This window comes from Agelaius phoeniceus, chromosome 2 (assembly GCF_051311805.1).
Source record: "Agelaius phoeniceus isolate bAgePho1 chromosome 2, bAgePho1.hap1, whole genome shotgun sequence".
Taxonomy (NCBI): Eukaryota; Metazoa; Chordata; class Aves; order Passeriformes; family Icteridae; genus Agelaius; species Agelaius phoeniceus.
Window position 1 is genome coordinate 15,986,461 of NC_135266.1, and position 135,638 is coordinate 16,122,098.

Below are 135,638 nucleotides of genomic sequence, written 5' to 3' on the forward strand. Positions count from 1 at the left end.
GCGCTGCTGCCGGCGAGGGGAGGGCAGGGCAGGAGATAAACGGGGCGCGATCGGCCCGACGGCGCCGCTCCCTCTCAGAGCCGCCGAGGTCGCGGACGGGAGCGGGCGCATTGTCCCGGGAAGGCACGGCGGGGTGGAGCCGGACTCCGCGCTGGGCTGCCCGGGCTGCCTCGTTCGGGGAGGGCGGTGCCCAGCTGAGCCGAGCCCCGCTCCGTGCCGGCCGCCTTCAACGCGCCTCGTCCCGTCTCCGTGCCCGTCCGCCCGGGAGTGGAGAGAAGCGCGGGCAGAGGGGCCGGAACGAGGAGGGAGGGAGGGAGCCGCCTCACCGGGGGTTTGCCCGGCTGCTCGCAATGGGACGCGGCCCCGCCTGAGCACCTGCCGGCAGCCCCCGCTCCCCTCAGCCCTCGACGCCGCTATGGAGAGCCCCGTGAGCGGCAGCGCGGCCGCGGAGCCGGCGCCCCCCGGCGCGGAGCCGGAGCTGGCGGCCGGGGGCCCGGCGGAGGCGGAGGCGGCGGAGGTGGGCTCGGCAGCCCCGCGGCCGCGCTGCCTGCGGGCCGTGTACGTGCTGAACGACCCGCCCAAGGCGGGCACCGGGGCGCGGAGCCCCGAGGCCGGGGCGCGGCAGTGCCTGCTGCGGGCTTGCGAGGCCGAGGGAGCCCAGCTCAGCACCGTCAACTTCGGCGAGCTGGACTTCGGCGAGACGGCGGTGCTGGACGCCTTCTACGATGCGGGTGAGCGGGCTGGGCTGAGGCGGGACGCGGGGCGGGGGCTCAGGCTGGAGCCTGCCCTGCGCCGCCTCCCGGGTCGTGCGGGGACACGGCCGGCGGGGACGGGAGCGCTCGGTGAAGGTGGTGCCGAGGGACAGGGAGAGCGGGGCTCTTGGGAAGGGGTGTGGGGACAGCGAGATGGGTGCGAAGGGATCCTCATGTAATGCGGCCAGCACAGGGAGCAGGAGAAGGTGAGAAAAAAGTTGAGGCTCTTACAGCAGCTCATTGAATCGCCACGGTGCGTTGTCCCAGCAGGACTGTGGATCCTACAGCACCAACCGAGTCTTAAAGAGTAGCCGAGCTCCTGCTGGGGTGGTTTGCTAAGAACCCTCTTCCAGGTCCCAGCCTGATGGGGAGCTTAGAGTGAGACACAGGACAAAGACACACCAGCCTCTGATCTGGCCTGGCCAGAGGCTTCATGTTCACCACTCTCACTCCGGCCTGGAGGGTGAAATTGTCTGTGAGCAAAGTCTATGGCTCTGTATTGCTCTGAACAAGGGCCCTGAGGAAGACTTGCGGGTATTGCCCACCCCGTTCAGGTTCCAGCTGGTGACAGGTGTCTGTCAGTTCTAAAGAAAGCTGGTGTCCCTTCTCTACTCAAAAACACCTGGCTGATTTGGCACTATGGCACAGAACTGTGAGCTTTTTGAGCACACATTGGAAGCTTCTGAACCAATAGGTATTATAAACTAATCAAGGTCAGTATGTGGGCATTTTGCTGGCATGCAGACAAACTTTTTTTTCCTATCTGTATGAGCCAGCATAAGGGAATGCCGGAAACTGACAAACTCCAAAATGGAAAGTACTCTTTAAGTCCATCTTTCACAGTTCATCTTTCATAAGAACTTTGTTTTCCTCATGAGATGTGTTAAAGAATATTTCCTAAAACTTTAGCTGTATTTTAAATTCTCATGTGATTATGAGTCCATTTCATCGCAATAAGTCACCCAAATATTGAGGAACCTCACATCCTTTTTTGTTAGTGTTTTTCCCCAGTCAGAGTGCTTTTTATGTCTCTGCTAGCAAGGTTGACAAGTATGTACTACATTCTTTGTGCATCTTAGTACACAAACACAACCTAGCAATTTCTTTTATAGCCACTCTGAAGGTAAGAATAAGGCACTCATCAACACAAAATTATTCCTCTGTTTCTGCTAATAGTGTATTAATGTATTAGACACATACCTGCTCTGTGTTGTACTGAGAGTCTGAAACGGCTATTTAAAAGGGGTTCTTAAATCACTGCATTCTGAAGTGAGTGCTTCTTCTCTAGGAGTGTGCCCTAACTTTGCGGACCTTTGATTCAAGTCATCTTGTTGGACCAGGATCATTTTATCACTGCTTAATACCACTTTGTAATAGTAAGGTGTCTGTTGCTGGATACACCTTCAACACTCTTATATCCAGTTTTTTTTTTTTTTTTTCAATTAAAAAGTAATTGAATAGTCCATAATCTGGAATTGTTCCAAAGGAGACTGTTAAAAATAGACTTTTTGTGGATTTCTTTCCTGTAGCAACAATTTGAGATCAGCCATGGGGACAACTTCTTAGTTTGTTAACTTAGTAATGCATGCCTGGGATTGCTGGCATCTCTTCAGTTCTTAAGAACACCGTTAAGAATAAGTGTTCATGTGAACACTCCTATGGCTCACAATGAACTTTGTGTTAGGAAGTTCCCATGTGTTTACTTTAAAAAGAAAACAATCTAAAGAAGTTTTATTGCTGCCTGGGTAAGATATTAAGCAGGTGTTTTCCATACTGAAGATATCTCTTACAGTGTATTTTTACTTAATGTAGCTGAGGGGCGGAACCTTGAAAAGCAATTCCCCCTGCTTTGTATCGAGTGATGGGCTCTCTAAGAGGTGCTGGCCTGTTGCCTTCCCTTGGTTTACTAGTGGAACCTTAACCATCTACTAATGCTTAATGACTGAGCAGCAAAGACCAAAAGACCATCTCATTGTGAGTAGTATCGATGGCTCTTTGTTAAAAATGTTATCTATTAGCCTTTTTCCCTGACTGTGCCTGAAATTGTAGCCTTTACTCAGCCATTAGAAAACCCCCTCCAAAGTGGTTTATTTACCTTACTTAGTATGAATCTATAAGTACCTTTTGTGACAAAATCAGCAAACTTTATGGACAGAGTGCCACAAAAAACTTCAACAGAAACCTCTTTCCTGTCTGCAGGCAGGTTTTTTGGTAGATGATTTTTCAGTAGAACACTGAGAAAAGTGTTGCAAACCCACTAAAATTCTATAATCAGAGTATATGAGTTTTTTACCTTGAGTGTAGTCATTACTGACTTTCCATCATTTGAGACTTTATCGTGAATGGAAGCATGGCTTATGCCTTTAGGTAGATATTGCAGACCTGCAGGTAATGCAGGTGACCCTGATCTTAAGAAATCACTCAGCTTTCTAAGGTTTTGTTTTGCTAAAGGAGAACTACAGCACTTGTGAAAGCAAACTTAAAAGTCATGAGTTAAAAACTTGGTAAAAGAAAAAAAAAAAAGATTTCTTTGCTCAGTGTGGGCTAGAAACAAGCTGTCAGCAAAGTAATTTATATTTTCCAAAAATGGGCAATGATACCTACCTAATAGAGGAGAAACAAGGATGCCTGCACACATTGACTGTATCTCTGGGAAGAAAAAAAGGTAATATTTTTAAACTAAAACTGGCAAGTAGTGTGAAGCTTTTTTTGCAGAAAATAAAAGAATAAAAGTAATTTTCCCTAGGAACAGTGAGCCTAGGAGCTAATTGAGAATTTTTAGAATTCTTCAGAATTATGCCATGAAGAAAATCAAACTATGGGCACTGTAGTGCATTCATAAACAACTTGAGAGACACAATGAAAAGGTGAGTGTGACTTGGATATAGTGTTACAGGTAGAATGATTAATAGCTGCAAAGGATCTTTCTGTTCTGAATGTACTAAGAAAGCAAACATGATGTCAAAGTCAAATGTCTCACCATCTGGAAGGGTGATGTTAGATAGAAAAAATGTAGCTTTTCCTTATCTACTCAAAACTTTATCAAGTCTTAGTGCCTGAAGTACCAGGCAATAGGGTTAAGCTACAGTGTTAAGGGAAGGAGTGTACTAAGTACAGTTATACAGGTTTTGAGTGTTCCCATTTTGGTTTATGAAATCCTATCTCTGTAGCTGATCATACTTTTCCCTCATGAGGGATGTGCAGCAATCTGCTTTGAGGCTTGAAATATTTCTTTGACCATTTGGCCACAGCATTTAGAAATTATACAGTCAGCAGGATGAAAATCAGCTGAAAGGAAGACAGGCTAGAGAGTGAGTGGTGTACTGAGAAATAGAACTAAATGCTGATCTGAGTATTCCTCTGACAATCCAGGGAACTCTCAGGTAATTTGTGAGTATAGGGGAATATTTTGAAGTCTGTTTCTGCTGTTTTGCTGTATGTGAATTTCTCTAATCAATATCTTGTGTTGTAAGGCAGCCCCAAAATGCATGGTGTGATACCTGTCTCTGCAGACTTGTCTTCATCCAGAGCCAAGACTTGGGAGTGAGCCTAAACAGAGACTGAAACATGGGTCCTCCTTCCTTCTATACCATAGTTGAACCTTTCTTAACCTGACTTTCTTGTCCCTGAAACTCTTTTTCTTTGTGTTACACTGTGAAAGGGGAAGGAGGAAATAAATTTTCTGGATCCTAATTTTCAGGCTCTGGCACCTGCTGGGGGAATCATTGCCTGTTCCTCAGCTGCCTGCCCTGAAACCCTCTGCCCTCAGAAGGCCAGTGTCCCCACTTCAGAATTGGCAGGGATGCTTCAGCTTCTTCAGCCTGAGGGCTGAGTGCATCAGGTGCAGTAAACACTTGTCACTGCTTTAGGATAATATACAGCATGGTAACCCATGTAGCTTAGCTGTTGGCACAGCTTCCCTTGCTGACTCTGCTGCAGGGAGTGCAGTCTCTGACAGGAATGACAGGTGAGGGCAATAACTTCTAAACAAACTTCATCATACCTTCCTGCTGCAGTTTATCTTTGCCCCTGGGTGTGACAGGGAGCAGTGGTGGAGTTAAGGGTTAGTGCTCTGATGCTTACTTCAGCAGGCAGGGTTTGCTGTTTTTCTGAGGAACACTTAAAATCTTTTCCTTCCTTTTTTTTCCCTCAGAGGTCACTCAATGGCTAGGGGTGTATTTGCTTTCAATCTCAAGAGATATATATACCACAGAACACAAAAGTACCAAGAGAAGCAAACCAGCCATCTTTAGAACAGGAAGGTGGTGGATGAGAGGCTGGGCTGGATATTGTGCTGCTTCAGTAAAACAGCAGAGCTGTTGGGACCTGATCTTTTATCTCTGTGGTGCTGCGCACTTAGAGCGACTTCAGGTGTCTCCAGCAAAGCTCTGCATTGTGACATCAAACCAAATATTCTGGTAACAAAACCCTTTAATACACCACTATTGCAGTCCTTTTATATCCAAGTGTGTGAGGCCGGTTTTAAATGACAGTAACAACCATCAGGTCTACATATTACTGTCATAAAACTGTTTAGGTTGGCAGGGACCTTAAAGGTCATCCAGTTTTAACCCCTCTGACATGGGGTTTCACTAAACTAAACACAGGTTTCACTAAACCTGTCCAGACTGCATTGAACACTTCCAGGGATAGGGTATCCACTCTCTGTGTAGTATGTTTCAGTGTCTTACTATCCTCACAGTCATCTAAATCAGCCCTCTTTCATCTTGAAGCCGTTCCCCCTTGCCCTATCACTACAGGCCTTTGTAAAAGGTCCCTCTCCAGTTCTCTTGAAGCCTCCTTTAGGTACTGCAAGGTGCTATGAGGTCTCCTCAGAGCCTTTTCTTCTCCAGGCAAAACAGCCCCAACCCCCTTCCTGGGAGATGTGTTCCGGCCCTCTGATCATCTCTTCACAGTCCTCCTGTTGAGCCTCTCAAACAGGTCCCCACCCTTGTTTTGCTGGAAACCCCAGAGCTGGATGCAGCACTCCTGGTGGGGTCTCACAAAAGCAGAGTAGATGGGGAGAATCCCCTCCCTTGACTTGCCAGCCGTGCTGCTTTTGATGAAGTACAGGACACAGTTGGACTGATGGTCTCAGAGGTCTTTTCCAACCTAGTTAATCAATTCTGTGATTGATTGATTGATTCTGTGATTCATGCACCTTCATCTTTCTTAGATGGTTTCAAACCTTATAGTCTGCATGATACACAACACAAATGGTGTGTTTGTGTTTTTTTTATAACTTACTCTGCAAGTAATATTTTTCACTGTGTGATTATAAGTCAAATTGAGTCTCACTAAATAGACTTAGAAGCTTTTACACCCATTACAAATTACTTCAAAAATTTGAACATGTAAGATTATTCTGAAAAAAGGAACAACTGCATCTATTGAACTGCCTTAGCTCTGAAGACCAATTACTGTCACATGGCTCTTGAAAACACTGCAGTAAAGTGGGTTTTGGTTGTTTGTTTTTAATATTGTTTAATTTATTTTTTAAAAAATAAAACTCGCAGCATTTTCTGGAATTCTTCATATCAGTGAATGTTCTTCTGATAGAGTTTTTTTTTCCTCTGATAGGAGGAAAGAACTGTGCTGGCTATGCATACTAGTCTGCAAATTCTAAAGGTCCTTTTATTTATTTATTTATTTAAGAAGTATATGCAAACGTATTTTTCATGTAGTTTCTAATTTGCTCTGAAGGAATCTACTGTGCCATTTGACTGTGAGATGCTGGCAAGCAGATCTCCAGTTCTGCCTTTTGCATTTCAAGTTGACTTTCAGTGACTCCCAGCCCCTCATATCCTTTGCAGTGATTCCATGCTTGCTCAGTCTTGCTGTGCTGTGTGTAGCACGTTCTTCATAGGTGTAAGAATTTTTTCTCTTAGACCTGCAGTCTCAAAATTAGGTTAAACAAAAATAAAGGAAGTGTTTGCTTATGTGGTTTAATTACATTGCTTTAATTTCCATCCTCCATAAAATAGGCAAACTATGGTAGATATGTGGTAGTTCATATTACATTCTGCAGTCATGCTCTTCCTTTATCAGTGTAATCATACATTGCTTTTTTAATTGTTAAATTAACCTTGCACGTCCTAGTTAAAAGGTAAGTAATTAAACACACTTGCACATGCTAGTTAAAAGGTAGCCTTTACAGGCTAGTAAAGGTAAGTTCCTGGTTTGCCTTGAGGTAAAGATCTTCTGACTTGTAAGGACTTGTGCAAAACCTAGTTGAGAACTCAAGATATTTTAGTTTCTTCAAGATGGACTTGTGTCAGAGTAGTCAAGAGCTCTTGGCCAAGAACAAGAAGTAGGATAGAGTGATTATGTGCATTATTATTATTTGATTTATTGCTAATTTAATGTCTAAGTACAGTTGTAATTAGGCTGTAAAGCAATATGTAAATAACTATAATCTATTAAAACAGATAATAGTGCAATAGGGTCATGGTCTCTCCAGTTACAAGCTTCAGTGAGACCCCCTTACTTTCTAAACTCAGAGGAGTTTAGGTGTGGCTAGGTCCACTTAGTCTCAGATTTGGTCAACAGTTTATGTCTAAAGGCTTACAATATAAGCAGGTTTGGCTGGAAAAGTACAGGTCAACAGTCTTTAGCCTTGGAGAGTTCACCAGTCCAAAGCAACAAAGCACCTATGCATCTGCTTTTGGATTTTATCTCCACATGTGACTGGATCTTAGTGGTTTTCACTCACTATCAAAAAGTCACTGTTTCCCATCTTCAGGCTGCAGGTTTCCCTGCTGGGAGGGGGCTCCACCTGGAAGCTGCTTGCAGCACCAGGAGACCAGCTGGACCAGTCTCTGCCAGCATTTGATACCCTTCTGCAGGCCAGCGTGCACCAAAGGCAGTCCTGAATGTCTTGGCTCCCCCATCTCTGGAGTGCATTAATTATGCATTCAGACAGTTCCTCCTGCAATCCTCACCTGGTGTTGCAGTCCTAGGAACAAGGCTCATTGCCATCAGGGACTGCAGAAAGGGGACAGTGTGGGGCTGTGTGTGGAGGTCTCATGCAATGGCCCAACTATCTTCTGTCAGCATCACAAGCCTCAGATTCAAACTCTGACTGCAAACCTGTGTTCTGGAGATACTCAGGGCATGCTGCTGCTTCCATGCATGTCGAGGAGCAAGGGTGTTATGTGGCTAACATTAGGCAGCTGAGATGTGTGTGGGGTCTTTCTTAGGAGGGCTTCAGTGTGGTTTGCCACTTGCAGGTGAACTCTGTGAACACAGTAGGCTCTGGTTGCCATGCACTTCAGGAGGGCTGTGAATTGCTTTAGCCTCAGGCTACCTTTGAACAGTAGCAAGCGTGCCTGAGGCTGAGCCAGGAGAGGCCTTGCAGCTGTTGCTTTGTCCTGCCCCCTGGCACAGGCGGGATATAAACAGCGTAGCTCCTGTGTCAGCTGAGGTAAGGGGCATTCAATGAGCAGCCAATGGGTCCAACGTGTCTCAAAGTGTGATTTCACCCCACCTGTCTTCCTTTATAAGTGCTGCATGTATCTTCACCTTTTCCTGGGAGGTTGGGCTGGTTATAGAAATGTGCCAGGAGCAAAAATTGCATCACTGTTCTCTGCAAAGAGAAGACATGAATTCTGACACAAGTACTGGATCACTGTGTCATGGGAAGCCACTCATGCTTTTTTTATCCTTCGTAGTACTCAGCCTGATGAGGTCAATGATTCTGCTGTGTGTTTAAGGTGGTGGATTTGAAACTTCTCAGCTATTCTTTGGTAATATTTCAGAGCATTTAAAGTTTTGTCTAAGTCAGTAGTTCAACAGCTGTTATGTCATGGAGTGCAAAGCCCAATGGGATTCACAACTTTAAAACGTGTACCCCAGCTTTTATTACATTGAAGGTAAACGATCCCAGCCTTGGTTAGCACAGTCTTTCTTTAACTGCAGTGGGCTCTGATGACAGGCAGAAATCTGAAATGTAATGAAACAGTAATGACACTGTTAGGACTACATCCCTAGCCTTCTGCTGATGTGGGATGGTACAGCTAAATCCAGCAGTAAGGGAAGTACTTCAGTTGATCACAGCAGAACTTATAGCTGTATCTATTCTAATATATACTGCTTTTATGCTTAAATTGGGTTTTAAAAATCTTCAATATCTCTTTAAAGCAAAACACAAGGAGAAGAATCTTGAAGTGCTTTTTTAACCCTGCTTCAGTATAATCTTATTTTATTTTGCATCATGGTATGGAGGGAAATGTGTCTGGATTCTTTGCCTTTTGTGGGCTTTTATTCTGTTCAGTAAAACAATCCTTCATGCACAGAACTGTAGCTCAACCACGGGTGGTCGAGGGCCTCTCAACAATTTGCAAAGTGTTTATCATATGATAGATGTTTACCACATGATTTCTGAACCTTTTGAAGTGTATGCCAAAAATACACTAGTTCTGGAAAACAAACTTCCATCTAAATCAGCATGATAATGAGCTTTCTCTAAAATTCTTCACTTTTCTACTGATGCTGGCAGTGCTTTCCATGAATAGTAGTACTTTGATGCCTCCAAGCAAGTCAAAAGCAGTGGTATATTCTGTGAAACTGATTGCAGGGAAAATAACAGGGAAGTTACTTTTTTAAACTTGGGGTAGTGAATTATTTGCCACTTGATTGCTGTCCTTTCTCCCTCCTTCCCTTTAAAATTTTTACAACTATTTAGTAGGCTAGATCAGCCACAAGAAGTTGTGCTGAATCAAGTGTCTTTGCTTTAGTCAGAGAAAAGCTGCAGGTTTTTTCTATTGCAGAAAAATATCTGCCCATAATAATTTCACTCAGCTGAAGATTAGCTGCATTAACTCCACTGTTGCTGCCTTTCACTCACAGGAGCTGAAGAAAGAAATTTCTTTCTGCTAATTTGTGTATTGAGGGAGGCATTCGTTGTTAGTTTTGCCTTTGCTTGGAGAGTGGCAAGGTGAAACTGAGGTTGGGAACTGGTAAATGAAAACAGTACAAGGCTGTATTCTGTCTGTGTGTTGCTTTCTAACAGTCATTGCTGTTGTGCTAATCTTAGTAGATAATAAAAATTTGCAGGAGAAAAGCTAATGTTTACAATTGTGTTACTGTTTGGTTCTGGGCTGCCTTACTTAGCAGAGCTTCTGTGTGCACAATCCTGTTTCACACAGTAACTGTCAGCTTTTATCAGCATCACCTCTGCCTTCTCTGGAACTGAGATACATGTTTCAGTTATTTTCTTTGCCAATGGATGTTTGGTATGCTTCAGTCTTTTTAAGCCCAGTTTGAAAAGAGGACATGATTACCAAGCTCAAAGCCAGGCACTGCTTGTTTTTACTACTGCTGTTTATGGGGCTTAAGATAACTGACAAGTTATGGGATGTTGACAGCTGGAGAAAGTATTCAAATCAGAATGAAGTCTGAAAATGGTTGAGATGGATTTCTTGATTTCATGATAATTAAATTGTGGAACTGATAAACTTACCTTTTTGCTTATTATAGTAACAAAACCAGGTAAGTCTTCACGTTGTTTTGGAAAAACCAGAAACTGTCTTGACTTTCTGGCTTGTGATCAAGTCAAAAAAGAATGGCTGGTTAATTTTTTTTTTAACCTTTAATGCCTCTTCAGATTCCTAGTTTTGCAATAGTGACTCTGTGATGATATAGTACAAATTCAGAGAAGAATAACACATTAATTTCCGTAAGCTTGGGTATTTTGGACAATTTTAAAGATGAATATTCAAAATTTTGCACCTTAAATCTAAACTTTCTTGCATCCTCTTACCATGACAAGGTACAGGTTAGCCTGGGGATGTTAGTGGATGAGAAACTTGACGTGGCCCAGCCCCCCAGAGAGTCAGCTGCATTCTGGGGTGCATGCAAAGTGGTGGGGCCAGCAGGGAAAGGGAGGGAATTCTCTCCCTCTGCTATGATGACAATCCCTGCAGCTCTGGGGGACCCAGCATAGGAGGGATGTGGACCTGTTGAAACGAGTCCAGAGGAGACTGTGAAGATGATCAGAGGGCTGGAGCACCTCTCCCATGAAGACAGATTGAGAGGGTTGGGGCTGTTTAGCCTGGAGGAGAGAAGGTTCTGGGGAGACCTTCTGGCACCTTGCAGTGCCTAAAGAGGGCTGCAAGAGAGCTGGAGAAGGCTTGTAGTTAGGCCAAGAGGGAATGGCTTCAACCTAAAATGGGGCAGGTTTAGATTTGATATAAGTAAGAAATTCTTTATTGTGAGGGTGGGAAGGCTCTGGCACAGGCTGCCCAGAGAAGATGTGGGTGCCCCATCCCTGGAAGTATTCAGGGCCAGGTTGGATGGAGCCTTGAGAGAGCTGGACTAGTGAAGGTGTCTCTGCCCATGCCAGAGGGGTTGAAACTGGATGACCTTTAAGGTCCCTTCCAGCCTAAACCATTCCATGTTTTTGAGGTGGAAAATGCTGGAGACCATGTTTTGAGGTTTGTTGCAAAGTCACAATTTCATGTGGAAGTACTAATATTTGGAAGTACTAATATTCCTCTGATTCTATAGGGATCTTAGGGAATAGGTTCCCCTGCTTAATATTCTCTGTCTACATGCTGGAATTTATAGAATTATGTATGTACTGTATTTATAGAATAGTTAAAGACTAAGTAGATAATGGCTATGACTCTAGAAAGACCAGCTTGTACTAAAATTCTAGATTTTACTGATCTCTACATACTGTCTTGAAATTGATTTCTCTCATTTTTTTAATGGAAGCTTCCAATTTTTTAAATTACAGCATTGAGTGGTACATCAGGACTTTTTCAGTAGCACATGCAGTCTTTTAGACTGGCACGTAAAGCTTGTCCTGTTTACAGGAAAGATAAAAATAGCAGAGAGGATCCACATCTGCCCAGCATCCGGAGTGTTATATCAAGGACTCAGTATCTGTATGTGAGTGCAAGTCTCTTGGCTCACAGATGATGCCCTGGCTTTATGCAAACTTTATCTGCATTTGCACTTTAATAATACTGCCTTTCCTCAATTAACTTTTTTTCTGTGCATAACTTACTGTGCTTTATGTGGGTCCTAAATGACAGTATGGGAGTCCATCAACATAAAGAGGAAATCTATGATATAGTTATGAGGTGGAATATCTCCCTTTGGTACATAAAAATTCCCAGTGCTAATGATGGAGACATCTCTTGATATTTGTTTTTAAGAAACATGTTTGGGAAAAGTAAGAGACTCAGACTAAGAAAGTTTCACTTTTTTAATTTGCTATATATTTAAATAAAGAAAGGAATAAGGTCTTAGTTTAACCCAGACTTATGAGCTTTAGTATACTGAAACTTTTTTCTATTTGAGTTCCTTGTATTTTGTTTACTTTTCTTCTTATTATATTTCTTTGATAATAAGATAAAGATCAGCATAATTTTACTTCTCCATTTTTTTTAATATATGTTGTTGGCCAGTGTGTGACCTGTGGGAGATGTGCAGATTTAGCAGGTTTTTTATGTTCCCCAGCCAAGGTATTCAACATTAAACGATGAGTGATTCTCAAATGGTTTAGTTTGGATAAATGTCTAAAAGGTTGAAGCTTATCTAACCTGTTTGGCCTAAAAATTGATTTGACTGCAGCTGGGGAGAAAGGGACAATGTTCCTTGTTGAATTTCATACTCTCTTTAATTTCACTTAGGCCAGGTTATCCACTTATGTAACCTTTTTGTTTTCCTGTACTTCATTCCCTTTGATGACCCAGTGTAGGAAGTGCAGAGGTGCAGGAGAAGTTAAATAAAGTTCACCTTTCTCATTCCACATACCCACCTCCCCCTCCAATTGCAGGCAAGGTTCAAATGAGGTTCAGGCTTGGGGTGTTTTTTCTGTGTGCTCACTGGGGCTGCGTGGCTCCACTCTAGAGCACTGCAGTGGAAATGGTTTCGTGTGAGCCTTGGCACACTGCTAGTGCAGCAGGCAAGTGTGAACTGCCTGCTTTTAATTTACTCTGCTGTTTCTTTTCTTCTCTGATACTAAATAGGGCAGAAAAATGTCCTGTAGAATTAGTAGGTTCTTTGGTTTGTGGAAAAAAAATTAGGAAAAAGTGTTATTCTTAATGACTTGGCATAGTGAAAAGTATGCATGATGTGAGACAGTTACTCATTATGTCAGTCTGACATCTATATCAAAATTTCTAATATACTGAGAGTATATAAACAGGGAGAATTATTGAACAGGTGTCTTCAGATCATCTGTGACTGATAAGTGTTTTTTTCAGTGTTCTGGATACACAGATTTAAAGCAAGAAATGAGCAACCTCTGGAATCTTCATTTGTCTTCATCCATGAACAGAAAACTAAGGAGACAAATGTGGATTATTCAAATACTCTTTGAGAAGTTTAAAATGCTGCTTCTTTACTATTCATTTGTGTATAAAGGTTGAATGAAAAATGGAAATACCTGTCTTTTTGAGGTGTGAACCAGGCATACTGATTGTTCTGTAGATGCTTAGCTATTTTGCAGGTGGAAGACTGCAGATGTTGAATCAGAGACTATTCAAGTTCTAAGTCATACCAAGGTACAGTAGGATGATAGAAGTGAATTGCTTAGGTAAAATATTAGAAATTTTCTTCTCTCTGAAGGCATTTGGTTTGTTACCAAGTACATTTAAAATGAGGGCTCTGTTTTTCATAATCACTGTTTCTGTTTCAGTGGGGTATTTTTTTTTTTTCCTTCAAAAACTCAGAATCTTAATAAGTGCATGGTCAATAAGCCCCTCTCTGAAATCCCAGTTTATGTGACTCGGCTAGCATCACATAGCAGCTGTGGGGTAGGAAGAAGCAGGTATGGAATTCAGTTTCACAGGCAAGCATTCAGCTGCTTAAGCCATGATAATGCCCTTTTTATTCCTGCAATGTTGTCAGCCTCTCTCATGGTGTTATTGCTTAAGTCAGCAGCCGGTGAGGCTGATGGGAACTGCTCTGTTCCCCACGTACCCTGCAGTCACTGGTGTGCCCTGAGCTTTTCTCATGGGGTAATCCCAGCAGGAGCTAAACACCACTCACTCAGCCACTTCCTCACCAGCAGGCTTGGAGAGAGAACTGGAAGAGTAAAAGTGAAACAACTCGTGGGTTGAGAAAAGGACAGAAAAGGCAAAAGTTGCTTGTGTTGTGTTATTGGCACCAAGGCCAGTTCAGGCTGGGTCACTGCTGCACTTGCACTGCTTCTTGTAAGGCTTCTCCTCCAGTGGTTCCTGCTGTTGTAAGCATTTTTTATTACATGCAACTCATGGTTGCAGCCATGTAAAGGTATATCTATTAAAATCTGCACCCCTGCTCCCTGTGGACCAGACCATAGGGTTTAAAATGGTGATGAAAAAAAGAAAATTTACTCTATCTCACCCAAGATCAGCACAGCTGTGTTTAAAGAAGTTTATTAGAATGTTAAGATTCTTCAGTGTATTTTAACAATAGTTAGGTAGCCAGCATCACTATCAGTCTGCAATAGAGTACTTCACAGTATATATAAAGGAAGGATTGTTTATCCTGAAACTTGTAGTGATTAATAGCTTTTGGTTTTCACACTATACATGGTCACTTGATTGATGTTGACCTGAAATAGCAAATTGCTTTAATTTGTTTTCTTTCCCATTTTACTTGTGATGGGTGCATGTTTAGGAGGTTTAAATAACAGTAATTTTTAAATGTAAATACTTCATTTTGGCACTCATGAAATGTGATTATAATTCAGTAGGAATGATTCTAAGAGATGTGTACCATCTCAACCTAGAGAGACTATTACGGAACTGGATTTTTAAGTTACAGATGCAAATGTCTTTTGTTACACAATATATAAAAAGTGAGTTGTCCTGAAATTAAGTGTTTAGCTGCTATTTCTTTCAATTGTTGTTAGTTTACCAGTTTCTTCAAGTACTTTACCAGGACAATACTGTGAAGCTGGTAGCTGATACCACTCACAGGACTGATTGGCTACAGTGACAGAACTTCTGTCTGCTACTGTGCTAGCAGTGAGTTAGCCAGAAATTGCCAAGTTAAAGGGAGGTTGATGGATAAGAGGAGAACAGGACAATGAGAGAGAGACTCAGAGACAGTGGATCATGTGAAGGAGGTCGGAGTTGCAGGTAGCCATAAGCATTCATCTGTCTGAGCTACAAAACCACTGAAAAGGCTGATGCAAGCAATGAGATCTCTCTCAGTTCCTAACCTGGGATCTTGAACAGTGTAGTTTTACAAGAAATGGTATAAATATTGATCTCTTGTGCATGTCACAACTCCTATAATGTATTTTTTACCAATTTGTAGATCTTGGCAGCATCCACCTGATATGATTGTGGTTTGTAACTAAAGATCTGTGACTGTGGTCCCAGAATGGGTACATTTTTGCAATCCTTCCTCAAGGAAGTGAGGCTGTGTAAGGAGGTCTGTGCTGTGAGTTTCCAGATAGTGTGTGTGGACATTATCTTTTTGACTTCAACCTCTCACACTACTGTGAGTTAACTCCCTCTGATTTGAGGCTGTGTTGTTCCTGGGACCTCACAAGCTATGGTATGAAAGGAAAAAAATTAAATAAAATAGAAGGTTAAGTCTATTACTAGCTTTTATATTAATGACTTTGTCTTGCAGACAAATGCAATGCTTATATTTGGCTTGAAAGTATTTTTGCTGAAAATTTAACTCATTTGTAAACTTCATCCACAGGCAGGGAGGTTATAGTCAAAGCTTTAATGTAATTAAACAGGTTCTATGAGTAAGAGAAAAGACTCTGGGCTGAGATAGTACATGCACAAACACCTCTTAAAGAACAGTCATCCCCACAGTTGTATAACAGTGAGTGCCAAAACAAACAACATTGTAAACTGGGACTCACAAATGAGCTCCCAATTTATGGAAAACTCAAGGAAGAGTTAGGTGTTTGAGAGATCCCTGGAAATCTTAGGTGAGGATTTGAATAGTGACAGTCCTTCCTCTCTCACAGGTAGAGAGAGTGTGAGTAAGGTACTGATGAGAAAGATCTATAATCCTTCTCCACTGGCCATTTTGTTGGTTGACTGGTGGGAACACATCCAGGGAAGATGCTAAGATGACATAATTCTTGTCTGGAATGCCTTAGTGGTTAATGAAATCCTTCAAAGCAGAGCTGTGAGGCTCTGTGGAAGGGGCAGTGAACACCTTCAGTGTGGGTGTCTGCAGTTGCTTGGCCTCCCCTCGTGGGCAGTGGAGAGAAACTGGCACTTCTGGGCTGCAGTTCATCTCCTGAAGCTGGCTTCTGACAGATCAGGGCAATGGGGCTGGAAAAGTGCTTTTGCTCTCTCTGTGCTGACAATGGAGGCAGTGACAACAGGCTCATCTGAGACCAAACATCTCCCAAGCAGAACTGCCCAGAACTTCGCTTTGGAACAAGCAGCATTTCATGAGGCTAGGAGGAGTTACTTCCAAACAGCTTCACCCCTCTGACAAATTTCTGATTTGGTGCTTGAAGACTGCTTAATTTGGCATGAGAGGATGTTTAACAGTGGCCAGAAAAATAAGTTCTCCCATGCAATCTCAAAATGACATGAGTTGGTTTTAATTAAATCTCTTAAAAGAAAAAAGAAAGAAACAAAACCCAACAACCTGAAGCAAAGACTGGTAAAGTTAAAAAGGACTGAAAGCCAAGCTTTGTCATGGAAAATATTAAGCAATTTCTAAGCCTAGGCATGTACTGTTTACAGTGAATTATATATTTCCTAACTTCTGAAATCCAACATTTCAAGAAGAGTTCTTTGAGGATTAGGTCTTTGTTTCCTTCTTTGCCTAAACTGCCAACAGTAAAAAAAAAAAAAGACCAAAAATTTCATAAGTTATGCTATCATCTGAGAGAGGTTATTTTCAGGTGTTTCCAATCATACAATATTTTTCTTCTTCATACTTTTGCAAAGCATTAAAAACACATTCTGAGCTTGGATGCCTCTGTATTACATTAACTGCATTACTTTTCTTCCCATGTCAGTTCTTGTGGGTGCTGGTTGTATTCTGATTTGGCAGAGTCTGAAAGACTCTCCCTGAAGATCTGTTAAAGAAATAATAAGCATAGGCATTCTGTTGGCACAATTTTTACTTTTCTGGATCAGTAGAATTGCCCTGTTCTTTTAATACAGTGTCTTGCCCTGTTTGAAACTTAGTTTTGCTGTGAATTTATTAGTATTTAAGAAGTATCAAAAATGTTAAAGCTTTTGCTGTCAAAGGTTTTTGGAACAGTCCTTGTTCCATGTAACAGAATAGTTCCTAAAATGCAATTTCAGGGCAAAAATTTGAAAAGCTTTAGATAATGTATCTAATGAATAAGAAAACCCCAAATCATAAAAATAAATGAGAGCTTGGGCTACAGATCAATTCCTAGAACTGGCAGTGTTGCTCACCTGCTGTAATTTGTTCTGTTCCTCTCAACTAAAGTGTAGTCTCTTGGGTGATGTAATTTTTGGAACAGACGTTTAGCTGTTAGGGAATATGTATTAATTATAAATATGGCACAAATACTTTGTTGTGTTTGAGAAAAATGAGTATTTTAGATACTAGTTTCCCTGAGTTGCAATAAATGCCACTGAAGCATGAGAAATATGTTCTAATTCTATTTTTAGTGTGTGTTCCGTGTACCAGAGGACAGATGAAAGATGCAGTATCTGTAAAGTAACACCACAGCACTAACATGATTTCTGGCTCCAATGTTCAGGTCTGAATGTAACCCTATTGTGGAGTTGTTTGTATGAAAGGGGGGTTTTGTACAGAATTACAAAAGCCAGAGATGAGCATTGGCCCCTCAGTCTTAGCTGTTCTGTTGTTTTGCATGGTTGTCTGATTTTCACAGTATCATCTGAGGGTTGATTTTGCTGGATAGGAATTGCCAGTGAATGTTATAATGTACATACTAAGATAGCCTAAGACTAAAATTTTCAAATGTTGCCAAAGCTAGAATTTGAAATCAAAAGGACAGAAGATTACAGGTGAGAACTGATCTCAAGGACAAGAAGTTTCTCTCTAGTTACGATTCCACTAAATATTTAGTATAAATATAGGTTTTGTCTTCTTTATCTACATTAAAGTGCTGTCAGGCTCTGTGTACATGGTGCTTTGCTGATTGAAGTCATCACTAGTTTTGCTCCATGTGCTACATGTGCCTCTGTTTTTGATAAACTGTATTATTCTGTTTTTTGCTTCTTTGCACTTCACATTTCACCACCTGCAGCACAGCTGTCCAAAAAGTATTTTTGGAGTACTGTGGAGTATTGTGCCATTTCAGGCCACTGGGGGTTCTCCCAGGGCTTTCACTGGAAGCTGAATGAGGCACTCCTGTTATCTGTACAGAAAAAGTGTTCCAGCTTTCCTACCTCCACTTTCAGACTGTTGGCACTACAACTTTTCTTGGTAAGTTTTAACCATTCTGGTGCTTTAAAACCTGCATTATTTCAGCTTTTTGTGCCGGGAGTTGAGAGGATTGAGTTTGAGTATTCCAAAGTTTTCATGTGCACAGGAAGGAGGAGCTGCCTTGCTGGGCCACATGAAAGGACTTTCTAGCATCACACAAATGCTATGGTTAAAAGCACATTCAGTTGTCAGCTGTTTCTCCTCCTCCTCTTCCTCCTCCTCTACACGGATGTGTCTGCTTTCCACACAAAGCCCAGCTGGCCCACTTTGCTTACCACAGCTGTTCCCAGAATTGTCTCTGGAGGTGGGATGTTGCCAGTGTTGATGTGTTGTGTGTTAAGTGGAGCAGAGCAATCATTTGAATTGCTACAGTTAGTAATGCTTCTGGGTGGTGGAAAGGCTCATGTGAAAAATTTCAGGTTTTGTTTGTTTCCTAGTAATAGCAGAGCTCAGGATTTGCCTGGTCCTTTCAGGAAAGTTATTGAACAGCAAACTTTCCTTAGTCAAGAATGCTGCTGCTCAGCTAATATGTAGTTCATCTTCAGCACTCTGCATTCACATTCATTGAGCAGAGCAGTTTCCCAGGGAAGGATGTGAAACTGGCTTCCAGAGCAAGATTTGACACATAAAAAGAGGAAATGCAAAGGAGAGGTATGACTTTCCCCTCTGTGCTTGTGGTTCTAAGACTGCTGGCTTTTATAATTGTTAGGTACTACATGGTTGCCTTCCATATTGCTTGGTGGGAGGAGAAGTGACACATGTTGGGGTGTGCTGGCCTTTCTCTTTAGTAAATCACTTTATAACATAAAGCCTGTTGCAGATGTAATGCCATAATTAGGTAAAAATCAAATGACAGTCTCAGTCTGGGAACAAAAATTAGAGGTGTTGCTCTATTTTTTTTAAACAGCACAAGTTTGAAATTACCACTTTACAACACTTCTTGTGTTTTCCTGAGCAAACAGACAAACCACGGAAAAGCATCTTTCAGAATTTTTGCCACTTGATGCCCAGGTTTTCAGAATTCCCAAAACACTTGACAAATCCATTAAAGCTGTGAAAAGTAAGATACAACTTAAATTTAGATTTTGCTTCATTTTATAGTATATGGATAATGTACTAGAACTGGGATTCTCTGTGTTATCTTCTTAAGATAACATTAAATTTAAAATAGTGAATTAAAAATTATTTGGCCAGCATTTAAGGTTTTTTTTCTCCAATTTGTGGTTGGTGTCATTAATAAAACCTGATAATGTCGCTTTTTTTCCAGTGCTTACTGTATGTGAACAGAAAGAAAACTTTTTTCCCACACTAATATGAGGAATCATACCTAATTTAATTCTTATTTTTCCTGTCCTTTGAAGCACTTCCTTTTGCCTGTGAACTAAACACCCTTTCAAAGGAAGTGCCCTCTGTGCATCAAAAGGTTTCAGTGCATGCTTGTGTTTCCTGTGCTAAGGTAGCAGTAGGCTGGAATTTGCAGTCAGGGCTCCAGCCACTCCAGGACTCTTTTGCAAAAGTTGCAGCTTATAAAACAGTTTTCTTTTTAAAGGTGCTTTCTAAGCAATTCCTGAACTATTACAGCTAATTTTAATTTTGGTATTAGTGCTGCACAGAAGTGCAGCACTTGGTTTTAATCTACAAGAAGCTGAGTGTAGCCTGAAATATATGAAGTTGTTTTTAAAATGCTGTTTAATGTGATTATAACATATACAAATCTATATTGCAGGACAAATCATTACTGATTTGTTGGTTTTTATTTTTATTACCAATTCTGGCCCTGTAGGAAACCAGTAATGTTAGTAAAGTTCATGCTATAATATTGCAAACTTGAAAAGTTGAATTGAAATACCAGAAGTTCCTAAATTTAAAAATAGAGCTTTGTCTCCTGAGTCTTTCAGCTTCTAAGGCAATATCTGGGTTTTATTTGGTGCTGTAGATTGTAATTGGAACAATATTTTCTCTGAGAAAATTAAGCAAATTTTTACAGGATACCATGATTATAAAGCAGTAAGATTTAAATGAAACTTGATTCATTATGAGAGCCATAATATCATCACAAATGTTGACAGTATTTTTACACTTACATTGGCTTGTGCCTAGGATCTAATGGAGGGCACTGACACTTTGCTGGTATAACAAACTGTGCTGAAAAATCACCCCAACAGTTCTGTTAGTAGTTGCTACAAATGTGCTTTATTACCTTGAGCTTCCCAGTTTCTTCCCAGTTAATAGGGGGTATATTAAAGTTAAGAGTGGTGTGCATTTTGTTTTAGCTGAAGGGGAAGCTGCAAAGGGTTCCTGGTTTTCAGATACACCAAGTTTTACAATAATTATTTCCCTGTGAAAACTTTGATATTGTCTTCTTTAAAGAGCTGTGCAGAAATCAAGACCAATGTGTATCCTGAATTATGGATTTTAATTTCTTTTTCTTTAGGAGTATTGCTGTTCTTCTGAAGAATTTGGCAGTTTTCTTCACTGGTTTTCAAGGAATTACATAATTTTTTATTTATTAACTATGATGCAAGTAGCCAATCAACTGAAGCAATACTAATGTAAAGGTTCATAATTTGCAGGATGCTAGTGAATAGCAAGGGGCTGAATTCTGCATTTCCCTCCAATAAGATTTCTATTATCACATTAAGTTTGGGGGTGTATTTGAAATCTGTTATGTATAGAAAGGTTCCAAATGCTGAAAAATAATGAATCCGAAATAATGGAGTGAGGTTCTTGCTCTGCACATGGATAAGGCTGGACGGAGGTGAGTCTTAGATTAGAAGTTGAAAGCAGTGCAGACTTTTTCTTCTCTTAGGCCTTCTAGATTCTATTTAACTGTCAGCATATTGCAGGCTATTTCTTCATTTTCTTCTCTTTATTACTTTTTAACTTACAGATCCCAAAATCTGACGCCAAAATTGTCCTTTTGGTTTTGCTAACAACTCCATAAATCATAAAAAAGCCATGTGAAGACTTGTGATTTATTTAGATCATTAATTGTATGATGTCTTCAGGTGGATTTCCAAATAGAGAAATAAGTCCCCTGGTCTTAATCTGTTTAATAATGTTTTCCATGTTGAATTATTTATTAGTTTCATAGTCTCCTATTTTACCCCAGTTAATGATCTCTAATCTTCATTTCAGTTGTCATAGTTATTTGTCTCTTCTCTGCTCTGGTAAGACACAATGAAGTATGTGCCATCTGCTGCAACAATTCAGAGATCTAATCAAGACTGTATAAGCAATAGTTCTGAATTACCTTAATGCTCTACAAATACATACCATAATCATTTTACAGTGGAAACAAAAGCCTAGACAATTGAACTGCAATCGCATAATAAATTGAGACCAGTTTTTGGGTTCATGACAAAAATTGACTACTTTCAGGATGAAAATAATTTCATGGGCAACTACTAGAGGATAAAATGAGTTGAAAATATATGCTATGCTTAAGAAGAAATGAGGGAGAACACATTTTTATGGGTATGCTCTTTTTAACACGAGTTGCTAATGCAGAAAAGAAGCCATAAGTTTAAATATTCTATTCCAGAATAATTTGAAATTGGTCATATGCAACATTAAGCACATCCCCACGCCTCTACTGCATCTGGTGGATGCATTGTACAGATTTTCACTTGGAAGCCTTCTGTCCTTCTAGAGAGGCTGTACCTTGCCCTGCTCTCTTTCCTTCTGAACATAGGAAACCCTCTCCATTGGTGGTTTAGACCTGTGTGAAATATTTCATTATCACATAACATTTCTCATGCGTGATAAGATTTGATAAAAATTGCCATTGGCTTTTGCTTCACCCCTGTCTGTAATAGAGGTTGAACCTAAATTTGTCAAGGGAAGTCCAGAAGTACATTTGGCTGACCAGGCTCTTTTGTTATGGAGAATGGGTTGAGAATGAGCTCTTATTGACTTATGTTTCTATTCATAAATCAAGATTTGCAAAGTACATACTAGTGTTGAAGTTATTTCTTTTAATGTGTCTCTGGAAGTTTAAGGAAATTCTTATCTGTCTTATCAGCCATTCTAAATGCACGGTTAAAGTGCAGGGCCCCATGTCTTGTTTTTAAAGAACTGTAAATGAAGAATTTTAGTGTAAACCATGAGAAAAATGTAAGATAACTGAAACAGAAATATTTGTGGTGTCACATACTAGCTTTGTTCATTACATGAGTCACAAAACTGCCTTACTCCAAGAGGAGATATGTACCCCTGAGAACAGTAGTTCTGGGGAGTGTGCTTAGACCCAGCCATAAGTGACACTGAGCTCTGCACTCTCAGCACCCCATGCACTGGGTGCATCCCAGGGATCCACTGCTTTTATCAGTGTTTACTGTGGGTCATATTTTCTCCACCCAAATTTGCATTAATTTCATGGGCCTTCTGTGCTCATGCTGCATTTCACTAGCACATTAGTAAAGCTGCTTTGCAAATAGATCTTTCCTCCCTGCTCCAAGGGTGCTGCTGTTACTCCTGGAGGAGGACTTGGAGAGCTCCAAAAGATTGCAGCTTCTCATCTCTGCTCTAGCCCACAGCCAGGAGCACGTCAGATGCTCTGCCTCTGTTTGCTGTCATTGACTTCTGTGTCATTCCTTGACTCCCATGCTCAAACTGAATCCACTCAGTTATCTTCCTGGAGCTTTTTCTTAACTTGCATGCATATTTTTGTGATACATCTTCATCTCTGCTACTCTTCATTTTGATTTATTTTTATTTTATCTTACTCACACCTATGTTTGTGAGGTGTGAATAAGCAAGGAAAACCTGTTCTTATAAATCTTTTTATCATGTGTGAATTAATATCTAAGGGATGAATAACTACCCTTTTAAACAGAGGTGCTTATTTCTGTTCTTATGACCATTTCATGTATTTTTGATTCCACTTACATGGCTATGGAGCAGCAATCAACAGGAGACAAATTTGAGTTGTAGACCAGATGTGGCAATGAGCTGTGTGTAGCCCTGTCACAATGAACTCTGTTACAAATCATTGCTCACATCATATTGTAAAATGCAATGTCTGTACACTATAATACTGCATTATCTGAGTTCCCTTACCAGGGTGATGATTTTTATTTCACAGTATGCTGATTCCCCAGAAACACTCTTGTGCAAGCAATAAAAACCATCCAAGCTCCTAAATTTTTTTCCTAGATGGTATTTGATTCTCAGTCTGCTTGTTAGTTTCTCTTAAATTTGTTCTATAGATAATTTATGTTTTCCAAAAGGATTTGGAAATATGGGGGTAATCTTGATTCTGTTGAGTTTTGGAGCTGGGGTTTACTTTTCAAGCTCTCTCAGTTTACATAACACTACAGTGTGCAATATACACTGTAGAATTTTATTCATGTGCAGACAGCTGGCTAAACATTGGAACTGGAAAGATCATCTGTAGATGATGCAGGATTTGAGTTTTATATGAATAAGAGGATTTTCTTATGCCATGATTTTGTGCTGGGGTTTTGTTTTTTTGGTGGGGGAGGGAGGTGCATTTGGATTTTTTTTTGTGAGTTTTGTTGGGGTTTGGGATATTTTGGGGCTTGGGGTTTTTTATGTTTGCTTGGTTTTGCTCCTGAACAGTGATGTTTTGGTCTTAAAGCAGGTCTTCAGACTCAAAATGTTCCTTGTGCTTTAACAGGAGTCTCATAGTAATCCAAGGGACTGGCTGACCTCTGTGTGGTGTGTCAGAATAGGCTGATGGAATTGTACAGGAGCATATATTCATGGCAGGTTTTTCCAAGAAACTGCCTACTAAGTATGGAGTATTGATTCTTGTGATGTGTAACCTTGGTGCAACCAAGGTTAACTGGCTGCTGCATTTGGGTCTCAGCCATCAGACCTGCTTTTAGATTTCTTGTTTACTGGTAGCTCACCCTTCTGTCTTGCCCTGTACGTACCAGGCACTGTCTGTTACCCCTTCAGAGACACAGAATTTACTGCCCAGCTGCACTGAGTCTCTGGAATCTGTTCTGAACCTCAGACACCCCTGTGGTTTCAATGCTAAGGCTCTATTCTTATGAATACCTTGGATTTCAGTTCATCTATGTATCCCAAAGTGGTGAAAGCAGACAGACATATAGATACAGACCTCTAAAAAACTTTAAAGCAAAATTTTCTTAGCAAAAATTGGATATAAGGATCAAGAAATAAAAACTCAGCATTAAGTGTCCTGTGCTCCAGTTACCCCTTCTTCCTGCACTGCTGTTTAGGTCTATATATAGAGAACAAAATGGTGAACTCAGAATCTTTTGTCTGTATCTCAGCTGTTCTGCATAGTATGGGATATTTCTCATTAACTCTGCATAGCTCTTCTTGATGTAAATGTTCTTACTTGTGTTTCTGGCTTTCATTTCTGACTGGAACACTAAAGAAGAGCAGTGGAAGTCTTGCTCTGGCTACTTGTGATTGAATTCCCTCATTGCTGTGTCCCCCATCTTGAAAATCTTGCCTGTAGCTTTTTAGAGTCAATTCTCAGAGTAATTTCTTTCTCTACTCTTTAGGAATTTCCCATTCTTCAAAGCTCAGCCTCTTAAAATAAACTTGGTCTCACAGTTTTCCCCGTTTTTCTAATTTACATTATTATTTTTAGATGTTCCATCCTGAATATTTGAAACTTCTGTCCTATGGGTATTCATGCTGTCAGGCCTCAGGGAGCAGGTGCGAAATTGCTTTTTATACCCAAGGCATTTCTGATGCTGTGATTTCAAAACCTTAAGCAAGATTGTAAACTCAGCCTCCCAGTTAATGTAACACTGTGATAATTTCATGAGTGGCTCTTATCTTTTATATGAAGGGTAAAATCTACTTCTCTCATAAGAAAATGATCCTTATTTGATCCAAAATGTTGACTTTGTCTGTCCAGTGTGTGTGGGATTTATTTCAGGATTTATTTTAAATTCCATGTAAGATTAAAATTGGTTTTAAGATTATTACTTTTTTAGCATTCTCTCTTCTTTTCCACTTCTCTCATTTCAGATGTTGCAGTTGTGGACATGAGTGATATTTCCAAGCAACCATCACTGTTCTACCACCTTGGCGTGCGTGAAAGCTTTGACATGGCCAATAATGTTATTCTTTACCATGACACTGATGCTGACACTGCTCAGTCTCTCAAAGTAAGGTTCTCGCTTCACAATCTCCTTCATTTCAGAAATATCTTTATACCTGATCCTACAGATGTTTGTGGTTTTTTGAAACTTATATTTAATTTAATTCCTGATAGCTGCATAATTAAATCCTGCTAAGAAAAACAACTATTAGTAAAAACAGTAATAATAGAATGAATAAACGCTTTTTTTTGTAAGAAAAGAACCATAGTGTGGTACTGATTTTGCTTCAGGTAGTTAGACTTGGAATTGAGGGTACAGGTCTGATTTTTTCCTTCCTTTCCCTTTTTTAATTAGAGTACGTGTAAGAAAAAGTTATGTCCTGTATAATAATAACTTGAAAAAGGGCTGTATTGCAGCCTGCTCCTATGTAAGCACTTCTGTCAGATGAGGTTTGTATTCCCTAGGTGCTGACTAGTTAAGACTCCTAGAATCTCCTTTTTATTGCTGTTTGAAGATAGGAAAAGACATCCTCACCAAATCTTTTTGGGGGGCTGTTGTTCATTTTTATACTAGGATAATACAGGCTATACATTTAAGTCCTGAAATTGCTGTTCTGGATGCAAGTCATATATTGTGGATGTTTCTGCCTTTTTCAGTGCAGGTTCTCTTTATATTACATCACATTTAGACTTTTGTCCTCGGTATCATCTGTTGCTGCTTTTAATATAATCCATTTTCTTCTTACCTTCACTGAGAAAAGCATTGTTCATGCTTTGTTATTATTTCCTTATTTTGAGTTATTGCCCCTTGCTACTTTGCTTTTTTCCACACCATTAGTGTCCAAAAATCCTTTTTGGAGTTCTCCAGCCTCTCTTGATTCTGTAAGAATTTTAAGTCTCCTTTTTCCTGAGAAAAGCTCTGTTCTGTTGCAGCTTCTCACTTCTCTTCTCTGCTCTCAATGTCTTTGATTTTGCTCTCATGTGTCTATAACCCATACTTCCTTTCTTCATGTGGTGGTCCACATACACATTCACATTCCAAGTGCCCTGGAGTCCCAAGAACTCAGAGCTGGAGCCTGTTACCCTTTGCTCAATGGTATTATTTGTATGGATACACACTCAGGTATTACTGGCATGCCCTCCTTTCCTCCATCTAATCAGGGCGGGCAGGCATACAGCTTTTCATCCACTGTTGGTAATATACCTGACTGCCATGAAATACTTAATTTTTATTTTTCATTAATGCATTTTTATCTTTCTCTATGCTGTCACTCAGATGTTCTGATCAACTTGGTTCTCCCAAGGATGTGCCCAAGTCTGGGAAGCACAACTAGTTGTTTTCTGTCTGTTGCTGCCCAATGAGGATATTGGCTTTGATTTCTGCACTTTGTGCCAAAGATCACACTCAAGCCCTGCTCCATAACTGGAGTGTTGAAGAATCTCCAGGATTGCATCCATCTGTGGTTAGATGTTCAGACTGGTTGTTGCCAGACCTTGCAAGTCTTCACACTGTCAGTTCTAAGCCTTTTTTTCTAATAGTGTAATTCTCAAGTCTAGGGACTGGGGAGCACCAGAATGTGACTAGGTCACTTAAGGCTAGAAAAACTATTATCTGCCTTCACCTTTCTTCTTCTAGAAACTCTGTCAGTGGCACTGATATCTTACTTGTCCCTCAGTTGCTTGCATAACCCCCTCGGCCCATAGCATATCTTAGATGGGATCATGAAACTTGATTTAAGTTCCTGGAACCAGCTAGGAGAGATCCTGTGTATCAAATGGTTTAAACTGAACACTGAGACAGGATTCAGTGTTCCTCTTGCTGTTTGTGTCTCTTCAGCAATCAAGCCCCAGTTCAGTGCTGGATAGCATTCAAATATGCTAATATACCTTTCTAAGGAATACTTCAGAAGGGAGGCAGGGACTGTTCATGGGGTGTTTCAGCAAAGAACAGTTCATGACACATTTCATGTCGTAGGTACTGGATGATTTCAGAATAGTTAATTTCTCCCTATTGAGAACTGCAGTAGATAAAGCTCTGTTGGAGATACTTGCTTAGCTAGATAGACATTAATTTCCAGATATGTAGTACTTCAGCTGTCTAAGCCTTCCATCACGTTTGTTAAGAAGTATTTTATTTGGCTTAAGGAGTTTAGGCTAATTAGAAATTCCATTTAGGTTTTAGTACCTTTTTGACCCTCTGATGATGTTTCTTTATTCTGAAGTTTATGAGTAATTTGGTCAGGGTTTGTTCACTTCTGCTCAGAATTGTATTACTTTACTTGGACCTTTATTTGATTGCTGTGCACACTCTTAAAAGTGGTGCCTTCTGCTGAAGATCTGTGAAGTTCTGGCAACCTAACTTTATACAATTTATCTTAGGAGCCATCCTGAAATTGTCCCAAGAGTCGTCTCTTCAGTTTCACCAATGTTCTTTCAAAACAACCTAGTTCTATGTAACCTAGAATTACATATTCTCTCAAAATGAGAATATGTAATCTCATTTTCAAGAGGGTTGTATCTATAGAGCTAAACCTCTTAAATGCCCCCTGATCTTTTTGCCTGTTGTTGAGGAGGTGGGTGCATGGGCATAATAATTTCTGTGCAGTAGTTGCCCAAGTGGATGTGAGATATGAAGTTGCTCAAGCAGAATCATTTCAGGTTGTCAGAGCACATTTAATTCTATTATATTGAAAACTTTGATTAGAAACAAGTCTATGTCTAATATTTGTAGCATGGATTACCTGGAGACCTCTTTAGTTTGACTAAGCAGTGTTCATTGAACATGTAATCCATCACCCAAGAGAAGAGGTCACTTACCAGCAACTAGATGCTTCTGAGGTCTGGTTTGCATGCCCATTAGTTTATCATCTGCTTCATTGTTTCAGTCTGTCCTTAGATTTTGAAGTGAGAAGAATTAGGGTGTAGAAGGAATGTGTTGGTGTGTACCAATCTGGGTAATGAAGGGGCTTAGGTATGTGAAGGATACTCTTTCAGGGAGAAAAACCATCCAGCTTTGAATGCTTTTGTCTCACAAATGCTCAGTGTGACTGGGTGTGCCCAGCCCAAGAAACTCCAGTTACTGCTAAGTACAACTTTCTTTATTTTCTGAATACTTTTTAAAGTAGGTTTCTTCACTGAATTGTTATTTTTTTCATAACCTGAGCTGCTGAGACTCTTCTTGATGTTGTTCTGTCCCTTTACTGAGAGTTTACTGTGGCAGGAAATCTGGATTATGCTGTGAAGAACACATTTTTGTGTGTGTGTGTGTACATATATATATACATAAATGTATGTATAGCAGTGGTTTTTATTGGAAATAATAATTCCCAGTAAAAACAAATAAACATTTCTATTATCTTTTTTTCCCTCACAGGATATGGTATCTCAGAAAAACACAGTAAGTATTAAATCCACATTCATTTTTAAACACAAAATGAAGATCCTATATTTGAAGCAACTTTAATACCAAAGCTCCCAAGCATACATATGCTCTGTATGATTAAAAGCAGTTATTTTCCCCATCTATAATTCAAACTTTTGGAAAACTTGCTGACACTCCAAACTAACATTAGATTTTAAAGCTACTTTTCCTTATAAGTTCCTTTCTAAGCTGTAGAAAAGTGCCAGTACATATAAGTTTTATTTGTAGGTTGACAGATCCAAATATAAACTCAGAAATTCAAAGTCTCTTTTTCCTTCTACCACTATCACCCATTTGTGCAAATGTAGATGTGATGCCTTAATAGGGTTTGCTTTTGTATCTCAAGCAGCTTTGGCTTCTGTATACCTGTCCCCTAACTTAAAAATTCACAGATTTACTTAGAAATGCTTATTTCTTAGAAAAGCTTATTTCTCAAAGTAAAAATATTTTTACATTTAATGCAAATAAAGCCAAACAGATAAGTTTGAAGCAAGATAAAATGTAGGAATTAAGGCTTTTTGAAATATGCCACAATATCATATATAGTTGTATATTTTGCCATAGTTCACACCATGTCAGTGTTTCATTAAATCCTCCACACTTTTATTTTGATAATGACTAACTTTTCAAACATTTCAAACAATTTTCTTCCATTTATCCTTTCTGTTTCCTCCCATTCACCATATACTTTTATTTTCTTCTAAACAGTATTGAGCAGGATTAAAATAATAAAGTGGTATTAGAGTTTGATAGTAATTTTAAAGAGAACTGGAAAAAAAATGCATTAGTCATAGCAATTTATTTTGAGCTGCTGTTATGACTTGGCCACAGTGCTCCACATAGGCTAAAGATAGATCAGGTTTAGCACATGCAAATGCAGGTCATCCTTCCTGGCTGTCTCAGGCATCTTTGAACCAGTTTGACCTGTGTGGTGGGAACTCCATTTACTGCTCTGTGGCTCTCTGAAGGGGGACTCAGAATGTGGCAGATTTGCTTGGGAATGCTACTATCCATCAACTGGTGGGTGACCAAAATTTCAGGAGCATGAGTTCTCCCTTCCAGAGCAAGAGGGAGAATTGTGAATGAGCTGTATGGTGGTGAAACAGGCATGGAGTAAACAACAAAGGGGTGGGTGGCAAATTTAACCTAGTGCAATGAGATTAGCAGCCTACAGTCTTCTCTTTTGGCAGAATCTTTCTCCAGAAAGGGGGAGTATTTCCCTTCACACTGAAGAGAAGATTGAATTACAGAATATGCTGAGTTGGAAGGGACCCACCAGGATCATTGAGTCCAACTCCTGACCCTGCACAGGACATTCCTAAGTCACACCATGTGCTGAGAACATTGTCCAAACACTTCTTGAACTCTCTTGAGGCTGTTGCTGTGACCACTTCCCTGGGGTGTCTGTTCCAGTGCCCAACCACCCTGCTGAACCTTTCCCTGATATCCAGCCCAAACCTTTCCTGACTCAGCTCCATACCTTTGGTTCCAGTTACATGGCTTCTATGGTGGGGTCTGGTATTGGACCTGTAAACACCTTGTGGCTCGCAAAGGGGCAGGGAGACATCCCTAAGCTAGGATCCTGATTCCTCCTTTAAAAAGGAGGGATTGTCTAACCCACTTTCTTCAAGTGCTTAAATTATGAAAAAAATTGTGAGTAAAATACAGTGAGGTAAAAAATGAATGACTTTAAATACCAAGTATGGATTCTTCTTTCTGTTATTTGAAGTTGTTCATACATTCTATTATTAGGTAAATGTGCTCCAATATTTCATTCTTTTATCAGTATTTTTTATTGAGAAATTAGAACAAACTCATGAGCAAGCTAAATAATTCACGGGATAAAACTATGGTTTTTTAAGGCAAAGTTGACTTCAAATAGCCAATTGCCTTCCCCTCCTTTCAAATCCAGTGAGTTGTGATGAGAGGTTTGCAGTTTACCACTGATCCAGTGTGGAGCCACTGCTTCATTGCTTGATTAAATATTTTACAATTGTATGGCAATGTCTTGTTTGAAGTGAATTGCTAATCAGGGTTGCTGTGCTTGTTAAGTAGGTACATAATTGGCATGAGTTTGTTATATCCAGTCAAATATATAGTTAGATAACCATTTCAGTTTAATTGCTGAATATTAGATGCAATAATTAATTCCCCTATAGTAGAGCCTTGTGTTTTCTTTTCACTTGTCCTGAGTGAAAAATGTGGGTATGCCTCTGCTGTAACTGTGGAATAGCAGAGCTTAAATATGCTCTTTATCAGGGGCTGGAGGCAGGCTGGAAAGAGGAGAGATATCTCCTAAGCCTTCCTGCAGCCCAGTGGTAGCTACAGGAGTATCATTGCAGAAGTCCTCTCCCTGTTTTACAGGCTCTGTGGCCATGCATCTGCAGGGTATGTAAGGAAAGGGGAACAACTCAGATTGTTGCCAGGCACAGCACACCTTTGTTCCAGCAGCAAGAGTGAAACTTTCTGGGCTGGATGTTGTAGCTTAGAGCTTTCTCTGAGGTTTCCCTGCTCTCACCTTTCCTATTTATCCTACAAATCTCACATCATCTACAAAGGTGCAGAAAAATCTTGGCAGAGAGATATGGAGCCATGTTGAAGTTGCAGAGAAGGTGAATGTCTAGTGTGTCATCAGGATGATTTGCTTTGTGTATCACAAGAAAGCCTTGAAGAGAATGAATATTTTCCTTGTAGAGAAAGCATTATTCTAATTCAGCATTGAGGAGGGGAGACAAGAGCAAGCAAACTGGACATGAAGCTGAAAACAATGTAGAGAAAAAAAGTCAGCAATTCAACTGAGAGTTGGCCTGAGTATAGCTGATCTAACAGTGCAATTATACAGCAGACAGCTGCAGTGGTGGGAGCCTGAGAGATTTAATACTTTACTGTCTGGAAAAGGAGTGTGAGTAGGAGAATTTCCTTCCTTCCTTCCTTCCTTCCACCATCCAGGAATGCAGTTTTCACAGATAAGAATGAAGAATGTGATTCAGTTCTACTTGACTTCCCCAAACAAGCAGTTAAAATTGTGTATTGGTAATTTACTGCATACTTGAATGTGAAAGGAAAGAATTATTACCTATGGGAGTTCAGTTCCCAAGGAAGAATTGCCCTGGCATGAAATGCAATATCAAGATTCTGTGTCCCATCAGTTGGATTTCCTTCTGTAGAGCTCCTCTGAGCTTTAAGGACATTTCTGTTAGTTTTAATAAAGATTGCACAGCTTCCTAGTTTCTGTCAAAATTATAATCAATAAAATAAATTGCAAATATGCAGTCTTGCAGAGCAGGTGCCACTGTGGAATAATGGACTGAAGGAAAGAGGAAAAAAAATTACTTACGGAAGATGCTTGTGCTTTGGAGTTTCTTTAGATGTCAGCTAAACATCAGTTTACTGGAGAAGTGAAATTTCAAGGATTTTCAAAAGCAAAAAATGCTTTAAAAAATAATCTTTCCCCAAACCAATGTAGTAGACAAAATCCATTGGGAACTTTTTCTATTTTGATTCAAAATTTTTTACCATCCTTGGCTTTTTTTTTTTAAGAAAGGAAATTTCATCTGCTGCTATAGGATCTTAAGAAATTATGAATAAAAAAAGTTCAAGATTAAGTGAAGAAAAGAGTGAACAAGGTGCTTTAGAGAACTGCTGGAGTCAGGAAGCAAAATGTGCAATCCTTTGGGCGGTAGTCTAGGATTGGTTGCACATAGTTTGAGATGCACACTTTGATCCAATTTTTTGAATGAGGCATTGAAAATACAAATTAGAACTTTCCACTATGGAAAAATTATTATACCAAGAACAGAGCATAAGGAGAAAGACCAGTTATTTGTTCTTTAGTTTATAATATGCCCGAAGAAATTTTAATAACCCTGTTAATTGCATTCAGGGAAGGTGTTTAAAGGAAGGGAGGCTGACTATTAAACCAAAAGGTTTATATCATTGTATACTTAGGCCTGTGGGCCTGGTGAAGTATTTTTAGATATTTAAATGGTTATTTTTCATGAAATCCTGTAGCAGCTCTTGTATTAAGCAGTGAATAATGTCTGGGCCATGAAGGAGTCATTAGCAAAAACTCTTCTTGATCCAAGGGGAACTGGATTGCAATTTATCCTTGCCACAAGGAATTTTTATGTTGAAAAATCTTTTTTTATTTTAATTGGCAGAAAGTTTCTTCAGAGGTTTCAGTAGCTATTTAAATTAGACTGTATGTACTGTTTAAAGGCAATAAACATTTAAGAAAACTAAACAGAAAGATTTTGGCACTTGGACTCATATTCTCCAGTTAAGTAGCCCCCATGGATTGTATTGAGAGCCAAGACTCTGAAATATGATTACATTATATGAATTTAATTGTCTAAAGAAGTATTATTGCAAAGTTGCTTTCTATTTTTTATTTTCTGATTATTTTTACAATGTATAAAAGTTTATATGATCAGTATTTTAATGATATATTTCTAAAAAGGCCTGAGGTAGCAGAAGTGTCAAAAGGGATTGTAAAAGGGCACAGAATGAAAGAGCAGGACCTTCTTAAATTCAGTAATTTTTCTTTTTGAGTGGAAAATAGTACAAAGGCAATGGGTAACCACATAAATGCTACTTATAATGTTTTTAATAATGAAATATGCCACTGTTACTTTAGATAATGAAAATGAAGGCTTTTAAAATTTTTGTGTGAAAGTCAGTTTTTATGGAGCTATTACCATCTCAAGCAATATGTAGTGGTTGGATTATAGTTAACTAATCAGATGAGTCTGACAGGTTCATAAAAATAAGACCTGAAAACATCTTAATGGTGACACAGGAGATGTATAGACATAAATCATATAAATAAGAGAAACCCAAAAGATAAGATAGGTAAGAGAAATTACAACTGTTTGAACTGTTTTCTTTGCCTTGTAAATATAGTCTTGCTGCAAATATCTATATTCATTTTCTGTTGTTTCTTTCTTTAATTATTTCTTTATTCATGTGTCATGTGTGTCTTTTTGTTTCTTATGGTGTTTTGTGGTGGTGTTTTCCTCTTTGTTGTTTTATTTCAATTTGGAGTAGGTTGCCAACCTCAAAGCTTTTCTTCGTGTTCAAGTACCTCCTGAATACCACAGTGGTAATCTAATAGGCAAAGTATGTATCACTTTAAATCTGCTTTCTGTTGAATAGATATGCCTTTCTTTCACTGTGTTTCCAGACATGTAAACATAATAAGGATGATTTAAGAATAATGCTTGGCAGGGTCTTTTCTTCAAGGTGATTGGAGTACTTGCTCCTTGCAAGCTAGATCCCAGAAATTTAGTGTTTGTCTTGTGATAATCTTTCTTCCCAGTCTTTACGTAAAAAACACTGCATTTATTCAGATTTAGAAGAGGAAGTATTTTTTGGAAGTTTATAATATCTTAGTCTGTATAGTGTGTTGACCATGGCCAGATGCCAGGCACCCACCAGAGCCACTCTCTCACTCCCCTCTGCAGCCAGACAGGAGAGAGAAAATAGAACAAAGGGTTCATGAGTTAAAGACTGGGAGAGGTCACTCACCAAATACAATTATGGGCAAATCAGGCTTGAATTAGAGATATTAATTGAATTTATTAGTAATAAAATCAGGACAGGATAATAAGGAGTAAAATAAGACTTTAAAAACACCTTACCCCCCCACTCTCTCCTTCCAAGCTCTACTTCCTATCCCAGCAATGCAGGGAGACAGGGAATGGGGGTTATGGTCAGTTGATCACAGGTTGTTTCTCCCACTGCTCAGGGAGAGGAGTCATTTCCCTGCTCCAGTGTGGGGTCCCTCCCACAGGAGACAGTTCTCCATGAGCTTCACAGATGTGAGTCCATCCCTCAAGCAACAGTTCTCCACAAACTGCTGCAACGTGGCTCATTCTTCCATGGGTGCAGTCCTTCAGGCACAGCCTGCTCCAGTGTGAGTTCCTCATGGGGTCACAAGTCCTACCAGGAAACCTGCTCCAGTCTGGACTCCTCTCCCTACAGGTCTGCAGGTCCCTGCCAGGAGCCCACACCAGCCCAGGATTCAAATGGGGTCACAGCCTCCTCTTCCACATCCACCTGCTCTGATGTGGGGCTCCTCCCTGGGCTGCAGGTGGATCTCTGCATCCCATTGATCCTCCATGGGCTGCAGGGGCACAGCTGCTTCACCGTGGGCTGCAGGGGAATCTCAGCTCCAGCATCTGGGCACCTCCTGCCCCTCCTTTCCCACTGCCCTTGGTGTCTGCAGTGTTGTTCCTCTCATATAGTCTCACTCCACTCGTCTGTGACTGCAGCTACATCTGTGCAATAACTTTTTTCCTTCTTCTCAAATCTGTTATCGCAGAGGAGTTCCCGTCATTTCTAGTTGGCCCAGCCTTGGCCAGCAGCACATCTGTCTTGGAGCTGGCTGGCATTGGCTGTGCTGGACATGGAGGAAGTTTCCAGCAGCTTCCCACAGGAGCCCCTCCTGTAGCCCCCAAGACCCTCCCGCTACCCAAACCTGGCCATGCAAATCCAATACATGCCCATAGGGCAGGATGGATAGGAATGTGATGTCACAGAAAACCCTAACACTTGAGACAACAGTGAGTTAAACTCCCTGAACACTCAGGAGTTTGTGATCTCTTGGAGTCAATGCAGTTCCTTTTCTATTACTTTCTGTATTTTCCTTCTAACTGCTTAGTGAGGGGGAGTAGTTGAGTGAGTGGCAAAATTAATAGCATGGCTCAAGTAAAATAATTGTGCTGTGCACCCTGTATTCTGCAGCTATTTCTGTTTTGTATGTATTTCTGGAAAACCCTCACAGAGGCTGTTTCTGGTTTTTAATTTTCCTAATGTCTGAAGCATGAGGTAGCACCGAGGGCCCTCAGGTTTGTTTCCCCATAGCTTGGCAGGAATAATTCCCTCCCTGAAAGTGCAGATATTTTTACTCAATGTTACTTATCTGAGAGAAAACCTAGAGAAAACCTACCTTTAGTTCAAGTGTATCATCTCTGTCACAAAGTGACAGTTGCACCAAAATAACTTTACCAGTAAAATCTAAAAAACCTGCTTATATTAAGATCAAAAGTTTACTTTTAACAGCATTAAAAAAATATTTGGAAAATATTTTAAGACAAAACCACTCTACATTTGGCCTGGCTTGCCTAGAGCCTAAAAATGGCTTCTGTGGGCCTCACTCTTTCAGCCTCTCAGCCAAGGCATGGCTTTCTGCTTAATTCCTTTAACTATTTCACCTGAAGAACAGGTCCCTTTCTCAACTTATTTGCAATTATTTTCTAGTTTTGGGGGTTTTTTTCAGGTTCTTAAATTCGTGGTTTGTTCTGTGATTTTAAAATGTTGTGATTAAATACAAAACTTTTAGTGCATTATATACTGGAAGATGACCTATTTGGAGTTTTGAGGATTTTTTCAGTCTGCTTGGCTGTAATTTTTAACTTAAAATTTCGCAAAATCAGACAGTTAAAATATGCTAGCTTCTAATCCTGAAATTAACCAACTCATCATATAGTCTTGATAAGCTATGAAGTTGTAATTCTATTATAATTAGATAAGTGATAGTTTATAGACTTTATATGTATGTGTATACATATGCCGGTAGGGTTGCTGCATACATTACTTTACATATACCTAAGCCATTTATTAATTATCTTTAAAAAGCAATAGTTGGTGTATGACAAGGCAATAATTTTCAAAATTATTAGCTTTTGGCATCAAGAGACCAGCATCCTGAACAGAAGGTCAGAAGAAGCAAGGGTGATATATTCAGCCCTCTCTAATTCTTGTTAGCAGAAGTAGACGGACTGGTTTTTACATTATAAAGATAGGAAAGACTTTCCTAGGCCACACAGTCTATATGAAAGGGTTTTATAATTTATTATATGTAAATATTGTACAGAAGAAGCTGGAAGACGGGAGCATTTAATTGCATAGATTTCACTATGCAAAAGGAGACAAGAAATCTAAGTCAAATAGATGATATGTTGGCTGGATAACAGTACAATGTTTGAGGATAAGATTAATACAGCATTTCCCATGTGTAAATAATTTTTTTCTGAAAATTTCATTGCTTTTTCAATAGATAACTGCAGCTCTTTGCATCTCAAGATTCATTACCCTTTCAAATTGGATGGGCATTTTTCATTGCAGGAATTGCTAATTTGCTGTTAAAGATTTAAGAATAGACTTAATAGACAAGCAGCTTTTGTGTTGCAGAGAACTTACTGTTTATTTGAATAAACCTGAGAAAAAACTTTGCTAGCATATTGGTGGCTTGGGTTGCAGTTTTTCTGAGTTTTTTGTTGGGAAGTAAAGATAACAATCCAACAGATAATTATATTGTTACAACAGGGATAATTTAACTTAGGGTTTGTAAGGAAGGAATATGACTTGATCTTTATCTGCTAGAAATAATTTAAAATTCTAAATCCTCACTCAGATCAGCAAGAGGATGTACTGATACAGGTTTTTTTATCTGTAATTTTAGTAACTGCATGCCCTACATTTTTAAGTTCCTGTGAAAAATCTGTTTCTCCTGTCTAGTTTACTAATACATTCAAAAATGTGCCATCTTCATATCCATTCTTTTCATGATCTCAGCATTCTCCCATTGTTCAAGGTGACTAAAAATGGCTGTGGCTTTTCTACATTTTTGGAGTATGTGAAAAAAGGACAGCTATGATTTTGCTGTGCATGTTCAGTGCTGTGATATCTCCAACACAGTGGTAGTTGATCATGGCAGGTGAATCATGTTGACCTCTGCCTCAGTGCTCCCATATAGTTACTCTCAAATATAAAGCTTACCTTCCTTTTAAACACTAAAGAATTGTCATAGCTGGAATAGGATATAGATGCTTCTCCCAGCTGTTGAAACCTTCACAGTGGTCTGATTTCTGGGCTCTTGCTCAGGAGCTGAAAACCCTGAACTTGCTGGTTTTGGGCTCTGAAGGGCCATTTCTTGTGTCCTCACCCATTTCAGCACCTTGTTGAATTTACATATTTTATGTGGCATATTAAGTTTTTTTGGGTTTTACTTCTAGAATTTTATGTTGCAAGTCCTACAAAGTCTGTTACAAAACATTTCAAAGTTTGGGGTTTGGCTGGGTAGGCTTTTGATGGTAGCATGCAGCAGATGCTTTGTAGGCTCCTCTGGATTAAACATCTCTATAAAGTCCTTCCAGTGTCTGTATTTCTGTATTTCTCTCATTGTGGGGAGCTCTGCATCATATCTTTCCTAGCACAGGGTGAGCTTAGAGGATGCAAGTACATCTCTGAAGCCAAAAATTTGGGAGCAGAACATCAGCTGGTAACTGTCAGACCCTACTAGGGTCCATGTATTACATTAAATGGAAAAACTGAACAGTTTCTTTCTATTGTCACTTAACAGACCTGGACCCTTATTCATCAGCTTTGTTAATATTTGTAACTTTTCCACATAAATTTCCTTGAATTTAATGCTTGCAAATCTTGTGTTAAACAGTGCACTAAAACTTCTTACACACCAGCACTACTCTAGCTGTTTTTTCTGTCAGCAGGATATTTTGTATATACTCAAGTATATTTCCACTTCCATTTGTTTTCTAAACTCTTGCTGTTTTTATTTTAGGCTTCAAGTGGCAATTATTATTTTATTCCATACATTGTCACACCTTGTGCTGACTACTTTTGCTGTGAAAGTGATGCCCAACGAAGAGCCTCTGAGTACATGCAGCCCAGCTGGGACAATATCCTGGGGCCATTTTGTGTCCCACTGGTGGACAAATTTCTCAGCCTTCTGAAGGATGTCCATGTTACATCATGGTAATGTTACAACACATACAGTTCCAGAACCTTTGATTGTCTCTTTTTTATATTATGAAAAAAGAAGGTACAGAATTTCTAGTTGCATTGATTATGAATTCTTTTATTTTTCACTGCACTTAATATAGTGTTAAAAGAGGCTGCCAATTTTACTGCTTTTTGTATTCCTGGCCTGCAGTTGCAGTTATGCAGATTCTTCATAGAGTCCAAAGCCAAAAACTGTCCTTTTCTGTCATCAGATAAAATGTGTACATTGTAGCATGGGCATTCAGTTGTAATTCTCATTATTTGTTTTTGTTTATAAATATTAACCTTCTAGTTAATATTTAATTAATAAACATGATACTGCTTAGCCATTTCTACAAGGGACTGTTGGAGTTTGGAGAATTGGGGCTGGAGAAGGAGGTCTTTCTTTCTCAGTTGCTCACCCTGTATTCTGCAGCTATTTTGGTTTTGTATGTATTTCTGGAAAACCCTCACAGAGGCTGAGTTGCTGGTTTTTAATTTTCCTAATGTCTGAAGCATGAGGTAGCACCGAGGGCCCTCAGGTTTGTTTCCCCATTGCCATCCCACCCAAGTGAAAGGCTTGTCCAAAACACTACTATTCTTTTGTGGTCCTATCCTTGCAATCCCATGGATGACCCTCCTGTGACATCCTCCCCTGAAGGGCAAGGGAGCACCCAAGATTCCTAGATGCTTGTGGTTTAAAGGAACGACAAAAATCAGAGAGTCTGGAAAAGTTTGCAAAGTTTTATTAGTAATCTACACACTTGGCATGGAAATTGGTGTTTTAGTCTTTTGACCTCCTAGTGTAAGTTACAGCAGAGGGTTTTGGATGAAGAGTGTAGGGTGAAAAGGAAGAGAGAGAGAGATAAATTAAAGAGGGGCAGAGAGGAGGAAAGAAAGAAAAAGAGATCACCCATCCTGGCTCCAGTGTCAGTCCAACTGGGGTTTCCATGGTCTTGGGATACATATGCAAGGCAAGCACCCTGGAATTTTTTTGGAATTTTTCTTTTTTTATAAATAAGTTTTCCCCACACTGGAGATCAGTTTCTCACTGTGTATGCAAATTAATTACGTGCAGTCTGTTCTTGGAGATCTTTCTGGAAATGGGTTTGAAGCCTTTGGGGGTTATTGTGTGGTCCTGATCCCACCTTGCAGTCCACACCTGCTCTCAGCCTTGTTTCTGTGCTTGCACAGAAATGTATGAGGCTGTGCTTGCCAGTAGTGCTTACTGTGGCCTTGTCCTTTTGCTTATAATGTGTATGAGACAGAACACTTAATTTTCTTTGCTTATGCTAAACCAGGTTTAATACTTTGAAAGACTCATTTGTAAACAAGAATGGACTTGTATGCACTGGAGTATCTGTCAGGTGGCATGTGCTAAGTTCCAAACTAGAGACTCCATAACCTGCTCCAGGATAAATTTACCCCTAAGTATCTGGTTGAGGCCATTCATAATTATCGTGCTGGCAATATATATATTATTTTTCAATTTACAAAAGCGCTGATGTTGGATTGTGCACTGGTATTAGTGTATATAAGATGCACTTACTGGAGGCTTTTACAGAGATCCTGCCCACATTATGTATTATATTCATCAAAGAGATTGCAACTAAATCAGCTTTTGTTGGCTTGTTTTTGTTTTAGTTTCTGTGTTGGAAAGTCTCCTTCCAACCTTCATGATAAAATAACATACCACCTCTTTACATCACACTGGTGTTTCTTCTCTGTGTCACTTTATTATCTCAGATGCAGCCTTTATAATACAAAGTGCCACATCTGTCAGGGTCAGTAATGGGGCAAAGAAATGCTCCAGTTTTCCTTTGTTGGTAAAATTGCCTCAGGATCCTGGTTGTAAGCCTATTGATACATAGCCCTACAGTCTGAGGTAGGGCAAGGTGGAATATTTGCAAGTAGTTATTGAAAAATATGGAAATATTTGATGTGAACCTCACTCTGAGAAGATTATACTTTTTATTAGAAATTATACTTTTTATTAGAAGCGTAGCCATGTTTCATAAGAAATGTTTAACAGTTTTCTTTCCCTATGTCTAATTTCAATTTCTTAGTGCCTATTATAAAGAAACACTGCTAAATGACATCAGAAAAGCTAGAGAGAAGTACCAAGGAGATGAACTGGCTAAGGAGCTGGCCAGGATTAAACTGCGCATGGATAATACTGAAGTGCTGACTTCTGACATTGTCATAAACCTGCTTCTTTCCTACAGAGACATTCAGGTATGTGCTTAAAGACTAAGATGGATTATTTTACTGTGCAGTTCTGGCTCTTGTTTGTTCTCCTGTGCTTCTTTGTTTGTTAAGCAGTGATGGGAGCAGTTGTTACATTGTTTAAATTTGGATTGTCTTTTGGGCAGTTTAAGGGGATAGAGACTCTTACTTATTTTGCCTGTGAACAAGAGACTCAGATTAGGTGACTTCCCGAGGTCTCTCCCTTTGCTTTTAGTAATCTTTAACTGCCTTAAAAAAGCAAAAAACCCTACTGAATAAAGATGGTTGCCTTGCTCTCCTCTGCTCTACCTTTCCTCCCTCCCCCCATAAAATATATTAAATATATTTAGAAATTAAGAAAACACTTTTGTTATGACCATTGTATTGGATAGAGATGCCCACATTGAGAACTATAATTCAATGAAACATTAATTTGCTTTTAAAATCTAACTGCACCCTTTTTTCTTGTTTTAGTTTTTTTAAAATAAATTCTGCTTTTGCTAAAGCAGCTGTTTTTCCAAATTGAGAGTCTGTGTGTTTAACATCCATTCTCAAATATAATTTCAACCATTCTATAGATTTTTTTTCTCGTCAGCAACTAAGTTGGCTATTTCTTGTGTATAAATGGGTTGTGAGAGCAATGGGTGACCACATCATCCTTCATTACCTAATCTTCTAATCTGGAATGCATGTTTTCCTTACAGCACTTTGTCCAACTTCATTTGGACTGGCTCTGGTTCCCTTGAGAAATGTACTCATCTCAAAACATGTTTTGAACAAAAAGATTCAGTAACACAAAGCCCTTTGGAATGTCAGTAAACTGGCCTCTTCAGCACTGTAGATGTGGGTTACCCCTGAGAAACCCAAGTGAGTGCACAAGTGACTGATGTACTTCAGAGACAGCTGTGGTTGAGTCCACGGTGACCTGGATTGTGCACTGGTGTCATTCACCAGAAGATCTTAATAAGACCTGAAAAAGCCAGACTTGTCATCTCTTTACTGGTGCTGGGAGAGTAATTGATCACACTGGCTATGGGGATTCAGTAGTTTGGGGATCATGGTGAAGAAGAGGCAAGCACTGACATGGGCAGACAAAATCCTCTGTGTTGCTACGCAGCCTTCCTGGCTGTTTCTCTTAGGAGCAGTCCCCTGAGAAGCTGTGATACCGTACATGTGATCATGATACGTTTTAGCTTAGTGATGCTTCCCTCCTTTCAGTTTATTCTACTTCAATCCTTTTTATTGTTTTTTTAATTTCACCCCAGGACTATGATGCTATGGTGAAGCTGGTAGAAACACTGGAAATGCTTCCTACCTGTGACCTGGCTGATCAACACAACATCAAGTTTCATTATGCTTTTGCATTGAATCGGTGAGGGTGATTGATTGAAGTTGTTTCACTTTAGTGCTGTTCCGTAGGGGCTTATATGTAAATTTATAGTGCAGATAATATCAAATTCCCTTCCCTTTCTGCACACATTCATCACAGTCATCTCTCCTTAATACCATACTTACTGTGCACCAGGACAGTGTGTAACTTTTGAAATTGTCATTTTCCAACAACCATTGTTTTGTCAACAACTCGGAGACAGTGGATCTGTTCCAAAGCCCACCTGACTAATTGCAGAAGACTCCAGTGATACCAAGGGGTTCTTGGTCAGTCTGAGATTGTTTAATCTAAGTCACTGATTATTCTGAATGTCTTCAAATGTTTAGGGTGATAGAGTTATGAGTGATTTATTAAAGTAATAGGTAAAAAGCACTGCTTGATCCATGAATACACATTCATGATAAAGTTTCCTTGGAAGGCTGGATGGTCATCAGGACCTGCAGGCATATAATTTCTTTAGGAAACACTGAAATATTATTGAACTCTTCTAGTTAGGTACAGATTTTTGTAGTACCTGTGTATAATAACTACTCCTTTTCTAAAGAATTTACATTAAGATTGTCAGAGAAAATAGATCTTGTGTAAATGAAATCCCATTTAATAATAAAAGTAACTGGCTAGATGGAATCCACATACTAATTAAGGATTGGTACCTAGCTAACTAAAGCTAAACTAAATTAGCCAGCTGATTGTGAATTAGCTAACTAAAAATCACCATTGGATAACATCAGGATGGCATAAATCAAAGAGATTAAGAACTTAATAATAGATCTGGAAATGCAGTTCCTATGGCATTTTCTGGAAAATGGTAATAAATCTGGTCCTATCTGACAGTTTAATCAGACACAAGAGAAAACACTAAACTGTTGCTCATAAAAATACTGCATATGGATTTAGCCCTATTTTTCAGAACTTTTAAAAATTATTTCAGGAATTTGACTCAAAATGTTTAAATTTGCCAGTAAGAATAATGCTAGAATCATGCTTTGTCCTTAGGAAATGTCCTAATATAATCAGTTTTTAAAACTTTTTCATTTAGATGTGCATAACAAAATTGGCAAGCTCCTTTACTGTCTTGGTCTTCAAATTCTTTGTATTTTGAGCAGCATGTGAAATCCCTGCCATTAAATCTTCTGTTTTGACAATGCCAATAGCACCCTGGTAAGAGAAGATAAAATTAATTGCTCATGAACTTGCTTTGCCTGTCAACAGCTTTCATTAAAATGATTATTAGCCCCATCCAGCATGATGCTCCTTGTTTTCTTTTGGGAGCTATTTAGGCATTTCTATAGAAAAGGTTTTTCAGAAATAAATGACTGGTTTTTCATTGGTAAGAATGCAGAATTTAGCTTTTACAGATGTTTTTGACTTCTTCAAACAAAGTAATGGACAAAACTCAAAAGCTGAGACTTAAACATTTTTTAACAAGTCCACTTAGTTCAAAATGACCCCTAAAATGTTGCATTTAGCATCTTACTTGAATGAAAATTTTGAATCCCTAATTTTGTCTGTTTTAAAAACAAATTATTTTTAGTGATTTCTATCAGAAGCTACCTTTATAATAAAGAATTGTATTTTCAGTTCATATTCTATTAATTTCAACACACAGAACACTATTAATGTTGATAAGTACAGCTGATTGAGCCCACCAGGAAAACAATACATCATATGCAGAACAGAATTAGCAGCTGTAAGAATATGTGACCCTGCAGAATGTTAATGTGTGCTTAATTTCATAAAAAAGTGTACTAGAACTGTGATCCAGAGAGAGTAATTAGTTTATTTCTTGGACTCTGTAACTGAGTTCTCCTGGCCGTTAGTGTCGCTTGCATTGTCAAGTCAGAGTAACTCTGGTGCTGCACAGATCCAGCACCATGGCAGGAGGGGCTGCAGGGCTGGTTCTGGGCACCCCAGCGCTCTGCTGCTTCAGCAGCTGGGCACAAGCCCAGCCTGCAGCACAGCTGTGTGCAGCTCCAGGTTAACAAGTAGTGCTCAGGCAAGGGACAGCCATGTTTCACTTTAGGTTCTGTGCCATTCCAGCCTAGCTGCATGTCCTTTGCCCAGAGCCAGCCTGTGTCTGATTTGTCTTGGATCATAGCAAAGCAAGGCTGGGCCTCACTGGTGGGTACTGAGCAGATAGGTACTGTCATCTGTAGGGCAGGCAGACACTTCCATGCTGATTTCTGGAGCCCTGATTCATGTAGCAGGTGTTTAAGCACAGCCCCTCTCCTAGATTGCTGTCTTCCTCTCTGGCTGCCTGAAAGCATCTTGGATTTGTCATCTCTCCTGTCTGTTATCAGAGGCTAACAATGGATGTTTGCAGTGGCAGGCTTGTGCTTGTTTCCAAGCCTGGGCAATCTGAATATATCACCATCCCTGGGTGATGGAGCAAAGGGCTATTGCTTCTCCAGTGTCTTAAGCTAAATAATTTGGATGTAACGTAGGAGCAGAGCAGACTTTGCTCCCTTCTGTACAGACACAGGCTGGTTTAAGACATTGTTCCTTGTTGCCTCCTAGCTGAGATATAAGTCTAATTGTATCTTAATTTAGACCTCTTTAGATATAAGTTCAGTCCAAATGTGCAACATGAGTATTTTCAATATTTGTATTCACAGCTGGGGTATGAAGTAAGATGCTGTGCAATTGAGGGCTGGGTGTTCCAGATGTGGATGGCTGTTTGTTTCAGTCCATGGTACACCTTGCCTGGGAGGCAAGCACTGTGTAAGGAGTACTTAAGACCAATTAAATTTTCTAATTGGTCTTACTTACCAGAGCTGGAGTTATAATGTCCTGGAAACTTGCAAAGAGTCCCAAGGGTATGCCAAAATCTGTTCCAAACAGAGTAGACTTCAAAACCAAACCCAGTCCTGGCATGAGGCCAGAACTGTGAAAATTTTAGTCTCTTTCCAGAGCACTTCTATCTTCCTTTATATTAAAGATGAGGACAGCTGCAGTCACTATTATTTAACTCAGCATGCTGTGTTTTAACGAGCAACATATTCCAGTACCATAATAAAAGAGGGCAATTAACAAGTGAAGGATGTAATAGGGTGCAAGTAGAAAATCACTAGTAATTGTGAATAATACTAGTAATTGTGAATAATAGTAGCCACTGAAAATTGTTCCCATTGTTAAGCACTAGGGTATTTAAAATGTTCTGTTCTGTGATTACTCAAATTTAGTAAAAAAACATGTTGTGGGCCTCCTCCTTTTACATGCCTGGCTTTCATGAAGTACCTGGGGTGTATATGAGGGAGGGAAAAAAGCTAGTTTTTTTGTCATATCTGTTTGGAGGCTTGCAAATTTAGTTCTTGTCAAAGCCTAATTTAGGGTCTTGTTGTCCTCATTCACTGTTTCAAATATTGAAGATTCTACAAGCAAATTACATCTTCAGTGAAATATATCTTAACTCAAAAAATTATTTTCTGGTTTTAAATGAGAATGCAAGTGTACTAACTCTTTAAAATGAGTTCTCATACTTCTTAATAATTAAGATTTTTTTAAAAGTTTTTGCTGTCATTAAGACATGGAATGAAAAAGAAAGCAAATGTTTATTCCTTTGAGAAAATACTTTCCATTAATACAAGAGTTTTTTGTCATATATAGTCTTCTCCATCTAGCTAGATTGAAGCAAACCATACAGGGGAAGATGTGAACAAAAAGCTGAGAAAAATAATTACACTACCTGTTACCAACAGAGTGAGCTAATTCTTGTCTCAGTGAAAAACACACTGTTCCTGTTGACTTTTTTGGGCAAAGGCCTGGTTCACTGAGTGTAGTTCTGGCTCTGTAACCATGCCAATTCTTTAAAGCTGGTAAAACCAGTTTCTGAAGCAGGAAGATTTTTTTTTTTGGTTTAGGAGTATTTAAAACTAGGTCTCCTTATAAAGACTAGAGTGTAGAGAAAGATTCACCGTCAAGAAGATGGATTTGGAGAGCAAGAAAGGAGCTATGATATCAAAGAGAAAGGAAAAAACCTACCTTTTTTTAATTTTTTTTTTAACTATGTGTTCCAGGTGAGATGCTGTGATAGGAGTTTGTTGCCCTACAGAATAATTCAGGGAGGTAAAGGAGGAGTAGATAGTTGGATAAGACAGGGAGACAGATGCAAGAGGCTTGTGTAGACCAGGGAGGTGAGAAGATTGCTTCTGTGATGGAAGGAGCATGGTAGGGTCTGCAGACAGATAAACCACGTGGCAGAACTGCAGTGAGCAAGCTGGCAAACTGGCAAGTGCATCAGCCAGCAGTTTCTGGAGGATTTGGTTTTGCTGTCAGACAAAACCAAACTGGCAGCAGAACACTGACATGAATTCTGAGGAAGTGATTAGAGGCTATAAAGGTACCCAGCAGGACAGCTTTTGTTTTAAGAAAAAAAAATCCTATGTAGCCATTTCTGTCAGAAAAACCTTAGTTTGTTGAAGATTCAGAAACAATTCTGTATCATTGATCATTCCCTCAATTTGAATTTTTTCCCCTAATCCTAATAGTTTAGTTTCCTTTTTAAATAAAGCTTAAAACTGTGCACAGTACTGACAATTAATGTGCTGGGTATTTGTAAAAGGCATCACAATTTTTTGTTTTTAATTTTTATTCCTTGATCATTTCCTTTTAGTTCCTAGAATTGTGCTTGGGGAGACTTGGCAGTGTTTTATTGAGCACTAGGATATTTTCATAATTGCCCTAGTTTTTGGAAGTAACTTGCAGATCTCTTTCTTAACTGGCAGCAGATTCTGCTGCTGTCATGTTCAGATAACGTAGATTCATTTTCTCTGTTTGGTTTCTCTGCAAGTTCTCACAAGGTAACAACTGCAGTAAGAGATTAAAATGTGCTAACGAAGAAACCAGTAAGAAAAAAAAAGGAGTTGTATGAAACACTTACCAAGACCTATGGGGTTTTTTAATATAGTTTCTCAATAAATTGTAGTAGTACTCCTTTTTCTTACCTCATTGACCATTAAAACTATATTTTGAAAAAATTTTCAGAGTGTGAGTAGTGATTCTAAAAACTGTGCCCCCTAAACCCCAAAAATATATGAAAAGTAGCTTATATTTTCACTGAGTGTGTATGCAAACTTCTTTAAGGTAGGACATATCTTCTTCCAGATGTGAAGAGTTTAACAGATTGTGTGTTGAAGAGCACCATTGAAAAATGCCAATTTCAAAATTCTATTTCATTCCTAAAGTTGACTTGTTTGTGTGATACCATGAGGGACATTGTTTCAGTGCAAGATGGCCTGGAAGCACCAAGGAGCAGTAAAATTACCTGGTAGGGTCATTTTTGTAGCTGCCTACTAAGATTCTGCTCTAGCTTATAAAACTTCATATTCAGGGGATGTACTTTGCAAGTCTTACCTGTTGTACCAAGTTAATCCATAAAGAGAACATTTTCTGCCTTCCTTCTCATGCCTGTGCATCATCATATACAGTATTTTGGCTTTCCCTGTTCAGAGGGGCTGTGGCATCTCCATCCTTGGAGGTTTAATAGATTTAGCTTTTCAGACACAGCCAGGCCTGCTATGATCTAGTGCTGGGCCATGGACCTGCTGTGAGAGGAGGATTCTATTAGATGACCTCCAGCAGTCCTTTATGACAGGATTTTTTGTGATTTGTTCTAGTGTGGCTTTAAATGGGGTCTGGGGAGCATGGGGAAGCTAACATAGTTGAGATTGGTTTAAAAAAAATAGAAGTCAGTGCTAAGCCTTAATGGCTTAAGGTAATCTCTTCTACTCTATTGATAACACCACAGATCTCTGTCAAGGCACCTTGAAACAAATTATGAGCTGTCAGGCATGCAGACCTGACAAAGTGTGGGGTCTGAAATAAGAAATGAAAACCTATCTTGGTCAAGCATAACAGTTTCCGCATATTATCCAATAGAATATTTTCATACTGACTTCAGAAAACTTGCTTGGAGCTTATGTGATCTTTCAGGTTGTTTGGGTGTTTTTCTTTGTTTTCCCCCTCTTTTTTGGGATTCAGAAGCTGATAACTTCCTAAATTTGTAAATTATTATAATTGGTGTATGGGTTTTGTATTATCCAATGGGCATTGAATTCTGCTGCAGTGAAAAACAGGGTCTAATATAAAGATACCTAAACTGATTATTATTTAATTATATCCTGTTAGATGAGTGCATGCTTGTCATGTGCTAAATTTTGTTGTGTTTAATTATTTTTAACAATATTTTTTTCCGTATAAGAGAGAGAGATCTTTCATTTTAAGGTCTTTAGTACAGTGTTTATTTAGAGCTTGGTCGTCTGTAACAATCTCCTAGTATTGTATTTGGTGTGTACAGGTTCATCCTTTGATGACCAGGGATGTTAAATCTGCACAATGTCCCATTTTAAGCAGTGTCTTGCTTTGTTCATTGTATTTCTTCTTTAATTATACTTTTCTCAATCAGTACCTAACACCTCTTTATATCAACATTAATAAATAACCTATTTCACAGAAGGCAGACTTGAGAAAGCAGTGATTTTTAGATTTTCTGTTTCCATACTGAAGTGGAACGTAAGGTTTTAGTTGTGCATTTCTTGTGTTTTCAGGAAGAGCACAGAACACATGCCAGCTTTTGTGATCACTATATACAAGACCAGGGAACTACTGGACTTTAATATCAGGGCTTAATTTTGTTCTAAGCTCTGTTTACTCAATTTTCTGTGCTTTAGTGTTAACAACAGTGAAACTTGGGTACTCCTAGTGAAAGAATCTGGTTTGTCCAGAAGAGGTTTGGTTAGAGCATGCTGACCTGGGCAATGGATTTACAGTTTTTACCTCCTGTTTATTTCTTGTAAAACTGAAAAAGATACCAAATTTTTCCTTGTGTGCTTATTAGAGAAGACCAATATTTATTTCAGAGCAGTTAATCTGAAGAAAAAAGGCTTTAAAAATATTCAAGTACTTGATGTGAAAGTTTATGCTCTGCCAGTGACATCAAAGGCAGGATAAAGCCTTAACAACCAGCTACAAAGCTGTTTAATCTTATTAGATGTTCTCCATCACCTAATATGCACAGAAGCCTGAATTTTGCTACAGATGTGCTGTTACTGGTCTTACTGCATCAGCTGGTTACCTAAGGAACAGAGCCCCTTTACAATAAATATTAATCATTTTGGGGCATGCAAGTAATACATTTACCAGAAACCATTATCTGCTACTGGTATTGCTGACAAAGTAGTGATAGTCCTTGTAGGCCTGTTCATGGATACCTAGGTGGGGATTGGAAAATTGTAAACAGTTCTAAAAAGGGGTTGGTAAATATTTTAACTCTCTCTGGTGATGGAAAAAAGTGTTGAAAAGGCTATTAAACTCTTCATCTGTGTTTGCATTACTCTTGCAAATAGACATTGTTGTTTGTTCTAAGTGACTTTTTGCAGTGAATATTGAGTTCTGAACTTAGAAAAACAGCAAGGTAAATGGAGGCCAAAATTCTGACTGTTTAATAATAATAAGGAATGGAAATGTTATTTAATCACCATTTTCTTATTAACACAGTTCTTAAATGTTTGTCAAAACATGCTGTATCACAGCTGTTTGTTTTCCAAATCCTTTTGCAATCTGAAGAATTTTAATTAAGAAATACAGTTCAATTTCACCCTTCTATTCTTGTTGGAGTTCAAAGGCTCCATATTGAGCTCTGTCATTCTCTTGAATAAGATTGGATTGACCTGGCTTCTCCTGCAATCAGTTGGTATTTCCTGGTATTGTTTCTGGATTCTCTGGATACAAGATTACAAATCTTGGACATAGCTGAATGATCTGTCACACAGAATGCTGAAAATGGCCATTTTTGTTAAGTGTTGTCAGGAATGAGCACTAAACAGGCACTTTTTTCTTACTGCAGGATGTTCAGGGTGTGCTTGTGTACACAGGAAGGAATCAAATTAGATGGCAGATTTTTGTCAAAGAGGAGTTCTGGGTTTGCTTCAGTTCTTATGTGAGCTACACATAGAGACCAATGACAGGAGACTGAATTTGGGTTTTATCAGTCAACCAACAATCATGCATCAGTCTAAACAAAGTCAAGTGTGTGTATGATGGATGGATTGTGGGAGAGATGAGGGATACTGTTCTCCCATCTTGCAGTTACTGTTTCAGGTCTGAACTCATTTATATTATTCTCTGTATTTGATTTCAGAAGAAATAATGCAGGTGACAGAGAGAAGGCACTACAAGTTATGCTTCAAGTCCTGCAGACGTGTGATCACCCTGCTCCAGACATGTTTTGCTTATGTGGGAGGATCTACAAGGATATGTTTCTTGATTCTGACTGTAAAGATACCAATAGTCGAGATCATTCCATTGAATGGTAACAGAAAAAAAAACCAAACAAAAACACCAAAAAAATCTGTTTAAAAGCATTTTTAGACTTTTAACTTCTGGATATGAAAAGCAGGGCTGTAATAATTAGAAGATCAGTTTTTCTACTTATCTGTGTTTTTCAGGGTCCTGTTTGAATAAGTGGTTTACTGAGCATCAGATCTTTGTATATGTATTTCCTTGCTTCTCTTTATAAACGATCCTGGAAATTGAATGATGCACCTTATTGGGAGGGATGTTGACTAACCTGTGTCTTTATTGAGGAAATATATAATTGATGTGTCTTAAGGCCAAAATGAAGTACAAATGAGATCATGGGGTTATGTTAGTCCTCTGTGCAAGGATGGTTTCCATTGTGGATCCCCAGGAAATGCAGTGGTCTACTGGTGATAAACAGTGTTATAAATTTTCTTAAGACATTAATGCATGCATATGCACACAGGCTCTCACAGACATACTGTTCATATAGGTGTGTTTGTATAATCATACTGCTGAGTACAATAATAATTTAGCAATGTGGGTTTGAACTGTAATTGTGCAATATTCTCTCCCACCCCCTCTTTTCCCCACCATGCAACATGGGTGGGGAGCAGTGAACTTGCAAGCTTCAGGTGGATCTCTTGATCCTGCACCAGCTACTGGCAGGCACTCAGCCTGTGTCAGCTGTGTCTCAGTTACCTTTAATGAATATGAAGCTTTAAAACAAAGGGTTTGAGGCCATCGGTGCCAGCTAGTCATATAATCCTTACAGTAAATCAATACCTTAAAATACCTGTCAAAACTTTGCAATATTTCAGTTCTTCTAAACAATGAGATTTGAGTTCTTGACTCTTCTCTGCAGGTATCGCAAAGGATTTGAACTCCAGCCAACTCTCTATTCTGGAATTAACCTTGCAGTTTTGCTGCTTGTTGCAGGACAACAGTTTGAAAGCTCAATGGAACTGAGAAAAATAGGTAAATAGCCACACAGTGCCACAGACAGGTTTTCAGCTTCTCTCCCTGTGAAGAAAACAAAGTACTTACAGTGATGGGTTGCATAGAGACAAGGGTGGTTAAGGCTTTTTTGTGGTGGGTCCTGGATGGCAGCCTAAAGCACAGGGATCTCAAAAGCACATTTTCCTTCTGGCTGCCTTGGAGCAGCTTTCTGGCAGCTTTCTGGTATCATGGCCCATGTAAAGGGACCCAGAGATTGGAGAACAACAAAGAACCAACTTCAGCACCATCTGTAAACTGCCTTTGCTGCACCACAGAGATTATCCCATTGCAGAACCAACAGGGCACAAAAACAGGAAGAGACAGTGTGGCCCAGTTCTCCTCAGGAATGCCAGGAAAGGGTTTCTGTTGTCACTGAGTTGAGAGATCCACAAGAATTATTGCCTGGAAGGACCTACCAGGGGAGTTACTTGTCTACCTAGAGATATGCAGATCTTCCTAGGGAGATGATAGCTGAACATTATATTTGGAATCTGGTCTTGCCTGAAATGCATATTTGAGCCTTAAATGTTGAGTGCAAACATGGCTTTAAGTTATTTCTCTGACCCTGCTCTGAGGTGGACTTGTTTGAACCTCTAGCCATGGATCTCTTGCAGTAAATGCAGATGAGGACACAGATTTGTGCATCTTACACTGAGAATCAAGAGGCAGATAGCCCAGACAGGAGGTAAAAGAGGTTTTTCAGCCCTGTGTCATGGGGGTTCTTCACTGGAGGTGTGATTTGCAGATCCTTCCTCTGTATTGTGCAATGTTATTTTCTGGGGAAAACTTACTCCTCTTTATTTTCATCAGTAATGCTTAATCAAGTCTTAAATTAGTCTTTTACTGATAAACTTACCAGTAAAAAACACAAAAGAGTGTTTTAGTGATAGAAAATTGTGGTTTCCAATTGAAATTTTACAGGTGTACGGTTAAACAGTTTATTGGGAAGAAAAGGAAGCCTAGAAAAAATGAACAATTACTGGGATGTGGGACAGTTCTTCAGCGTGAGCATGCTGGCAAATGATGTTGGTAAAGCAGTACAAGCAGCAGAGAAGCTTTTTAAGCTGAAACCTCCAGTGTGGTATGTGGTAGAAGGCTGTTGCTCAAGCACTAAACTATGGGGAAATACAGAAATTTAAAAAATCTTGCAGTCACATGGATAACTTGATTGGATTTTTCCATCTTAGATTGTTTGCAACTCTTAGTTTATGCTATGTTCTTTTATTATGAGAAGGAAGGGGGAAGGTGAAAAATTAGGTTCTCCAACATTGTCAGTTATATCCCATTGAAGCATGTATTTTATAAGAAAGCGCTTGGATATTAGTAATGACTCCTTGTGAAGTAATCTTGAAAAATTATGAAACCATTGTTTTCAGAGTTAAGATAGCTGCTGCTTCCTTCCACCATCTTCTAGTTCATCATATCCTGTCTAATCCCCATGTAACTACTTGTGTAACCATACCCATTTGCAAAAAGCTATTGTTCATGAACATTCATGTGAGCTTGTGACTCAAGGCTTTGTCTAAACTTGCTATTCTTTCCAGAAATCTGTAAAAATCAACACTACCATTTCCATTGTGGTAGCTTTTAAAACACATTTCATTTTGGATGTCTAAGTCAGTGAAGTGGTTTTAGAATCTGGTTGAATTTTGTTTTCTCTCTGTTAACTCACTAATTCGATACATTCTAGGTACTTGAAATCATTAGTTCAGAATCTGATGTTAATTCAGCGTTTCAAGAAACTCACCATAGAACATTCTCCTAAACAAGAAAGATTGACTTTCTGGCTAGATATAATTTTTGAGGCAACGAAAGAAACAACTAATGGACTGAGATTTCCAGTAAGATATTATGTCCAAACAAGTTTTGTATGTTTTATGTTTCTGGATAGGATATTACAAGAATTGGAAGACTCTAAACATAATACTTAAAAATTTAACTGCCTGTTGTTTCACTGCATGAACCAAACCCCTGTACTTTCTTAATCTTTATGCTATAAAAAAATTAACCCAGCAACCTAAAAGCATTCTAAGAAATACTTGTAAGTCCCCTATAACAAATTGTGATACTGCTATTCTGTTGTTCATAAGAACACAGACTATTCCTGCCTTGCCTTGGCCTCCTGTCTCCCTTGAAAATTTTTTAGGTCTTACTTCAAAATTACCTTTTGTTTATATCTGAGCATCTGAAGATACTGTAGTGTATTAGCTACTGGTTTCTTAAGGAAAAATGCTCTTTGTCTTCAGGTTTTGGTGATAGAACCAACTAAAGTCTACCAGCCTGCCTATGTTTCAATCAACAGTGAAGCAGATGAGAGCTCTCTGTCTTTGTGGCATGTCTCTCCCCCTGAAATGGTAAAAGTGTCAGCAAGTTTGTTAAATGTACTGATTCATTTTACATAAAGTAGTTGTTTACATGTAGACTTTGGAGCACTTTACAATAATTTAAAATTTGCTACATTTCTGTGAAGCCCAAGCCTCAGCATCTCTTGTGCAGATACAAAAGTTGACATTTTACAGAGAAAATAAAAGGAGTGACTATGATTAGAAATCAAATGGTTCTGATGTCACTCAGATTTAACTTTTCTTGACCATGTCTCTTAGAAGTGTTATTTGGTCTGCTCATAATATTTCTCATTTGAATTCTGTGAGTTTAGTTAAAATGCAGGTCAAAGATTAAAAGTAAAGATAAAGCCCAGAATTGTGTTCAATGTTTTAGGCATTTTAAACTTTTACAACTGTAATATTTGAAACTAGAAAAAATGGCCTGTGACAAGTAAGTGTCAAGAAATAAAATATTTGGTGTCTTGGATTATTGGATAGGGAACAGGGGATTAAGAAAGGAGTAGGCACAGTTATGGACAGTGTCAGCTATTAAAAATGAGAAATAATTTGAGTTTCACATTGAAAGACTTGAAATCCTATTTTGCTACACTTTCTTCATATTAGAACAACATAGATGGAGAATAGACCAAAAGCATAGAGACAAAGTGTGGAAAAGAAGCATGTTGGAGCAGGACAAGACCACATAATTACCTGGATCTGTGAACAGTTTTTCCTGTATATTTTTCTACTTCACTGTTTCAGGTGAATGTGTCTGACACAACTTTGCTTTGTGGAACAAATTTTTGGTGCATATCTGACATTGCTAAACAAAATCCAGCTCATAGCTATAATTGGATTTATGGAGGGCTGCAGTCCTAGAGACAGGCTGTCCTTCCTCTGTTTTGCCTCCAGTGTGTTCCCTGGGCCAAAGCTGTTGGCTCAAAACCTCTTAGGGAGACTGGTGAATTTGCCTTTCCTTGGAGCCTAGATAAGAGTGGCACATGGTCTGCTCCATGTTTAATGTGAAACGTAGATGTATTGCATCAAAACATAATATTTGGTAAATTGTGCTGTGCAACTTATTCTTCAGGTTGAATTTACATGAGGAAATGTGGCCTTTGCTTCTACCCTGTGCCATTTATATTCATTTTTTCTTCAAAATGAAGTAAAATAGCAATGTATTTACCCAGGTATTAATCTTATTGCAAAATATGGGAGCGAGGGGGAAGAAAGAAAGAGAGAGAAAGAAGGAAAGAGAGAGACATGTTGGAAAACCTTTATTTTCCTTACCTGTGACTTTGTTTTCAGTATTAAGTCATTAAACTGCAGTTGATTTTATCTATTTGTTCTTTACAGAAACAGATTCATGAATGGAATTTTACAGCTTCTTCCATTAGGGGAATAAGGTTGGTACGTTAGTAAGCAGTTCAGTGTCTTTTTGTATGTGTTTTATGTTTCCCATAAGTGCAAAATCTGGATTCTACCTTAAATCTCTCTCTTTCAATGGCCTGTTATAAAAGCTTGTTCTGTCCAGCCTGCCTTGAAATGTCACAAAGGGGTTTTCCTTTCCATGCATGGGCAGAGCTGTACATTTCTCATAGGAACACTCAAATCTGAGAGGGTTATTGGGTGTCTGTATTCTCTGGTAGACTTTAGTTTTCCATTTTGTAACTGATTTTTGTAGATTTTTCTAAATGTTTCACTGAAGTTATTGCCATCTCTGCATTTGAAAACATGGAGGGCAGAAGGAAAGAAGGGCCCTTAGTGCTTCTTGCTTCCTTCCATAAGTGAAAGAAGACTTTGTTTTCCTTTAAGTAAATGAACCCATAGTATCTGTTTTCTGTTTGGAATTCAGAAATGCTGCAGATATGGCTTTATTTAAATACCTGCTAGCTAAAACTTGAATTATTAGAGAACTAATAAATGAGGCATAGATGTAGTTTTTGCTAAGGACAGAAAATAATTCTTAAGCTGTAAGTAGACTACTAGGGGAGTTTCTCAAGGACTTAGAGCAATGAAAACACTAGTCATAAGTAAATGGGTCAAAACATTAGTTCCAAAAAAGATCAGAATATTATATAGAAAGAACAGTATTGTTCTGAAAACTGAAAGGATAGAAAATATTCACATTTGGTGTTAATAATTGCAAAATGCATGACTACATTTAGAAAGTAGATTATGTATGTTAAGTTGGGCTGCTTTGCTGCTGAAAGGGTGAGAGACAGAAAACCAGGAGAGGAAAAACAATTAAACCTATCTCTTCTCTGAATTATGCAGACTGCAGCTAAGAACCAGAGGAACTGGTAGTTCAGGGAACAGTACAGGGAACACCAGGTGGGCTTTTGCCTTCTCTCTGAGCTCCTGAGTCTCTACACTGTGGATCTGGCCTTCCTAGGGACATCAATGGCTGTTGTCTGGGGCCATTTGTGTGACTGCGTAAGCTTAAGTGACAAACCTTCTGATTCAAGAGCAAGAAGAAATTCAGATACCTAGTGGGTTTTGTAGTTCTGAAAGGAGAGGACTTCTTTGGTCTTGACTAAGAGTGCCTCAAGTTTTAGGTCCCAGGTTTGCCTTCCCTGAACTTGCATAATTTGCCTAAGCAAGTAAGCTCAGTGAAGAAGTATTTCTCTGAGTAATATGAGAGGTAGTTGAAAACCTAAAACCTAAAATTTGAACATAAATTCTATCATAGATTCAGTCTTTTCTTCTAAAAAAAAAAAAAAAAGAACAGGCTTTAGTTTAAATTAATTTTACATGGTATTTTATTCTGTTACTCCAATGCAATGTGAATTACTGAAGTCTGTGGAACTGATTGAGAATAATTCAGCATAAAGTTTCTGTACCACATTAATTACCTTCAGTCAACACAATGCACAGAAATTAATCTTTAAGAAAGATAACTTTAATCAAAAGGAAGCAAGCAATTAATTTCATTTGCTTTGATTTTTATTCACTGCAGAGTGATTAAAAATTCACTGTATTACAAAGCTCAAAGAGGCAATCTTTTTTAAATTTATTAGAGTTATATGTTTGCTTTGTATGTGACAACTTCAAATTACTATACTTTTGAAATTGCATTCCTTAAAAAAAATTGTGGTCTCAGTTAAAATACACTCTATCAAAACTCTTAAACTGTATTCATACTAACCAGTTCATCTTATATACCCCATATGTGACAATGTTTATAATGCAGTATTGTTACTTAGATACTGCCTTGTCTGTCCTATATTTCCCCCTGCAAGAGTCACCTTGCTTTGTCTCTTAGTTCTCAAGTCTGATATGTGCTTGTCTGACTTATTAGACTGGAAATTGCTATACTAAATGAAACTGAAGAATGGCATAGTTATTATTTTCACATATTTTTAGAAAAGTTTTCAGGCAAAATTCGGATTTTTTTGAACTTTTTTGAGGTAGCCCTTAATGGTGCTTCAACAGGCAACATCAATTGGTTATGTAACATGGGCAACTTTGCTGTGTGCTGTCATGTATTTTAAGTAACTGGCTCAGCAGAAGATATGCAAAATAGAAGAGTTTGACTGAACAGATCAGGCAAGAATCTAAGAAATTTTGTTAACTTAAGGCACAAAAATACCTTAAGAAGCCTAACAACTTGGGATTATGTAGCAAAATACTTCAGTGCAAATGGTTGGTGTAAGAGGTTAATTCTTAGATTTATTTTCATATTGATACTGTGTTTTATGGCATTTCAATTTTTGCTTCAGTGCATTTATATGGGATATATATGACACTGACACAACACAATATGCAATAAATAATCCCTTTTTCAGAATTATTGCTGCAATTTGGAGTAAATACTGGTCATCCCAAAACTAGTTTATCAGTTTTAAGGCCGTAAAAAGCATAGACTGAGAAGGATCTGTTACACTGTTAGTATTTCCCAGTTCAGTTTTTTTGTAGAAGCAATGGAATTATAAAAGTACTTTTCAATCATTAAGGAAAGGTTATCTTTTAAAAGCTAAATTAGTGTCAGAACAATTCACTTTCCATTGAGGTGTCATCAAGTACCAAGGAATCTGATGGAATTGTGCAGAAGCAGAAGTGGAGATGAGCAACAAACCAACCTCAACACAAGTCAGTATTTTACCAAAGTAAGCAGCAGCTTATTTATCACAATGAAGGTAGGATTATAGAATATATAAATAAGCTGAAAACTTCTAGTTATAAGGAGAATATATATAATTACATACTGCTTCTCTGAGGTAATTAACTGTGAAAATATATTTCTTAAGTGTTCATCATTAAAAAAAAAAATCTCCTCATTGCCCTATTTCTTACAATAGTTATATTCAAAATAATGTTTTCCTAATGTGAATTTTACAGCATTTCCAAGTTCGATGAACGATGTTGTTTTCTTTATGTCCATGATAACTATGATGACTTTCAAATCTACTTTTCTACAGAAAACCAATGTAGTAGGTAAGTTCAGTTTGTGTGGGTGTTGCATGCCTCATCTGTATCCTCAATAAAATCGATTTCGTAAAGATTGAAAACCAATATTTTTGCTTGAGAAACAGATGATTTATGTCTTCATTTATTTTTTCTTGATGAAGAAGCAATGTAAACTCAGTGATGCTTAAGGTGATTAGAGCACCCATTATACTTCCTGTATGATTCTGGTTAGTTTATCTCCAAATCATTATGTCTGAAAAAAGCTTAACCAGTTTAATCTAAATTACAGCTATTATCTTATTTTTCCTTATCTTGGCCATGTCATGTAAGGTGCTCCATTGTTTCATATTCCTTTTTGTGTCTGTTCAGTTTGATTTAAATAAGAATATCTAAGTGTAACATGAAATTCTAACTTATACTGTGTCAGAGATCCGTGTTACCAATTGTACCTGTAGTTAAATGTTTTCTGATGATCTGTTGTCTCTAAAAAGTAAGCAGGCTAACTGAATTTTAGGCCTAAATCTTTACAGACTAAATTCTCCCTTAGGACTGGTAGTTGCAAATACACCTTCTGAATGGTGTAGGAGGGAGTTGTTAATACACTTAGGTTTTGGAGCATAATGGTACATTCACTATTTCTTGCAATAATTACTACTTATGTATTACATGGAATAAACTCAGGTTAAAAAAAAATTACTAGCTTTGCAATGTGCATTGCATAAAAGATAGGAAATACTAAAATTAATGTTACCTCCTCAGCCCTAATTTGGCAGTGCAATTTGTGTCTCATGAAACATGGCCACATTTTTCATGCCAGATTCAGTGTGCTACAGGAGTCAGATCAGGAGATGTCTCTGTTATTTAATGAATGAGATGTATGAAATGAAATTATTAATATTTTTTAAAAATTTAAGTAATTGTTAACAATTTCTTATAGAATTTGGAAAAAAAAAATGGCTCAGGCAGGGAACTACAGGAAAAAATATTATTGGATTTAAGTATCTCCACCCCAGAGAACTAGAAATTAGTTAAAACTCTGTTCTTCTAGCTACATTACTACTTTTATACTTTTGGCTTTCTGAATGCCTGACAAAAAGCTACAACATCTGATTTTCTGAAATACTGAGTAATCACACTTGCAGCCAAACATGTACTGAAAAAGTATTTGAGTTGAATCTACCAAGATTTTACTATGCAATTGCAAAAACAAGCAACTGTCAGGTTCTGCTACAGCAAACATAATAATTTTATAAATAATGAGGCTTTTCAGTTGTGTTTGATGTTCTTCATCATTTAAAATGGGGTAAATATGGAGAAAGTCAGTAATGAAAGCAAGCTGTGAACATGCTAGTCAGTTTATTAGCTTGAAAGCAATGCCCAGCTTGCAAGAATCTGTTTAATCTGCTTCCAAAAGGGTATTCTTCTTTGATCCTGTCCTTTGTATTTCTTTTTTTAGATTCTGTGGTTTAGTGAAAGAAATTTTGTCTGATGCAGTTGGTAGTACTTTGGAACTAGAAGGAGAAATAGATGGAGACACATTAGAGGTATGTCAAGGATAAAAGATCTGAGAACTCTGAAACTTGTTCTCAGTCGTCCCTGCACTTTCATATTGGTAAAATAGAAAGATAAACAGCATTTTAACTTCTTAATTGTATATGCAATTTAAATTCTTTCAAAATTATTTGTACATGAGATTTGCATTCATTTGAAAAAACACCTTTTTTATGAAGGGGTTCTGTTACTACTGTAAACTGCATAAATCCTTAATGAAATATGTTACTGTGCTTGTATTCTCTTATAAACCATGTATAGATAAGAATCAACTGTTATCAGCTGGCTCAAGTGCATAAAAAAGATAAAATATTAAATAAATAACAAAAAAAGCCATTACAAAGGTACTTTAGTTTTTCTGCCTGGTACTTGATACCATTACTACTCCAAGTAATTTTATTTGACAGGCTTCTGTCCCAGAGATATTGCAGGTATTTAGGATCAGGTTAATACACTGTACTTTTTTCTTATCACTGTAACATCCACGTTAGGAATCCAGTAGCTGTAGACTTTCTTTCTAATTAGTACAGAGAGAAAAAAGGAAAAGCAACTAACTTGGAAAGGGTTATTCACATGTCATGTGGCCTCAGGTTGGGATAGTTGAATCCATGTCTTCATAAGAGAAAGTGACTCATAGCAGATGTCCACATTAAATACATAACCCTGTATTTATTATTCTTCTTTTTATTTGTTTTGAAATTTGAAAAGCCACCGTAGAAGGTAGGTTGTAAGTTTTATTTGTGGAGAAGCAAATTTAATCAATCAATTAATGAGCATGGAAACCCTCCTGTGGCTTGTTTGAGCTGGGCATCTTCCTCATTGTGTCTCATTCCAGCAATTCTCTTAGGCCAACCATTCAGAGCAGCTGTTCATGGTAGTGAGCCTTGTAGGACTTGAGACTTCAGGGGACAAAAAAGAAAATATAGAAAACTCTGCTGTACTGCTAAATATAGTTTCATAAAGTGGGAAAGATGAGTTTTTGCACTGGGGTTTGTTTGGCCACAGAATTCTTTCCTCGAGCGGAAAGGACAAATCTGCACATCTGTTAAGCCCAGTTTAATACATCCATCTGTGGTCCTGACACAGCTTCAGGGCTCTGCCTTGGTACAGACAGGGTATTAACCATAGCTGCAGATCTTTATATTACATAATTATGTACTCAGCTAATAGCAGGGCTATCTCCATACAACACAGTCTGTTCAGCTGTGTAACAGTCTCTCAGAGGATGTGAGCTCATCATGGCTTGAGCCTTTTAAAAACTAAACTGAACAAATCACTTGACAATGCATAGCAGGAAGCAATCCTGCATGAATGAATGACACATGGAGATGTGACTACAGAAATTAATTTTAATTCTTTATATCATACTACCTATCTTGAAGTTTTCACAGTTGTCACCTTGTACTTATTGTCTTAGTTTATGACAGTGAAACAGAAATCAAGACTTCTGAAGGAGAGAAATAATTAGTTTAGTGTGTAAATGAAGAAAGACACTTAATGCCTTTCTGCAGCTTGATATTTTGCATTTAAGAAGTGACAATGATGAGAATGCAGCTTTATGTGGTCTTGATGGGCTCTACTAATACAGAGAAAACAGTTCTTACTGTTAATAAAACAGTTCTTTATATTTGGGGAAGAGGAAGAAATAACCTCCTGCAAAGTCTGGGGCAAGAAAATCTAATTTCAGTCAGAATCCTTAAGAGCATGTTGTCTTTAGGAGTTGTATATTTTACGTATAAGCTGCAGTCTAATTTTACAGCTGGCAAGTATTTTGAAGGAGTGTGAATGTTGCAGTTCCTTCAGCCTTGGGGTATTCACTTCCATATATTGATAAGAAGTTCCTATCACTTTAAGAATACCTGCTGTACCCCAGTTGGATAATCTAGAGAACACTCTGCCTTACAGAAGGTCAGATATGAACACTTGTTTACTTGTACCTACTGGTTGGATTTCACAGCCAGTGGATCACTTATTCACATTTTTGGCAACCAACAGTGGTTTATTCAATATTTGTAGCTGTTGGGACGAGAAGAGGTAAATGTAAAGTGACATCAAGTATATACAAGTCTATTAAACTGTCTACTAACTAGCACTGAACTCTAAATACCAACAGTTTTCATGTATCATGGGACCCAGACTGGAGAACATAGATTTCTCCACGGTAATTAAAGGGTTGGCTTAGGACCAGTGTGTTGCAGATGGGGTTGCTGTCAATCCTAAATTCTGCAATGTGACTGCTGTCTTTTTTTTTGCACAGTTTTATGTCATATGATAGCTGTGAAAGCTGGATGTGCTCCTACCAAAGAACCTGGCAACTTTTGCATATGGCGTTTTGGGTCAGTTATGCCTATCGTGTAACGAGATTATGTTGTGAACCGTGAAGTGCTGAAATGTGGTAAATGGAGCTGTGCTAAAGCTGTGCTTGCTCCAGTTTAGTTCCACTGAGCAGAATATGCTGTTAGGATAAGTGACAGACGGGTTTCCTTTAGCACATTCCATACAGCAGCATGAAACTTGCCATCTTTGCCGAGGTGAAGAGGGGGAGTGTGGATACTGCGGCAGCAGAGCTGCGATGTGAACTGGGAAGGCACATCAAAGAAATTCTCCAAGGCTGCATTCTGTGTCAGAGAGTTACATTGGACAATGCAGAAAAAGTAGTCATTGACAGAAAAGTCAGTAGTTATGGCCATTGTAAGAAGTTTTGTTGTTTGTTTTTTTAATAGGGAAATCACATAAGGCCACAGAGAATACCCTGCAGTTTTCCCATATGGGACATCCTCTTGGGTGTGGGAAGATTCTAGGGGAGATCTGTGTACTCCTGACAATATCTGAGACTATGAAATTGTCTAGTTCTTTTCATCCTTTATAAGTTCCCTGATTTGAATCATGGATGTGCTGTTCAACCCAGCTTCATTAGAAATTTGGTTTTATATAGTGTCTGGGGTACACTTCCATTAAGCATCATTCACTCCTTTAGAGTAGGAGAGTTCTGTCACAAGGTCACTATATGAGGTGGTGTAAATTAGTGTAACTTTATTGAAGTCAGTGAACCAGCATTGAGTTGTTCAGCTGGAAATATGACCCAGCACGTTTCAGCAGCAGTGGAAACCACCATTATATTTAATAATTTGTTGACAAGATGAACATTTTTTATTTTTTCTGCCCTTTGGAAAAATTTCATTGTGAGAGGGGATGTCCTGGGGTGACTATATGGTCCAGTTACTTTTATCAATTCATTAAACCACTGGTTTCAAAATTTTACGTTTTGTGCCATATATTTAGATGTTCTGAAGGCTCTGTCAGCAGCTCTTAGAGACAATACATGAATGGGTTCTTTTGACAGCAATGTTTCATTGAATTTGGTTTATTGCTATGTTCCTTGTTTGGATGAATGCATCTTTCTCAAAGATGGTTAGGGAAGACTGTATAACAAAGCAATAAGGTGGAAATTTTACAAGTTGTGTAAAGCACAGGGCTGGTGGGTAACCTGCTGTCCTCCAGCTGCACTGCAGCAGCACCTTTGTGCTGTGCTAAACTGGCATAAACTAAAGGCTCTCTGTAATGTCAAATGTTAGTGATAACAATTTCTGTGCTGCTTTGTTTATCTTTTCTGCTTGCAGTATGAATATGATTATGATGAGAATGGTGAAAGGGTAGTTCTGGGGAAGGGTACTTATGGAATAGTTTATGCTGGAAGAGACCTTAGCAACCAGGTCCGAATAGCCATCAAAGAAATACCTGAGAGAGACAGCAGGTAAGACCTAGTTCATTGTTATATACACACTGTGAACAAAAATGCAGTTGTTTTTTGAAAATTTGGCTCTTCTTGGCATGTATTTCTGTGTGGTTAGTTTATAAAATGCCAGTATACTGAAATTCAATTAATATTTACTCCTACTATCCAAAAGTACCTTTTTGAGAGTAAAGATGTTGTATTTTTGGGGAAAATATATGATACATATCATAAATATGACAGTTTAATAATCTGTATGTGTATCTTACATTCCAGGAGACATTGGTTTTAGGTTGCAGTTGTATGTCACTTGTATTCTTTTTGAGGAGGGTGAAAAGCATGAGAGGAGCTCTGGAGTCAAAGACAGTGCTATGTATTGATACAGAAAACACACATATAAATTCTTGGGGGCATGTTTCTTCACCAGAGTTCCTTTGAGCTCTGTCTCTGTACCTTTTTGGGATAGGCAGTGAATGATGCTGCATTTTAAAATCGTGGACAAAATGTTTGCTGAGAATTGGAGTGGTATCCCTAAGATCCATTCTGTTGTCAAATTAGCATTTAAGCATAGCCTAGAACTTTTCCTGCATGATGAAATAATCCTTGGTTTTGGTGGTTTTTTTTTTAAATAGGTATTCTCAACCTCTTCACGAAGAGATAGCACTGCACAAATATTTAAAGCATCGCAACATTGTCCAGTATCTTGGATCTGTTTCAGAAAACGGGTACATTAAGATTTTTATGGAGCAGGTGCCAGGAGGTTTGTATCATGCTGAGTTTGGTCTGCCAAAGTAAAAGCATTTGGTACTCCAAGCCTACTGAAAGTCAATAGATAAGCATTTAATGTGTTTGTGCACTCTGTATGGCTTTTCTGTTGGGATGTTAATTGTATAAGTCCTTTTTCTCATAGAAAGAGTAAATTTGAAGAGTACAGGTCCCAGTACCCTCTCCCCTTTCTATAATGATGCTAAACCTAGAGAGAAGTGATAAAAAGTATTTGGTTTCAAATACTCATGTGTTAAAAAATAGTGGAGTTAGAGCTGTATAGTCCATTGGGCTCAAGTGTCTGAATGATGACTGGAGCTTTCAGTTTCTCTTTGAGCAGTAGCACTGATAGAACAATTAAGTACTGTTTTTTAACTGCTGTGTACAAAGGACTGCTATTCCCTAGGTAGATTAGAGATTAAAGTGAGATGTGTTCCTTGCTCATAATTTCCAGTTTCACTCCTCGAGCCTTCTCTGCTGGAGGAAGAGGATGTGAAATCTCTTTGTAACCTCTGTACCTTGTTTCCATCTCCACTTTGCCATTTACTCTTCAGTGTCAAGGATATATCAGAATAAGTGTTAGATTTTGCATTATTTTAATTTGCAAAGTAAAAACAGAAATAAGAAAAATGGGGGGAAAGGGTCAGATTTTCTAAGAAAGGTCCAGACAAACATTCAAAGTGTAATTAAATGCATCCAAGGCATTTAGGGATGTAGGAAAACTATTTAGTTTTTCAATCTTTGTGACCTTCTCACCTGACAGCTGAGACACTTTGACCTGCATGACTCATGCAGATGTGATGAAATTATACCAACACTTCCACTTGTTTTCCCACACTTGTTCACAAGTGTCAGCTGGTGTTGTTTCCTGTTCATATATGCACAGTAAAGTGTGCTGTGATTAGTTGCTAATGGCAAGATATTACTGAACCAATTTAGATATTTTAAACTCTGTAGCCAGTCTTAAAAAGGAACCAGCTGTTCAGATTATATGAGATTCTTTGAGGAAACTTTACTTTAGAAAGCTGTCTGTTCCTTTAGCTGAATTTTTCTGGCCTTAAGTAGATCTACTGTACTTAGTTTATTTTATGCTGAATAAGTAAAACTGTTCTTTATTTTGCCCCATGATTTAAATATTTGTGTTCTTTAAAGATTAGTTTTATTAGAATTGGGGATGTGTAGATGGCCCATCTCCTACTCTGAACATTCATTCAGGGTTTTTTTCAGGAGCTTTCTGTCCTGTCTCTGAATATTGCCAGAAGTTGATGCCATATTTGTAAAGAGGAGGCTCTCTCTGATATAGATTCTACCCTCCCTTCCTCAGGAAAATCAGCTTGTCTTTGCCCATACCTGTGGTTCATGAATATAGAACATGGTAGAGTGTTACCTTTAGTCCTTGTTTCATTATGGGCTACATGGCTGCTAGTTGTAGTCTCAGCATTTGTTACAGTGAAGTGAGGGGGATGGATCCAGCTCTGTCAGAACATTTATTCTTGTTGTGGGAGTAGAATCTGACCTCGCAAATAAACAATAATCAGTCCAGAGCAGCAGCAAATTATTTGCTATGAGTGATCTAGCAAGAATTTGGCTTAATCATGGGTGCTGCTTTTCCTTTATATTAGGATGTTGAGCAAAGGCTTTATTCAGACTTACATGTTTCATGTTCATTTGGGGAATTTGCTATCTTGATACACTTTCTTCTTAAACTCCTGTAGGCAGCCTCTCTGCTCTCTTAAGATCTAAGTGGGGCCCAATGAAAGAACCTACAATTAAATTTTACACCAAGCAGATTCTGGAAGGCCTCAAGTATCTCCATGAGAACCAGATTGTACACAGAGATATAAAGGTAACTTTTCCTTTTGTGTGTCTTGTTTGATTTGCTTTTTATCTTCAGTTAGTTTTGCTTTAATCTGAAGGATTTTTACTTAGGATTTCATGGAAGCTGAAAACAAAAGGAAGGCATAAACCACGTCCTTCTGCTGGTGCTCTGGGAATATTGCTTTGTAGGAAGGTGTATTACAAAGATAAGTGCAAACTTGAAGGAGTATTGAGATTAAGAATCTGTATTTTTCTGTCTCCCCCTCCCTGTTTGCTGCCTCCCTCCCCTCCTTCCCTCTCCTACCCAAACCACAGGGGGACAATGTTCTGGTGAACACCTACAGTGGCGTGGTGAAGATATCAGATTTTGGTACTTCCAAACGGCTGGCAGGAATCAATCCATGCACTGAAACCTTTACAGGTAAGATTAAGCTAGCAGGGTGTATAAGGGTTTTCGTGACAGCTTTAGCATTCGAGCTAAGAGGCTCTTTGGCTTAGTGAAGAAAACACTGTTGGGTCTCTGCAGAGCAGAGTAAATGGGAGTGTGATCACCATAAACATAGGCTTGATAGCTTTATTGACTTTTTTTTTTAATTTAACTCTATTCCATTTTACTTTTTGGGGGTAAAAGTTTTTCTTCAAAGTGTTCCTTAAGTAGCAATTGATTGTTGTAATTAGATCTGGAAACACTTGAATTTAGCAACTTTTTAATTTAATAATCTTGGTATTAGTAACTTACACTTGCACACTTTCTACATGTATGTTTAAAAGTGCAGAAAACCAAACTCAAACTTATGAACACTTTCAGTTTTGAGGTATTAATTATAAAACCCAACCAACTAGCTAACAATAAAAAGAAGTTTACAGGAAAATTTTAGGCTGATGTATTACAGAACAGCTTTCAATACAACAACATTTTAAAGACTTGTAATATTCAGGGAAAACAAAAATTGCTGAGCAAGAGGGGAAACTCCACATTAAAAAAAGAATACGTGGTCACATAGTTTCTGTGATCAGTGGATGTGGGTAACGTGGTTTGGCTTGTTATATGGCCTTATCCAAAGGCTGATAGCACAAGCCCCTTGTCTGCAGTTTAAGTAAATGGTACACAGACAAAGCCACTAGTCATGGACAGCTTCAGAGTGGAAGACAAGAGATAACAAACTTCACTAGGTGAAAATCAAGACTTCCCTTTACCTCTCTGATGGTATGTCTGCAGCTCCTCCAGCTTTCTTACAAAGGAAGCCATGCAAATAAAATTAAGGTTCTGATGTAACTTACCTTTCTCAGTTATTTTTACTTATTATCTCGTTATTACTCATTATCATTCTCTTTGCCTGTATTTTGCATGCTCCTCAGTGACTTTTTTAGCAACTGATTGTCAGTAGGGATGATATATGGAGAAATGATATCTTAAGAAAAGTCACCATACTGTAATAGAAGGAGGTAGCTCTTTCCTTGTGCCCTTCTTCTTTCTTCTCTTGCAAATTTTCAGCCCTGTTTGTGCCTTTGAGATGTAATTTGCCACATGAATAAATACTTAAAAGTTATCATTTTGGATTTAAATCAGTAAGCAAGTAGCTATATCCCAGAGGACCTTAAAAGGTCTCAAGAAATTTGGTTTTGTTCTGTAATGCAGTACATAAACCCTAGATTTTAGGCATTATGTAATAAAATCACATGGTTTGAAGATCAAGACTTCTGATGGTTTAAACATGACATCCCTCCATTCAAGACACAGCCTGAGGGCAAAGCTGTGGCTTGAACTTTCATTCTGCAGCAGTCACATTCAATGAGCATATGATACCCTTGTATCTTCACCATATGTCCATTACTTGATAGTTCACAGCTCTATGGCAGTATAGTTTTATTGCATTCCTAAGAAGAAAAATAATTCAATTTAAAGATGTTACAACAGAGCTGATAGAAATTCAGGTGGAGAAAGAACTGTAGTGTTCAAAACAGTCTGAGCTTATAGAGGTTTCTGCTGGTGGTGGTGTGGACTCTTCCTGTAAAGACCTCATTAGTTGTGTTAGGGAATGCTTCAATAACAGTGATACCAAATTGACCAGATTTTATTTAATTTTTTACTGTACTGCTCTTTATCAGTATTATTACTAGTATTACACTCAGGTTGTCTACAAGCAGGATCTTATTTTGTCAATCTGTATAACTTCAGAAATTCTAACCAGTTGGTTTGTTGGGTTGGATTTTTGTTTAGTTGGTTTTTTTGAGGTTTTTGTTTTGGTTTTTTTTTTTTTGCTAACCTAAGATGTCAGAAATCCCAAGCACATCCAAGGCATCCTGGAATTCTAGACTAAATATGATGAGTTGCCTTAGTTATTGCCCTGTATTTGCAAAACTAGACTTTATTCAAACTAACTGTTTGAAATTCCCTGTCACTAGTGTTCTTATTATTGGGGTAAAATATGAAGAATTATTCCCATGAAGGCTATCTGTCACTTCTCAGATTTTGCCATCTCTTACATGCATAATCTTTAAAAGTTGGTGTCTGCAAAAATTTAATATAATTTTATTTTCTGGGGAAGCTACTGGATTATGTGGTGTATATACTTTCAGCATTTGAAACCTTGTGTTAGAAAGGAGGGGCAAAAAGAGAGTTTTTAAAAAAGATGCTATAACATAAGTTTTTGTTTAGTTTTCAGTGCTGATATGGGAGATAAGGTATTTGGCTATACAGGTTGCATTTCACAATTTTTGGCTTGCTGAGTGTTGTGTTAATCCTCCTTAATAAGCATGAAGAATGTACACTTGACAGCTCTTTTTGTCCTGACCAGGAACCTTGCAGTACATGGCTCCAGAAATCATTGATAAAGGACCACGAGGATATGGTGCTCCTGCTGACATCTGGTCCCTGGGCTGTACCATTATTGAGATGGCAACAGGCAAACCTCCTTTTCATGAACTAGGGGAGCCTCAAGCTGCAATGTTTAAAGTAAATACAGCTTTTTTGCTTTGGAGTTGATGAATTGTCAATTATAGCTTAATTTCATAATATTAATTGATAATAACATTGTCTTACATGGGTTGTTTTGCACAAAGCCATAGTCTGACCTGTGTTTTTAACTCTTGCTGAGAGATCCTTCCCTTCTCTAAGCTGTGTTGCTCTAGGGGGTGATCAGTTATTTTTGTGCTGGAAATAGGTCATGACTCAGAGCAGCAATCTGAAAAATGAGTGAAGGCTTATGAAAACTAATATCCCCTGTGTTACTTTTTTCATCTCCTGCTCTTGGCTTATGATTTCCTTCTTGTAACCAGTCTCCCCAATAATGACAAACAAGTTATTTCTGCTTCTTGAGGTAATTTTTGTAAGCCTCCTTCCCAAAGGAAAATGTTTTAAAGGACCAGTCTCTGCAACAGGGATGCAGGAAGATGTGGTGGAAAAGGGCAGGGGATTAGCTCTCCCACATGTATTGAAGGAGTAAATTACTCTGTATTTTGCATTCCAAGTCCTTCAGGTCATAGCTTCCTCCTCAGTTAGCTGTTTTCTCTATTACATTGTTTCCCTGTGTATCTGTTTTCAAATGCAAAAATTAACACTTGAGAATCCTTCAGATAGTTTTGATAATAAAAGTTTTTTAAAAGTTACTTGTTCTATCTCTGTAACTAACAGGAGTGTAACAACTATGATGTTTCAAATAAGTAGACTGAAAATTTTTGGTTCTTCCATTGGCTTGCAGTAGATCTTTCGTAAAGCACTAAATTTTGCAGTTATGCTTGAGAATTCTCATTCTTATAGTGGGGAAAATATCCCATCCATAATTCAGCAAACTGCTTTAAATTACCAATGCTGTAATTTTTTCATGTATCTTGTTGAAAGCCACTATGTGAGCTTAGTATCATCATTAATGCAACCATGGTGGCAAAATCAAGTCTTTATCAATAGGTACAGAAAGCTGGGCTGCAGTTCAGCCTGACATGTCATGTCACACATCATACTAGGCCTGTGAGTTGTCCCATGAACCACTGCTAAAAGGCACAAAAGGGATGATTATGGCGTTTGATACACTTATTTTAGTGGTATAATAGGTCACCTTGGAGCTGTCAACTTGTGGCATACCTCAAAAGAAGCTGCCTGGGAGAACATGATTTGGTGCACTAAGGGAGCCATGGAAAGAGACTGTTTTCCACATCACTGTAAATGTCAGATACAATTCTGTTGGCAGATGCCTTTTAATCTTACATACCTGGCATGTAGTTGTGACTGCTCAGGGAGTTGCACATCTTATTTTCAGCACTGTTCAATGGAAGTTTTTAGCATTCTTACTGCAGACTGCATTAATGTACTACAGGCAGACATTTGGTTTTGTTTCCTGTTTCTTGCCTCTGCTGGGACCTGTTTGAAATTGTGTCTTGCTAGGCACCATAGGTTACAAACCATGTTTTCTTTTTCTGTGTAATGGAAGTCAGCAAGCTGGAAACTGGATTTGAAACAGGCTGGCTGGGCAAACATATAAAAAGAAGTCTGGAAAACTTGGAATATTGAACTTTTGAGGTCCCCACCTCCACACATGCATGCTCTGTTGTGCTTAGGGCATGTGAGGAGAGGGACGGTTTAAGTCTCCCTGTGAAGTCACTTTAAAAATTGCAAATGACCAAAGAGTTGGGCAAAGTAGAGAAAAGGGGCTAGTAAACCAAGAACTGGCTATGTCCTGGCTGGGTGTGCACTGTGAGGTATTTATTCTGTGAGCACAGAATGTGAGCATCTGTGTCTGTGTGAAAAGAGTGCAAACAAATGGCATTCAGTGGAGACCAAGTACACTAGTGTTGCCATAGAATTTGCAGGTGGTTGTGACAAAACTTAGTCCCCCTGAGCAACAGAGATTAAGACAAGATCAGAGACTTGCTTTCAGACTTCTTGGCCCTGGTTTAAAATTTTCGATTTTTTCTTAGTGCACAAGAGTGAAACCTGGCACCAGAGTGCTGCCAGTTTGTGACACTGAGTCTTGAATGTGCTCAGGTCATGGTCTGGAAGGCCTTAAAGCCCTGTGAGCATTTTATTACTGCACTGTCATTCAAACAGGAGCAGGACTGCTCAGCATTTTTCCCTTCAGCTTGTATTCAAGCTGAACCAGTATTGTGAGCACTTAATAGTGCCACAGTTAATGCAGCTCTGTAATGAGATTATGTGAAAGCAGATGGCACTTCACTGCTGGGCTGCTGTGTCCCTTGTGGACACTACCTTTGTGCTTGTTCTCCAGGATGTGTTTTGTGTAAAGATGCTGAGACTACAAACCATAATCTCTCCAGACATGTGCATTCAGTGCACAAAGGTTATACAGCTCTGGCTTCCAAACAGTTCTGCCAGATTGACATTAAAGAATAAGAAGGCAGCAAGGAGCTGGAAAAATCACTGGGGAGCAACCTGTAGAAGCACATTTTTCATTACTTAAAGACAGAGTCTTAAAAGAGACTCATTTAAGTAATGACTTAAAATAAGAGTCATTACTTAAAGAATGGATTAACAAGGATCTTGCTAAAGCTTCGGACATCATGTGAATTTTAATTAAATAACACTGAAAGACTTGGGAAGACATCTGGCCTGAGAGGGGGGATGGTGACAAGGTCTGGCAAGGTCAGTGTGCTTATTTGTGCAAGGAAATTTGTCAATGGCAGGAGCAGAAAAGGTGTAGCTCCAAGCTGTTGGTGAGAGAGGAGGAAATTATTGCTGTTCTTGGGCATGAATGTGCTAGAGGAGTCAGCAACTGAGGGACACAGCTCTGAGCAGGGGTGATGGGAAACCTGTGCAATAGCTGCAGGGGTTAGTGGCTGGTCAGAGGAGGAGTATTTGAAGCACTTGGTGTCAATAATGCCCAGATACTAAGATTGCCTGAAAGCAATCTTGGTTATATACATCCAAAGCTTGACATTTATGTAATATCACATGGATATTTACACTATGTTTGGCCATGAAATAAAACAGGATTAGAACCTTGTTGTCACTTCACTGCTTTACGTGGGACCTGGATCACTCCAAGAGTCAGGAGAAGTGTGAGCAGCTGTATTATAAGAGCTTTGGCCCGTGGTCTGCTTGAAGTAGTTTCATAAAAATAATTAGTATTTGTGTTTTACTTGCAGGTTGGGATGTTTAAGATTCATCCTGAAATTCCAGAATCAGTGTCTGCTGAAACAAAGGCCTTCATTTTGCTCTGTTTTGAACCTGATCCTAGTAAACGTGTTACAGCATCTGATTTGCTCAGAGATTCTTTCCTGAAGCAAGTGAACAAGGGCAAGAAAAGCAAAATTGCATTCAAGCCTTCAGGTAAGGAATTATCAGCCAAATCCAAATCAACATCATCATTAAGTGTTATATAAAAGATTGGAATCATAAAGAACTTTCTTTGGCAAAGGACATTTATTGTGCCAGGAAACAGCAGGAACTCAGCTATTAAAAATGTCCGTGATTTTTGATTATACACATTTAAATTTAATAATTCCCAGAAAATGAAGGGCCTTGCTTATTTTGTATTTTGCTTGCTAAAACCTCCCAAAGTCATTTTTCCTCTCCTCAGAAATAAATGCCTCATTTGTAGTAAATTAAAATTAGAAGAGTGACATTTGACAAAGACTTTCCAAACCAGTTCTGCATTTTAGATTTGCAGTTATATACACTTCAGAGATCTGAATTTCATAGAGTTTGACACCTGAAAATGAGGGTCTATTAGGTGTTTGGGTCAGCATTCTCAAACTTGATATATAACATTGAAATTTGGCACAAAGGTGCTGAAGTAGCTGTCTAATGGGTTGTTTTGTTTTATCTGCATTGCATGATTCTTCTTCCCTCCCCCCCAAATATATCAGCCATTTCTCAGTGATAAGATAAGGAAGCTTAATATAGACCTGCCAAATAAATCATATGAAGGAACTGTCTGTTTCAAAACAGGGAAAGCCATTGGTCTTGATGCTTCTTTCACCTATCTGCACACACACACACACACACACACAATCCCAATGCAAATTGAAGTTCTTCCTATTTTTCAGCCCTTTCTCTTGGGACAACAGCTCTCAATTTTCTGTCCTACTGAGATGCCTTGCACCAGGTTTCGTGAGGTGACATGCATTGTTTCATTTCTGTGACTGTTTAACCTCAGCCATTTGAACACCAGTCATTTGCCATGGAGTATTTCACAGCTTTCTGAACAACTTTCAACTTCTAGCTCTCTTCCTTCCCTCACCTCCAAGAATTTGTAGTGACAAGCATCAAAAGCTGTTGTCATGTTTTAGCTCCATGGGTATGTTCACCTTGGGTTGTGAGAGAGCTTCTTTACCTTTTCTGCCATACAGCTGCAAACTGGCAATCAGGATTACAGTAAACTCTCAACATCTGGGTTGGTTTGGTTTTTTGTTTTGTTTTGTTTTTAATTTTTTCTTACTTTTAAGATTATTTGGAAGGGGAGAGGAGATTTCCTTCAAGCCAGTGCTGAGAGGGGGGGTCCTTGCTAGGGGCAGGGGCATGTGTGTGTGAGGCAGATATCTCAGGTATGGAGAGGGCAATTTGATGCCCATTAAAGGTGAGGAGGGCATGTAACAGAGTGGTCTCTGCTTAGAGAGACATGGCTGTGGTGGAGTGGCAGATGAACCTCTTGGTTCAGTTCAGGCTCTTCAAACTGCTCATATCTGTTTGAGTCACTTTGTGGGGCCAGCACCAAGGGGGATTGTGTGTAGGTGTGAGAGACATAACAAAACAGCATTTCCTGTGAGTATCTGTGCTGTCTTTGGGTTTAGCAGTTAACTTGTTAAAACCTTTTATTGCTTGTTCATGCAATGATTTTGAATTGTGTTTCTGCTTTTTATCAACAAGGTTACTTCTCCCTCTGCCATTTTGCAGAATGAGGTCTTGAAGTCAGTGAAGATGATCACAGCTGTTTAAAGCATGTTGCCCTTTTTGGCCTAGTTCTGTCACCCATTTTACCATGTCTGTTCCTAGATTATACTCGGAACACATCCCTGCCACTGCCCGTCCATGGGGAGCAGGCTGGCAGTAGCAGCAGTGAGCACGGCTCTGTTTCACCAGACTCTGATGTACAGCATGAGGTGTTTTTTGAAAGGCCAAAGAGATCCATTTCAGAGATTCAGACAAAGCATCCCATTTCTCATTTACTAAGGTAAAATATTTGCTTCTCACTTGACACCCCTGAGGGATTCTGTGAATATAATTCACATTTTATTTTATCTGATGGCAATTTTTTCACATAATGGTTAGGTAAAGACGTGTTACTCAGGAAGTTTAGATAGATAGATTACCAGTTAATGTAAATATTGTCTATGTTTAATAATGAACAATCATTCCTCTCCTTTAAGGTTTCCATTTACTTTTACACTTTTCTTCCTCCAGTGAGTAAATGTCAGTGGTGTTATTGATTGAGTTGATATAGATTTAGGAGTTAAATGATAATTTGACCCTTCCATGTACTCATGACAAAATGGGAAGCAGAAATGCAGTTCTCCTTCTCCCAAAGTACAAAGCAATACTTTCAAATGAGTATGTTACAGTATGGGTCCAGAAAAAATGAGTAGTTTCAGCTTTCCTCCCCAAAGCTGACATTAATGCCAGCTTCTTAGCAGGGGGAAATCAGCCACGTGGGTTTTGAGTCAGCAGAGGATCTGAACCATCTTCTGTCTCAAAATTAGCATTTACCAGTCTGATCAATCTGCTGCTGTAGTTTGAACTGAGTCTTTAACCCCAGAAGTGTCCTTGCTCCCTTCTGGCAGTCCTGGTGCTTTGCTAATGCTGAGGTCTCTCTTGTGCCTGTGCTGGGTGGCTGCCACAGCGTCCCTGACGAGGGCTCGGCCTCGGAGGACAGGAGCGCCTCGCCCTCCGTGGAGGACAAGGATTCCGGGCTGTTCCTGCTGCGCAAGGACAGCGAGCGCCGAGCAATCCTCTATAAAATCCTTAAGGAAGAGCAGGACAAAGTTGCTTCCAATTTGCAGGAGTGTATTGCACAGGTAATTTCACTTCAGCTCACCTCTTCCTGTGGCAAAGGGAAAATAATGAGCCAAGTCATATTATTCCTTTTCTGAGAATGAACAAATGAAGGTGTTTGGATTGTTCCTTCTGGGTATCTTTAATCTCTGAGACCTGTAACTGTGTGAGCTGTTTGCTGTTGTGTGAATGGGTAGCAAACACCACCTTTTGGCTGCTGATGGGCTCTTGGGGTTAAATGAGTGAGAGGTTTGGGTATTTGATGTGGGATTGTGGAGAGCTGAGGTTGGTGGGTTGAGTGGGTTTCATGTTTTCTTTTCTTTTGGCTTTTAAGGACATGGAGCTAAAACACCACATGGTGTTAGGTATATTCTGCTTTAAAGGTAGAGACCTGAGTAACAATTTTTAAGAAAATTTTTGTTTACTAGGTGCCAGGATCACAGTATGTGAATCTTAAAGAAGCTAAGGTAGATTTTCTGAAGAGGGGAAGGTGGGGTGGGAAGGTTTAGTTACTGTGAAGAGGAGCAAGAAAAAAAATCATAGAATGGTTAATGCACACCCAGGCATTGCCACACACCTGTAACAGCCTTTCCTTCTTAATGTCTGCTTGTGATGAGCCTCTCTGGTGAATCTGACTTTTGCTCATACCCTTGTCAGTGATTTTTGGGCAATCTCCAGCACACTTGTTCGTGACACTGTCCCATCATTTATTCTTACTAAAGCTCTGGTTTTTCACCTGGACTGCACCCCATAAAGGTGTGGTGTGTGGTGCACACTCCCATGAGTGCTGGGAGTGTGCACCACACACTCTCGGTGTGGTGTCCCCAGCCAGCTGTTGACATCTGTGGCTCAGCTGTCAAGCCCTGCTGCTCCATGGTCAGCCCTGCACAGCCCAGGGTTTGCTCCTTCCTGTGCTCCCTTCCACAGCAAACTGCACCACAGGGGCTCCTGTAGGGCTCTACAGACCACAAACTCAGGCTGGGGAAGCCACTGGGATACATTTCTGCTCTGAGCTTGAACTGCAAAACAGCTGATAGCCTTACAAACAATTAAAATTCAGAGTCAGAAATAATCACGGCTCCCAGCATTTTCCACAATGAAGGATTATTTAGTGGCAGCAAGTGCTGGTTCAGTCTCCAGCTGTTTTGTAGCACTGCTGTAATAATCTCTTTTCCATAATTTATATACTAGTCCCTCTACCTTTTAATTACAGAGGTTGTTCTTACAGACATTTGGATGACTTTAACTGTAGGGGTTATGGACTGAAAATCATAAAATAAACACTGGTGAATCACTGTGTCATTTTAGACCTTTTTTTGACTTGGGATAAATGCATATATAAGCATACTTTTTTTCCTAAAGAAATCTAATATCTGCATGATTAGAGAGAAATCCAGATTGAGAAAGGATGGTATCTAAAAAAATTGGGTATCTTAGCGACTCATTTTGCTGTTTTTATGGAGGAGAGCTGCCCTCTGCAGTACATTGCAGGAATGCCTAGATATCATTTGGAACCTCTTCCCTTTGTGACAACCACAGCAGCAGTAGGTTTACAGGGTTTTTTTGAAAACAGAAATTACTTTTTTGTTTAAAGAAAAGATAAAAACTAGAGACTTTGCAGAAAAAAAAATTCTGTGATTCAGTTCATCAATGTGAAATATACAGAAGAACTATGTAACCCTAAGAATATTAATGCTACTAAATAGATGTTTAATGACTCTGGGATTCATTTGATATACATTCATTATCTTTTCTCCAGAGTTCTGAAGTACTGCAACTTTCAGTGGACCACATCAAGCAGATTATTGGGATTTTAAGGGACTTCATACACTCTCCTGAGCAGAGAGTGATGGCTTCTACAATATCCAAGTTGAAAATGGATTTGGATTTTGACAGCACTTCCATCAATCAGATTCATCTGGTGCTGTTTGGATTCCAGGATGCGGTGAGTTCCTTTTCTGGCGGAGGGGCAGAGGAATTCTTTGAGGCATCACAGAATGCTTTAGGTTGGAAGAAATCTTAAAGATCATCTATTTCCAACCCCCCTTCCATGGGCAGAGGCACTTTCCACTACATCAGGTTGCTCCTGAACAAAGCTCATGCCAGGGGTTTGCAACTTCTCCACCGTTCCTCTCCCTCCTTGTACTGTAGAAGAGTTTGAATGTCACAGTCTGGTTTGAAATGGTTTGAAAGCTGTAGCCTAAAACTGTCAAATCTGTTGATTAGACTTGAAAGGTGGGAGGGTTTTAGTGCTGCATGCAGTTTTTACCTTTTAAAGCTTATTATGACTACTGGAAAATAAGATTCTCTTTCCTAAGGTGTGAGCAAATGGTGTTTGCTGCTACTTTTTCAGGTGAACAAAGTGTTAAGAAATCACTTAATAAGGCCCCATTGGATGTTTGCAATGGATAACATCATCCGCCGTGCAGTCCAAGCAGCAGTCACTATTCTTATTCCAGGTAAATCAAAGCAGCTGAAAAGAATCCTTTTATTAAAAAAAAAGCTGTTCTGCATATCAAAGAGCTGTAGCAAATGGAGCAGTTCAGATGTTTACTCTTTCAGCATGCATTAACTGCACCCCATGTGCTACTCATCAAAAGACATGGGGTCAGAGTGTTGCAGAGAAAGAAGTGTTGATCTGGAGGATTAATGCTGTACTTGCAGTACAAAAGCACATAATGGGGAAATAACCAGGAATTCTGCACCCCCAGTGTGGTCCAAACATGACCAAAAAAAGGCAAATTAAATTCAGTCCAAGCTGGAGATTTTCTAGTAAGAAAGAAAATTATTCTGTATACATTAATGACATCCAGCGTGGTTAACACTGCACAAGTCTGGTTATGTGTTCTGAAAAATTATTAATGAGCTTAAAAATTATTAATGATGTGTAGAAGGGAGTGCATCAGTATGAGGAAGAGGATGATTCTGGCCCATAGATGGACAATAGGGAAAACCACCAGGAAGATAAATGTCTAAGTACTGTCTAGGAATGAGTTAAGTTGGAAATATTTAAGTAGTTTTGTAACTGTTTAAAATGCTGAGCACCCCTTCCAGTATAGGAATGTTCTGAGTGACTTAGTGAGTCCTTTCAGTCCAAAGTTGCCATGGCTTTTAAAGCCAAATTGGCCAAATTTTTTAGGACTTTGTACAAGAAAAATCACAGCTGTTCTTTGGTAATAAGAGTGGCCACCTGCAGCAAGTTCTGAGAAGTGGGGCTAGAAATTCTCCCTGGAGAAGAGGAATGCTTCCTCTTTGGCCCAGGGCATTAGGGAAAATTACTTTTGTTTTTTTCTCTTACTATTTAGGAAAAATGGAAGCTTTCAGGGGTTTCTCCTTAACATATTTTACTGACTGCTTTATTACTCATCTCATGATATTTGTCCCCACTGACAACTATGACCTACAGCTCTACCTTTGCTGGTGCATTGCTCATTCCAGAACCAATGCCAGAGAACCTGTGCTCCCGCTCACAAAGGCTTCACTACCCCCTTGCTCAGTGCTGCAATAAAGCACATTATGCAAAGTCTTCCCCACCCACAGTAGTGAAGAACAAACTGCACAACCTCTGAAGACACAATTACCAAAAGAATCTTGTTCTTCCCCTCATTCTTTTTACCAGAGCTTCGCACTCACTTTGAGCCAGCATCAGAAACTGAAGGTGGGGACAAGGACACTGATGAAGTGGAGCAGAGTTTCCAGCCCTCTGAACAGAACGGGGCTGAGGACGCTGCCATCACATCGGGGGTCAGCAGCCTCAGTTCTGAGGTGTCACACAAGGCTCAGCAGCAGCTCAGCCAGGAGCTGGGCAGACTTAAACATGACACCTTAAGGTAAATCTCCTCTAAAGACTCTGGATGTATGTTCAGGCAGTCTTTGAAAAGCTACACTGATGGGTACATACTTACCCATAGTACTGCTCACTTATTGCCTTGCAATAAAGCCTTCCAGGAACACAGGTGGATTTGGAATACACTGGCAGTACAGTATTGCAACTGAACATCATTCAGTACAGCTTTTCTTTCTGTGTAATTATTCTGTTAATTGCAGAATGTCACATTGGATTTCTACAGGGAAGTAATTAGGTTTGTGTAACTGTGCCCATTTCCTTCCTGCTCCTTGGATGCCCCCTGACTTGGTGTCAGTGCCTCAAAGCTGTTCCTGCAAGGAAAGGCCACAGCAGCTCTGTCCTGGCTCACGGGACAGGCTGGCCACTCATTAGCACCACAGAGCTCAGCAGAGCCCTGCCCTGTTTCTCATGGGTTACATGTGTAGGATGCTGCCAGCATGTTAACAGCTGAACTTCCCATTCTTCTTCATGCATGTGATGTAAATCTGTGATCAGAAAGTCCCTGGTAAAACGTCAGTGTTACATTGTTCAGTAGTAAATTACAGTATAAAGGCAGCAACTCTGCCCAGGGAGGCTGCAAAACAGTAGGAACAGAATTTATGAGCTATTTACTAAATTCTGCAGGTGAAAGCCTTCAAGTGGCACCCCTGAGTCTCAGACAACCAAAATGAAATCTCTAAGCCATTAGAGATGTTATTTATGACAGTACCCCTCACAAATGCCTCTGTCCTGTGGTACTCATTAAAAATGATCTTTTTTTCCATTAGTTTTATACTCAGTGTGGTTGCATTTAATCTTTCTTGTATTCTACAAGGCTTTTGGAAAATCTCATTCAGAAGGAGAAAGAGTATCAGACCCTCTTACGACAATCTTTGGAGCAGAAGACTCAGGAATTACAATTGCTTCAATTAAAACTTAAACCCAAAGGTATGAGGAGACATTGCAGTTACACAAAAACATATGAAATCATGTGTTTGTTGAAAGGATGCAAAACCATACAGCTTAAGCTTCAGTTACCTGAAAACAATCACTTTTGCCCTAGTTGTGAGGTGTATTAACCTTTGTTTTTTTTAAAGATTCCCAGCGGTCTGCAGCAACTTTGAGAGAGAATGCAGACCCTGAGCTCATGAACTGGCTGAAACAACAAGGAGCAGACTTGGATACCATTAAGAGGGTAAAAATCACATTTAAAAAAAACTCATAATTTTAGTCATAATTAGCACTTTGGTTGCAAATAAGGAATATTTATTTATGAATAAATTTGCCTTTTAGTTTGCTGAAGAAGATTACACACTAAGTGCTGTCCTTAATGATATCACCAAAGATGACTTGTGGTATCTTCAGCTGCGGTAAGAAAATACTTGTTCGTTCACTGTTAAGAGCTTAATTAATGTATTTTGTTAAAAACCTTTTAAAGTTTGGCTATTTAAATAGGTCAGTGACAGTTCAGGGGCAACTGCCATCAGTTTCCTCTCAGATATTCTGATAAAAGTTTTTACAACTGACACAACTACACCAAGGATGCTTTGAGCCATCTGCTTTGGCATTTCTCCAGGTTGGGACCTTTTTTTGCACCCTTCACAATGAAATAATATGAAAATAATTAATATGTAATCATGTGAAAAACAGGCATAAAGAATTTATTTTTTCTACCCATTGACTCAGGTTCTTTTCTCATGATTCTGTTAACACCTGGCTGACCTGAAAGAAGTTTTAGCTATAACCTTAACAGTGTAGTTTGTTATGTACTGTCATAACCAGTCTATCCTTGGGATTTCTCTGTTTTACTTCTTGCTCAGTTTAAGGCAGTGGAGATGAGGGAGCTCTCCCTAACTGATCTCCATTTCCCTTCATGCAGGGGGGGTCTTCGCTGCAGAATCTGGAATGCAATCCTGAACCACCGACAAGCATCCGGCAAGACCTCAGTGCAGGTCAATGCTTTGGAAGAACACAAAAAGGGAATAAGCAAATGAAATACATTCCCAGCACCTAAACTGTTAGATGTATATATTTGTATGTACAGTGGCCTTGCAGGTTTTGCACAGTTATGTAGTTTGTCTGACCATCAGTGTAATGCACAGTGAACAGTAACAGCTTTTAAGTCAGTGTCAATGCATGTAAGTTATTTATGACAAGACTAAAGCATATGATGCCTGTAGATGGAATACAAAACATTAGCAGAGAAAAAAACCCACCTGAATTGGCTTCAGCACTGTGAAAACTGTGAACTTTAAAATGTGTTACTTCTGCTGGCTGATGGTTTGAGCAGGGGGGGGATATGCTAGAGCATGTCACCTCGTTGTAGATGGATTTATACAGCTTTTTGTATTAAAGCTACTCTCACTGAACTACTGAGAAAAGCCTGGTGTGATGTTTTCAATTAGTGACTTTGCTGCAGCAAAACCAGAGCATGTAAATTGTATTTTTGGTGGGGTTTCTGGGAAAGAGTTCATGAAACAAAACAGACCATTAGATAAAGGTTGGTAAAGTTCAATTTTTATTTTTCTTTTTACACTGTACTTAACACATACAGCGATCCAAAGAAAGTCAGTAAAGCAAATATATAGCACTTTAAATAAACCACTTTCTCTCGACAGCTTCTTCTGAAACATTCAGCACGTTTAAGAAATTCCATACTCAGATGGATTTCCTTACACATTTCCTCTTTTGAAAGAGCTCTTAAATAAGCTTAAGAGTTGTTTATTATAGTTCCTGTAAATGCATTCACTTATTCATAAGAATAAGTTACACCAATAAAAAGCCTTTAGCTGACAGACTTGTACTTTATCCACTGGTTTGGGCCACGCACTTCAAAGGGTGGCTCATTGAAGTAGATGTGGTGACCCAGTTCTTCCAGGGGAGGCTCTGGGTCAGTGGTAGCAAACTGAGCAGCTTCCTCTATCTCCTTCCTTACTGCCACATCAATTTCCTAAACCAGAAATTCAAGCTTATTAGACAACAGCTCAGAAAAAGCATCATGATTTTGAATGTAAAGGCCATGGCCATGGTAAAGTATCAGTCGGAATCAGTTAACAATTACTAGAAATATAAAATCAAAAACCTTTTAAAACTCCTTCCCTACTAAACTGCATAATTTTGGGTAGTACTGGTACCTTACTGACCAAGGAACATGACCCCACTGAGCCTAGGGGGCTCCTCAGGGTTAGAGAGTTCCTCACTCCTTCACTAGGATTCTTCACATTTGGTCATTTCCCTTTCCAAGACTCACCCCCTTCCTGGGGAGTCAAGAAAGCCCAGGTAATTTTGATTTCTATCTGTTAGCAAATTACACCCCCCAGCCTTACTTAGCACCCAAAAGCAAAAGGCATTTCCAGCAGAACACAACTTCAGGAGCTGGTCTGCAACAAAACTTCACCTTCACCTATAAAAGTTAAAGCAAACCTTAAAGAACTTTAAAGAAAAGCATGGCATACTGCTCAGTGATGTGCTTTCTGGAGATCATCAGTGTGTGACTGCTCAAGAGCTTCCTTACATAGCAACTAGAACCATACCTTTAGTTCTTCAACGCTAGCAAGGTTGTTGTTGACCATTCTGTCCTTCAGCAAAGTAATGGGATCACTTTTGCTTCTCACTTCTTGAATTTCTTCTCTAGTACGATAGCTAAGAACAAGACAGGCAAAGACATGAGTGCTGGAGCAGAGTGAGGTCTGGACACAGCTCACTTCTAGAAAAAGAGTCCAAAGAGGTGGCAGGGATGCAGTGACAACACAGAACATTCATCACCCAAAGGATGGCGCAGCAAGAGCCAGAGGCCTCCAGAGAGAGATCTGTAAATACCAATTGAGCAGAAGTAGCTCCAGACTCAAGGAAAAGGGGAGCAAACCCAGCCTCCTAACCCTTCCCCCCTATGGAGGGGGCTGCATGATATGCACAGGCTGCCAAGTCACTGCAAGTTTCCAATGAAGAGCTGGGATACACCTCTACTTCATGCAGACACATGCAGCTTGATCAGTTAGAGCAATGCCCAAATCTCTCTAGTACCTGGATGTTTGTACTTTTGGGATGTGTTCTACTTGTCTGGGCAGTCCAAACTGTTCCTGTAATTTGACCTTACAGGATTTTAATCTTTTTAAAACCCCAGAAAAGCATGATGCTATTCAACCAAACCTTCATTAGGACACAGTGTAAGCAGAATTCATTAATAGAGAGCACAGAAGTTTTACTGACTTTGTGCTTGTTCTAAACCCACATCTTTTAATTCTGCATTAAAACATGTTTGTTACATGGCTACGCATTATCAGCTGAGCAATGAGATGAGTGAGCAGGCTACTCATAGCAATTTCATTGTAACCTTTAAATGCATCTGACATCTGATTTAAACACTGAATTTCACAGTTTAATCCCTTAGAATTTGACCATCAGTACTTATTTTCAGTGAAAAGAAAGAAGAAAGAATGTGACAGTACCTTATTCCAGGGTCACTCATACTGTGGCCATGGTAACGATACGTCTGTAACTCCATCACAAGAGGACCCTTGAAATCAATAAAAATACTGAGTGATGCCACCACGAGTGGCAACTTGTTACAGCAGCAACTATTTGCTTGAGCTGAATTGCACCAGTGATCAATTAGTTTTATTCATCAGGTTTTTCTCAGTTTAATTTAAATTAGCACATCTAGTTTCACAGGGTAAAATGAAACCTAATTCTTTTTAAATGGAAAGCATGTGCTGATATTGTAAGCATTTATTTTCATGTTCTCATTGAGCAGCTTTACAATTTCCTTCCTTCCACCATTACTCAAAATATTTTAAATTACCTCACAGAACCTTCATTACTTCAAGTATTGAAAATTTTCAAAACCAGTGTTACTGTACCTGGGTGACAGACACTAATATTGACTCACAAGACCTTTATTTCACTTTCCATTTCTTGTAAATATAGAATAATTATTACCTTCCTTGCTGCTTCCCCTAACTAAACACAGAAATCACAACTGCCTGACAGTCATAACACCTTTCACAACAGAAAGTAACTGTGGTAGAAATGGGAAAAAATGACAGTATAAATAATAAGTGTTTGGTTAATACAAATTGAGGAACTACTTATGCAGGAATAGCTTGCAAGAATTCTACCCGTGGGGAAACAATGCCAACTACAGACTTACCTTTCCAGATCTGCAGTACTCAGCTGCAAACTTTACTGCTTCTCGGACACAGAGCACATCCATGCCATCCACCTGGTAATGAGAAAAGACACATTAAGGCAAAAAAATCCCAGCCTCCAAACTTCCATTCTCAGTATTTCCACAAGCGGAACAGAATTCAGCTTCAAGTAAATATATGTAGAAATAAAAGAAATACCTCCGTGTGTGTTGTGTAGGTATGTGCACACACACTCCCCCTCAAAAAAAGCTGTACTCACCCTGAGACCTGGAATGAAGTATCCTCTTTTGTAGTAGTCAGTGCTGGCTGCAGCTCTTTCAACTGATGTTCCCATTCCATACCGATTGTTCTCACAGACAAAAATACAAGGTAACTTCCATAAGGCAGCCATGTTGTATGTTTCAAATATCTGGCCCTGAAAGAAAATTAAGTTACATCTCATCAGGGAGCTCAGCCTTCAAGCATTAGGCTCTACTGAAAATCCTTCAGTTGCAGACGTCTAGAAATTTTAACACTAAAAGTGATCTGAAACCAGCCATTTGCTACAGGTCAGAAGGAATAAAAGAGAAGCTACATTATATAAGGCAATTTTCATCTCAACCAGTAGTTTACAGAAGTTAATTTTTAAGCCTGAATCAGTATCTGTGTTAGGGTACCACAAAACCTTCCACTTTAACTTAACTCAGGTATTTCAGCAACAATCATAAAAAATACTTGACAATTGATTTACCTGGCAGGATGCTGCTACAGCAAAGTTAAGTTTGACTGCAGTCAACCTTGATTGCTCTGAGTCAAATTCAGGGAAAACCATGAACTGACATCTCCACCTGTGCTTTGAAAGTGTGAAACTATCAGTGGTACACACAAATCACCAACTGCTTATCTGGCTTATTGTCTCAGCTGATAACATGAAGAGTCTGGCTGGAATATCTTGGCTGGAATATCAATAGTAACTGGCTCTGCCAGAATGCTCTGTCCTCTTCTCAGTCTTCAGAAACATGATTTACACATCTCTCTCTCCCTATCCAGCAGCACTGTCATCTTCACTGCCATCCTTCAGAGCTCTCCTTACAGCACAGACAGTTCAGGGTGCCACACTTAGGTGAGCTGTGCACAACTGGAAAGAGGGTAAAGAGTAACTGGAAATCCCTCCTCTCAAGACTCGAGTACCATTCACATAATTAACCATTAGCCTCATTCACTCTCTGTGTTCCAGAACAGAAGGAGCCAAAAACCTTTCCCTCCACTACAGCTACAAGGGCCAAACTCAAAACAGGGGTGGGGAAGGACAGATGTTTACACAGTCCAAAAAATGATAAAACACTGCAGGCACATGGAACATTCCTGATATATAAAGAGTACCTAGCAATTAACTTCTAAACTGTTCACCTGAATCACCCCTCTGAGGACTACAAAGTTGTTGGAACACATCCCTGCTCAAACACCTAAGACAACTCAAATAAGAGGTGGCCATGTCCAAAATGTGCAACATGCCTGGCCACCTCCATGGAGTTCATCAACACTGCCTGGGTTGCAGGTACACAGGGAGGGCAAATGTGCTCTTCCACCCCTTGGAGTAAAGGCAGAGCTCACAAAGCACAGAAGGAAAATGGATTCCCCCCAGCCACGCTGCTTTACCTGATTGGCTGCACCATCCCCATACAAGGCCACGCAGATTTCATTTTTAGCAAAGTATTTACAGGCCAGAGCAATCCCAGCTCCAAGAGGAACCTGCCACAGAGTACAGGACAAAACATTTTAGAACAACATTTAAAAGAGTTGAAGATAGGCGGCCTGAGATCTTGAAGGAGACATTTAGGCTGTTAGAGACCTGCTCAACAAACAAGCTGTTACCCACCTGCTTCCCTTTGTTACAAATGTTATTGCAGCCAAAATATACACATGAATGGTATTCTCAATTTGAATTACTTTTGCTACAGTTTACAAAACGGTGAGAACACCAGAATAAGACATACCAGCCACAGAGCAATGGTACCTGCATACAAGCTCACAGAGCACAAAAACTGAGAGGAAACACTGAGAGGCAACAGGACACGAGCTAAACTGAGCTCGTGCTTTAAAACACAAGTAATGTACATACCTGAGCACCAACAATACCATTGCCACCATAGAAGTTTTTGGTATACATATGCATTGAACCTCCTTTTCCCTTTGCACATCCTCCTTTTCGACCTGAAACATGAATAACAAGCATCTTCTGTTTTGGAAGAAAAATACTAAAAAAATGGAAACATCTAATTCAGTTCCTAAAGGTAATAACACTAAGACCATGATCTGTGTGGAGTTAGGACATGATGGCCTCTCTCATGTTTAAGTTTACACTTAAACATCTCAGAAGACAAATAAGGGGGGGAAAAGGGAACAATTACAAAAGCATAATTCTGGAAATATGGATGAGATTACAATATTTCAAAACCAACCAAAAGTTTCAGTGTCCTACTATACAAAAGCACTTTCAGATAAATATGAGGTGTTTTTTTATAGACAACAAGGTCCCATATCTTAATCTGCAAGAAGTATATAATTACTTTTGGCTTCTGCAAGAAAAGTAAGAATAATGTTCCAAATTAGTTGCAATAATTTAGACTTGTCCTCCCTTTGACAATAACCACATGTAAAAATTACCAACAGGACACTAAAAAAAACCCCAACCACTACCAGCTCCCCATTCCACCCCAATATAAACATTAGTCACCCAGCCCAGCTTTATTCAAGGTGTAGTTTGAAGATAACAAGTGATCCATGAAGCATTACAACAAACCCTATTTAAATGAGCCCATCTAAGAACACAGAATTTCTCATCAGCCCATTCCATTTCCTACTCTTTTCTGTCTTGTTACTATTCATAGAAGATTTTATTTTATTTCTAATATGCACAGCTTGTCTGGTTGGTTTTCTTACATTAGCCTTCGTGTTTATTTTAGAAGTGAGTCTCTTTCTGAAATTTGTACTTCTCTTTCTTACTTTGTAGTGGATAGTTTTTATTATTGATATTTCTCATACCTTTCCTATGTTTATGGATTGGTTAATTGGCTTTGTGGGAGCTATTACAGATTTTGCCAGCTAGGACCAAAGGAAAAAAAGTCTAATTCTAAGAAAAATAGTTTTACGAATAAGTGTAACTTACCTTTATCAAGCTCTCTCCACTTTTTGTACACTCCCTTCTTGTATGTTAGAATGTATTTAAAAATTCCTGATTAGCCAATGTTACTTTTTGCTACATTTTCTACTTTTCTTAGAACACAAACTCATTTCTCATGTAATTGTCAGTTCTCCTGAAAAGTCCTTTTCTATAGCTTGTTGCCCCTAGGATTTTATCTACTGGTTTTATTTTGGATGACTCTGCTTCCTTCTCCTTCAAAGATTTTTTAATTCTGTCATTGTAACTCATGCTGTCTTATAGTTTGGCATTTGTAGTTGAGATCCTTTTTTGCAAGAATGGGCTCTAGCAGCAACTCTAAGAACTTTCCCCAAGTGCCATTTTCTGGAATAACTGTCTGTTTACCACAGCCACTCCTTCCCAACTGAAAGAGCCCCAGTAAAGTCAAGTATAATGTTAAAGAAAGTTATGTGTCATGAAATGTAAAAAAACCCCACTACATTATGACTCATATTTGTAGTTTCGGGGTCCATAGTTGGCTTCAGTCATGACAATCTTCCCATTTACTTTTTGACTTACTGGTATCCAGTGACACTTGGCAAATCATCCACCACTGGATTCTGGGTTTTTGTGCGCATTACAGATATGCATTCTTAGCACACACAGTTTTTAGTTTACAAAATCATACCACTTATCTAACCCCCAAACAGGCTTTCCTATACTAACATGTCAAACATGCAGATTCTTAGATCAAGTCTTTATTATACCAGTGATGCCTAAAGGCCTTCAAGCTCCTTGCATCCATTCACAGATCTCATAAGAGTTCATCAGGCTGATCCTCTCTTCCCTGCTCCAACCTCAACCCTACTCTTTTGCCATCTCTCCTTTCTGAAAAATCTCTGCCTTGATTATTGCTTAATATTCTTGTTACAGTCAAATTTTGCCAAGTCATTCAGTTTACCATTATAGGCAAAGTTTACCAGCCTTCCTAAGACTTCATCAGCATAATTCTGAAAATCCAGGTCTTTCTCCTAGGAAGGATAGTGCCCTGTCCCACTGAGAGCAGATGCCTACCATCAGCAAGTTCAAACCTGCTGCAGCACAAAGAATACAGCATATGGTATCCAGAAAAATCTTATTAATTTGTTCTTTAGAAGTACCAGCACCTTAAACATTCCTGATTAGCTAATTTTCACAGTTAAAATCACTGATTCATAAAACTGAAACAACCGATCCATTCTGCTATGTCACTAAACTGCTTCTGAAGTCCCAGTAGACTTTGTGCATTGACATCACTTTGAATTTGAGAGAAGAATTCTGACACAAGCACAGCAGATGTGACCTCACTCTGCTGAGCACAAACCTGTAAGTTCTGCGAGAATCTCCCGGACAGGCACTCCCCGGGTGTAGGTGAAGCCGTGGGCTCTGTACGCTGTTATCACATGGTCTGTGGGCTTTATGGCAGCCTCAATCCCCACACAGCAAGCCTCCTGTTACACAGGACAGGCAAGGTTAGCAAGGAAGAAAAACACAGCTCCCACAGTCAGCACTATGGCACACTGCTGATCCCACACACACCAAATGGTGGCAGGTCACTGGAGGAGCACAGATACAGGAGACCGACTTAAATCCCAAGGGTTGGTAACAGGCCTGGAGCTGCAACAGCCTTGGGCTCTAAATTCCAACCTGACTGACTAGCAAAGGCACATGGGAGAGGAACCAGAATCTGCAAACATCTGAAGAATTTCCATCCCCCAATGAAGTATCTCAACAATCACAATTCAAAAACATCAGGGGATAATGGACAGACAGCAAAGTTTCAGTAAGTCCATGAAGGACTAGCAGAGGGGAGGAGATTTGGTCAATGGATGTTCAGGGGGTTAGGCCCTTGTTTGGGCAGTATGTTGGTGTGAGTCATTGGAGGCTGATGGTGGCGATTAGTAGGCTGTATAGTGTAATGTTAGTTCATAGGTGTTTGTGTGAGGAGAGGAGGGTTAAGGGGAGGAGTACTGCAGTTGGGGGGATAATTTTTAGCATTGTAGGAGGTTGAAGTTGTGTAGGTGGTCAGAGCCATGGATTCGGGTGGAGGCTACTAGTAGGGCTGGCCCTGTGCCTGCTTTGCAGATGGAGAATGTTAGCATGAGGATAGCTTCTCCTGGCTGTTGCTTTTTAGTGGGCACATGATCCATGAGATACCAAAACAAAAGCCATCAATGAAACTTGAGGGGGGAAATGCAGGCCTTCAAGTGTGCTCATTCCTCACATTCAGCTGATCTTCAGCTGCACTGTGCCCTTCCCTGTCTTAGTGTCTCTCCTCCTCCCTCCTCTCGTCCCTCTCCTCTCACAATGCATACAGATAAACCAGTTCTACATTCTCCACTCTATTAAAATCCCTACATGAAATAAGGTAAGACAATATAAAACCTCCTGGCCAAGAGTTCCTACCTGACCATCATATAAGTGGCAGAAGCCACGAATGATCTTCTGCTTGTAGAGCTGGTCAGACTTGAGCTCCATGCGGCGGATGGTCTGCATGGTCTTGTAGTACTGGAGCCCCTCCTCCCGAGTCATCACCGCCGTGGTGCCCGGCCCCTCCTCCAGCCGGTGGAGGTCACATTGCTGCACGTTAAACAAGTCATCATGTCCTCAAAATCATTCATCCTACTTAGGAATATTACTTAATTTTTTTATGATCTGCCATTTTAAAATTCAGAGTGTAAGAGGTCAGGACAACTGTGCACTGTTTCAAAACTCAGGGAAATAAAACCCTTACTTTTAATAAAGACAGATTTCTTCTCAGAAAATAAAACCTCATTATTCCTAGAAGCAGAAGATAAACTAAAGTCCTCCAGCAATATGGCAAAAAGCACATTTCCATGGTTGTTGCACACTAAATACTACGTAGGAGCTACAGAGGCTTAGTGAAAAGATAAAGATCAAGAGTTTCCTCTGTTAAACAGTTTGTAAGATCTGGCCCTAAGAATGGCCATCACCTCTGCTACCTCTGTGATAAATAAACAGTAAGTTCAGTGGAAGAGACTAAACAAATTACTGTGTCAGTGCAGATTAAATGGTCAAAATACTTATATATAGGTTAAAGACAGTTTCTATCAAATCAAAAATCACTCCAGAGCAAATCCACTGACACCTAGATGAACTGGATATAACACCTGGGCACACTACTCAAGACAACTCTGCTTCAAAGTTCACAGAACAACAGAAACTCTGGAGTCTTGTTATCAACACAGGATCAAATATTAAACCTTGTATCTACTCAAAAAAGAATTTTCATATAAACATATATTCCTTCTCTTCCACCTGAAAAAATTTTCATGCTTCACAGGCACAGCCAAACAGGGAGAGGGTGGAAAACAACACAAATTATTTCCTTCAGATTTTCCTTCATCAATTCCTGAATGAAACACCAGCCCAGAAGCTACTGCCAATAGAAACATCACTTTTTCCTGAGACTCAGCCAGAGTGGAAAGCTGACAGAATATAACACACATTTTCTGAGCAGCACCAAGTCAAACATTGAAAAGATGCCATATTTTTTCCTCAAAAACCCACACAGACTTCAACCAGCTGCATCTTTGGGATAGACTGCAAACAACTAATTGTTTGAAAAGCATTAAGGAAACAGAAAGGTTCATTAGCTCCTTTCTAACTCTGTTCTCACAGCTGCATTGTAGTATAACAGCTGCAAAAAATCACAACCTCACATTCTTAAGAAACAAGTAACGTTACCACACACTGCCAACACTGTACTTCCAGCTGCACTTAGTAATCAGGTCAGATAGTGAGGGGTTTGGTTCTGGAAATTCAAACCATATTTTGTAACTGAAAAGAGATTTGGGGACCTGTCCATCAGTTTAAGATCTCTAACAAATGCTTACAAAGAATGCCAGTATTAAGTGTTCTTCTTCACCTTAATCTCAAACGTAGCTTCACTTGCGAAGTCTCCGTAGTTACGGGATGCTACCATCACTCGAGAGGCCTTAAAAAAAGACAAAACCAAAGCATGAGCAGTGTTTAATGTAATTATCAAGTAAAAGTATGTGACTTTTCAAGTCATTTCTAAGAGTATTCTTTTCAAGTAATTTCTAAGAGTACTTCCAAACTGAGATAACTTATAAATAAGACACAGCAGTAGCATATCCCATAAGACCTGGGAACTTTCATTCTGTATGCCAAAGTCTATTAAAACCCATTATTTAAAATTAGGATTAGAAAAAGAGAATTTAAGATGGTAATACCCTTGATTATCTAAAATAAGCCCAGTAAGTTTCAAAACTTTTGACATAGAAGAGCACCAAAACCATAAAAATAATTGTTTATCCCTTCACATGCCAGGCCGACAGTATAAGGCGAGGCAGCCAATGCAGACTTTGACTGCTGACTCTCTGTGCTGATTGGAATTTTGACTAGATAGAACAAAAAAAACCAATCCAAAACCAACCAAACAAAAGGAATCCAGCAGATATCTGAAATATAAACTACTTGCACTTTTTCTTTTTAACAGGAAGAGAAACTGGGGGAATTCAAAGCCATAACAATGGAGAGAGAGAGAATCATTTTAGTAACAGCATGGCCACTACTGTGGCCACTCTAAAAATGTGGAAACACAGAAAGTGCCTGAGGACACAAGAAACACAGAACAATAGAAAGGGTGGCACGGTAGGGGAGAGATAGGAAAGATGTTTAAGAATACATTACTGGTCCCTCTTAAAGAAGGAGCACAGGGTATTGACCAGTGAATGGTGGTGATTTTAGATGAGGAGCAAGTTTCTGTGCAGCATCAGACAGGATGGGCCCATGTCCATGCATGCACTGTGGCCACAGTGTAAGGAGCACTACATCTTCCATGGCAAGACTGTGCTGCTAATTAAGTTACACAAAAAACTTCAGCAGCTCCTTCAGCCAGGGAATCCACATACATTTAGCTGAAGGTAGATTTCACCAAAATTTTGAGAATGTTCAGGTCACCATCTCCAAAAAAGTTCTGACTGACATCTCAACCCATGCTGGTTACCTTCTCTGTTGCATATCGATCAGATTTATCAGTAACACTGTTCCCATTCACCCTGCCCTGTTATCAGATTAAATATTTAGAAGTTTTAATTTAAACCCAGTTTCTACACTATTTACCACAATGCATCAGTATTATCAGTGAAGAAAAGCTGTTTTACTCCTAGAGCTGGAAGTAAATCCACAGTTTGGATTCACAGTATCACAGAATGGCCAGGGTTGGGAAGGATCTCTTTAGCCCACCTGGTTAAACTCCCTGCTCTGTTCAGATTGAGGAGTCTGGACAAAAGCCCTGATATGGGCAGTACACCTATCAAAAGTAAACCTAGACCAGACTGACTGAGGCCTTACCTCGCTAACAGCTCCCTAGGTTAGCAGCGTTTGGAAGGAAAAAAAATGAAGAAGAGTTAAGTAGCTGTATCAAATAATGAGGGGAGGAGAAGTCAGCAAATTATTATCCAGCTAGAACAGAACACTGCAAGTGGTAGTTTCTATACATGGAAATCCATCTGTACACTCTGGAGAATGCTCAAAGCACATATGAGATACTGCTTTATGGATTAAGTCTACCTCTATTTATTTGGTAATTTATGCCTTCACTACAGAGGCATAGGAACAATTAAAGACAAATATTTACATATTTGGTAAGCAGTTATTGAAATATCTGAACCAGATTTACTTTGGCATTCCAGGAGAACACAGCATCTCCAGAGCAGGCCAAGTACCTGTAGTAAGGGACGAATTTTAAGCCCCCATATCTGCAGAATTTAATCTAGAGATTCTATTTGTGAAAAATTTGTAGGAAATACTATTTTGTAGGAAATACTCCTAGATATGTAGGATATGTATATCTAGGAAATACTCCTAGATAATTTTGTCTATTTGTAGGAAATACTCCTAGATATGCAGCCCAAAGACAGATAGCAAGAGCTTCCAGTAAATTTTCTGCCCTGTGTTTTTCTGACGGATCCAGTCATCCACAAGCAGTGAATGCCTGGGTGAGAGATCTGCCTCAGAATGGGGGTGCAGCAGCACATCTGCTCTCCATAGCAAAAAGGCACCTGATTTCCAGTTACCTAAAAATACCTTTTAACTCTAGTCTTGCCAACAAGTTTTCTTCAGCAGGGTTAATTTTTCCTCATGGCCACAGTCATTACAGTGGAATAAGCAGCATGAAGTGGTAAAAGCACGATTTTTCACACAGCAAAGGTAAAATACAACAAATGACTCACACTAATAACAAAAAAATAACAAACTTTGAAACAAAATTCATGCAGAAGTTGAAAGGGGCTAAGCAAAGGGAGGTCGAGCAGTTCAGTCAGACGCTGAACTCCACTCGGGCCGAGCAGATCCCTCAGAGGGACCTGCGCAGTCCAAGTGTAGGAACAAGATCGATCAAAGCCCTGCGCCATAAAGGGCTTAAAAAGCGAGACGACCATTTTACTGTCACTTGGGATCGTCACGCAGAGTGGGGGAAGGAAAAACCAAGGTGTTGGTTTTTTTTTTTCTCTTTAATTTTTCATCGGTTTTTCTCCTTTGCCGCCGGAGCCACATTCCCGGGCAGCTCCCGCCGTCCCTCCCGGGCTCTTCCTGGAGCTGCGCCCCGCGCGCCCCTCCTACCCCGCACCACTCCCGGCCGGGCCGGCACCGGCGGCGCTCGGCGGCCGCACTCACCGTCCTCCCGGCGGCCGCCGGGCCCTGCAGCAATCGGGAGAGCGCGGCCAGCAGCATCTTGCGCATGGAGCAGGAAGGGAGGGCAGCGCCTGCCGCGGGGCCCGTCCGCGGCTCTCCTTCAGCCGCTGCCGCCGCCTCGGCCGCGACCGCCGCCTGTCCTGCGTCCCCGCGCCCTGCGCATGCGCGGGCCTGCGCTGCGGCGGCCCGGGCAGCGCCCCCTGCTGGGCGCCAGAGCCGAAATGTCATTAAAGGTCATTAAAGGTCAGCCGTGAGGGACAGCTCGGATTGCCCCAGAGCGCGCAGGGAGGCCAGCAAGCACGGGCCCCTGCGTTAGGAAGAATTTTGGATCCTCTGAGGAATTTCTTCTCAGAAGATGCGTGTTTCTTCTCAGAATTCTGAGAAGAATTTCTTTTCAGAAAGCGCGGTTAGGCACTGAAATGGGCTGCCCTGGGGGCTGGTGGGGTCACCGTCCCTGGAGGTGTTTAAGGAAAGAGTGGACGTGGCACTCAGTGCCGTGGTCCGGCTGACGTGGTGGGGTCGGGCCATGGGCTGGGCTCGATGGTATCAGAGGTCCTTTCCAGCCTCATTGATTCTGTGCTCAGGTTTGAGTGCTTAACGTGCTGCTCTGTGTGAGCACATTCCCTGGTTTTTAAATGCACTAAGTGTTGAAATGTTTTCCCTTTAAACGTCACAGGCATCCCTCCCTTGGGAAATACGCAGCAAAGTTAAGATTTAACTTCATGCCGCAGGGCCCTCCCACCGTGTGACACCTGCTGATCTCTCCAGCCAATCTCCTTTCTCCTGCCGCTGGCTCCAGGGCACGCGAGGGGGGACAGCGGGACACGGGACAGACACGGCTGATGGGCTGTGCACTGCTCCCCTGTTCCTCCCCAAAAAACCCAGAGAGTAAATCTTGTTCGCCTGTTGGCAGCACACGTGCTTGTGTCTGCTGAGTCCTGCAGATTGCAAAAGCTCGAGTGATTAATGTTAAAGGCATAATTTCCAGTGAAAATGTGCCTCTCAAACTACACCTCACCTCTATCAGAGAGGACTGAAGGTGCCATCTGTTTCCAAAATACATCCTCATCTGGATCCCCATTGTACTGTCCACCTTCTTCCTTGGCTTCCCCCATTCCATTAATAAGGACACTCGAGGCTAATGTGATTTTTCCCTCACTTTGTCTGTAGCACAGAGTAGGAAGGGAGCTAGCCATCTCTCATCTCATGAAGATGCTGTGAAGAAGCCTAACTTTTCATATATTTGGTTAGTTCTTACTCAGAAAAACAAACACAGGATTGGTATCAGCTTGCTGGAGGACTGAAAATTAACCAAACTTTCTTCAGCTTCAAGAGCTGGTGACAGTGCAGTGACAGTGCAGTGCAGTGACAGCTGGTGACTGGCAGTGCTCAGCATCTACCTTTGTGCTGCTGCCCTGCAAGTTCCTTGACATGTGCTTTGCCTTTAGATAGGCTGGGATGTATAAAAGAAGCAAAATAATACTATTGGTTTTCACATCTTAAAAAAAGTCTGAAAATATTATCACTTTTGCAATCATGGAATCCATCTGGGAGTAGCTGGATAGTGCTGTTTCCAGTGTCCCAAGGGATAAAGCAGTTCTTGCTAACACGTTGGCAAAGGCAAGTCTCTACAGGAGCCTATTGTGGAATCTTTATTGGCACGTAACATGTTGGAAATTTGAATTTTGCAAGTCATTTCTACACTACTAAGCAGATTTAGGCTTCCTTCATGAGGCAACAACATCAGCAACAGCAAGTGACCTCCAGGAAAATAAAGGGCAAAATGAAAATATTGATCAGTTGTTTCAAAAGGCATTTTTCCTAGGGTGCCTTTAGTCTGTAGCAGTTTAGTGCTTGGAAAGCAAGTACTTGCTGGAGATGTTGTTCTGCAGGCAGGCAGTGGCTCTGCTGCTAAAGACAACATTATCCTGAAGGACTGTGTGTGATTTTCCCTGGGGCTTCCAAGGTGCTGTGACACCCCCAGAGGTTCCAGGACACTTTTGAACAGTGTAGCCATCTGTCTGGAAACGTGCAGCCTGCATTTTTATCAGTCAGCCTGCACATTCCTGGAGAGATTGCTGATGGATTCATGCACATCAATGCTGTTCATACACACACCAGTTACTTCTGAGAGGCTCATGAAGCAGGCATAGGACTGTCCTGCCCAGCTCAGGTTTATAGCAAGGCCAAGGAGCACCTGGGCTGGGCTGACTTGCTCATGGGAGGATGCTGAGGCTGTCAGAATTTCCTGGAGTGCATGGCAAAACAAGGATTCACCTTCTGCTTTTAATAGTTTTCACATTCTCCAAATGAGGTTCATCAAAAGAATGAAGTGTACTGGCATCTGTATGTGAGACAGGAAGCTTCTGGTAAACTGACATGCCAACTTCACCAAGCAACAGTATGAAATAATGGATTCAAGAGATCACTGAACAATTGTTAACTGGACAATTGCTCCAGCTCAAAAGAAAATTATTATTATTACTATTATTATTATTACAAAATAATCCATTCAATTCAATTTCAAGTTCAGTGTCATTACCTATTCCTTCTCCTAATGAAAGAAAAAAAAGCAGAGCAATTTTTATAGTTACACAATTATAGACAGATGTTATCAACACTTCTAATGGTCATTGGAAATGGTTATTTATATAGAAAATGATACATTTTTGTCTTCGCTGGAAATACAGCAAAGCATTGATTTATATCACCTCTGCCATTTTTTTACTTTTCATGGTATTTTATTAATATTCTTTTTTTTTTCTTCATTAAAAGCTCTTAAAACATCCTGAAATTATTAAATTGTCCCACAGAAAACTAATGCAGAAAGCTAATTCATGAATGAGGTAAACATGAAGAGGAAAACAAAATAAAATCATAAGCAGAGAACGACACTAGAAAATAATTTCATGAAAGATGATTATGTAAGATTTCATAATGGAGTACCTTGCCATGTGTGACTTTAGTATTACATCAAGGGTGTGTTGTGTGGCTGTTGGCCAAAATTCATCATGTTCTATTGTTCTGGGTGTGATCCTAAAATGTTATTTTTCGGATTGCAGCTGCTGTTACAAATGTCTGCCCTTGGACTGAAAGCAGAGGGGAGCATCCAGGACTCCCCCCAGCTCACTGTCTGCATCCAGGTGAAAGCAATCCCCACCTCATTCCAGGAGCCAGAAGTTTGCTGCATGGTTTTTCTTGCTCCTGTGCCACCATAGCTCGAAGTCAGCAGGCAGCCAGGGTGGCTGCCAGGGGACAACTGGTGGCCATTGCTTCAGCCTCATTTCCTCCGTGGGAGGATCCATGCTGGGACACGCTTCCCCAGGTCCCCTGGGTGGCACCATATGGTGGCCCCTTAAATTGTAATCTCTGTTCTTTATGTTCATTTAACTCAAAATGTTTGAAATAAACTGAGGGCTGGTAGCAGCCCTTCTGAGTGGCATTGGAATGGCAGTACAGGGGGACTCTGCTGCGTGCGTCTCTCAGTGGTGTGAGAATCTCTGTGGTGGATGCTGAGCTGGCTCTGTTCATTTTGGAGGACAGGCTGGGGAGGATGGTGCTTTAGTCCTATCTGTGCTGGTCACACAGCAGCCTCCAGGGCCCTGCTCTGACTTCTTCCTTATGGGAACCAGTCAATTAACTCCCAGTGAGAGCACACAAGTGGATGAACATACTCAGATGTCAATGACAAGGGACCAGATCCTGGGACTGGGCTGAAGAAATTAAGTTATCTGTTAGAAAATCTCTTTTCCCAGCCCGGTGCTTGTAGAAGGAGTCAGAGTTCTTCAGTTCTCAGTCTCAAGGTTGTTTATTGTTCTTTATCTATAAAATTCTTTCTCCTGTCCAGCTGAGGTCCACTCAGCAAGACAGTCCAGGCACTCTGCCTGCCCCTGGGGTGGTGTTATATCTTTATACTAAAAACTACATATACAATGTTTACAATTACTTTCCAATACCTATCACCTATGTTAGACAGTGAGCTTCTACTCTAAACCAGTCTGTAAGTGCCAACATCACAGCAGAAGATGGAGGCCATGAAGAAGAAGGAGAAAGGCTGGACATGCCCAGATCCCTCCATCTTGCCCCCTGAACCCCCATTCTAGAAAACCCAAAAATCTACTTTTTCACCCCATGATAAATTCACTATTATTCTACCTAACTGTTGTGGCCTGAAGATCTTCATCTAAGGTTGGTAATTTGCTCCACGGGTCATAATCAAAACCTTTTGGGCTCTGTGCCAGGGTCTCTGATCCCCCTGGCAGGGGTCTTGGCTGCTCAGGACAGACAGAGAGATGTCCTGGGTACCGACAGTTATCAAACAGAACAGATGTAGTCTTAGTTCCTTTTCCATATTTAAAATCTAAACCACCAGCTTCACTCCAGATGCATCCTCCCATTCTAAATACTAATAAATACACTATACTCTGTTTTAAACTCATCAGCAGGAACAATTTTTTCTCTCATTATTCTTTGTTTTGCGTTTCCATTTATTTATCTTCTCCCATTTTTCCTCCTGTACTCCCCACTCTCATTCTATTTTCTTATCCAAACATTTTTAATCAGTATTCCTCTCTTCCTTTTCTCAGGTCCACATTGCTCCTCTGCATTTCTCACTGAAAATGTCTCTATTTTCATCTATGTCTCCCATCCCTTCTGACTACTTCCCATTCAGTTCTAGTAGTTTCAGCTTTAGACAGCAACATAGATGGGGGAATTAGAAACTTAATTGTACTGTCAAAATAATTCAGATGATTTGTTTTCTTTGGAGTCACTGGAGCTTGGAAGAGAGGCAGTTTTCTAGGATCTTCCAGATGTTTTGCTTCTAGTAGGGATAGCAAATGGATTAAGAAATTGTATTTTCTGTTCTTCATTCTGATTGCTTTTCAGCATTATTATTTGGGAAACACCAACATCTTGAAGGAGAAGGATAATAATGAAGTTATAATGTAATTTTTCATGCTTGAATTTTTTATCCTTTTATACCTCTGTGCTTCTCATTATGTTAACTGTCTTGGGTTTTTAGTCCCAGGAACAATTAGTATACAACATACAGAGAAGCACTGCTGTAGAAAAGGTTCTACCCATTTACATACTAAAGTCCATGGGAAAAGAGATGCTACTTTACTCTTCTGTGTAAGCTCAGCTGCTGTAGAGTTATTTGAATGTAACATTGATCAGCTTGTAAACTGAGAGCAAAAGAAATCAGACATATTTTCTGTTGTTGCTGGATCTCACTGAATAGTTATGTTTGAGGCTCAGTTCAGTCCTTCTGGATTTTGATATTTTGATATATGTCTTTCAGGTATATACAAATGTATAGTTTTATTCAAAATTGAGATCTTAGGCTTTGTGTCTAGAAGGCTCAAGCAAATGCTTAAAACAAACATTTGTGAAGCCCAAAGTCATGGAAAGCTTTGTAAAGCTTTCCAACTGTTTCTACTTAATCTTTTTTACACAGGCATCCTTCTCCTGCTGTGTTGTATTTCCCAGCACCTTAGAGATAACATTTCTGTTGATAAAGCTCTATGTAACACCCTCCTTTTCACAGTGCCAGAATATTTTTGAACACTCCCTTATGAGCCACCTCAGTGCAAATTCCTTCCTGCAGGATTTTTGTCAGCTCCATTGCTCACTGCCTGCCTTTTCTTTGCTGGGTTCTGCTCTCTGCTGTTAGCTGTAAACCACTGATTTACATCCTGCCTTTCAGACCACAATTTTACAAATAACTGAGTTCTGGTCGTCTGCCCCTTGTGGTTTGTGTCTCTCCAGAACTAAATGGGAGATTCTGTACTTCCGTATTTCTCCTAAAAATACAAGTGAATAGAACAGGCACAATTTGTCAGAATGGTGTTACCAGCATTATCATAGATTTGATTATGCCCTTGTTGGTGTTTTAGAGGGTGGAATGAGAGCTGTGTGCAGCAGTGCCGTGTGGCGGCAGTGTAGCCCAGGCATGGAAGTGCATCCGTGCTTTTCTCCTGGGGTGGAAGCGCCTGTGCACTTTCCCCTGCAGTCAGTAGCAAACCATTTCAGCAGGGGGCCACTGGAGGTTGCCTCGTTACTTAGAAAAGTTATGTTAGGATAACATTAAGGGAACAAACTGAAAATAAACTGGTTACTCCAGAATGGGTGTGACCACTTGGTATTGCTTCTCCAGTTGTGTCTGCGGTGTTTATTTCCTTTCCCTGAGCACAAGGAAGGGGATGTCTCAGTACCTGATCTGTTGCTATTGCCCTCAGTACCCTTGCTCCCTCAGGGGCAGGAATGCCTAGTTTAGATTTGTCCTTTCATAATTTCAATGTTTATCTGATTTGAATGAAGCTCATACATCTGAGTGCAATCAAATCTGCACCACCCTCCTCCCTGCACCAGAGAAACACAGCAGCCCTGGTTGCAGAGTTTTTTTTTAACCTCTGCAAAATCCAAGCCAGTGCTAAGGTGTACAGAAAGGGTCTTGTACCACTAGACTCCCACCCTGAGGGATGTGTCATGGCCATTCTATACCAAACTCTTACCATATAAAGCCATTTTGCACTAAGCTGCATTGATCCTGACAGCCCTTAGCGGATTGTGATTCACCCCTGCCTTCCTCTCCTTTGGGATGACATGATGCTGCTTGCTTTAGCATGGGTGCATCTGGATCCATGTGCAGAAACCCTGCAAATAATTATAGGAGAGAACACTTATGAAAGCAGATCAGTCAAATTACAGAATTGAGGACATTCTTTAATTTGGCTTCCTGAGCTTTGATAATAAAATATCTTCTTACCCCTTTGTGGAAGACTGTGGATTAAGACTTATGTCTCTAATATCACACTTTCAGAAATTCTTTTCTTCCATGTGATTAAGGGTGTTCAAAATTATCTTCAATTATGCAACTAAGACTGCTCTAAATGCATTCAAATAGAATAGGGAATAGAATTTTTTTAAAAAAAACAGCCTTCAGAGAGTGAAGAGTTGTCCCCTCAGCCTGACAGCCTTCCATCCAGGTTTTTTCTTTTCTTGAGGAAAGTGGAAAAATGTTTAAATATAAATATTTGTTAAGGAAACAGCAGCAGCAACCAGCAGGACTTTCCAGGGATCTTTCCAGGCAACATAAGCAGTAGGGCCATTATAATTTTAAAAAAATAAAATAAATAATTTTAAAAATCAATCAAGTCTGTTTTCTGTTTGAGGCAAACCCCAGCTTTGCCCGTGGTTCTGGCTGACCCTGCACAGAGATGATTTTTATTCCAGCTGTCTATCTCCTTGATGTGTTTATCTTGCCTGCAGAACCTGGCAGTCTTTACTCTGGGCCAAGGTGTGCTGCAAACATAGAGGTGCTTGCAAAAATATTTGCAGAAGAGTAATTCACTGTAAAGCCACGGGAGAGGGAGGAAGAGGGGAATGTCTCTCCAGAAAGCAGCTGGGGGAGGCTAGGAAGGATGTTCTGTGTAATCTACCATCTTGATGAGAACAAGATTTATCATTCTGGTTTTCAGATCACTGATCTTCTCCAGATTCAATCAAAATCAATTAGAAGTTTTCTATTGTTTCTGTATGTTTTCAGTCAACCCCACTGTTCATTAGCTTTCAACTATATCAATATATGCATATTTGCAGTCAAAAATAGAAGCCTATAATACTTAGAAAGAAAACAGAAAAATCATTAAAATATCTGAAGATTGTGTATCCTATATTCAGAATTTGGAAACATGATTAGCTTCAGCTGCACTTAAACAATGAGTAAGCATGAGGGAAAGTTCATGTTTGGAACTATTTTTAAGTGTTCATTAATTTTAGTCTCTGCCAAATAAGGCAGAATTTATTTACTTTTGTCTGACTAACTTCAACTGCTTTAGAGTCCCATGAACTTCATACAACAATTATGACTTGGATCATTTTACTCTGTGATACCACCTCCCTTTGCTCTCTTTTAATCATCTCTCTCCTGTTTCATATGACAAGTGGTGTTCTCCCAATCCCTCACCAGCTAGAATCCAGTATTCTCTAGCTGATGCCATATAATGCAATTAACAGCAAATTTTCTTTTCCATTACAAACATCAAGAGTCAAAACTCAAGTTCTGTTTTTTTGGGATGTTTCCTTTTGTTTTTGTAGGTGGCTATTTTTTTTTTTAATCTTCAAACAAAGCTGATACATCAAGTCAACTATTTCAATGTATATATTAGGCAATTAAAGCAAACCAGTAAAATTCTGCCTGCCCATTTACCTGAAGCAAGTACATTTTGCTGAGGAAGGGCACGGTGTAAGTTGGATGTAATGGGTACAGATAAGGAAAATTCATGTGCTAAATTTTTATACTGGCATTTAACAGTAATTTTCAGCAAGATTCATAGCAATTTGTTTTAGTTTCCTGTGAATGTTCTCTTTTTGCATTAATTTTTCATTTTTTCAGTGGACATCCAGACTGAGTACCTGGCTTCCACAAAGGCTTGAATAGACATTTTTAAGATTGCAGGATGGCTGGATAGATTTTACTTGTTTTTTATATATAACTTATATGGGTTTTTCTTCTTCAGAATTTAACTCCTAAAGGATTTTAAGCCATTCTAATTGCAACATTTAGTGAGCTATTTAGATATCCAGCTTGATCAATGCTTTAAAGAACCTGAAGATCTATGCTGGAAAAAAGAATTAGGTAAGCCCATTTCAGAACCATTATGACTGCACATCAATTTCCAGTACTAATATTTATCCAGAGAGAATTTTAAGAGGGAAACTCAGTGATGGTAGTCATGGGACTTGTGAGGAGTAGACAGCCATGAAACCAAGGGATGCACAATATTAGAATCTTATTTTTACCTTTTTTCACTTGGACAGCAGAAGAAAAGGCCTGGAAAGATGGACAAACAGAATTTGTGAGAGAACATTTCTCAATGGCTGGAAAAGTGTTTGAGACAAGTGACCCAGCTGGCTGACCCAAAGTGGTATGAATGTTGTAGATTTCCAGAGTGGATTTTTTTATAGCTCTTCTAGGAGAAGTTTAGTGGAAGGAACAGATCAGAAAATAGAAGCAAATGAAATTTGAGCCAGTGTGAGTTTTCCTGTTATTTTTCCAAACTTTTTTGAACACGTACATTCAGTCAGCTAAAGAACTCCCTCATTTGCCCTGCACATTTCTTTCCACTTCTTCCACAGCAGAGGAAAGGCCAGAGTTTGAAATATAAAATGGTGGTGCTTCAGGCAGCTGTATTCAACTGATTTTCTTTCTGTTTTACTTTAATATGGTGCTGATTTTAGTAACTAGATTATGCACTCGGCCTACCCATAACTGAAATATTTATAGTCTTATGTAGTCTGAAGCCTTTTGTTAGCTATATGTTAAAGAATGTTTAAGAGCATAAATGGAAGGAAATGGAATAAAATACTTAACAAATTGCTTCTGGATAGACTTTTCCTGAACAGTAGATAGGAATAACTTCTTCATTTCTCCCAGTACATGTAGTTTGGACTCAGCCATGCTTCTGCTGCAGGTTGCCCATGCCAGCAAAAGATGTATCACTAGGAAGACCAAAAAATTTCAGGGAACAGTATGCCTTGGGACAAATGAAATGTTTGACATTAAAGGTAGCATCTTGCCCTCATAGGAGTAATTAATTTTCTTGTTAATATATTAGAATTAATGTAAGTCCCACAATGACACTGAAATAAGCACTTGAGCTGTTTCTACTGAGCACTTGAGCTATTGTAGTACTTTATATTTAAGAACTGATTAAATTTTTTTAAAAATACAGTATTGGCCCCATGAAAACTGGAATGACAATGTCACCTTCTGAGGCTCATTGACACTTAGATCAGGGCTTCTTAACAGAACAGTTGGACAGATGCCACTTTTGGGCACATCTGTGTCCATTTGTGCTGCTCTCTCAATTCAGATGGAATTATTGCCGATCAAAGAAAGGGCCCAAGCATTTGCAACCACAGCAGAAGAAGTTTGAACCATCAGAGGCTGAGTACAATCATCCCACAGGCTGCCAGCTGCTTTCTCTGATCTGGACTGTTACTCTGGTACTATTTCTTACCAGACCTCATTTCTGCAAGGCTGTTATTCCTTCCATAGCTGGAAAACTGCTGTAACTGAGTGGAAGAGGAAAGATTCTTGTTAACCAGACTATCATTCAGCATTAGGAAAGTTGCAGTTAGTTGTACCCCTTTGTAGTACCAGATCACCAATATTAGAATATAATGAATCTCAAGGACCTCAACATGAGAGTTTCTGACAATATTTATATGCAGGCCCTTGTTACAAGGACATTAATTCTAAAAACAATCCTCTTGTTGCATGCAAAAGTTGCATTGTTATCTGTGGGATGTTTGTATGCAAAAAAAAAAAAAAAAAGCTGTGGATCTGTCAGCTTGCCCTGAAGGCTTCTTGAAAAATATCTAGGCAAACAGTTGATTAGATTCTTAATGAATTTGAACATTTAATGTTGTCAAACTGAAATTTGACAGAATTAAAAGCAATTTTAAAAGTGACCATGCATGTCTTGGAAAGCCATAATCAGGTAGTAACATTGGTGCAAACAGCCCCATTGCAATTATGGCCATAATGATGCTGATTTGACCTGTTCTAGGAGAAATGAGTACCTGGGGAAGTAAAAGCAGCATAACCAAATCCACATATTTCAGAGAGTGGGGAGAAACTCAGATCTTAATGAAAATTGATTTTTTTAGATGTTCTTTCTTTTAGTGGTATCACATCTTTCAAATTTCATTCAGGGGAATGCTTTTGGACTTTTGCTGGTGGGAATAAGTGTTTTGAAATTTTATGCAGGTAATGCTGGCATGTCTTGATTTATATTGTTCCTTCAAATGGAGATGCATTAAGAATAATTTAGAAAATCCATATTTTGAATAGATTTTTAAAAAAGATCTTCTGTCATGGAAAAGCAGCATCATGCAGAGATACTGAGCTAGAGTTATATCGAGTTGTCTACATGCCAGAAGAAATTCAGATGTGATAAAATGGTTCTCTGCCTTGCTTGTTTGAGTTAGCCTAGGCATTTTTGCATAGCAGCTGTGCTTTATTTGTCTGTACAAGTATGTGCACATAAAATGGTTCACAAACAGAATAAACCTCCAACAAATTAAGTTTGAAGGTGTCATTATGTTATTAATTAAATAATGATGACTTTCCATCTTTCGTAAACAAATTTTCTCAAAGTATCCAATGCAGACAAAAACAGAAAAAGGAAGGAAGAACAGGGTTCCATCCAGACAGAGCAGAAAGTAAGAGCAAAGGCACAGGGAGAACAGGTTTCTATTACATGTTAGTCCTGCAAAACAAAAAGGATGCCAGTGTTAGAAACACCTACAAAATATTCCTCAAGAGAAACACGCACAGGAGATGCTGCACTGCCAGACAGCAGCGTACAGTGCATGAAATCAGAGAACACCTCCAGGGACAAAAGGTTAACAGTGATGATATGTTTTTGCTTGGGAGTCATTCTGTGACCACAGCCATCCACTGTGGACAGTAAAAGCCTGTGATGAGCAGAAGCTCATCCTAGAATGAATATTTAAATGGGAGTGAAACATAAAATAAATTCAAAATAACTTACAGACAATAATTTAAGAATAGGAACAAAAGGCATGCAAATGAGAAATCAGAATAATAAGGTCAAATGAAAGGATTCAGAGGTTTACCTGAAAAATGGGGGGGGGTCATCTTTCCTAGTTTCCTTTATAGGAGGTGAGATACACAAGTGAGTCATATTGTCTGAACTCATTAGTTAGATTTCACAGCCACTGAAGAGAGGTAAACAATCCTACAGAATTATAACCAGTAAAATAAATGGACCTATGGACTGTCTTTGAATATGTACTTATTCTGGAACAGTCACATGTAGGTGAGAAGAATCACATGTAACAATGATCATGGCAAACAAGAAAGGCAGGTGTTAAATGTTAGTTTGTACTATGTAGAATAAAACCAGCAAATATTAGAGAGACCTTCTCAACCACAAAAACAAATATCTTCAAAGCAGTGCATGCCTGCGATGCATCTAGGATTACATGCTAGTTCAGAGCAAAGAAAGTTTAATTGGGGGGAATCACAGAATTATGGAATGGTTTGGGTTTAAAGGGACCTTCAAGTTCATCTAGTTCCAAATCCTTGCCATGGGCAGGGAGCCTTCCAGTAGACCAGGTTGCTCAAAGTCCATCCAACCTGGCCCTGAACACTTTCAAGGATGTAGCATTCATTCACCATTTCTTTGGGCAACCTGTCCCAGTGCTTCCCCACCCTCAGTTCATTGGTGCATTTGAACCCATTAGAGTATCAGAATATATTACATTTTTTGCTGTCAATTTCTTTTTCATTTAAGGAGAAACAGAAGCAGAAAACAAATCCACAAATTTGGTGATATTGATCTTTAACCTCTTCTGACAGTTCCTGAAATCTCATTTTCATTTCCTTTTCCATAGCTCCTATCAAACAAGCAAAACTCAGTATAACTTTTCAACTGCACTCCAAATGGATTTAAGAGGTTATTTTTCTTTGGTGTGGCCAGTGCTGAAATAATGCAGATACCTCTAGTGGATTTTTTAAAATGCATACTAAAAAGGAGGGGAATTTTGCCATCTCTTCCTGCTCTGACCCTGCCAAATGCTACACAGGCTGAAATTTGCACAGGAGTTTGGTTTAGTTTTTAGAAATCTTGTTTATTCTTTATTATAATTAAAATAACTATAATAGGGAAATCTTGTTCATTCTTTATTATAATTAAAAATATTACTGCAATTTTCCTCCATATCCAACCCATAATGGAAAATAGATCTATGGAAGGCTGACCTAAGGTAATCTTGGTTCCCTGTACTTATGTGCACTGTTTTTGAAACAGTCTCTTTTCCATGTAGCCCAGGGCAAGAGTCTATATTTATCTCCAACTTGTTGCTTTTATTTTGCACTTTGCAGTAGAGATATTCTTGAAATACATTTTACAACCCGTAGGTTTCCCTCTCCAAAATAAATACATTGGATCACTGTTATTCTGGTAACTCTCCTGTTTGGAATCTGGATCTGACTCCTTAGGCTTGTACTTTGTGAAATAAAGTAATTCCAGCCACAGAGGGCCAGTAAGCAAGAGAGCAGGATATGTCTGGTTCATGACTTTCCAATTTGATGAAGCTATGCTACCAGCATTTTTTTAACTGAGGATTAAAAATGACATAAAAATCTTGATGTTTCCAGCCTCTAGTAGATAAGAAGTACAAAAGAAATCAGAGCAAAGTTTTCTATTTGCCAGTCAAACTGGGTTCAATCCTGCAAATACTTTTGCAGTAGTTAAGCTTTACATGCAGCAAAGCAGACCCCATTACAGGCCTGGTCATTTTAGCAAAACCAAGTATAAGTCTGGTGAGTGCACAGTGGCAGAGAAGGAGAGAGGCAGGATGAAAGGAAATCCTAAATTGGTTCAGTCCCCTTCAGTGTGTAATTTACCAACTGGGTTGGAGGGAACTTTTCATATGTCATATGGTCTAATTTGCAACAGGATTAATTTCTTCAACACCTTTAAGAAGTTCTGTTCATTCTACATGTGTGGATTGCCACAAGGTAACTTTCTTTAAGGAACTCCTGGCATTTGGTGTTCTTACCTGAAAAAATAAGTTGTGTACAATTGGAGAGCTCCCATCTAGTTATGATACAGTGTTTACTTTCTGATACACAGAAGAGCCAGTTGTCCTTTTGAACAGGGAACATCCTGCTTTTTGTAGGAGAAAATTCAGAAACTGGTACAGAATGGACTCAAGCATCATCTTGGATGACTGAGCAGAACTGTGGGAATATCTGATATTAAGTAGCATGTCCAGACAAAGCTTTGAATCCAGATTTTTAAACCACTTCCTAGAAGCTAAGAAATGTGCAAAGCTAATGTCAAGTCTTGGAACTACTGTTAATGTATTAGAAAATTGTGTTAGCGTTAGAAGAGTGTTACTCTTGCAAATTTCGTACTTTGGGGCAGTGACCTTGAAGTCTTGAGTGAGGTTTCATTCATTAAAGTGGAAATACAGGTAAGTATTGTGAAATACTTACAATAATTCATGCTTGTATAAAATGGGAAGTAGTGTGAAGAATCAGGAAATTGATTTTATCTTTGTTTATAGTGTAGATACTGGAGTACTGTGTACTGTTCTGAAACTCTTTTGTAGAAAGTGAAAACACAAGTGTCTCAAAATGGTTACAATAAAGTCATAAATTTAAAGACTATGACCTTTTTATATACACAAAATAAGCTTTTCATACATAAAATATCATCTTTGATAGTTTCACCCCAAGAAATCTCACCAAAAAAACATTGACAAGAACAATGGTCAGAAAATTTGAGCTACAAGAAAAATATCACATAGGCTTAATAGTGATAATGAGTCCCAAAATTACCAAGGGAAGTAGGGGGCTCTTTGTCTTTTAACTGAAATTGTCTGAAGTGATTCCAGAGTTGAGCACAAATTGTTAAACTCCATATATGAATTGCTGGATACTGTTCCCCAGGTGACATTATGCAGGAAACTAGGCTGGTGGTGTAATAATTTTACTAATCTATGAATCTACAAGATTTTTCTACCAGCCTAACTCTGCTGTTCCTGTGTGCCTCCATGCAGATTTCAATACCATTATTAATATTTATCAAAGTGACAGGAATAAATTACAAAATATTTTCAACTCTTTAGCATTATGTATTGTCTGTTGTAAGAGAGAAGGCAAAGTGATCACTGCATTTCATGTTCTCAGCAAGTGTTCTACTTGTGAGTGTTGATGAATCATAGTTTGTTAGGGTGGCCCCTGTAAGTCTGCTTGAAAATATTAATGAGATTTCTGTGGTGGCAATTGACCCATTAGTGATAGGATAAAAATAAGCTTCATGGCTGTCAAGATTCTTATTTGTATGTGAAAATATATCTGGGGAGAAGGGAGGGCACCAGAAAATAAGATCAAGCAGTTACTTCAAACTGAGAACAAAAATATATCCTGACCAATTTATTTCTAACTCTGATATCTCACATAAACCTTTAGTAAGCCTCACTGTTAAAGGAACAAATGTATTTTGGTATTTGGGTTTATTATAAGGAAGTTACAGCTTAATTTTAAGACATCTATAATAAATGTTTTTAAGGAAACATTGAAAGAAAGTAACATTAAATCATATTACAGAAAGGAATTCCAAAAAGAAAGATTTACTAAATTGCTGATAATTAATGTGTTGTATTTACTAGGACAAATGTGACAGGTTACATTTGGGTTACCAGCCTGTGGGTGGAGTTGTAGAAAAATGTTTTTTAAAGCAGATGACATAATAGCTATGATGTAAAGTGAGCTCTCATTCTGTTCTCAGGGAAAAAATGCCCAAAGCAGCTTTGACTGCACAGAGAATTACACTAGTGAAAAAAGAATCCACTCTTAGGTTTTCTCTGGTTGCTGATTTATGAACCTGGACAATGCATTATTGCTTTAAAACAAAAATCTAAAATTCATGCAACTCTCTTCACAGACTGGTAACCTCAAATGCATCTTATTAAATGTGCTGGTTTAATAATTTACTTAATTTTAATCATTACTGTGCTTTGCTGTTTGGAATATAATTTGAATTTAATTTTCATCGAATTTGCCTTTATAATTAATGATTTGACACATAGTTCTCCCCTGAAAAATCACGTGACAAAATATATTTGATTCTTTATTAATCAAAGTCTACTGTTTTTCCTACAACATGAACAGAAGCAGCTTATCCAGTGAAAAGTTTTGGCAGCAGTATAATTCTCAGTGCAATCAGAATTTCTCTGCTGCTGGTTTTATATTGGCTGAAGGAGATGCACTTCACTCAGTAGGTATTATTCCATTATACATATCAGTGAATTTCAATGTTTTATGAGTTGTTGACCTTCAATAATTTTCCAAGGGAAAGACAGATCCTGGGATGGTGAATTTAAATTACAATGCCAGTACTGTTGTGTTTTATAGTCTCACTAGAAAGACCTGTCAGAAGCAGTCAGCAAATCCCCAGGGGTCTGTGGGACACAGTGTGGAAATCACCACGCCAAAGGAAATATTTGCCAGCCTCCACTGTGATGATAGGGATCTGTGTCTGTGTGTCCTGCAGGGCACTCTACAGCCTCAGCTTCAGCTCCCTGCTCCCCATTGCTGCAGTCACACTGAAAGAGCAGGATTCCCAATCCACCACAAAGCATAACTAAAGTACTTATAATTAGAAATACATGGAAGAGAGAAAAAATCCGATTCCAGACAGTGCCTTATTCCCAGTCTGAGCACAGCACACCATTTTAGAGCCCATGTCCAGAGCAGTGTGCTTTCTCTCCAATGCTTTCTCTCCAGTGCAGGCATTGACTCATGGTAAGGAATGTATTCCATTACAGCTTTGCTGGCTTGCACTGTAACTTCATGGAGAACCAGTTAGTTGCTGTGGTGACAGAAGCCAACAAACAGAAAAAAAATCATGAACTCTTTCAGAACAGCTTACTGACAGCATCCATGCTTAAAAGTGTAAAACTTTCTTGTTTTGCACTCATTTAAAAAAAGATTTAAAGTGTAATATCGTCCTAAGGCCATTTATGTTTCCTCCTCTGATATTAATTTTTTGAAGCTATAGAGACTGTAATCTGTAGCCATTCTTTCAAGAAAATCTGGAGTTTATCTCCCTAATAACAAGCTGATCCACAGCTAAACTTGGTGAAATCTCACTGTCTTTTGGAGAGATATGTGAAGACAGAATCTGAGCTTTTTGGGGTGGATAATATTCATCTAGTGCTGAAATCTGTACAATACTTTCATTACCTGAAATTTACTATAATACTTAATGGGGATGTTTGAAAAATAATGTAGGATAAATATAGCATTGCAATATGTTCAGAGAGACATAAACTCACTGAAAATTCACAAAAAAATGAAAGTCATAACTATCTCTATTATTGCTCTAATATTTGATTTTATTAACAGTTTCAAGCAAGGCATAGTACGGGATGCTGTCTATGAAAAGTGGAGATTTATTATTTCAAAGAGGAAAAAATATTTTACAAGTTCCATTATTCAGTTTTGACCTTGGTAATGTTTAGATCTGCAAATACCATCCAGTGACAATGAGATGGGTATAAAGTTACTGCAAGGATGCTGAGTTGTTACATGCTCTGTGTCAAAGGAAATGGAGCTTGGCACAAGGTGATTTAGGGCTCTTACAGAAAAGGAGGAGTTTGTGTATCAGGAGGAGATTATTGTGTTCTCTTCCCTCAGATTACCTTGTTTAGTTTGAGGAATGAAGAACCAAGGGAAAGATCTCACTAGAGGTGAGTTTGGCCTTTTTGTTCAATTCACTCACCAACTTCAGGGACTGCTAAAATCTGGGAATGTGGTTTTGTCCATTGCACTGTGGCAGAACAGAGTTTCTCTTCTCCTAATGTGTTTTGGTTTAGAAAAGTGTTGTAGTTAAAGCTGTTCATGAAAAATTCTTTCTGGCTGTGGCACTCCCAGATCTCCTGGAAGTGTCAGGACAACTCAAGCAGGTTTCCAGCCAAGCAGAGAGAACTCAAGCAGGTTTCAGCTACAGAAGCACAGCACAGCCCAGGCTAAAAAGGATCTTGAAAGATCATCTGGCCCAATCTTCCATGGGAGAGGGAGCCCGGATGAGGTTATCTCGCACCCTGTCCAATTGCATGGAGGTTAAAACCCTCCATTTATGGGTACTTCATCTTGTCCCTGGGGAGGCTGTCCCAGTGGTTGATAGTTCTCACCATAAAAAGTTGGGGTTTTTTCTTAATTGAAGAAGGAACCTCTGCTGGAACAACTTGTGTGTCCCACCCCTTCCCCCCACCCCCATCTTCTCCATGTATCTCCTTGTGAAGTGAGAGGCACTGTCCTGTTTCCAACGGGAAAATGTTCAGCCTCAAGTGGTGCAATTCCCTTTTTTCATCAACCCAGTACTGAAGCATTCAGAGAGGCTCTTTGGTTCCTGCCTCCCTGCTGGAGCACCTGTGGAGGGAGTGACCCCACCAGAGCAGCCAGCAAGGTGTGTCACCTCTGAATGTCCTGCCATGTCACTGCCAGCCCCCCAGAGATGGCAGAGGGCTCTTCCTGTGCCACTCTGCTCCATCTGCAAGGATATCTGGGATTAGTGGGCCACCTGAGCTCAGACAGAGGTGGGACAGAACACAAAAATGGGAATGTGGGGTACCTTCATGCAGGTACTCACTGAGAGTTAGTGGGTGCCTGGGCTCAGTCACCTCAGAGGAGAGTGGCTGTTAGCATGTGGGCACTTTTATGGCTGTGCATTGATCTGGCACTATTCATCCATGTTGTTGTTCTCATTCATTGCCATTTTAATGGCCTAACTGTCAGATCCATCTGCCATGAAAAGCTGTGCATGTAAAAATCAATGTGGAAGAAGCAGACTTGCTGTGGTATGAGTTGGGGAATTTGGCTCAGAAGTGATATGTGTTCCTGCAAGGATGTATGTTTTTATGCATTTGTATGCATGTGTGTGTCTGTGTATTTCATGAATAGATGCTGTATTATTGCTATAGTTAGGTAATTCTCAGCCCATTACTTTTATTGCTAAATTTGTTAGTTTGCCACTTATTCTCAAGGGACTATATTGACATTGGCAGGATAAGCCTAAGGGCTGTTGTGATGTCTAGACAAAAGGAATTAAAGACAGCAGAAATACTTACTCAATATTTTCCTTCTGTGGGAAGTTTCTGTCTCACTCTTAGAAGCCTTCTAATGTAACTTTATTAACAGTTTAATATAGTAACAAATGTGTGCTGTAATGGAATAAGTGTAAGCATTTTACATGTATTTACAGTTGGCTGGGCAAACTCTCCCTGCCTAGCATCAAAGCCAATTTTAATATTGTGGATTTGAAATTAAACTTGGAGTGTTAAGTCTCTAGGAATTTTCACTGTAAATGAAAAACAATCCCATCAGTTAGACTGGTACTATGAAAATCCTACACTATTTTGAAAGGAAGAGAAGGTAAACCCACTCTTTGAACAGCAGAAAAATAACAAAGCAAAAACTTGGATTATCTCTGTGTGAGCAACATAATCCAGGGAAGATCCAGGGATGCATAAATTCTAGGTCAGAAAACAACCATTATAGTAAAAGTCCTGTCTGGGTTCCTACCAAACCACCAGACAAAACATCCTGCTGCATCACTCCCATCAAATCTACTGCAACAAGAGAATTAATGGGAGGAGTGCTGACAGCTCTCTTCTCAGACTTGTGTCTTGATTTTTTTTCTCCCACATCTTTAAAGTTATTTACATGAAGATGTCTTCTGTGAAGAGGATCTGAGATTTGTGAAGCAAATCTGGTTAAGTCAGAAGGTTTTCATGGGAAAGTGTCAAAAGAAAAGAAGAATAGAATATTAAAGGGCAGTTCAAAGAGAAGATAAAGGACATATTAATGAAGAAGTCCAGAAGACAGTGAGGTGGAAAAGTTTTTTATATATATATATATATATATATATATATATATGGATATATATCAGTAGATAAAGGGGCTTTGAAAAGTTTCCATATTTATGAAGATTGAGTTGAGTGAAACTCATCTGAGTCACCAACAAAGAACTTTGTCAAGATATTCAGTGTTGGTTCATACTAACTACTCTGTTCTCTCCAGGACTGTGAAGGAGGTGTTTTGATAGAATAGCCTAATTAAAATTAAAGAGAAAACACAAGAAACCCCTCACACATTTCCAACAAGATCTGTTCCCTGCTATTGCCATCCTATGCCTTCTTTCTGGAGTGAAGATACCTGCTTATCCCTCTCCTTCCACTGCCAATCCCAGTTTAGGAGATCCCACACTGCATCGTGGGAAGCTTCAATCTCTGCTGTGTCACAGCCTGGCTCTGTCCCTACCATTGACAGGGTTTTGGCAACATCTTCTTGTTTCCACTCCATACCTCCCTCTAGTACCACATGGGCAGATGAGCCTCGCCTGTTACTCTAACTGCTACACTTTCCTTCATGATTGATTGCATATCTTAAAATGTGAGGACAGTGAAGGAAAAATAAATGTTGCTTGGCTTTGGAAATCTGCTCATCTTTGGCTTTTCCAGCAGAGAAAAGAATGTAGTCCAAACCAGAAAGAGGAAGGACTTAGAAGACTAAATACCAAAGTTTTTTTGCCCAGATCTTTTTCATACAGAAAACATAAATTAAAAATTATATATATATATATATATATAACTAATGAGAAGAAACATAGAATGAAACAGAAGAGGAGACCTTGGGGAAAGATCTCTGAAAGATCTCTCAGTTACATATGCTGTAGTTTTGTTCTGGAAGCCAGGAACATTTTTCTCAAAAACATGAATCTCCATCATCACCCAGATTATGAAAAGGCTTTTCCCTGGCCTCACTAGAAAGGGGAGTCTGTGGCAGTTTGGAGACTGTTTGACAGCCTGGAGCATGGGGCTTAAAATGATCTATTTTTTTTGGACTTGATTTTGAAGTTAGAGAATACCCTGTCAGTCAGCAAACCGCAGAACACATGTAGTCCAAAACAAAGCAACTGACCAATTTGCAAAGGCAACAAAATACAGGATTGTTCACAGTGCCTGTGCACACTGGGGTAAAATGTATCCAAAGGCTATCACAGACCCTGAATTCTCTGAGCTCCTTTACCTCATTCCTTACTTTTTTAACATGACAGAAGCTGTCCACAATTTTTATATGAAACCTAGCATACGTATGGATAGATGTATATATAGGTACACATGACCATTCTTAACTATGCTTTTTTGGGTTTTTTTCTCCCCTAAAACATGTTTGTGGATATTTTAATATTGCAGCAATGAGTCATCACCACTGTGGTGCTTTTAAATGGGATTCCAGCTGGGACTGACTGTTCCTCCTCTGTCTGACAGGGTCTGTGCAGGCACTGTGTGAGCTCCTTGTTCTGTGCCAGTGTTTGCTCCATCCCTTGCTACCGTGTCCCATCCTCCAGTAGCTCTGGCACTCACAGGCTGCATTTCCTCAGGCAAGGTGTTTTTCCACTGCTGGCTTTTTAGAACTGATTACCAGGTGACCATAATGACCATCTTAGAGTCCCAATGTGCTTTGTTCTCTGTCAGTGCCTGGAATGTGTCTCTACACACTCCAGCTCTCTAACACCAACACCATGCTCAGTTTATGGCCATTTGTGATTGAAAAAAATAAATCTGTCACTAGGTGATATAGAGACAGTGTTTATTTTTTGAGTGAGAAAGGTGCATAAGGTTGAGGTATTCAGCTCTGTGGCATGCATTTTATGTGTTTGACACCCATTAACTCTCCATAAGTAATATATCAAGTATTTTATATGAATCATATTTCCAGTTGTGCGTTTTTGTATAAACCACTGGAATTCATTATAAAAGTTTCTCTCATATCATGTATCAACTTCCCAGCCAAGCCCTCAGGTTTTTTAAACACATTTCTATTATATTTATTCATTACTTGGTATTCATCATTGCATACTAGTACTTCAAAGATGCTTGTTCAGGTAGTTAAACAAGGGAAATATTTCCCTCTAAACAGTAAATTCCATTACAAAGTATCATCTATTTATCTTCTCCTCAAACGGTTTTTTGATTTTTTTAAATAATGAGAAAAGCAAATAACTATAAGGATGTGGTTGAGGACTTCAGATATTAAATAATTGTGACAGTTGGCAATATTCTGGAGTTTGCAGTACATCATGCTTCTATATTCCCTAACCTGTGATTTCAAATGTTCCTGTTTCAGTCTTTACCAAATTCTTAATTCTGTAGGGAAGTGAAAATATCCCTGAGAAATTTTGTTTTTCTGAAAGCAAACTGTTGCTATAGCAAAATATGATGTCTCAAATTTGACTACAATGGAAGTTAAAGGAGAGAAGGATATTTTAGAACATAAGTCATCCCTGCAAAATCACTGAAAATGCTGTTTAATAAACAGAAGAGGGTGGAATTAGATTTAACTGGAAGCTTTCCTGTTAATGAAAAACCTCTTTCTTTAGTGGAATGCACCAGCTCATGTTTTCCATTTAGAATTATTTGCATCTCTGTTCCAAAGGTACAAAGTATATATATTTTCTTTAACTGTATTCTTACATCCATGTAACTTAGCAGATGAGGTTGGCCTTGGTGTACACATGTAAGCCACTGGCCTGGGTTTGTCTTCTCCTGGATACTTGGGACAGCTGCCCCACTCAGGAGGAATAATGGAAGGAAAAGTGTGTTTGTCTGGAGGTGGCACTCAGCTCCTGGGTTAGAGACAGCCATGGGCCTGTACTCTCCTGTTGTTTTGCTCTCCATAAAAGCATTTGACCAGGTGAAAATAAATTGCTTTGCAGGAAAAAATGAATTATTTCTATTGTGACTGGATATAGCATAGCAAATATTTGCCTTCATCTGGAATCCCAGCCTACAGCTGCCCCTGGCCTCATGGGAGCCTCTCAGCTCCATCTCCCAACCCAGCAGCTAAATCCCACTGGCACTGGATTTAGATATTCACATTTGAAAACCTGCACATCCAGGTCCAAATAAACTCTGTGATGGAGCATGGCTGTGGACATCCTCAGGCCAGCAGCGACCCAGCTGGCTTTGGGACCTGAGTATGGTGTCAATGTGGGCTCAGGTCAATTAGCTGTGCTAAGAAGTAGGGCTAATTTATCTCAGGGGCAGTGCTGCAAGCTACAGAGCTTTATGTGGTGCCACACCCCTGCATTAGAAAGGCTGGGAGCTGGTTTGGGGGATTTTGCCCCATTCCATATGGAACAGCACAGACATTGTCCTTCAGTCCCAAAGTGATGTGCAGTGATACCTTGAAGTATTCAAGTGGCCAAGTCATTTGTAAACCTTCACCTCCCTCACTCTCAGGGCTGGATTTTGTAATGATATATTAAATATTACTCCACATGAAAGCAGCTCCTGTGCCAGGGGCAAGGTAGACTCCAGTCAAGAGTAAAACACTGTTTTCTTCTCTTTTTTTGTTGCCATCGAAGATGTCAAGGAAAGTGCAAGCGGCTTACAAAACTGTACTTTCAGATTTTGATCGTTCTAACATTCATGTAATGAATGACAATAATTAAAACTTTTTTCTTCAACCAGTAGCTTAATTTGAGTACAGACACGATGAAAACAAGTGACTCCTTCCCACATTTGTATAGCACAGGAAATCATTGAAGCTGATAGAAAGGTGCCACACAGTGTTATAAGGATGATACTGTGAGGTAAATCATTAATTATAACAACTCTTAAGTGTTTATCCAACTATAAAAGACAAAGTAATGCACGTCTCGACTCTTTGGGAACTAAATGTTTCTTTCTTTTGAAACACAGTGCAGCAAATATGACCTCTTTTTCAACTGGTGGCTGAAAATGGCTTTTATATCATCTAAAGGGTGCTTACTTTACATATTGAAAATGCAAAGCAAGTTATGGATAGCCTGTCAGTAATACAAAATCACTAACCAATCCAGGAATATATTTCATGTAATTCTTTTGATGAAAGGGTTAAACATATTTGAATCAAGCAAAACACATGTGAGTAGAGAATTTTAATGATCAAGTAGAAATGAACATCTTTTGCAAAGTTTCTACAGTTTTTTCTGAAGCCCATCAACCACTGAACTGTCCCTCACTTGAAAACTGTTGTGCTGTCAAGCTGTGTGCTCCATAGAGAGCCCAAGGTGCCAAGAAGGCACCACTGTTGTCCATCTTCCTCTCCCAGGACAGGATGAGCTATTCTCAAGCTATTTCTGAGGGACTACTTGGAATATATCCTTTAATACTGGAAATTTTTGTGTGGTATGTGTGAGCTTCCTATGGAGTTCTTCTTTCCAGTCCCATTCTCAGTTTACCAGATAATTTTTTCCACCATTTTATACCATGCTGGGTGTTTTTCACATAAATGGAGTTAAAATAGTTGCCAAGGAAGCAAGAAGTGGTTATAGTTAAAACAGCCTGAAGTGTTTATTAATCTTCAGCTCAGGTGCTGGAATGGGAAACGCCTTGATCAGGGAATTTTACTTTCCTGAATCCCCAGCTGGATTGTTTAAATGCAGCTGTTCATGTGGTGTGCCTGTCCTTGTAGAATCACACACCAAATTGTGTAGATCCAGATAGATAATGGTAAATAGAGCTCATTGGTTTAGAAGGAGAAGATATTGTTTGAGTAAAATTCATCATTGTGATTAATGTGCCCAGGCACAAAATTTGAAAAATGACCCAGTTCCTTAGAAATACCTGTGGTTTCTTACCAACTGGAAACTTGTAACTTATATGGATATTTTTAAGATAGATATAATAATTCTTCCTGTGACTTTCAATTTTATGCAATGAATTAATTTTTTAATATGATGTTATTTCTTACATGTTTTTTCTTCTAAAACTATTTAAGGAGTACAATCAGACATAATTAGCAACAGCACAACACAGTGCAAATGACCTTGTTATAACACTGTAAGTGATTCAAAATGAAGAAAAACAGCTTACAAAAAGCCTTGAGTCTCAAGGTGGGTGTGCTCTGACTCCTGGGCAACCTTCTTGTTGTGCAATGGGACCAGGATGGGTTTACAAGGAATCCTTCCTGACAGTGGAGCCCAAACACAATATCCATATGGTGATGCTGAGATTTTACTGCCTGGCCTTGGTTAGCCCCTCAGCAGTGCCTTGAAGCTGGCATTGTGCATCCCAGCAGTGCCACCAGCTCAGAGTGAGGCCACCCCAGGATGCAGGGCTGGGGCTGAGACACAGCAGCATGGCAAGGGCTGCCCAAGTGGGCTCCATTCACACTGGAGCCCTTGCCCTCCCCAGGAGCCACAGGGAGAGGCTGGGGTGTCTCAGCCACTGATTTCCTCCCTGGATTGTCCCCAGCAGGAGCTGCTGAGCAAGGCAGGACCTGCTTTGGCAGGAGGATGTGTCAGGCTGATGGCCACAGTGGCTGATGCCTCGCTGGGTGTGCACCTCAGTGCTGGCAGGGAAGCTGCTTCTCCCTCTGCAGGGCCCTCTGGCAGCTCAGGAGCAAGGCTTTGTACTTTTGTGCCACCAGGCACAGGTGGACCCTTCTTCTTTTGTCAGAAGATTGGATAAAGGAGCTGCTGCTGTTGGACCTCAGGGTTTTCTGCATGATTGCTCAAAGGGAACTTTCATTTTCTTCTGCAGTTGCAAGGAGAGCAGCAGTTTGATGCCACACTGTGTCCACTTTGCTCCAGTTCTGGTTTATCCTTTAATGTTGTTTCTAAGTATTCGCAGTGCTTCCAGCTAGCCCGTGCTAAACTTGTTCTTCATTCCCACTGCCAACAGAAGGTGGCTTCCCAGGGCAGTACTTGGCACCTGCTGCTTCTCCCAAGACCCAACCTTTGTACTGCTTAGAGGAAGGGCAGATTACTTTTCCTTCTTGTCACAGAATTCACAGAATTTACAGAATTCACAGAATGACTAGGTTGGAAGGGACCTTCAAGATCATTGACTCCAATCCATGCCCCAATGCTTCAGCTAAACCCTGGCACTGAGTGCCACATCCAGTCTTTTTTTAAACACATCCCGGGATGATGACTCCACACCTCCCCAGGCAGGCCATTCCAATACATTATCACCCTTTCTGTAAAAAACCTTTTCCTAATATCCAGCCTATATTTCCCTGGGTGCAGCTTGAGACTGTGTCCTCTGGTTCTGTCAGTTGCTGCCTGGAGAAAGAGACCAACCCCACCTGCCTACAACCACCTTTCAGGAAGTTGTGGAGAGTGATAAGGTCACCCCGAATCTCCTTTTCTCCAGGCTAAACAATCCCAGTCCTTGTCCTTCCTACTTGTCCTCCAGCATTGCCTAAATCTGGCTAGCAGGAGGTAGGTGCCAGTCTGAGGCTGCAGGCTGGATGCTGTTCTGGCTGGATGCTGTTCTGGCTGGGTGCTGTGCTGGCTGGGTGCTATGCTGGTGCTGTTCTGGGTGCTGTGCTGGCTGGGTGCTGTGCTGGATATGGGTGCTATGCTGTGCTGGGTGCTATGCTGTCTAGGCACTGTGCTAGGTGCTGTGCTGGCTGGATGCTGTGCTGTTCTGGGTGCTGTGCTGGGTGCTGGGTGCTGTGCTGGGTGCTGTGCTGGGTGCTGTGCTGGGTGCTGGGTGCTGTGCTGGGTGCTGTTCTGGGTGCTGTGCTGGGTGCTGTGTTCTGGGTGCTGTGCTGGATGCTGTGCTGGCTGGATGCTGTGCTGTGTGCTGTGTGCTGTGCTGTGCTGTGTGCTGTGCTGTGTGCTGTGCTGGGTGCTGTGCTGTGCTGTGCTGTGTGCTGTGCTGTGCTGGGTGACCGCCCCACATCCCTGCCTGGGCTCTGTCCCTGCCGTGTCCCCAGCAGCCGCTCCCCGCTGCGGGGGCAGGGGTGACGCTGTCGCTGTCCCCGTCACCGCAGCACAGCTTGCAGGGCTCCTCGGGGGCCGAGTGTAAAATTAACCCCGTCTCTGTGTGCCCAGGGCCAGCCTCAAAGCCCTTTGAAGTGACGGGGATTTTTCTGCCCACTTCAAAGGGCCCTGGCTCATGAGCGTGCAGCACAGGGTGCACCAGTTAATTTTTAAACTCCCATTACCTGAAAACTTCTTGTAAAGTGTACCAGAGCATAAGGCTGGGGACGAGCTTGCTGGAACACTTGACAAGGCACAGATGAACACCTGGGACTAAAAATTTCTTTCTTTGCTATTTATCTTTTTATGCCATGCACATGCCTTTTAATCACTCCTTGTAATCATTTACCTGTGTTTTCTTCTGTCCTGCACATTTGGTGCTCAGTCGTTCCCCTTGCTACCCTTCACCCAGCAACCCACAGGACCCAACAAGGTCTGCAGGGCTTTCCTGAGCTGATCTCACATTTCTGAGCAGACTAAAAGTTTAGAAACCCTTGGCATACTCGAGTCAGAACCACACCAGCACATGCAGGGCTCTGCAGGAAGCTGCTGCTGCTGCTGAGGACAGTGCCTGGGCAGTGTGCTCACTTCCCACCCTTCCTGACTCCTTGTCTCCTGCATGGTTCCCAAAATATCTCCCCCACTGCTGCTTGGGATGCTTACTGCCACAGGATGGCTGCTGGCAGGACGAGAAGTTATTAAATGGTGTGCAAAGGCTGCTATTTTTTTTTGGCTCTGATTTGTGAGGTGTATAAAGATATAATGCAAGATTAAACAAACAAACAAACCTAAAGAAAACACCTTCCATTTATTTACTTTTCTAGGAGATCTTCATGTTTCTGTCTCATCCAAAGTCGTCTACATTGCCCATTTAACATCTTAACTCCAATAGTAATAAAGTTAAAAAAAAAAAATTGAAAAGAAACTTTTGAAGTAGTGCAGGTAGGCAAAGAACATTTTATTTCTAGAGCAAGGAATAAATAAACATACCTCTGCATTGAATTAGAGAGTAGTCTCCCAAAGGAAATAGTGGATATCAAATTGCTTGAATAATTTAAAACTAGGCTGGACAAAGCACTTAATAATCTATGGCAGAAAAGAAGCCTGCCTTGGCAGGAGATGGAGTGGATGACTTAATCAGTCTTTTCCCTCTCCAGCCTCTATTATTTTATGGTTTGTTACTGTAGATGACTCAATGTTAACAATGCTTATTTTCTTGCAACTTCTTGCTACAGGACAGTGTATGTCCATGTCCTTATTCTTTATTAATTATCCCCACTTACCAGAAAGGCACTGGAGGTGCCAAGCAGTTTTTAGGAATATTGTGTGTCTGTGTTTTAGGGCTGCATATACGAGAAGAATGGCAAAGCCATGTGTCAGCCCCACCCTACAAAAGGCACCATGTATGTCACATATCACTGTCATGCTTTTCCATCATCGCAAATTACAGCAAAATTCTTTGTGGAGTCTTTTCAAAAGCATTGAAATTGGGTTTGTATCTCTAAAGGTAAAACTCCCTTTTCTTTAATGAGCACAGTGTGATGTAGCAGAGCTCTGTGAGAGAGGGAAATCCAGAGTCTGAACTGCTTCTGAAGTGGGCCCTGGATAAAATACCATATTCACTTTAGTGGTGTTTATAAATTACATTAAAAGTGACTGACACCTGTTGTTCTATCTTATTTAGCCATAAAGGAGCTTCACACCTCCTCGTGTAAAACACTCTGAGAAGCATGTGGGCAGAGACATTTCACTACAGATTTAGGATGTGTTTGTTGGACATTGGATAAGTCAGAATATACATTACTAGGGAAAGAACAGACATAAACCAAAAACTACACAACTAGTACTTCACTTAACATGAAATCTGTGCTATTATGAAAACAGACAAACCCTGATCAGATAAACACAAGCGACAAATAGAGGAGAGCCTTCCTTGGTTTGGCAACTGGATGAGATGAACTCTAGGAGAGAAAAAGACTCAGTTTAGAGAGAGGGAGATGGGATACACGATATAAAAATATATAAATATAAAAAAGAAAAATTCTATAGCATATTCTACACATTCTTCTATGTAAGAGCAATGGACTTTCAGAGAGGGAAGCATAAGTTAGAGACATTGAAAATCTTTCTAATAGAACACTGAAGAGCTGGAATATTTTCTTGGATAGCATAAAAATCTACAACAGATGTCAGACAAATATCCATTTAGAATGATTTAGGTGTATTTGATATTACTTTAGGCCAAAGTACACCAGATGATTTTTTCATTGTCCTTTCATCTCTGCTGTTTATGAATTTCTGAATTAATGGAGAAGGCAAGTGTGGAAAGAAAAATCCTGGGAGGATACTTACAACAGGGCTTATGAGATTGGCATGGAAAAGGCTTCCATGCAATTATTTATAGTATTGCCTAATTTTTACATTTGTCATGCTACTAAAAGAAGACAGGAATTGGCTTTTTGGAACCATTACAGAATTTTTTCAGTTGTTATGTTTGGCATTGTAATCCAGAGCACAGACAAGACATGAGTGCCAGAAAGGTGCATTTACAGAGACATTGAGAAGTCTGTGGTGGTCCTTATCTGAGGATCCAAGGGCTCCTGGAGCATGCAATTTGATTTCCCTGAAGGGGTTACAGACAGGGCTGTGCTTATCAGAGGCAGGAACATGCCAGCAAAGAAGAGGTGTTGTTATCTTGCCAGTTCTGTGTCTGTTGAAAATACTGTCCCAATAATTCTCAAACTCTTTTCTTTGCAACACCAGCAAAAGTTCTGTCAGTGCTTTTTCACCATGTTAATGCATATTGGCTTGTGGCAGAGGGCACATTCCACATACAAATAGGCTTAATAATTCAATTTTAATATCTGGGTTACCACAGAGAAAAGTCCTCTTAGTTTCTTGGTTATTTCTGCTCCATAAACCTTCAATATAGCTTTAGGCAATCAGAGTTTCACATCTACAAATGCCTGAAAAAGGCTGGAAACAATCAGTACCATGTATGTTATCTATCTCCATTTCACTCATGCGTATTTTCAGAGGATCAAAATGAAAATGTAGTAGGACCTATGATGGAAAAGCAAAATACTAGCTATATCTAAAATAAACATATCTGATTTTGCTATTACTAAAAGCTGTTTGCAATTTCTTTTTAAAGTTTATATCCCATATTTCTTATGCACTGAAATATCTGTGGATTTTTTTCCTTTATATGGGATTTATGTCTTCCCTTGATTTATTGCTCTCCTTTTAGTTCACTGTATTCTCTCACTGGGAGGCACAGCCTAAATACAAACTATTCCCTCATCAGGGCTGCCACTCTTTACTGATATCAACAAGCATAACTACCATAGTGATGAATTCCATAAAGTGAAGCAGAAAACACCTCCTAGAATGCTGTCCATCCTCTGCTGTGCCAAAAAGCTCTGGTTTGTTGTTTCCCACAGCTCTGCTAGTATTTTTTTCAACAGCTACTTTTACTAGCCAAGGCTGAGATATTTGGAGAGTTCCTTGGGTAAAATAAAACAGTTGATGGAACAAACAACTTGGAACAGTGTCACTCTTATTTTCCAGATCACTTATTTTCCCCCTATACCCACTAAAGCCATTGCAATAGTAACCTCTTATTAAAGATGCACAAAATTATTTGGCTGTTGATGTTCTAGTCCCATAGGATTCAAAGCCCATTAATAGCAGCAAATTTAACTGTGTTTTTCTGAAGTTACATGTTCACACCCACCCTTCTGGGTTATCCTTGCCTTGCCTTCTACTGTAAGAAAATAAACTCTATCAAATTTCTGGAAATGTGCAAAGACTTCCAGAGATCATCAGGGTTCTCCTCTGATGTTTCAGAGCAGAGTAGGTGCTGAAGGAGGTGAAATTCATCAGAAGGAACGATCCCTTCCTAGCTGTGATTAGAAATCCTGCTGTGAGAAGAGCTCCACAGGCACAGGAACTCGAGGGGACCGGAGGCTTTGCTCATGAGTCATGAGCAGAAGTTGCCTCTGGCTCCCAGTGTGGGTGAGGGCTGGGGGCAGCACATCACAGCAGCACGGATGGAAGCCCCAGGAAAACACCCCACAGCCTCTGATGGTTTCTCCTGGAGATGGGGATTTACATAACTTAGTGGTCTGCATTTCAGCTGCTTGCTTGACATCTGATTCACACTGTAACAAGCCTCTAATTTTCTCCTTTACACCAAAAGTAACAGAACATCAAAAATTGTCTGTGCTGTACTTTGTTGTTCACTTACAAGTTTGAACAAGTCATTTTGGCTGCTCTGGTTTTGATGAAAATGAGGAATAGCCAAACATAGCCTCTTAAAACCAAACCAAAACACAATACAACAATTAAAAAAAATTAATGCGTCCAAACAAATCAAAATAACAACAACAACAACAACAAAAATCTGTTTTGTGCTTGGAAATGTCTGTGAAAGAGAGGTGCCAGGGAAAAAATCTCCTTATTATAATGAAGTAGTTCTCCAAAGGTTATATAATGATCATGCTTGCCAGGAATATGGGATGGATCAATATTCATTTTACATAATTACCACATAGCTACAGCTTCCAAAAGATGCTAAATTTATATAGGAAATAGGAGTTATTTCCCAACTTTTTATTTCCTGTATATTAAATATTTTATCATAATTAATTTTGGAATATAATTCCATTTGTTTCTTGTTAACTAGAAGGCACCAGAATTGATATTTGTTCAGATACAATATATGAATTCAGATAAAACACTTTACTTGGGTTTAAGTCAATTAATTAAGTACAAGAAAGCCTGAGACTGTTCCAGATAAACTAATACTAATGCTAAGTCCAATGTTGTTGTAAATACTGTAATACTGAGTGCTGTGGTAGCTTACTCTCATGTCTGTGGGGCCATTGCAGACTTGATTTTGTGCAGTATTCATCCATAAACTGCAAAAACAATTGCCCACCCTAAGGAAGAAACTTATTTTTCTCAAATATAAAGCAAGAACTTTTTCAATTGCACCACTAAACCATGTCTCCAGGTGTCACATCAACACATCCTTTAAATACCTCCAGGGATGGTGACTCAGCCACTTCCCTGTACAACCTGGCCAAGTGCTTGACAACCCTTTCCAGGCAGAAATTTTTCTAATATCCAGTCTAAAACTCCCATGGTACAACTCGAGGCCATTTCTCCTTGCTCTATGGCACGTTACCTGGGAGAAGAGGCTGACCTCCCCTTTGCTAGAATCTCCTTTCAGGCAGTTGTAGAGAGAGATAAGGTTTCATCCCAGCTCTTATCTCCAGGCTAAACAACCCCAGCTCCATCAGCTGCTCCTCACAGTGCCTGTGCTCAGCTCCGTTCCCTCCTCTGGACTCACTCCAGCACCTCAATGTTCTTCTTGAAATGAGGGCCCAGAACTGGACACAGCTCACAAGGTGTGGCCTCACCAGTGCCGAGCACAGAGGGACAATCCCTGCCCTGGGCCTGCTGGCCACACTATTGCTGACACAGGCCAGGTGCCATTGGCCTTCCTGGCCACCTGAGCACAGCTGGCTCATGTTCAGCAGCCCCAGGCCCCTTTCCCCAGGACAGTTTTCCAGCCACTCTTGTCCCCCTGTAGCACTGCCTGGGGTTGTTGTGACCCAAGTGCAGGACTCGGCACTTGGCCTTGTTGCACCTCACACAATTGATCTCATCCCATCAATCCAGCCTGTCCAGATCCTTCTGCAGAGTCTTTTAACCCTCCAGCAGATCAACACACATGACCAACCTGGTGTCATCTACAAACTGACTGAGGGTGCCCTTGATCCTCTCATCCAGATCATCAATAAAGGTATTAAACAGGACAGGCCCCAGTACCTCATGAGCCCTGGGAACATTGCTAGTGCCTGGCCACCTGCTGCATTTTGTTCCATTCACCACCAGTCTGGGCTCCACCATGCAGCCAGTTTTTTACCCAGCCAAGAGCACATCCAGGCCATGAGCAGTCAGTTTCTTCTGGAGAAGGCTGTGGGAAATGGTGTCAGAGGCTTTACTGAAGTCCAGGTAGAAAACGTTCTCAGTCTCTTCCATCTCTGCGAAGCGCGTCACCTTGTGAGAGAAGGAGATCGCATCAGTCAAGCAGGACCATTGTCCAGAAACTTTCAGTGAATAAACAGTAAAAATGTTAACAATGTTCTCCCTCTTTAGCAAACATTTGCTAATGGATTTCACAATAACAATACGTATTTTCAGGATAAAATCACATGCAAACGAAACATGTTATATTCTGTGTGGGAATAATAACAGTTTTCCATCTTCATCAAAGATGGGCTGGACACAAACTTTTTTTGCTGTAGTTATTAAATCATATTGCATGTTTCTGTGTTGACAGGTCTGGACTCCTCCCAGAGTTCTATTGATACAGAAAGCTGTGTAATTTCTGACACCAGTTAATTTTCAAGCAGTGTTGTTTATCTGTTTTTTGGACACACAACTGTGTGACTGATGGCTTTATTTTATCAACAGAATATATTAATTTCACTAGTTTGCATGTGCAATGTGGCAACATGGCTACCCAGATAACCATAAAAACTGAGTTGTTTGATTAGTCTAAACTCTTGGAATTCTTTAAAAATTATTTATCCTGACTTGTCCCTCCCTGATTCCATTCACTACCTTCTTTCTTTTTGTATGGACAGCAACAGTTTTCCAGGCAGGAGTTATAACATGGCCCAAGAGTCTTTTTAGCTAATTAAGCTCTCTCCATAGCATACATGCAGCCAAATGAGGTCTCAGGAGGGAACGAGGAGTTTTCCTTCTAGTCCTTAGAATAAAACTACAGTTTAAAACAATAACTATTTTACACCACCTATTTTTTGCTCTTCTTTTGAGCAAAAGAATTTCCAGATAAATAATCCACTTCAATTTTGGGAGAAATTTCTGGTGAATGCCATGCATGAAGCAAGGCTCATCACAATGTTGCTCATTGTTGAGTTTTGATTAATGTTCCCACTCAATTGCTGACTCACTCTCTTTCCAGCATGTGCAAATATTTGGTTTCTTCCCTTTTCTGGAGCATGTTCCGTAGAGCCCACTGCTGTAGTATCCAAGCAAATTTTTAACATCAACAAAAATATTACCAGTGCAGTAGAACTTTGGTGACATCCCTTTTTTAAGAGTCTGAGGCTGCTCAACCCAACCATCTCAGCATTCACACTAAACAACTAAGTGCTAGTCTGTTGTTTTTCACAGAAAAGAGAATAGTGGCATACAGCACTGAGGAATCTCTTAGTTCAGGTCTGTGGCTGCAGATTAAACCAGAAATGGTGTAAAACCTCCAGGCATACCAAAGGCAGAGCAGAGGTCTGCAATCCTTACAGAGACAAAACTTATTTACAGTCAAATATTTGATGCTAACACAAGTGAACCAGTTGGGATAGATTTCTTAACATCTGTGGTTAATCTAATGCAGCTTTTACAGCAGTTCAACCACATCAATGAATAAAGCAGTTTTCCTTTCCTTGCAAGTCCTTTTTTTTTTTCCTTTTTTTTTCTTTTTTCTTTTTTCCTTTTTTCCTTTTTTTTTTTTTATTCTATTTTTTTTTTACTAAACCTTCCTTAGTCTGGTTCTAATCTGAAGCTCATTCTTGATGAGAGTGTTGAAAATAGAACATCATTCTCCAGCAGCTTGATAGTGAAGCAGACAGCTGATGCTCTTTTGCTACTTTATGCTTTTCAAGAAACTGTCAAAGACTGCAGGATATGCCTTAACACAAACTGCCCATTATGGAAAGTCTAGAGGCAGAATGTACCAAAGTCAAAAATGACCCCCTGGGTCCCTGGGTCACTAAATTTTCATATCATGGCCATGAAGTCTCTCTTCTGTTTGCTTTTTTCTTTCTTTCTACCTCCCTTCTTCTGCATCTTTCCCAGTTGTCTCAGCAAAGCGTAGTTGTACCTATGCTTCAAGAGTATCCCTGATTTTTCCAGGACAGAGCTGATCTTCTGGGAATAACCTTACTCTACCTGTGTCATCCTCAGAGTGCTGAGTGGACATGGTATTGTACTTCTTGAGGCTCTCCCTGGGAATTCTAAACACCCATGCATACACTGAACTTCAAATTAAAAAAAAAAAACAAACCCCAGGTAAAAAGCCCCTCACCAGAGAAGGTTTTTTTTCTTTTTTTGTTTCCCTACTGTCATTGGTTTCTGCACCAATCTTTTCTGAGTCAGTATGAAATTACAGTCCAGCCTCATTTCAAGCGCTCTTGCTTGAAATGTGCTGTCCCTCATTCCACAATTTGTAATACTCAAATTATAAAAACAACCAACAAAATAAAAAGCACTCCTCACCCCTGTCCTCCATGAAACAAAGTGTCTTTATAACACTGAACGTTTTATTGCTGTAGCCAAGGACAAGCACAGGTTTCTGCTAATGAGAAGCCGATATGAATCCTGTCTCAGAGGTGCTTCTGGAAGACATGGCTTGTTTGCTCTCTGAAATCAGCCCTGCCTCCCAGTGTCTGGGGCCTGGCAAGGTGCCTTCCCTGTTACTCAATAATCACCAGGCATTTCTTCATGCCCTAGCCCCTGTGAAGAACACTCTGTTATTCTCTGATGCACAGGAGGTGCATATTACAGCACTCTTAAGGTGCTGTGGTTTATATTTTCACTGAATATTTGGGTGGAGAATGCTTTGTTGTTATTCAGTCATCTTGAAATCACCCTTAATGCATGTCAAGTTAACCAAAGATGCAAATAAAGGCATTCATTCATCAAAACCAAGCAGACCATGCAGCCTAAAAGGCTTACAAAACACAGAGGTGAGGAAAAGAGAGGAAGAGTGCACTTAGTCTGTTTGAAGTTTGGGGCACCTGAGGGAGAGCATTGCGTAGGCAGCGTGATCTCACTCGGTGGGGACATTTCTGGATTGCCACCAGTCTCATTACTGAGGTACAGAGCAGGTATTGCTCATCTATATTCTACATGCAAAAATCCCAGAAGGCTTCTGTGTTGACTTTTTCTTCAGGATCTCCTCAGTCTGACACACAGCAGACCACAGACAACTGGGTCTCTCCATTTAGTGTCCTGGCACTTCTCTTGCTCTGTAACCCTTGTGTCTCTTGGGCTGCAGCAGCTGCAGCTGGCCAGGCACTGCCCAGAGCCTTCCACCCATTTCCCAGCAGAAGTGAAAGAGATGAACTCTGATGTGAGGAGGATTTGCTTTGAGGCAGGGAAGTGCAAGAGAAAATACCTTTAATGCATTGCCGTATGGCAGGTTCCATAAGGGAGGAAATACTGATTCAGTCCATGGGCCATGTGGCTCAGTTTTCTCTCTCCCTCAAAACCTGAAGTAGATCCCTTTGAAAAATGAGTCAAAGCAAACTCCCTTTTCTCTCCTGCAGCAGTGCTCTGGTAGCCAACATTTGCATCTCATCTGATTCTTTTCAGCTTTGAAATCACTTGAAATCAAGTGCTTTGCTTTGTGGCTTATTTAGAAACTCCCAGGATCTCCTTTTCGGGTACAGGGTCTGTCCCTCCAGAACCTGTGGGATCTCAGCACATTGTTCCCGATGTCCAGAGATGCCAGGAGAACCCTTGGGGGGGTCTCGAAAATCCTGGAATGTTGCCAAGAGTGTTTGGTGGCTTGATTTTGATCCATCCACAGAAGTAACAAGAGTTTGAGGACAAGAGAATCACTTTAGAGTAAAAGGTGTAAAAGAGACACATTTAGAGGGTGAAATACAGACTTTAAGGTTTTTGGTACAGAGGGGTTATGGAGACAAGATGGAGGGATCAGGGCGTGTCTTGTCCTTCTTCTTTCTTCTTCTTGTCCTCCATCTCCTGTGATGATGTTGGCACTTGGGGATTGGTTTCTGGTGAAGGTGCACTTGCTAACATGGGTGAAAAGCATTGGGAAAGAAAGGTAAATATTGTGTAGTAGATTTTAGTATAAAAAGACATGACCACCTCGTGGGTGGTCAGAGAGTGCCTGTGACTGCTTTCAGATCAGACCTCTGTTGGGCAGACAGAAAATTTTGTAGATAAGAAATAATAAACAACCTGAAGATCGAAAAGCTGAAGAGTCCAGACTCGTCCTTTGAATCGTGTGCCACCCAAGAACCACCCTACCCGTGTCGGGGCAGAGACAGACAGCCGGACCCGACAAGAACCTACATAAACTTGATGCAAACAGCACCTACATTTCCCTCTGCTTTGTTCAGTGTCTTGCTAAAGCTCTGCATAACATTTGGAAGATGGCCAAGTTGGCCATTGGCCTCTAGCCAAGCCTCCTTTGGAAGACCCCTGTGGACCTCATTTGCACAGGTGCAGCCCCAAGCACAGAGGAGGATTAACAGCACGTGTACCTTGAGCTCTCAGCCAAGCTCTGTGCAGGAGCTGAGAATGCAGTGAGAGAGACACACTAAAAGCTGCAGGACTTATTGCAAACAGGAGACATTACAGAAGAGGGCATATATATATATATATATATATATATAAAAAAATAATACATGTATATAAGAGACTGTTAGTGGAAAGATTTAAAAGACTTCAGCAAGCTTTGGATCAGATCATACTCTTTTTTTTAACTTTGGGTACAAAGCTTTTGCTAGTACAAGGTAAACTGGTTTAAGTATTTCCTGTGAGTCATTGAAAAATAAATGAGCTATTTAATGCAACTGCTATGTTCATTTCAATGGATATAATCTAACACCAGCTCAACTACACAAGCAGAATTGTATAAATCACTGCTGAGCTAGTAGCAACTGATAAGATAATTGCTAAAACACCATTTACAGGAAAGTAGTCTGTGTGAAAAAGCAGTGTTGGATTGATGCTTATTTAATTGCTGTGTGACTTCAGTTCTGGACCCTTGTTTATTAACCTTACCTGTCTAATTTAAATAATGGAATGCTGTGTGCTTTTCTGTGTCACAGAGAATATTACCAGGTGCTGGTCTCAATATAGAAGGAAATGCTTGAGATGTAGTTAACTGTGCAGTAACTCTGCTCCTAAAAATTAGAATTTTTGAGCTAAAAGTATGTTCCACTTTTAATGAAACACAGAAAAATTTATCATCAAATTTCTACACCTTCTGCCACAGCTACAGAATAATAATCATGAAATAAGAAAATGTTCCAAATATCCTTTTATAAAAAACCTGTAAACCCAAATTGGGACCCAAAGTGATAATGGCTTCTCTGGATTATTACAATGGGAGATTGAAATTCTTTTTTTGGCAATCTGCAGTCATAAAATGTAATCAGGTATGTATAAGAAGTCAGTTTGATACATCCTGGATACTTTATAAAATGAAAACAGGAATATCAAAAAGCATTTTAATTTAAGCCTTTTCTCTTAAAGAAAAATTGCTCGCAAGTAGAATTGCTTGCAAGTAGAATTACAAAATGTTCCAAAGTTCTTAAAATGTAGGTGAGTTGTAAATGAACAAAAAACTCTTCCCATGATTGCTAATTTAAGTGAAACCTGAGCCACTAAAAATCTAGAAAAATGCCAAGGTCATTGCCAATGGCTTTAATTAGCAATGAAAAAGGGAAAAAAGAAAGGCTAATGGTAGGAGGACATAAAATATTAAAAAAAGAGCTATTGATTTAAATGTGCTATTACTAAAACTAGGTAGCAGTAGCTATTATATGTTTCTGCCAATGTATCCACCACACTATTAGTATTTGTCTGATTTTCCCAGTTGTCTCCTAAATGCTACTTATTCTTTATTTTTTTGATTTTTTCTTTTATTTTCCTTTTTTTTAATCTGGGTATTAAAAACAGAATAAAGTACGAGAATGAACACACCAACCTGTTTGCAAATCATTACACAGTAATTTATATTCCTGGGCTAAAGAATATGTAGAAAAGGGAGAAAATAATGTGCATTATTCTAGGGACATCTTTTTTATATTCCAGTTCCCAAGGAAGGCATTGATGTGTAAATGTATCCTAGGTGCAAAGCTGTGCTTCTGTGAGCTGTGAGGACACATACCTTTACCAAACACTGGAGAGTTCTCCAGCAAGACAAGGAACAGGAGATGGGAAGTCATTCCAGGAAGATGAGATGTCCCTTTGATGGTTCACAGGGCTTGCACTGCAGGAAGGGGGAATGAGAAAAGAGAAGTAACCCTGAACTCACCTCCTGACTGTTTTCCTCTGCTCCATTGCAAAACTGGATGTTTTCAGCAGAAATGCACACCTGCAGGACTTCACTGCCAGCTGGTACAGCAGGTGCCATGCCAGGGACACCTGCACATCATAAGAAGATGGGAAAATGCTTCCAAGCACCAGGTTTAGCTGGAGAGGAGGTCATTCAAGGGTGCAGTTGTTTCCCAGATAAGCACACGGCGCGTTTGTCCTTCAGCCTCGTGCCCTGTTGTGGGTACTCACAAAACCAGTGATGAAGTGAAAGTCACCTTTCTGATAGACTGAACCTCTTGACCACTACAGAACAAAATTAATTACTTCAGTGACTTCTGTGGGGTTTACCTCTTTGTACAGATATGGGAGAATTAAGGACTATCTAATTTTATTCTTGAGGAAAACACCAGTGGCAATTATAGACAAACTGAACTTCAGCAAGTGCCAATCCTATTTTTCACTGACTAAATCTGGTGTACCATACAACAACTTCAAATAAGTTGTGTAATTATATTGTTGCAGAAAATCAGCTCAGATATTTAACTACTCACAATGAGGTTATGAACATAATGTTTTTATTAAAAAAGAAAAAATACCAATGTAATGTGAATTAAAATGAAAAATTTATTCTTTACAAAGTGTGATGACTTCTAATTAGAATAGCACAATGAGTGCATAACACACCTTGGCGAGGGCTGGAACTGTCAACAGAAACCTTTAGGAGCTATTCTACAAAACACTGTTAAAATTCAGGATTTTTCCAAGTGGAAAACATCACATGGACCCACATATATTTTCCTACAATAGTTTATCTCCCTGGAATCTTACTAATAAGCTGTGATTCCAAGCTGAGTCATCTTTAGGACCTAACATTTCAGTTGGTGTCAAGTAATTTGTAAATTCCTTTTGGAATCATCCAATGCAAACATTAGAAAAAACACACAGACTGCATATCCTTATTATTCTTGGTAACTAAAGTGGAAACATCATGGAAGAAAACTACTGATAAGAGAAATTTAGTTGTTAGAGATTACTAGAAGATTCATGGCAGCAGTTTCATAATCTGAAGGTGCAGATAATTTCACATGGGAGTGTAGATACTGATTGCCAGGAGGAGGATGTTTTGTGTGATTCCAGAATCAAAGAAAAATAAAGCAGTATTTTAATCACCAACACCTTCTAGAACCAGGATAAGCATTCTCATTATACTGAGGGAGACTTAGTGCATTAATAAGTCTGTGACTCAGTGAATCTCTCAGATAATTATCTACAGTTCTACATGGAGATTTGAGGCTTTACTTTGCAGCCTCTAAACTTGGGGCTCTGAGGATTTCTTTGCATGCTTAGTCTGTACCATAATGATGATGAGGGTCTGTGGTGTGCTGAAATGCAAAAGTCAATGTACTTAAAATAAGTATAAATAGAAAATACTAAAATAGGAGTGGATTTAAGCACTGGAGAAAGTAGTATAAAAATAGTTTCAGACTAGCAGTGATGCAGATGTGATGGGCTGTCTTGTAAGTCCATTAATTCTGTGACTCAGTGAATCAGATAAATATCTACATAACAGTCGGTGACTTCTTGCTTTCTTCCTGTAGATTAGAAAATAATTATTTTTTAACTCGAGGTATTTTTAGCATCCTGTCTTTCCTAAGAGTGATAGGACAATTACATAATGTAGAAATCAATAAGAAAGCAAAATACTCCTTTGCCATCACTAGCTGATTTGCAGTTGTGGCACAGGGACTGCTATGATGAGAGTAAACATGGAAAAGCCTTTTCAGGAATAAGATCAGAGGTGCTTTACTGTGCTATATTAAGATGTGGGTGCATGTACAGAAGTAGATGAAAGGTGTTTCATGGTCATTGACTTTTCATGAAAAAAGCCTGCTTGTTCCTGCATTTTGCCTTGACTTTTAAGTAAAGGCAAAATTAAGAAATGAAGGGATTTGTTGGGTTTCAGAAGGAAAGTTCTGTGGTGTTCATGGTACACCACAGTCACATGTAAAGAGTTGCATGGGCATCAGTGAGTGAAGCATGCATGCAGACATGAAGCAAATAAAAGTTCCAGCTTTCCCATGGATCTCTCCCTGAAAAAGATGATGGGGATGATGATTTACTCCTAGATGCACCAAGGGAAAGTGGTCACAGAGCATGACACTGTGCTTGGGTAGCTCAGAGATTCACAGTGAGAAGTTTTTGGCCTGCATATCATTAGTAGCAAATGAAGTCCCAGACAGGATGTACTCAAGAAAAGATGTAGCCAAGCTTCTCAGCAAGATCTGCAGAGCTGACACTTTTTGATGAGACTAAATTTGTATATGCAGACACATGGTGTCATTTCTGATGGTGTCCTGTGCAGAGCCAGGAGCCAGACTTGATGAACTTGTGTGTCCCTTCCAGGATACTCTATGATTCTATTCTATTCCTTTCTGGCTCAGCAGAGGCTTTTTCCCTGCCTGATGATGCAGAGCACATTCATCTTTTCCTCACAGACTGAGTGGCACAGTGAAGCCAGCTAGAATGATAGAATGCAGAGGACAAAATTCTGTCTCTGTTGTGGGCAGCGCTGTCACCTGCCTGTGTTAGACTCCCATCCCTCCCCATATCATCTTAAGACAATTTTCTGTCCTTTCCCCTCTGCTTTTACCACTGCCATGCCTCCCAGAGGTGCACTTAGAGGCAGAACAGTCCTTGCATACAGAAATTCTATTGAGGTGAATACTGCCTGGCACACAGGGCTCCCTACCACGTGAGTCATGCTGCAGAGTCACACCTTTCCCCTTATCAGCTGTTCCCACCCTTGAGGGCATGAAATAGGAGTTAAAACTGTTGTTTGTTTGTTTTCCAAACAAAATAGTATGGATGAGCAAAGTATTTTGTAGGAAATGTTTGCTCAAGAAAATCAGATATTTTTCAGGATACTGCAAGCCTACACAATTACTTGTTCTGACTGAAAAATTTTGGGGATAGTGAAAAGGTATTTCTACTTTTTAAATGATTTTGTGAATATTTTTGATGTTCTGAGACATGACTACCAAGTTTCTCTCCCAATACCTACCAAGTAATGCAGAACAGAAAAAAAAATACGGAGAAAACCCCATTAATTTGGACACAAATTAATTCACCTAAAAAAGAGGATGTAATTATTGTGTGTGTATCCACCCTAATAAACAGTAGCCATTTTGCAGAAATCTCTATGATATTGTCCAAGGAATTTGTTGTAACCTGTGGTTAATCATTGATCATCTTCCTATGCAAAACTGCAAGTCGCAAGACTTGGTGAGTAACATATAGGAGAAGAATGCAATAAGTCAATATTTAGCTACTAGCTTATTATTTCCATTCATATCATGTAGAGCAAACAGACTGTGTACCAACTGCCACTTCCTTAATAAGGAAAAAAGCTAGTAATGCCAATAAAAGGTCATTTTTATTACAGAATAGGTAGCGTATTTTTCATGCTTTAGCTTCACTTATTATTTAAGGACTCCTCTACTACTGCATAGTTTAGGCATTGCTTT

General features: G+C 39.6%; 2 protein-coding genes across 3 annotated transcripts; one reads left to right on the forward strand and one right to left on the reverse strand.

The window, feature by feature from the left end:
• The first annotated feature begins 415 nt into the window (after window positions 1-415).
• Window positions 416-81,021, forward strand: MAP3K15 (mitogen-activated protein kinase kinase kinase 15). Its single transcript, XM_054655139.2, has 29 exons — window positions 416-731; window positions 25,089-25,228; window positions 28,535-28,558; window positions 38,166-38,359; window positions 40,432-40,600; window positions 41,857-41,963; window positions 50,119-50,289; window positions 51,142-51,254; window positions 52,197-52,356; window positions 52,966-53,116; window positions 53,522-53,629; window positions 54,956-55,005; window positions 57,941-58,036; window positions 59,466-59,553; window positions 63,181-63,314; window positions 63,926-64,053; window positions 65,774-65,904; window positions 66,192-66,297; window positions 68,675-68,832; window positions 71,976-72,159; window positions 73,825-74,002; window positions 74,669-74,843; window positions 76,580-76,765; window positions 77,174-77,279; window positions 78,440-78,650; window positions 79,482-79,594; window positions 79,744-79,841; window positions 79,940-80,016; window positions 80,526-81,021. Exons 1-29 carry the CDS (start codon window positions 416-418, stop codon window positions 80,638-80,640), a joined length of 3,987 nt encoding a protein of 1,328 aa, XP_054511114.2. The 3' UTR covers window positions 80,641-81,021.
• Window positions 81,022-81,141: 120 nt separating this feature from the next.
• Window positions 81,142-93,804, reverse strand: PDHA1 (pyruvate dehydrogenase E1 subunit alpha 1). 2 transcript variants are annotated; one of them, XM_077172609.1, is made up of 12 exons: window positions 93,617-93,804; window positions 92,294-92,308; window positions 90,843-90,911; window positions 89,360-89,533; window positions 88,278-88,404; window positions 85,895-85,986; window positions 85,432-85,524; window positions 84,053-84,208; window positions 83,796-83,867; window positions 83,095-83,162; window positions 82,180-82,288; window positions 81,142-81,596 (listed from the first exon to the last, which is right to left on the reverse strand). In XM_077172609.1, the coding sequence occupies exons 1-12, from the start codon at window positions 93,680-93,682 to the stop codon at window positions 81,432-81,434; spliced, it is 1,206 nt and encodes a 401-aa protein (XP_077028724.1). In that variant the 5' UTR covers window positions 93,683-93,804; the 3' UTR covers window positions 81,142-81,431. The 2 variants fall into 2 exon arrangements, with proteins under 2 accessions (XP_077028724.1, XP_054510921.1); XM_054654946.2 differs by lacking the exon at window positions 92,294-92,308.
• Window positions 93,805-135,638: the final 41,834 nt, after the last annotated feature.

Coding starts and splice junctions, on each gene's coding strand:
- MAP3K15 (XM_054655139.2), top strand. CDS start 416: ATGGAGAGCCCCGTGAGCGGCAGCGCGGCCGCGGAGCCGGCGCCCCCC. Junction 50,290..51,141: donor CGAGATCATTCCATTGAATG/GTAACAGAAAAA, acceptor TCTTCTCTGCAG/GTATCGCAAAGGATTTGAAC. Junction 59,554..63,180: donor TAGATGGAGACACATTAGAG/GTATGTCAAGGA, acceptor TTCTGCTTGCAG/TATGAATATGATTATGATGA.
- PDHA1 (XM_077172609.1), bottom strand. CDS start 93,682: ATGCGCAAGATGCTGCTGGCCGCGCTCTCCCGATTGCTGCAGGGCCCG. Junction 82,289..83,094: donor ATGAGTGACCCTGGAATAAG/GTACTGTCACAT, acceptor TCTTGTTCTTAG/CTATCGTACTAGAGAAGAAA. Junction 81,597..82,179: donor CTAGCGTTGAAGAACTAAAG/GTATGGTTCTAG, acceptor TTTCTGGTTTAG/GAAATTGATGTGGCAGTAAG.